Raw genomic sequence first — 144,179 nt, 5'->3', positions numbered from 1 at the left:
TAGAGCACATGAGCAACAGAAAAACCAACACAGTCCTCTCACAAAACATTCTCGTTATCCTGTGTGATCAGTAGGAAACTTTTGGTAGAATAAACAACATAAAGCAAATAGTATCATGACTGTCAACCTATCTTGACTGCGACAGAAATCTATTTTCTGTGGTTCATTCTTAAACATCGAATAATTAAAAGAAATCAACCTTTTCGTTATAATACAGATCATAATATTCTACAATCTGATATGGATATTCGTATTGTACAGGGTGGGCAAATAAGCGAGGTAAGCGGCTATATCTCAGGATCCACTCATCGTAGAGACTTGCGGTAAAAAATTTTACCACTAAAGTAAACAAAAGAAAACACTGGAAATTATTTTGAAGTTCATACCTCCACCGCTAGGGGGCGTAATAGCTATCGTCGAGTAGAAAAATGCATTTTACTCGAAAAATTTTCATATTAAGTTGGAAAAAAAAATATCATCACTGTAAACCTTGGAAAATTCTCTATCTGTTTGAATTGTCACTTTCGATTTTGCGACATCGAATGAGGGTGAGGGAAAGATAGAAATCTGACTGATTGAAATGTCTGTAACTTCAGTTTGGCTCAAAATTTTTGAGCAAATTAGATCTTATTTGAGGGACAACCTCTTGTTGATCAAGGAAAAAATATACTCATGATGAATTTGATTCAGCTGCTTCCGATAGGGAGCGCTAAGTCAGAAGTTCATTGTTTTGTTCATTTTTCTCTGAAATTTCAAATGTAATGATAGGATTTTCTTAACAGAAACAAAAATTTCATTGAATTTTCATGAAAAAACCTGAAGGTTGCAAAGCGATAATTTCAGGCGTTCTGAAGTTATGGCCGAAAGAAGATATTCTTCAACTGATGCACTGCGAAAAACCAAATTGAGTCTTCAAGTTCTAACAGAAACAGGAATCCCATCAAATTTGTATGAAAAAACCAAAAGGTCGCAAAGCGATAGCTTCAGGCGTTCTATAGTTATGGCCGAAAGAAGACACAATTTAGTTTTTCAGTGCATCAGTTGAAGAATATCTTTTTTCGTCCATAACTCCAGAACCCCTGAAGCTATCGCTTTGCGACCTGTTGGTTTTTTCATACAAATTTGATGGGATTTCTGTTTCTGTTAGAACTTGAAGACTCAATTTGGTTTTTCGCAGTGCATCAGTTGAAGAATATCTTCTTTCGGCCATAACTTCAGAACGCCTGAAATTATCGCTTTGCAACCTTCAAGGTTTTTCATGAAAATTCAATGAAATTTTTGTTTCTGTTAAGAAAATCCTATCATTACATTTGAAATTTCAGAGAAAAATGAACAAAACAATGAACTTCTGACTTAGAGCTCCCTATCGGAAGCAGCTGAATCAAATTCATCATGAGTATATTTTTTCCTTAATCAACAAGATGTTGTCTCTCAAATAAGATCTAATTTGCTCAAAAATGTTGAGCCAAACTGAAGTTACAGACATTTCAATCAGTCAGATTTCTATCTTTCCCCCACCCACATTCGATGTCGCAAAATCGAAAGTGACAATTCAAACAGATAGAGAATTTTCCAAGGTTTACAGTGATGATATTTTTTTTCCAACTTAATATGAAAATTTTTCGAGTAAAATGCATTTTTCTACTCGACGATAGCTATTACGCCCCCTAGCGGTAGAGGTATGAACTTCAAAATAATTTCCAGTGTTTTTTTTTGTTTACTTCAGTGGTAAAAATTTTTACCGCAAGTCTCTACGATGAGTGGTTCCTGAGATATAGCCGCTTACCTCGCTTATTTGCCCACCCTGTACATTGTTCACGTATAAGCTGGTAAACCATAGAGTGATACATTATGAAGATCGCGAACTGTAACTAACATCTTATGTCTATTTGACAGATGGAAATGGGTAGAAAATACCATGTATTGCCGGATCTCGAAGATAATAATTTTTTTCCTTTACATTATCCAAGGATGATATTCGTTCTAATCAATGAAAAGCATTATAATACCTCGTATCCGGCAGAATAATGTATGTTGAATATTGAAACATTCATTTTTACAGGGTATATGCTGAACTTTCTTATATTGATGGATGGGATTGGGAATAGTCTGAATTCCCTCTGCTCTGAAAATATAAAACTGGCAGGAGTTTCCATGCATTGAAAACCAAACCGTCTGCAGACATCTTCAGATATATCCTGACTCAATTCAATTTAAAATATGGTTGCTGTAACTTCAAGAGTTATATAATGTTCCCGCTTGAACAGTAACAGCGCATTACAAATTGAATAAGAAAGAGTCTATTTGCATAAGATATCCTGCAGAAAAAACGGTAAACAATAACTTCCAATCTTCAGGGATTGATCAAAATTCACTTCCAACTTCACGAAGTCCCGGAAAGAAAATATTATCAAACTTCCATATTCTCAGCGAAAGTCAACAGTGAAAGATTTAGACGGTGCTTCGAAAGCCAATATTAAAAAGTATAATTTCTCCAAATGAAAAAGTTCTATTCGTGCCATATGATGGATAAAGATTTCGGTTAGTTCGGAAAGAAAAGAGCAAGAAAATCATCCAGGACTTCCGGAAGAAAATTCTTCATGAAATACCAGATATTCGACATTAAAATCCCTCCGAAGAGGTTTAATATTTTAGGTAACGGTAACTTTTTACCATGGAAACTTTGGCGGAAGTCGACATCAAGACAAAAAAGACCGGAAAACTCGATATATTAAAACCTCAAAAGAAATATTTCAGTCTTTCAGATGTCACAGGGAAAAGGGACTCGGTAAGGGGCATTCGAACGCGAAAATTACTCTGAAACTTTATGCGACAGCGGTCGTATTATTTCTTACATATTGGAAGGCCGCTTCAAGGACTGCGCTTTATACCTCACTGCTGTTCTCGTGATTTATTTCTTTCTTCAACGATGACTGAAGGAATTGGTTCCCCTCTTCGCGATTATGCTGAAATCTCAGAGCTCTAGAGTCAGGAACTATCAATAGAAGTTCTTTCAGTCTTTTTGAGAATCTAATATTATGTGTAGTCATAAGAAATCCATTATTTTCCAATAGATGGCTTTAGGTATCTGTATCTCGCGTTGTATAAGTCCGATTGGGTTTCACTAGATGCCGTTTGAAACATGAGATTTCATACTACAAAAACCTTTTTGACGGTTTTGTGATTAGTTGACTCAATTTAGTTTGAGCGCGCTTCAGAGATGGACAATAGTAAAAAGAAAATACGCTATATCTTACAGTTTTTCTTCGATGAAGGCGAAAATGGACATTATCAAGTACGACTGTCATGTGAGCACTGTTTCGATTGCCCAAGAGCTAAAGATTGCGCAAAAAACCATTGTTTGCAACCTTTTTAAAGGGGTAGTCTTAAGAAGAAGCTCGATCTATAGTTACTTCACGAGTTAACATAAAAAAACCTAATGAATCGAATTTCCATCTGCGAGTCTCTGCTGTTTCACAACAAAATCGACGCATTTTTGAAGAAGTTGGTGACTGGTGATGAAACATGGATCACTTACAACAACGTCAAGCGAAAACGGTCGTGGTCGAAACGCGGTGGGCCGACGGAAACAGTGGATAAGCTAGGATTGTAGGCCTGGAAGGTTTTGCTGTGTGTTTGATGAGATTGGCAGGTAATTATCTATTACGAGCTGCTCCCCTGCGGCACAATTGTCAACTCGAAACAGTAATGTCAATAATTGGACTGTCTGAAGGAAGCAATCGCCCAGAAGCGGCCAGCTTTGGCCAATAGAAGAGGAATTGTGTTTCATCATGACAACACCAGGCCACACACATCGATAATGCCTCGCAAGAAGCTCCTGGAGCTTGGTTGGGAGATTCTTATGCATCCACCTTATAGGTCGGACTTGGCACCAAGTAATTACCATCTGTGCCTGTCCGTGACGAACATTTGCTGGTGAAAAATTCGCTTCAACAGAGGCTTGTGAAAATCGACGAGAACTCCTACGAGAGAAGCAAAATGATATTACCTTCAGAATGACAACGAGTTATTGAACCAAACATACCTTAATCATATCATTCTAACTATGATAATTGAAACCTTTTTCATGAAAAAAAAAAGATTTCTTTTTACTACATCTTATACAGATAGACTCAAAAGGAGTTATTTGTATATTCTAATTGAATTGATATGAATTTGAACAATCTTTTATTCATACATTGCCAACGTTGTCAATCCTGTGTGATTTATTTCAAATCAAAAATGGTTCATTCGTAAAATTGAAAATTGCAGAAAATAACCCACTGTATTCATCTCGTAATCATATCGACTCAAATGTTATATCTGATTTAAAAAAAAATATATGAGATATTTTTCTCTCAGTGAATTTCGACTCATTGAATACAGGGCAATTTTTTAATTCGTATGCGCACAACGCGTGATCCGCTCTCGAGAAGCACTCCATAGCGACTAAATTCCCAAGAGGCAGGCTACCGATTGACATATCCCGAGCACCTTTTCAAATCACGCTCAAATAGCGGTCACGCAGTGAACTAAACAAATACAGGGTGGCCATTTGAAAACGAAACGAGATTACAGACGAAATAAAGTTTTTCGATAGAAATGCTCTGACAGGTCGATTTCTGTTTCGAGGGGGATAACTTAAGATGTAGGTTACGGACGCATAGCGCTTCAACCCTTGCTACTACAACCCTCACCCCGAAATTTTGAATAGGGAAGATGGGGTGAGTGATACCTCATTTGAAGGGTATTTTTATACTGATTTCAGCACAGTAATTGTTTTTTCATTTTATGCATTAGTTCTCGAAATATTCTTAACTAAGTATTTGAAAATGAAGTGGTGTTTTCATGGCACTTGTAGTGTTTTGTGAAAAATCGACATTTTGAGCTTCAAAACAACCATGAATGTGGCTTCCTTCCTAACTAACTAACGCATGAATATTTCGAGAACTAATGCATAAAATGAAAAAACAATTACTGTGCTGAAATCAGTATAAAAATACCTTTAAATTGAGGTATCACTCACCCCATCTTCCCTATTCAAAAATTGGGGGTGGGGGTTGTAGCAGCAAGGGTTGAAGCACTATGCGTCCGTAACCTACATCTTAAGTTGTCCCCCTCGAAACAGAAATCGACCTGTCCGAGCATTTCTATCGAAAAACTTCATTTCGTCTGTAATCTCGTCTGTTTCGTTTTCAAATGGCCACTGTATAAACTTGAATATTTCACATTTACACACATGCTCTAGCGGAGTTGTTAACAGAAAATGTATGAACCAATAATTTGGGTTCAGTTTTTTGCGGTCTAGATAGGATGGCCGTTTCCAACTCAACAACGTTGGTTTAAACTTCGAATTCTCTATTCATTAGTGATTCCCTAACAAGTCATTCCAACATTTCCTAACCCCTCCAGCCCACCAGTTGTATATGGAAAGTTCATTTTTCAATCAATTGAACAGTACATATCGTACTTAATTGAAAATTCTAAACGAACGGCACGATTCATTATATCGTCCCTAACTTCATGTCTGAAAAATGGCGGAATCGTGTACAGAATGGCAATCCAGCATATTCAATGGAGTTTTTATCATTTCATCAACTGCCTTTTCACGTTCCGATCTTTTATATCCATCTGCTAATTGTGTATGTATTCATCAGGTTTACATACACGGTCTCTACATTGTGAAAATTTTTGAATGTGTTATGTGATGAGCATTCATTCCTGGGGGAGAGTTCTTTTTATGTTATATCGCATCACGTTTCAGTTTATACGCGGAATGGAAATAGTGTTGCACTTTATACTCTTTTTATAGTTACATCATATTATGCGAGTGAGATGAGTGTATAAATATGAACGCCTTTGAAAGATTGAATCAAAATACCGGTTAATTAAAAACTGCAAAGGTTGAAGTCGACAGATATGTCATGTATAATAACTTGGATTTGATTGAATTATACAAGGAAGATTATTCAAAAAAAATTAGAAGATAAAGTATGATTCCAAGTAACCTACCTGACAACAGCAAATTAATTTATTGATAGCAATGGAAAAGGCATTCGTAGTATGTAGAAAAATTTATAGAAATATGAGTGAGTTAGTTAGAGATAAATGCCATTCGAATGAATCTGGGGGATGAACTAAATTAGCCTCCCTCACATTTACATGTGAGGAAATGTATGCTTCTTGATGCAATAAAAATTACTCTTACCAGAGACACAGAAGACAGCTGAATTCAATAAATGTATTGGATCCAAGCCTTATGTTCAAACCTTTGGAAGTTATTTCGACAATATTTCAATAACCTTCACAATAGTCATGAGTGTAGGATCCTCATTATTGTTTCCTGCAAACAGTTTACATATGGTCACCAATATGATTGTAAATTTATTAGTTCCTTGAAATGTCGAAAGCTCGTCGTTTTCAATTGATTTACAACAGAACTGTTGTTAATAATATAGTTCAATGGACAGTCAGATCATGCTGAGAAATAAAGTATTTCACTCCAAAGCATCCAGAACAAAAATAAATATAAACCTCTATGGAAAGAAAGCTATACCAGAAATTTGGAGTAACCACATTCCATATGGGTGCTAAGAGATAGTGGTATTGAAGGCACTGAACTCGATGCATATGCACTAAACAACTACATCGAATTAAAAATAGGAAATCGAAAGTAATAGGCACTGGACCAATTCCAATTGAACTGAGAAATTAGCAGCTCTGCAATGGGATCCAAGTAATAATAGATTCATCTGGAGAAATGCACTTTCAATGACGCAAGTGGAAATATTCGTGCAATTTTCTCCTTCTTACAGCTTGCTTCTTTGCAACTGCTACGAGATGAGCTTAGAATTATTGGAGAGCTGATAACAAACTCTATGCCTAATGGGAAGCCGAGAGCTGTCATATTTTTCAAACGTCTGGTCAACCCCAGAAGTACACTCCTGAGGAGGACAGTTGCATCATGAAGTGATAGTTTGAGCTACAATGGATATTGTCAAATTCGCCAATATAGTAAACAATATCCTTTGGAATTGTTTAATAGCAGATGAAAATTAATTTTTAGAGGCTATTTTCGATCTAATCGCCCCTTATTTTCAGTTCAATCTAATATAGCTGCATTTCTTCTTCTTATTCTGGGCATATCAGGTATTGTTCTTCATTCAGATAAAAATAAATAGAATCCCAATTTTCACAAGAATAATTCCGTTGGAATTTTTTTCTCCATAATTCTGTAATCAGCCAACAGCGAAAGACACGAAAGGAGCATTGGCAGTGACGATCAAGACACAAAAACCTGTTATCAAAAAGGAACACGATAACCTCATGTTTTCAGGCACACTCAACGACTATAAAGGGCTAAATGAGCATCATCCGTTAGAAAGCCGGAGTTTTCATAAATCGCGAAAATAAGGAAGAAAGTTAGTTGTTTAATTAATAACATAACTTTTCTGTTGGGAGCAACTACCGGGATCCTATATATTATGCACCATATGGCACACTTCCAAGTAGTTTATGAGGTGGAGGACGATAATGAAGAGCTCACCTTATGTACTCTATGTCTGAGTTTGACTTATCGGTGTGGTTTTATGGCCTCTCGGAACCTGATTTATCACACAACTTTTGGTGGAATTTTTCTATGGAATCCATCGAAATTGAAAGTTTAGTCTCAGAAATCATCGCCCCAAAATGATAAAAACCTTTTTTTTTCTGTGTTCTAGTGAAATCTGTATGTAACCAATAAGATGCATAGAATACCTGGTGTGTTTACTGATTCGATTTTGTTTCAGACTTTTTGGGAGACCCACCTGTTGCTTTGGTGGTCTGCTTCACCAGAGTGCTGAAAGGTGGCGCTCTTTAAAATTTTTCGAATTCCCGCATCTGCCTGGTACCGTTTGAAAAGGAAATACTGATTTTAGACACTGCGAACATTCACAATAAATTACAATTCAGTTCATATCGAATTTTTACTCAAATTAATGGAATATAATGACAGACCATAGCATATAAAATATTATTGTTCTATACGCAAAGTTCACGACAAGAGCGTAGAAATGGGGGGATACTGGGGGTAATTACACGGTGCTCCTAAATTGGAGATACAAATGAAAATGACAGATTTCCGAATCATTTTAAGAAAAAAAGTCCTATAACATGAGTCCCCAAACATTATGTTTTGAGATACATGTGTTGAAGTTCAAGTTATTTTTTCGTATAACCTTCCCTTCACAAGATATTTAATATGAATTGGCCAGTTTAAAGTTTTCACTAAGTGATATGCTCATTTTGAATGCAAATCTACAGGGTGATATATTTTCTGGAAGGATGCCTGCTTTCTTCCTCCAAAACTATATTTTGGTGAATGACTGTTAGTTTGGAAAAATGTAGAAAAAAACTCTGGTCCAGTACTACACTTTTTGGTTTGTTATAGTTTTGTCGTATCTGCTATCTATTTGAGAAAAATCTCTAGTAATCCTCAGGAAAATCCAAATTATTATAAAGATCCAGCTAGTAAGCTGAGAAAAATCTCTAGTAATCCTCAGGAAAATCCAAATTATTATAAAGATCCAGCTAGTAAGCTCTAATGATAATAATCTTAATTATAAGTTTTGGTATTTATTTACCTAATCTGTAGCGAAGATTGATAAATATTTGATAAGCTGTACGACACACTAGAAACAACCTGTATATTGAAAGCAAAGCCTTTGTGGGCTCATATTCATGAAACTTTTTTTCTCAAAATTATCCAAGTAATTTCTCATTTTCCTTCGTAACTCTTATTTGAAAACAAGGTAAGAACAACCGAATTAGTAACAACAAAGATTATTTCGAGTAATTTAATTCAAACTTCATTATCAAACTTCTTTTTCTAACATTACAGATATGAATAAAAGTTGTCGTCAAAAATTTTTTTTTCGATTATCCCTCCCCAAGACAAAAAAGATCTACGCCCTTGGTTCACAAGAGTCGAGAATTGAGAGAAATGTCAAATGTAAACGATGTATGCGCCATCTGAAAAGCCCGCGATCCCTCGAAATCAAGTAGGTATAAATCTCCCGTTTTGTCTGAAAGTTTTATAGGTATAAGTAGACACACCAGGTATTCTATGCATCTTAGTAACCAAGGAATTGCATTGATTCTTGAATATGCTGAGGATATAGGATTAAAAATTTCAACGATAATCATGATTTAAATTCTATGCATATAGAGCTCATGAAACAGTTCAGCCAATTACTTTCGAAAAACACCAAGAAAAGTCATTTTGACGTGTGGCATCCTATTTGTGATTACTTAAGGTTTAGAATTCATGAATATTTTGAAAAATGTCTACTTCGCATTCCTTCCAATCGGAATTAATGAATGACGTATTACGTGGTTACTGAAAATTACGCCAAATATTTTTAAATATACTCCTGAATAGAATAATAAAATGTTATATGTCTCATTCATCCCCTCTTGAAACGCAATTCAAGATTCTTGAGCAGGTTTCGATCCTTCTCCCACTTACGACTCTGCAATCACAAGGTGTCCCCCTCCAAATAAATATTGACCATTCTCGGTTGTCACAAAAAAATTAACTCTCGGAAATAATCCGGTTAGACTGTTTTATGGACCACACTGTGTGTGTTTGTGCATAACTAATTACTACACCTTTCATCGATTAGATATTTTGGCAAGTTGTTGAGTACCTGCAATCTCGTGAAGGTCAGTTCAATGACTTGACGTAACAGCGCATTCGCCATTTTGCAACATTCATATATGAATGTTGTCCATGTGAAAATAAATCATTTTCAATGAGAATCACGATCAAGAATCGAAATGAATTCGACCGTGAAGTTTATTTTCATTCGTAAAATGAGTAAGGTTTTTCGTGAAAAACTCATGGATACAGACGCAACAAGCACATACCTATGTCCCAATAATAAGAATTTTGGTCAAATTCTGCCTTTGCAGTACGAATACCGAATTCTTAATGCAATGCGGGTTCCTTTTGGAGAGCTATGTATATTAACAAGTGTAGAGTCAGAAATGAGAAAAGGGTCAAATGTTATTGAAACGAATCAGAAATACGGGGCACGTATCTATTTCTCCCCAATTCTTTGTCGACCTTCTGCTCCTTTTGAGTTTTATATACAACGGCGAGGGGACAAGAGAATTTTAAGTTGCTTCAGAACAATCAAGTCTATTCGAAATAATATTTCTACTATTCCACTAACATATTGGCGTTTCGAATTCTATTATATTATTGAGTATTTCATGTTCTTTGCTCGAATTTTTTTCATAGTTGAGGTATTCTTGACGTGGACTGACTGAATAGATCACTGTGAACCATTCTCAATGACAGATGACTGTCAAACTCGGGGTGAGTATCAAATTCAGTTGTGATAAACCATTGGCTATTATTTGTAGTTAATTATTGAATATTAATTATGATCTGTATAATCCAGAGTTGACATTTTTTTTCAGCATAGAAGTATTTGTAGCTAATATGTCTTACCAAACAGACATTGCGTAACTTCCTTCATCAATTACCAATTACCAAAAATTCATCGATTATTGTCATGCTGTAGAATCACTTTATCATATCTCTTGTTGTATTGCGGACGTTTGTCTTTCAATGCTCCACTCAAACGCATTGATTGTGTTCGATAACGGTCGCCTGCGATTGTTTCAGACCGTTTTAACAACTCATAATACACTACGCCGAGCTGGTCTCACCTAATACAGAGCCTGACTTTGGAACCGTGAATATTCGGTATTGCCGTCAACGTGGAAGCATGGCCGGTACATCCCCATGATTTTCTGCACTTGGGATTATCGTAATGAATCCTTTCCGTCTTTACGTCGCAAGCAGCTGCTCACAAACGCGTTCAACATCTCTCGGCTTCAACTCGTACGGTACCCAATTTCTTCGTTTCTGAATATTACCATGACCTTAAAGCGTTTTCAAATGACTTGTTACGTCACTCCCAATGATCCTGTCAATTCTTTTCGCATTTGACACGACTCTTGATGAAATGGTACCTCCAATTCTGCATCTTCGAAAACCTTCTCTCTTCAACCGCCATTCTGGTCTTTGACTTCAAAATTTCCGTTCTTGAAGCGTTTAAATCACTATCAGCACGTTCTTCCACTAATAGCGGCCTCATCAAAGGTATTTGAAAGCATTCGATGAACCTCAGCTGCAGATTTCTTCATATTGAAGCAGAACCACTCTCGATACAACTTTTTCCTAAGCTAAGGGAATCATCCCTTATTGGAGTCAACTGGGACTGCGAGAATTTGGATGAGTTAAACTGAACTATCCTACTTTACTGAGACATTTTCGTATATTTTCCAATGTGAATGAATGCCGGAAATCATACAGTTCAAGCCCTTCAGGTAGTGTAATTTTTTTTCTCTTCTTCAGTAATTTGTCACATGATCAACATTTGATTGCAATAGTAATATTTTCATTAAATCAGTACATTCTAACCTACTTTCATATTTAATTTTCGTTCAATTCCCTGATATCAAATATTTTGGTGGTTTCTTGCGTCATTTTCAAGGGTTTGAGTAATTTTTGTTAAACCACCTGGCGCCCTAAATTTTGTTTAATTCATTTTGCGTATCCAACCCCTTCTCCACTGCAGCAAAGCCGCGAGCTGCCCCTTGAAAATAATAAATGTGTTACGATATTTTAGGGATTAAATAAAAAGTCAATTGAATAAGCAACAACATGTTTAATCGAGGTTAACTTTATGATGCAGATACAAATCGACTATTATTTGGATAGCCTTATATTTTCAAATATATATATATAATCGGTTTTAAAACGTCCGGCGACGTTGTCCGATGCCTAACTTCCACTCGTTCCTATCGTTCCATTGGTCCTCTCTTAGATTCCTATCACTCATAGCCTTGGTTATTCCTTCCTTCCATGATTTCTTGGGTCATCCTTGGCAGTCTGTCCACATTCATCCTCTGTACATGTCCATACCACACTAGCTGTTTTCTTTCAATATCTGTTGTTAATGATCCATCCACTCCCATACGCCGCCTGATGTCTTCGTTTCTGACTCTATCTTACAGATCGTCTAAAAACATCCATCTCAGTCGCTTCGTGCTTCCTCCTGTTGTTTTCCGTTATTCTCCATGTTTCTGCGCCATATATTAGAGCGCTCTTGACAAAGGTCTCATAGATGGTGTATTTCTGTTTTCTACCAATGTCAGAGCTCCACCATATTCCATTCAAACAGCCTATGGTTCGTCTGGCTTGGGTTATTCTTTTCTTAATTTCCTTGTCGTCTTTTCCTGTTGAGTCAAATTCAAACCCCAAGTAAGTATACTCGGTACATGTTTCAATTTCTTCTTTTTCTAACTGAATATTCTGTGGCGGAGCTCCTATTGGCAGGTATTTCGTTTTTTCGGTGTTCATATATCTAGACCCCACATTTTAAACTCATCGTGCAGTTTTCGAGCCATATATTCCAGATCATCTTTGTCGTTCAAATACCTTATTTATATTATTATATTTATTTATATTATATTATATTTATAGCTTATTTCATCTACAATGTATTTATTTCGACTACCACTTACTGCTACAGCAAAGTTGTACACCTAATATTTAAACACGGTTGACAAAGAAGTCACTCTCAATTTCTAAGAATGAGAACATCGTTGCCGAAACGTTTATAATATGCGTCTAAATATTATGTGGATTAAAGTGTGGTATTTTCAATTTCATATCATATTAATAGCCCAAAAATTTTTATAATGACGGATGCCATTTCTCCAATAAATCGAATCACATCATGAAAATCGAAATCTTATCGAAAACCTCCGAAGTCACAATTGCTGATAGGCTGAATCCCCCGATAGATCCTCCAGGAGTATTAAACCGGTATTATTTATGTGCAGGACGTAATCCTGGTCACTTGCTTTTCTGAGCCCTGCGTATATCATCGAATATCCTAGGATTATGGGACGGTGGATGGCCCTAAGATACACTTTCATCCTTTATATTCAGAACAAATCTCCTGGTTCTTTTCAAGGAAGGGCCCTCTCACACGTATATTATGCATGTGGGAAAATTATTCATAAGGCGTTGGGGTAGGTCCTGGGACGATAAGCTGTGTGGTTTTTGGATGAGCAAGGGTGAGGGAGTTTTTGTTATCGATGTACCAACGTAAATATTGACACCTTTCAGGTTGATACAGAGATGTTTGTTCTGCTTACGATTTGAATGTCATTTTAGTTGATCATCATCTAAAAATTCAGAATTGGGGAGAACATTTTTTGTTTATCATTATATCAACGACTTCTTGACCCTGATATTCATTGTTACATTACTATCGATTTTTATTTCTGGTCAAACTATTTATCAACAGACTGCAAACATTGTCTGTTCGACTAGTTTTGGCGAGAACGAATCGCCATTTTCAAGAGTTTGTAACAAGTCAACTAGATCGGAAGAAAAGATGTTATAAAAATCCTTTATGACAAATTTACAAATACTCAGGAGACAGCAGTATTGACACAGTTCAATGATAGGGAAAACAATTGACCAAGAAACAGAAATGATTGTAAACAACGAAATAACAAGGACGTAACAAAAATACACAACATATAAATGAGTAGAGTGAATCACACAGGAGAATGCACATGATCATGAATGTAACCTTGTAAATGTAACGAAAATACAAAATTCATTATCCTCGTAAAATCATCTTGAAATAAGTCAACCTTACTTTGACGGCACATCCACCCTAATCAACATCTTTCTGATAATGAAAATCATGATTGTCAACTAGATCGGGAGAGAAGATGTTATAAAAATAGTTAATGACGAATTCACAAATACTCAGGAGACAGCAGTCTTGACACAGTTCAATAATAGGGAAAACAATTGACCAAGAAACATTAAACTTGAAAACTGCAAAGAATGAAATGATTGTAAACAACGAAATAACAAGAACGTAACAAAAATACACAACATATAAATGAGTAGAGTGAAATGCACAGGCAAATGCACATGATCATGAATGTAACCTTGTAAAGGTAACGAAAAAACAAAATTCATCATCCTCATAAAATCATCTTGAAACAAGCCAATCTCAATTTGATCGGTACATCCACCCCAATAAACATCTTTCTGATAATGAAAATCATAATTTGAACATTGAAGTCTTGAGTGCTAGATAGATCCAATCTAGGCTAATCACCTACTTGCTAGGAACCATAGACTGACAGTCTGCATGAAGAGCGCAGTGACATGGAAATTGAATTTGTGGCAAGCTCTTGAGATTAACGAACATGAATCCCTTGACACATCGAAGCAGAATATATGTAGGTATGTTGGTTCCATTTATATCTACGTGTCAATCATTGACTGAACAACAGAAATTCAAATATGAAATATTACTGTGTGTAACTATTTATTTATTGAATTGATTTAATATTCGGACCTAATATCAACATGCATCGCATCTCAGCTATTAATATTTCACAAAAATGTATAAGTTTATAGATCAAACATTGTAAGATCGACATTTTCCGGAAAAGTTTCGAGAATTCTTATTTTTGTGTGGTGTATCAAAAAGAGTGGAAGATTTCAAAATTATGTATTTTATAACACACTGCAATACTCAGAAGGAGATGTTTGATTTTAAATTTTTTTTTTGGCAAAACATAAATAGCATAGCATTGAGGGAATGATAGAAATTTGGAGAAAAAAACGCAGGGTTCACAAATTTTTCTAATAAATTTGTTAATAATGTCTTTGTCCTCCGCGATTATCTATACACTCCCCAATACGTCTCCGCATTGATGCAATAAGATGGTCTTTTTCTTCTTGAGGGATACTATCCCAAGCTGCCTGTACTTCATGTCTCAGAGCCGCCAAAGTCCGTGGGGGCTGGGGTAAATTTCCAAGCCTTCTACCATGATGCATCACATGCTCTATGGGCGAAAGATCGGGGGATCTGGGCGGCCATGGAAAAAGATCCACATGGGTCGCTTCGAAAAAGTTTAAACTGAATCTGGCAACATGAAGCCGGGCATTATCTTGCTGAAATATTGGATTCTCGAGCCAGTTAAAGTAAGGGAGAACACATGGCTCCACTATTTCTTGAAGGTAACGCAGCAATATCCCAAATAAAATGTCACGCAATTTTCACTGACAATATACAAGGAGTGCCTTTTTTAAAATAAAAATTGGAAACTACCACAGGGATGTCAAATGTAAGAACTTTTTTTATACATCATTGAAAAGGTACTTTGAAGTTATTCAAAACAATATTTTATTTTTTTATTATCTTGTCGAATAAGCTAGATACTGGCTGTTTACGATAACTTGAAACACCTGGTATGAAAATTCGAGAAAATTGACCGATAGCCAATTTTCCTTTGATGCGATGCGTGGTCCCTTAGTGGAACCCGCTACAGGAGTTACAAAATGGTGAATTCGCCGGTTTGGCGAGTATTGCTTGATATTGACTTGACTTGATTTTAGATATTTATTGCTTGACTTGATATCAAGCTACTTCATATTACTTGAGTTTGATATGCACGCTAAATAAGGGGATTCCTTGAGCGCCGAGAGACTGAAGTATTCGCGTGACTTCATTAGTAGTTTTCTCACATTTTCATGAAATTTATTGGTAGATTTGGCAGTTTGCGAAATATCTTTCTAATCTTGCCCAGAATGGCCAAGGGTTTTTTATTAACGCCAGCATCTTCAGCTCCTGTTGAAAGACTATTTTCCAGAGCTGTTCTTACAGTATACCCGCAATAGGTAAGACAACAAATCTATGAGATGTCTCATGAGTTTTAGATCCCTGATGGAAAATTATGAAATCAAACTAGACCTGGAGGTTTCTCAATATTTATTTTTTATTATTTTATTTTATTATGATTTATGATAATTCATCTTTCTTTTTGAAAAAAGTTGATATTCTCGGTTCTTCTATAAAATGAGTTTAATAAATAAAAGTGTTTTTTGCAAGGTTCCTTCTCATTTCTCCATTTTTTTATTGATGTGACACTACAAAATAAAACTGCTAAAAATCAAATAACTTGATATATAAATACTTGACTTGATTGAAAAACTACTCTTTGACTTGAGCTTGACCTGAAATCGAGTTAGGCTCGAGTTAGGCTCAAGCCAAATAGCTTGAAAATCAAGCCAAGCCGTGAATCCCTATTTGGAGTCGACATAGACAGTTTTTTCTTCTCTTTCCACTTATGGTTTATTTTCTCTGTGTGTGGATACTTCAACCTCAAGGAAAAAAACACTAATGTTGAAAAAAACATCTCCATTCTCAACCCCTACTGTCGATGTGAGAAATATAGGCTCTGAAAATTTAATTATCTAAGTGCACCGATACCATTACCGATTCCATTACCGAAGCCGAATTATCTAACACTATAAATGTTTCGAAATGGTGGTTACTCATTCCCTCTGAATAATCCACATTGCAAAACTTCTGCAATGCTTAGGCTGGATGTGCAATAGACATCTGCACGAAATTACATCAGCCGTGTTTCATCTAGAAGTTATCAGGAGTTCGGCAGGAATTCATTCTGATTGGTTAGAACCGACGAATGAAACTTGAGTTAGCCATAATTTTGTTTCAAACATCCGACCCTTTACAATTGTTGAAGGAGCCACCTATTATTGTTTTAATAGCGGCGCTACACAATGGCACTGTGAAATATGGTTGTCATTACTTCGTTAATGTCTGTTGAGTAGAAGAGGCATTGCGCCCGGTGAAATAAACAGTTGGAAACTCTAACTGATAATGAACATCTACAGTGGATTCCGCTCTTTCTGCGAAGTTGAGAAGCCAATCGAATGAGGTTAAATTACACAACAGATCTCGAAGAATTTCTCGAGTAAATAAGTATCTACAGGGTAAGGGATATAATTTTAGCTATTTTGGAAGGAGACTATCATCTTCCTAACAATTCAATAGTTTTCTTTATGTTTGTGGAGATGAAGCTCAGTTCATGTCAGATGATAAGGATTGATATATACATGGTGTGAGTGATTAATTTTGTTCTACTCCTTTTTACCAACTTCGGTGAGCGGGTCTTTTTGAAAATAATGACAATTTGCTTTATATTCTTTTCCGCAAATGCTTCGCATTTCGATATAAAAATTGTTGAAATCGCCCTGTGTACATTATTAAATTTATCCACAGTTTCCTTTAGAAAATGACAAATTACCTCAGAAACAAATGTATATTCTCGGAAGGTACGATTTTTCCCTTTAGATATATAAATTTTCATATCGCATGACAGAAGAACATTTTACATTCAAATTCGCCATGTCTTCATTGAAATATACAGATGTCTTTAATAAATATATGAAACGTCTTTTTCCATAAATTCGACATTCAACAGAAATTTCGTCGTTTTGGTGTTCTCCAGCATCTTGGCATTTTCTCGACCTTCCAAATAACTGAAATAACTCAATTCAATCCGAAAGAAAGGGTAATAAGAATCGAAATCTTGATTATATCTCCGAAGAACTTCACATATACGAATAAAATTTCACAAAAATTTTACCAGAAAATGATGGGATATCGAAATCGTATATATAATTTTTTTGAGAAAATCTTCACGAAACTTCTGCATACCTTCACAGAATCAACAGAATCAACCATATTTTCACTTCGATTCACTATTCTGCAACTGATTCATGTGAGTATTTATATAATTATTGGGAAAACCTCTCTATAGGTACTCTGAAACGATTTTACTAATTTTTTTCATCACCGAAATAAACTGAGATATTCGGACCCATAACCTTTCCTCAAAATTTTCGATCGAGAATTATCGATTTTAACCTAGAATTATTCGTCAGAGAGTCATTCAAAACGTCTCAAATAGATATTTGGACCTACTGTTCTCCTGGACAAAGCCCACAATTGCGAATGTCATTCATATATTGACAACTGTTTAGTGATTAGATGAAATCTTAGAGTAATAAACATAGATAGAGAGAGGGTATGTAATTTTTACATGCCCCAACATTGCTACATTACGTTGTCGGATTGTAATATATTTTTAAATCCATAATTTTACTATGTCGTTATGAATGTATATAATATTGAATGCAATATATTCGAAATTATTCTCAATTAAATATTTAAATTTGTATATTTGTAATCCTATATTTTTCCTGATTGTCAAATTTATAGTATGCAGAATATTGATTATTTTCTGTATCTACCTGCTGAAATTTAAGGTTTGGCAACTATTGTTCTCCTAGTGTACTTCGTTGTTTCACTTCGTTAGGTACTCTTGAAGTTTGTTTTCTGAATTTCTGACATATTCATCTCAATAAATTTTGAGTTGATATGAAATGTTGATTCATTATGTGACATAAGAAATGCGTTCTTTTTGGAGAAACTCGCGAATTGAGTGAAATATCGTATCACTGATATGTTTTCATTTCCGCGCGCTTCATGTCAAATTTGATAGTTCATGTTGGGACAAAATTTGCTTACTGAAAATGACATGTGCCCCCTATGTTTATTACTCTGAGAATGAAATTCATGTTTACTATAATTAAATTATAAAATCATTATCAACGAAACTAGCTCTCTATTTTATTGGTGGCAATTCATAAATCCTCACACTCAATAATTCTACCCTAACCCCCTACTATTGAAGCGATTCAGAATAAATCAATCGAAAAATGCAGATTTCTTTTCATCCTGTACAGCTATTATCATATAAATTAGTATTTCTTCCGAGGCTCAGAAAAGCGGGGTTATTCCTGTAATTAATTAATCTCAGTGAATAAGTTTGACAAACAACTTTTAGAAGCAAGCAGTTTACGCAATGAGCACACGAAAGACGGAAGAGTAATGACAGTTATATTTCATTTGGCCTTTGTGCCAAGCTGCCATCGAAACAATAGTTGTTGCCCGGGTTACAATCCCAGTAGTTGAATCTTCGAAACTGACTATATTTTAGTTTTTGAGCGCTCGTTCACCGAACAGATTGCTCAATCATTTCTTTACAATTTTTCTCTAATTCTGTGACTAATACGTCCATTCTGCCACATCTTGTAGAACAAAATCGTCCGAGAATATTTCAGATTCACACAGATTTCATGGTTATATTTCATTATTATCTGTTGGTACTCGGGGCTCTTCTGCCACAGATTCATTTATTATTTGTGAAGTTTGTGATATAGAAAACTCAAAAATATTTATGGAAATATTCAATTAATTCCAACAATAGAAATTCAGTAAATTTGAGGAAATAATATATATTACTCGTACAGAACGCTCTTAAACATTCGTTAATTCAAAAACTCGCCACTTTGTGGTTGTTTTTTTGGATTTTGAGATCGTGGAAGACTACACCCTTGACAATGCCGACGTGGTAAAATCGTTTTGGTGTTTGGCGGAATCTTCCTGGTTTGGATCATTCCAAAAAGTTTCTTCGAAACTTTGACACTGCGAGATCCAAGAAGTATCTGGATCTTAGCAAGAATATACTACACCTCCTCACTGGATTTCTCACAGTGCGTTGTCGCCTGAGAAAATACCTCATATGGGTCTAGCAGAAAATGACCAGTGCAGATTCTGTAGGGAAGAGAGAGAAGCTCCGGATTACCTGGTGATGGAAAGCCTCGCCATCACTAGCCAACGCAAATCTGCTTTGGACAAGAAAATTGTAAAAGTGGGAAAATAGCCTTCTTGAAGCCATTCCAGTTATTGGAGTTCATTAGAACTCCTGGAGAACTACCTATGGAGAGAATAGCTCAGATGAGGGGCATAATCGACCATTAGGTCGCAGTGGTAGTTCGTGAAACACCACTCGACTTGCGCTCTCGTGATGTTAATGGGATTCTTTTTGAAGAATCAAGATTTTTTTGTATTTTTGTACGTATACACTGAAATAATAAAAAATACAGGTTCAAATTTTAAAATCTTGAGTTTTGATGTATTTGAATTGTTCAAGTTCATTATTTTCTTATAAATACCCTGTACATTTTTGGTCCAAACCGCAAACAATGTCATAATACTACGTATTTGCAGAAACGAAACAGGAAAAACCGCAAAATGCAAAATTTCAGCTAAAAATTATGATTAGTTTTCTAAAACGTCTAATAGGCCATCCCGGTGGATCACCCTGTATAGTGTTTATATTTCATCAAATCAATATGAATATCCATCAAGTAAGGATTGAAATATTTTGAATATATCTATGTTGTTGACTCAGACTCAAGAATGGGTAATGGCATGCATGGAATTTTTTTTTTCTGTCAAATAATAGTTATTTATAATACAAGTGCAGAAGGCATTGATATTCTTCCACGAGTTCAAAATACAAAAACGAGCCACGAAGTGGCGAGTTTTTGAATGAACGAGTGGTAGAATGAGCCTTCTGTACGAGTATGATACATTATTTTTCTTACAACTGCTATGGAAAGTAGCGTATTCTTCAAAGCTTACTCAATTTCAAAACTATGTATTGCACATACTGTGGGAAATATTATTCCCCACGGCACTTTGCCCACACCTCGCTTGGTAGACCAATGAAATTGAGCTTTTCAGTCGTTTCTATGGAAACGCAATAAATTAGCACATACTGTCAACGAAGGCCATTTTGATTTGAATCAAGTCCATTACGTAAATTATTGAAATTTGTGCAGTTGTAGGAAAAGTATAGTGTGTAATATGTGGAGAAAGTCCTTTTCTCGCTCGTGTGTTTGCGGCACTCGCCTTTCAGGCTCGTGCCACAAACTTCCACACTCGCTAGAAAAGTTGGACTTTCCCCACTTGTTGCACAATATACTATTCTCTAATTCATTGCATTTTTATTGAAATAAATGAAATATTTCCATACATATCATTTAGTGATTTTTGCATTGAAAAATGTTGGTTGGCAGAACTGATTTCTGTAAGGCAAATTGATGAATTGACAGATGAAGCCGTGGCGGAAAGTTCGGAGTACCAACATATAATAATAAAACATAACCATGAAAACTGATATATTCTCGCACGATTTTGTTCTACAAGATGTGAAAAAATGAACGGAATAACCACAGAATTAGACAAAAATATGAATAACATCTTTGTTATCATTAAACTCTGTTTATATAGTTTGAAGATAACTGCAAATCTTTTCCAAACAGTATTCAAACAGTTAATAGACATCATTACAGTAATATGATTAATGTGATTGATGTAATAATGTGGAAACATTATTATATTGAATTTCAAATAGACCGATGAAACGAAGCGAAAATGGGCTATAGATATTACTGTATAATTCGGAACATTTCAATCAGATTTCGGTTGAATTAGATGGGAATATCCAGACATGTCTCGATTTATAGCTTACGCAACCCTGATTTATCGACATGTCGCGGTCCTGGGAACGACCATTTAGAGATGTATGCACACTCGTCTGGCATTCATGGAAATGCCCGAGCCTTTCGTGATCCAGATTGGCTTTGGGACCCGATCGGCACCGCCATCATTTGTTTCAATTCCTAAATGAACCGATATCAAATGAAAAATGAATACGTCACGGATATGATTCGATGAAAAAGTGGAACGCGTCAATGAGTTTTGACGAAATTCCCAATTTATTGGATATTGGATTGATGAAATTTCATCCAGTTTGTTGCAATATAACATTGTGATTACAAATAGTATTGAAGACTGGTTTGAATGCTATCTGCCAGTGATGAGAAGTTGTCCCCAATATTCTGACATGATGATAAATACGTACTGTTATGAATCATCTATATTTTTTAATTTTAGAATAGAATATTCAATTTGAAGTTTGATATTCGATCGATAACCAATATAAATTTTGACTTTTTTATTCTAAAATTAGAAACCATATTGAAAATCCATAACAATTGGCGCCCAACGTGGGGCACCAATTATAATGGATCGTCTATACTATTTTTATTTTAGAAGTGAATATTTGATTCGATCCAATAACGAATATAAATTTTCACTTTTCAATATTCCAATGACTTTTCTCAGGATGGAAATTGGAAATAAAACTAGTAACTTTAATTTATTTATTTTCGACAAAGTCCACATACACCGAATTATTTACTCAATTAACATAATCTTAAAATATCATGTAAACATAGAACTATACTTTCCTTTCGATATGACAGTGACTGACAGAGAAAAAACTCAAGGGGGGAAGGCTAAAAATATATTGAGAGTTTTATCGCAATAAAAAATAATTCAAATCACATGTAAAATTTCACAAAGTTTCATCAAAACTGATTATAGCAATATACAAGACGACAATGCTTATATTATGATGAGAAAGTTGCAATATTGGATCTCTTACTTAAATGATTAATTCTCTGCGCCTATTCTTCCCTGGCAAATTGGATAATTACATCGTCAATAGGACAATCAATTGCAGGATGAGTGTTCAACAGAGCTAAGCCATTACGTCTATCTATGGCAGCCCTTCAAGAAGGGAGGGGGGCCCCCGCGCTCACATGTCTATCTACACTGCTACAAAATATCCAAGTTTTTGGATCAGTTTTCTTGAAGAAACGGAAATGAATTTGAGAAGAGTACAGAGAAGAGTCTTTGGCGGAGCAATGAATATGGGTTTTATCACAAAATGTGAAATTGATATTGAAATGGGTGTTTTCCAAATGTATGTCGTCAATGGTGACATGAATATGGGCTTACAATGCTTCACGAGTTGCTGGTTTGTCAGCTCAAACCAATGATCACACAAAAAGTAATTGAGAGGTTTTGAGTCGCACAAACTATGAGGCCAGTTAACAAGACCACTTGGACTGGAAATAAAGTTGTCACCAAATTGATTTTGCAATGAATTGATAGTTGAGCGTACTGTATGACAAGTCTTGTTGGAACCAAAGCTGTTTAGCACGTAGTCGACAGACAAAGGCCAACAAGTTGAGAACGGTGACGTTTCAACAGTTCTTCTTCAAACGTCTTCTTCAAAACTATATAACGCTACAGCAGCAATATTCCTTCGATAAACACATTTCTTCATCTTGTTATGTTGACTGTCAAATAGAAGAAGTGCTCTGTGAACTTTGCAAACAGATTCCTTCTTTTCAAAGTAAAGTTCCACAATTCGAAAGCGTTGTTCTAGCGTTGAACGATACATGATGAATCGCAAAACCTTACCGAACAGAAACGTCCGCCTAGTTTGACATTCTCAACTGTCAAACCATAGACAAGAACCATACAGCTAAACAAACATTTCTAATATAACTTTCACTTTCTTTGAAAAGAACTGTCCGTTCATTATTTCGAATGTGATGTAGAATAAGCTGTAAAATATAAATCATAAACATTTTTGATTGTAGATCGCCAAGGCGATTTGTAACCATTTTCCAATAATTGAACTCAAAAAAATTGAGAGTAGGTGAGACACACTGTATAATTGACCAAATGTAATAAAACCAACGAACATATTAATGACTGTTCACATCTTGGTGACTCAGAGTAGAGATGATTGTTCAAGATAACTTTTTGCATTGTATAACGCCTCTAGCATCAAAACTAGCCTATAGAAAAACATTTTTTTATGGAGCTTTTTGTTTGCAATGACTAAAACATCAAAAATTCAGCTGGTTTGAAAGGAGAGCACTTTCCCTAATGAAGTGTTCGGATCCTTAAAAAGAAATAGGGACAATTTGATAAAATGATAATTCGCTATTCTCCTGTAACAAGCGCGCAAAACTAAATATTAATTTAATTCAACCGAGTGCAGTTCCGGTCATTTATTTTTTCAGACGCTAAAAACGATCAAATAGACCATAACTTTTAATGGTTATTTCATGAGTGGAGTCTCCAAGCCCAATGCATAAAACTCCACAATATTCATAGAATTTTCATTACTGGACTTGATCGGGTAACTGAGATTTGATGAATGGGGGGATTATACCTGTCAAAATGAATGGTGGAAAACCGGGGTAAAATTGGCGGAATTCGGCATCGCCGTATATCGTGGACAGGTTGAAAATGCCTGGTATACATCTATTTTATTCACGATCCATAAATATCGGGCCACGTAAAATCACTCGCAAAAATTTCGTACGTCAAACTCTGAAGCCACTTCGCCAACATATCACTATATTCGGATTAAATTATTGGTCTAATTAAAAGCTTCAATAATAATATATGAAGCATTCATTTCCGTTTCAGCCCTGTCCAGGATTTGATTGAACGTTATGCGTTAGTTGCATATAGATCGTTGATTATAAAAGGTGTGGACCAAAGTTCAACGCCAAACATTATTATTTCCGCAAATTCTCATTCGCAATTATTGAATTTTTCATTATTATAAATGTTCTAGGGCACAATACCTATTAGTTTTTAACGAAATAAATCAACGAAATGATTGAATGGAAAATATCGAATTCCTTTCACATGACAAAGTACTTTTGATTCAAGACTGCAAGCGATTGAAATTTATAATAAATACATTCAATGATCTTCGAAACGGAAACTGATAACAAAATGCTTTTCGACAAATCTGCGATTAGAAAACTGCGATACTTCTCGAGATGCTTTCAGTGAGCATCAAATTTGGGACACCCTGTACATGTATCACCCTTGAATGTAAATATGTTAACGAATACAGTCGAATATTTAAGAATGTGTTACAACCCCCAAATATATAGAGTCGAAGTGAAAAGAATATAAACGAATATTCGCTGATGTTAAACATAATCAGACAAATTATGAAATATACAGGGTGGTCATTTGAAAACGAAACAGACGAGATTACAGACGAAATAAAGTTTTTCGATAAAAATGCTCGGACAGGTCGATTTCTGTTTCGAGGGGGACAACTTAAGATGTAGGTTACGGACGCATAGCGCTTCAACTCTTGCTGCTACAACCCTCACCCCCAATTTTTGAATAGGGAAGATGAGGTGAGTGATACCTCAATTTAAAGGTATTTTTATACTGATTTCAGCACAGTAATTGTTTTTTCATTTTATGCATTAGTTCTCGAAATATTCATGCGTAAGTTAGTTCCATGTTTCGTTTTTTATTAGCCACGGACCCGGTTTCTTGAAACTTTGACACTAATTCCAAAACATACTTCCTATTAACATGTTTATCTAAATGATACTTAGTTAAGAATATTTCGAGAACTAATGCATAAAATGAAAAAACAATTACTGTGCTGAAATCAGTATAAAAATACCTTTCAAATGAGGTATCACTCTCCCCATCTTCCCTATTCAAAATTTGGGGGTGAGGGTTGTAGTAGCAAGGGTTGAAGCGCTATGCGTCCGTAACCTACATCTTAAGTTGTCCCCCTCGAAACAGAAATCGACCTGTCCGAGCATTTCTATCGAAAAACTTTATTTCGTATGTAATCTCGTCTGTTTCGTTTTCAAATGGCCACCCTGTATAAAAGCAAGTCAAAGTAAGTAACAAATAAAATATACCGACGCACCAGGCAGTCCCTCGGGATTGAAACGCCTTTGAAAGCATTCGATAAGAATATAATTAAGACTTAGAAAGAATTCTCTTTATTTCTGCATGAGGAATTTCAGTGAATGGAATAAACTTGAAAAAAAAGACAAATTGAAAAATAATCAGATAGGTCATTTTCTTCCATGAAAACGATTTGCTTTCACCTTGGTTTGAGCAATATCCCCTAGTGTTGTATGATTATTGCTTCGAGTCATTAGGTTGAGGTGCTGATTATGGAAATATTACAATCATTTGGGTGTATTTGGAAGGAGAGTGTACGACAGATTTGATGAAAGCAATTTTTCCTTGGAGAAAATATCCTGTTATAAACAAAAATGTGCGCCAAAGGTGCTGATTCGCCGAACAACAGTTTTCTTGTAGAAGAAATTTGCAGGAAAATCTCTAATTATAAAAAGATCATATTCCAAGTTTGGGTGAAGTGTCTGAAATTTCAGACCTTCTGAAGCTTTGTTTTTGAATTGAATCATTCGTAATTATAAAAATGAATGAATCCAGATCAGGTTTCAAAGAAAAATTAGAGGGAGAGGAATATTGGATTTATCTCTTCCATTTAAAATAATGAATTAAAAAGACACTTTTTTCATGGGGTAGAAAAAAAAATATCAAATCCGAATTGATCTTAATGTTGGTTGAGAACAAATCCTTATGAATGGAACTGACATCATGGCAACGGCATTTAATTAAATTACTTCACTTTTGTCGCTCTTCTACAACCGCATGAACTTACAGAATTTCCAAATCGGAAAGTTATGCAAATTGGAATTTTATCCTTGTCTCCGGAAGATATGTACAATGCTTTTTCCTCCTAACTATTTGCAGTGCAGAAGTGTTTTAGGCGCCAATTTGAATTTCATGCGGACGCTTTCACCTTATAAAACGACGCCAGAGGCTGGTGTATTCTACGAAATGAAAATTACGACGGCAATATTCTTAAACAAATGCAGTTAAATCAACGTGTTTACAGATTTAAGCTGCAAAAAAAAATTCCACGTTTTATTTCGGGCGATAAGGCATGTCTCGTTTTGGGAATTAAATCCAAGAAAGATAGAAATTCCAACAGCTTTTATTGCGGGACACAAAGGCAAAGTATGAAATAAAAAGAAATAACTGAAATCATGCCGAATGCACCTAACTTTAAAAGGATATAGTCACAATAAGATGTCTGAAACAGAAGTATTCACTTAATCTATTCATCGAATCATACACCCTTAATACAGGGTGACTCAGGGGAACCAGGCGTTTTTAAAACGTGTGGTTGATACAAGAAATATGTATCGTTCAGTTTTAGCCAAGATCAGTTTTGTTCGTACGTTTGAAACTTGGTCTCTCAAAGAATATCATTCTAGAGAAAATTTCGCTGCAAAATTTCCTCGTGTTTTCTTCAAAGATTGACATTTGACGTGATGAAATCACTCGAAAAGACGACTCGTGATTTTGTCTACCAATGTTGATATATGTGATATCTAATGATCGTTTTTTTTGTTTATTGTGTTTGTTTGTATATTGTTACCTTGTTAACACCCTGAAATTTTATATTTATTACTGTCGACACTATTTGTAATTTTTATTCCAAATAAAGATCCATCTAATCTAATGTAATTCGATCAACTGTCATATTAATTCACACCTTATTCATATATTTTGAACAAGAAATTAAAATATCAAAATCTTATTTGAAATAAACTATCTAATAAACCATCGAATGTTTCAAATATATTTATTCCCAGCCTTCAAAACTGATGGATCGGATTTTTAAATTACAAGTTATAATTCCGGTTAGCGAGAAACGTCTAGTATCAAATCATATTTTGTCCTACCCACATACGTTAACCACGATGTCATAATTTTCCTTTATCTCCAACTTCCAAACACTAGGAGAACGAATTATCGTAATAGATTCTGGATAGTTTTCCATAATTAATGAAAACAAATGGACTTCTAGATTTCCAACGCCTAGTTATTACGATGGTAATTTCACAAATGAAATAAAAAAAACTATTGATGTTATGGGTAGACTGCACGCAAACATAAAACATATTTATGCTGAGCTTCTGTAAGGCTTATTTATTGTTTTATTATAATTCCGACCGCTTCCATGGTTCCCATAAATATGAATATCATTCTAAGCCCTTCTGGACAACATATATAAGCGCATCTATTTCAGGTAACACGGAAATGTATCAATAACAATGGGAACGGTAATGCCAACAGAGGCAACGAAGAAGACCGACGCACAACCTTTCCATAATTCATGAGACTCATTACATAGTTATGTATCACCGTTTCCATAACATTTCTCATACTACAAATAAAATTAAATTTTTTACTTGAAACTATAGTATTATCACATTCATTCATTTAATTTTCAGGTATTGAAGTCTAGATAATATAATAAATACTTCTGCAAAAATCGTCCAGTGACCTAGATATAGGGTTGCGATGATATTTTCCAATTGAAATTGAATTCTTGAATTCTTCGGAAAAATCAACAGGGATTCCTAGGAAAAACTTATTCAGAATTTTCTCCATAGAATGTACAGTTTTCGAGATAATCAAGTACAAAGCAAAGACTAACCACTAACTAAAAAAATCTACAATTATTAATTTTTCGAATTTTCTCATTTTGAATTTTCCCATTAGTGATAAATAAAAGTAGATGAATTGAAGTAGTGCTTTAGGAAAGCATTAAATTGAACATTTCAGAAAAAAACATGCATGAGACACTGAAGCAAAAAAAACATTCACAAACATTTTTTATTGTTTGAGTTTCTGACAAATGTTTTTTCTAAAGTTCCATCTGAACGAGTTATAATAATTTTTTGTACTTTCATACATTAATGATAGGAAAATACGAAAAATTAATTTTTTAGATTTTCGTGAAAAGTATTGGCTTTATACTCGATCATTTCGAAAACGGTACATTTTATGGAAAAACATTTGATCTTTTTTCTAGTGAAGCTCTGTTGATTTCAGAACTTTAATAATTTTCGCAAAAAAATAATACAGAGGTGGAAATTTTCAATAGGATTCAATATCTACGCCACTGGTTGATTTTGGCGAAAGACACTTAGTTCGAAACATTACGTTATCTAGATTTCAATACCTAAAAATTGAATCAATGAATGTAATAATATTAGAGTTTTGAGTAAAAATTTGATTTTTTTTTCAAACTTCAACACCCTTTATCTCTAAAACGAAGCTTGTTAGGATATATGAACTTTTTTTCATGAATAGAGTTGTTCTATCCGACGCCAAAGTTATCGAACTAAAATCTGGACCACACTGTATACATTACATTCGCTCACTTCTATTTGATACCCATACCAAACCCAATAGAAGCAATATAACAATGGAGCAAATTTCAAACAGCATGAAGCTCTTCTATATTTTTTGACTGTTTATTCAGTAGAAGCGAGAAAGCGAAAGCGAGCTCGAAGCGTTCTATTATACGATTTCGACGCGGCGCTACTGACTTCAAATAACTGCTGGAACGGAAACAATGATTCAAAGATATTTTTTACTCTGGAAACGATCGTTCGCAATACAATGAGAGAGTGATTCTCTCGCCTGCCCCTGGCTTTACGATTTCAAAAACGACCTGTGGGAAAATTTCCACCTCTGTACGTTCTCAGAGAGCTCTTTAATTCACTATTTCCTGTCTTGAATTATTCACCTGGAATTCGAGTGATTTTTTTTAATGAATACGAGAATACATTCCTTCCTTTGAGATACTGAGAACAGCAAATTAAATTTCAGTAGAGTTCTTTCTAGCGAAGTTTTAGGAATACTTTTCTAGGCGAAAAAAATTGAATATTATTCTTAAAAATTGCATCCAATATTATGTTAGTCTATGGATGAGTCCCAGTATTGAAATTCCTAGGTTACTCATTCGAAAAACACCAGTTTTCGTCTTTTGCAGTTCGGTGCATGCTATAGTTACATCCTTGGAAGTCAGAAATCAAAGGGGCCATATCCGGAGAATATGCTGGGTGGTCGAGTCGTTGAAAGTGCAATTCGTTCAATTCGACCATGCCTTCCATCTATTTTTGACAAGGGGCATTTTGGTGAAAAATACTTTTTTCTTATGCCTGTGTAGATGTTTTTTCTTCATTTCTGCACTCAATCGATTCAAGAATTACCCAAAAACGTTATTTACTATTCAAAGAGTAGTGTTCCACCTTTATCCAGATATAGGCAATGAACATTATACCGTACACGTCCGTAAATACGGATGCGATAATCTTGCCAGCAGATATTTGAGATTTTGGTAGCTTTTCACTCATCTGACTTTCCCTTTGACTCATCAGTGTAGAGATGAATCTATTAGGTGTACAACTTTGCTTCCGCCTTTTAGCATTAGATGTCTGTAGCGGTAAGTGGCAGTCAAAATTAATAGATAGTAGATGTCACGCAATAAGCTTAGATATTTGTAAACATAAAGCCATCGAAATATTAGTCGATTTGTGTATGCATCATAAAGTTATTCTCGATTGAACATGTCAGTTTACGAGCCAAATTCTCGTCATTTGCGGGATGTTTTAATTTTCTGCTTCAATATGAAGACATCTGCGGCTGAGGCTCATCGAATGCTCCCAAATACCAATGTTGCTATTAGCAAAAGAACGTGCCGAGAGTGGTTCCAACGCTTCAAGAAAGGTGGTTTTGATGTCGAAGACCAGCATGGCGGTGGAAGAGATAAGGTTTTCGAATATGCAGAATTGGAGGCATTACTTGATCAAGACTCGTGTCAAACGCAACAGGAATTGGCAGGACCAGTGGGAGTGACGCCACAAGCCATTTCTAAACGACTGAAAGTCATGGGAATGATTCAGAAACAAGGAAATTGAGTGTCGTACATGTTGAAGCAGAGAGATACTGATCGGCGTTCATTTGCTCGTGAACAGCTGCTTTCAAGGCAATTACGGAAGGGATTTCAGCTTCGCATTGTTACTGAAGACGGAAAATGGGTTTATTACGATAATCCCAAGCGCAGAAAATCATGGGGATATCCCGGCCATGCTTCCACATCGACGGCCAAACCGGATATTTATGGTTCCAAGGTCATGTTCAGTATTGGGTATGTTCTGCGTAGTGAAACAATCGAAGGCAATCGTTATCGAACGTAATTAATGCGTTCGATCCGAGCATCAAAGACAAACGGCCGTAAATCAACGAGAGACATGATGAAGTGAGTTTACTGCATGACAATGCTCGTCCCCATCTTGCGAAAGTGTTCAAGACATACTTGGAAACGTTGGAAGGTCATACCCCACCCGCCGTATTCTCCAGACGTTGCTTCCTTGGAATATCACTTGTTTCAATAAATGGCACTCGGCCTGGATGACCCGCACTTCCGGTCTTATAAAGAAGTAAACATTGGATCGATTCGTGGATTGCTTCAAAAGATGACTAGTTTTTTCAACGCGGGATTCGTAGGCTGTCCGAAAGATGGGAGAATGTAGTGGCCAGGGATGGACAATACTTTGAATCATATTTCATATAAGTATTTCATCCACTGTCACATTTCGATGCAAAAAATCCTTTTTATTCCTCTTAAACAGCTACAAACATCGTTTCTGAGTAAAGCTTTTTCAGACACAAATGTTTACGCAAAATAGTGAATACACTGCCTTCCGATAGTTTCAACTCCACCACTTTTGGCATTTTTTGAAAGGAATTCAAATGCAGTAATCCTTGGTGGGTTATGAATTTCCACGTTGTGTTTATTCAAAGAAGAAGAACAAACTAAAAGGGGTATAAATTTCCCGGAATGTTATCCATAGCATGTCCTGCAAATGTAAATAATTATTGCTCAGTAACTCAAACACATGTAAGCTTATATCATGTAGGTAAATAAATAAAAATACCCCAATCAATTTTGGCGGTCTTTGATAGGTATCCTTCTTAACAAAAATCAAGTCAAGCATCGAATCGAAATTTGTGCAGATCAAAAGCCATGTCCCCCACTTAATGGAGTACCATAGAGTTGATTGATTACAGTCGTCCAATCTCTAGATACGCCACAGTTGAGTGCTCGTAGAATTACTTCAAAGAAAGGCCTGATTAGATCACCAAACGAGACCCTTCTCTGGAGGAATGAAGTAATTAACCTGCAGACCGGATTTTGTGGTTGTTCGGTGTGAGCCGTGTGAGTGCCGTTTTGATCCCAAACTGATTTAATTATCACAGGAAGTCGAAGAAGTCTTCAAGGTCGCTGCGGCACCTCAACTCTCATATGATATATCGGGTCATTACTACGCTGAAATTGGTCTGGAGGTGGCCCATTCTATCACGAATAATAATGGATTGCAACCTTGCGCTGGTCCAATTCGCATAATGGACACGTAACTGTGGGAACTTCACGGTTGATGGAATTTTTTTGATGGGAATATTGCAGTCCATTATCTCAGGTACAAAACAATGACAATGATATTTGTTGACTACAAGGGTTTTACGACTATTTTTTTTAGAATAATTAAAATGTGTATTTTTGATAGATTTCAAGTGTAGAATATATCTATATCGAAAACATATTTGTCAACCGTGTGTAAAATTCAACGTTATATATTATTATATAGCGTTATTGGATCGTTCAAAAGATTAAATCGTTAAAAAAAGGCCCCATGTGAAGAAAAAAAGGTGCTATTTTATCAAGACAATGCGCCGTGTCACGAATCAATGAAAATAATAGCAAAATTGCATGATTTGGGCTTCGAACTGCTTCTGCATCCTCCTTATTCGCCAGATCTGGCCCCCAGCGACTTTTTTTCTGTTCTCAGACCTCAAAAGAATGCTCGCTGGAAAGAAATTTAGCGCCAATGAAGAACTAATCACCGAAACTGAGGCCTATTTGGAAGCGAAAGACAAATGGTATAGTATATCCAAAGTCACTTGAACTAGTCCATAAAAAGATTGGTCATAGATATCCCTTAGAAGTGGATACCGTGATCCGCTAAATACCGGGGTTCATTTGGAAGTATTGTTAGTAAATAAATTCACTGGTCCCAATGGAATTTCTGGAAACTTGGACAAACCTTGTATAATCGAAATATGTAGCTTACTCCAAGTGACTTTTGATATACTATACTACAAAAATGGTATCGAAAAGTTGAAAGATCGCTATAATCGCTGTATCGCCCTCGAAGGCAACTAGGTTGAATGATAAAATCGAATTTTGACAAAAAAAATGTGTTTTACTATGGTAGACCGGAGACTTCTCAATTGGTCTGTTATGTATCATAGAAATTTGAATCGACATGGAATTGACAGCCATGACAAATTTATTGTTGATTCACAATCATAATAGTTATTTATTGCAGAAGACGAAAGATTTGTTCTTCATCTTTGAGAGTGTCTTTAACCGTTGAAAATCTAATGACTCTCGAGAAGATAATGCGATTTTATCGTCGTGTGCAATACAAAAATTTTTTTATAGCTGAACAATTTAGGTGAAGAATAATATTCTAAAGAAAATTCTAAGTTTTGGCTTGAAAATCTCAACTGTGTTGCTCCGTTATTAAAAATATGAATTACTTTGTCAACAAATTTTACATTCTGGTTTTTGCGGAGTGTTCAATATTTTTAATTTTGTGTTTGAAGTGAATACGAAATGTACGGAATAGAATCAACAAAAGAAGAAGAAAACATGCAATCATATTTTGTAGCGTTGGGAGCAGGAAGTTTATCGTAGCCCCAAAATTTTTACAAATTTTACAGAAAAAGTATTTCAATTTAGATTGAAACTGTGATATATTGAGAAAAAATCATTCGAACCTGTTGACATTTTTTCCTCTATGATGTACTAGATTTGGCTGACAAAGTGCACAATAGCTGCCCTAAAAATAATTGTTATTCTAGTAGCTAATTTAACGTGGAACAATGCTTTCAAATTTTGAAATTCTTGATTGTAACACGAGTATAAAAGTTCACAACACCCAAAAAGATAACATTCTAGGAAAAATGTGAAATGAGATTGCCATTCAGATCCAAAAATTGACATAAATGTTTCTTTTTATACCAATTTAGGGCTCTTCTAAGAATTGACATAAATAATAATGGCTTATATTTTCCCTACATACATTACCTATATAAATTAATGTCCTTTTCAGAGATCAAAGTCGAAGACTCATAGAATGCATTTTCAATTCAACACAGTATTCTTTTTATTATTCATGACATAAACGAGAATCCTTGAATATTTTTCTATCGGCGCTGTGAGTCTACACGAAGTGGATGACATACATGTATTTCCGAGAAAATATTTCAATATCACAAGAATGCTTCTATAGATGGAATTCTTCATGCACTTGTGGTCAAAAGGCTTTGAAAGGAGATTACGCTTACTCGTGATGGTTCTTTATTCGGAACAACTATCTACAGAATGCAGTCCTTAATTATATTTCCTGAAATTGGTTTATCGATGTTTGTCAGAAAACGTTCCATATTTCAACAGATCATAAAACAATTTAGGTGAATCTTCCAAAAATGGAAATAAATTATACAAGTGTTAATAAGATATACGCTGCCCACTTTCTCACTAGCAAAATGCATTTCAGGCTATTTTTTTAACTTCTTCAACTTATTAGATTAGATAGTTCTTTTGTGTGTATTTCCTAGCCTTACAGTCCAGACTTTGGATGCGCATTCCTCAGGCCTATTTTTGGTACTAGAGTCAGGTATGAAATTCAACGGAATTATTCATTCTGAAATGTCAATGCAAGGAGATTCTTATAATTTTTAGAGGTTTTATAACAGTAATAAGTTGATAAGGATCCAAAATCCCAAAAATTAAGCAATAAAAATCACCTCCCAAATTACTTCAGAGTGAGCAGCTCTGAAATAAGTCTTAAAATATGCGACAAAAAAGCATAGTATAATTGCGTCAAGTGTCCAATCATTCAGACACCCTAGGCCGGGAAAGTCCTTACTTTGCGTCCTAGGCAGGAAAAATAATACTTTGCTGATAGATAATTGTCGGCAATATTATTAATTGCTGTCAATCGGAGAAAAATATACATGAAAATAGGTAACAAAAGAGACAGTGAATTAAGTGGTTCATCTTCAACGTTGTGATCACCCTCCATAAAAAATATGTTTTCATACCATAAAACATAAGCATAACATCAAAAATGAAGGGTGCATCTCTGAAATAAGCCCCAGAACAAGTGTCAAACAAGCATAGAGTAATGACGCTCAATATTCATCATAATCAGAGAAGAAATGGGCAAAAAATAATAAGTGTAAAAGGAGAAAAGAAAGAGGCCTAGTAAATTAAAAGTAATAAAATTAGCAAGAGATATTCGAATTAAGTCTAAGGAGGTTTCATAAAAATTCAAGCTCTTTCCATATACAGTCCGCCATACTTACGCAAACGTGAAATTTTCAATAAACAAATATCTCAAGATTTACTGGTTGGATTTCGATGGAATTAGGTATGGATATTACGGTTGGATAATAGATATTTAGTTTTTAATGAGCTTTCCATTTGTTATTAACGAACTTTTGATTTTTTAAATTTTTAATGAGCTTTTGATTAGTTTTTAATGACTTCTTGATTCGTTTTCAATGAGTTTTCTATTTGTTTTTACTGACATTTTGATTCGTTTTTAAAGAGCTTTTGATTCAATTTTAATGAGCTTTTTATTTGTTTTATATGATGTGTTTTCAAGGACATTTTGTTATTTATTTTGATTCGTTTTTAATGAACTTTCGATTGGTTTTTAATGAAATTTCGATTCGTTTTCAATGAGCTTTTGGTTTGTTCTAATGACATTTTGATAAGTTTCTAATGTGCTTCTGATGCGTGAGATAGATAAGAATTTCAGCTTTTCCAGCTCTTTCTAAGAATGAGGTAGCATTACACTACATCCTTGAAATATTCCTTCAACTACAAGTACAAACATTGAATATAATATTGATTGTAATTCAATTGTGATTTTACAATTAGGTTAGGTACTTTATTTCCAGAAAATTGAAGATTTTACAGGGACGCACTGCTATGCATTACCTGCTTCCCATTGAAGTCAATCTCCTCGTTATGTAGGCAGATTTATTTATAGAACACTTCACTCAACCGAGCGTGTTCAGATTTATTTATTCAACTATATAATTAATGCCTTCTTATTTCAATTACGACTAACTCACACTCAGGAACGTTTGCGTTTAATATATGCACCCTCTATATGGGTGCGATAGGTCCCATTAAAGGATTAGGAACTCTATTTATGCCCGCTGAAAATTCTACAGCAGAATACGAACGTAAATAGCTTGGAGCAGTAGTGGGCGAAAAATATGGGATGTTGTACCAACTTGAATGCACTATCTCCTCTTACGATGTCAGTTCATTAGCACTATCTGAAGTAAGTTTCGTTAATTTCTCGAGGCAAATTTTCAAACTTTGCTCCTTAATTAACAACCCTGTCCTGCTCTCTAGGGAAAAGTTTCTTCGAAAACCTAGCTTAATTCCTCACTATTGTAATTCGTTCTAGATATCGACCTCTGCATCCTGAAATTCGACTTCAATGGTCGGTCATGATAAGTAGGTAAAGATTCTAGACCTTATTAATAGTTATCATTGTTTTCAATAGTTTTGGATCTTTTTTGCGTACATGTTTCAGGTTGATAGAGGGCCACTATCGATCTTACGTTATAAACCAAGGATGGTTTTGAATCATTCCTCAATTACCTCCAAATAATGCAATATCGAACAAACTTTTTCTGGAAATTTAATATCTTCTTAACATTACTATACAGGGTGTCTGGTGAGGTATGGGACAACGTTTAGGTGGTGATGAGGGATGTCTCAAGGAGTGAGAAAATGCCATTTGAAATCATCTGAGGTATATGGTTCCTGATATACAGGGGATTTTAGAAAAAATGAGGAAATTTCAAATGACCATAATTTAGGAAATATGAGAGCTAATCCGATGATTTTTCGTATGAACAATGATAGAGTGAGTACGAATATGTTTGAATGAAAAATTCGAAATAAAATCAGATCCGGACTCAGAAATTTTAGTTTTTCTGAAATTAGGTAAAAACAACACCCTGTATGCGGTTTTCAATTTTTTTGACTTCAGATTCTGAGAGAGCAGGAAAAATACTTTCGAACTCAACTGTCATCCCGAATGGCACAAATTTTTCCTCCTTTCTATGACCCTTCGAATGTCAATCTTCCGATTTTCGCTCCTTACATATTATTTTCTCGACATTTCAGAAACATGAGATCTTAGATAGTTACTCATAAGTAAAAAAAAAGATCATAAACGAATCAAAACTTTCATAAAAACTATCAAAAATGCGAAAAACAGTTAACATTTGGAAAATTAATGACTAATTCTTCAAATATTGTTCGAAATGAAAACCGCCAACTTCTACACATTTATCTGCTCTTTTCATTAAGTTCAAAACTGCTTTCTTTATCACATTCGGGTTGTTTCGTATCTCGTCACATGCGTCTATTATTCGCTGAATTAATTGTTCCCTTGTATTCATTTCTCGCCCGTACACCATAGTTTTAAGGTGTCCCCAAAGGAAATAATATAATGGTGTCATGTCGGGGGACCGAGGTGGCCATGCTCTTGGACCACCACGACCTATCCATCTATTTGGATATACCTCGTTCAAATGATTTCTCACTAAAATTGAGAAATGGGTGCTCCATCATGCTGGAAGATAAGTCCTCTCTGATTAATATTCCCTAATAAATTAGGAAGAACATTCATGAGGAAATCTCTATAAATTTCTCCGGTGAGTCTTTCTTCGAAAAAATGAGGACCTATGAAATTATTATCATAAACTGCGCACCACACATTAACACTGAAACGTCTCTGTGATTGTCTTTGTACGACAGCGAAAGGATTCTGTTGATGCCAAAGATGATTATTTCGAGCATTGTTTATTCCATCGCGAGTAAATTGAGCTTCATCTGTGAATAATATTCTTTGGACATTTCTTCTACGACTTCTTATCCACCTGGAAAATTGAAGCCGTGCGATCTCATCGCCAGGTTCCAACTGCTGGACAACTTGAGGGTGATATGGGTGATATTTTTCACTCTTCAGAGTATTCCAAACGTACCATTTCGATACTTCATGAATTGAAGCCAATCGTCTGATACTTACTCCCGGATCGTTTTGCACAGTTTTTAAAATATTTTCACGGATATTCTCTTCTATTGTATGTGGTCTTTCAGAAACTGTTTTGCTGGGAAAAGTACCATATTGTTTCGTATGCGCAACAAGGCGGGCAAAAATTTTGTGATTTGGAACCCGACGATTGGGAAAACGTCTACGATACTCCCTTTCAGCTGCTCTTCTGTTCATATCACATTTACCATACACCAAAAGCATGTCAACATACTCTTCATTAAAAAATGTGTGCGGCATGATTTTCAACAAATTGAAGTCAGATTGTATCAACAATTAAATCACTAGTTTGACAGATAACTAAATGCTCTATCTTTTCTCATCATAAATGATAGCACACAATAGAATTGACATAACTGGCAACTAAATTCAAGACTAATGATAGAAATATGTACATGACGAATGAAACTTTGGATATTACAGGAAAAAATGATCCAAACTCATCTGAAAGATCGACTAAGAGAAAAGAAATTGACGGTTTTCATTTTGAACAATATTTGAAGAATTAATCATTAATCTTGTTCCTACTGAATCATCAATTAGTACTTCAGAAATAGTTCGTAAATTTTCCAAATGTTAACTGTTTTCCGCTTTTTGGATAATTTTTATGAAATTTTTGATTCTTTTATGACCCTTCTTTTCTTATGAGTAACTATCTGAGATCTCATTATTCTGAAATGTCGAGAAAATAATAATATGTAAGGAGCGAAAATCGGAAGATTGACATTCGAAGGATCATAGAAAGCAGGAAAAATTTGTGCCATTCGGGATGACAGTTGAGTTCGAAAGTATTTTTCCTGCTCTCTCAGAATCTGAAGTCAAAAAAATTGAAAACCGCATACAGGGTGTTGTTTTTACCTAATTTCAGAAAAACTGAAATTTCTGAGTCCGGATCTGATTTTATTTCGAATTTTTCGTTCAAACAGATTCGTACTGACTCTATCATTGTTCATACGAAAAATCATCGGATTAGCTCTCACATTTCCTGAATTATGGTCATTTGAAATTTCCACATTTTTTCTAAAACCCCCTGTATATCAGGAACCATGTACCTCAGATGATTTCAAATGGCATTTTCTCACTCCTTGAGACATCCCTCATCACCGCCTAAACGTTGTCCCATTCCTCACCAGACACCCTGTATAGGGTTAGAACTATTTAGAGGGGCATTACAGGGATATCGTAAACCGTTAGATATACAGGATGGCTCAAATAACAGAAAAGTTGCGTTATTCAAGGATTAGTGTGTTGGTGTTAACAGATCCGAAATATCTGTAATGGTTCCCGAGATATCTCGAAAAACCTGAAAATCGAGATTTTCTTTTTTTCTGTTTAACTCATTTGTTTCTGGAGATAACTTCACGAAATTCGGTTTGTAGTCATTATCCAATATGAAGATTCTAATGGTGTCATCAGATTTTTTCTGTTCTTCATTGTTTCAGAGACGCGATAGTCAATTTTTTTTATGGACGCCATATTGGTTTTCCTGATGAGGTGATAAAGAAAAAAAATTAGAATTCAACAATGTATCACACTCTACACTTTACAAAAATATGGAGTCTTTGTACGCGAATTTGAAGAGTTGTTATATGAAATCATCACTTGACTATCGCGTCTCTGAAACAATGGAAAACAGAAAAAACCTGACGAACCCATTAGTATCTCTAGATTGGTTGATAGCTATAAATCAAATTCGTGAAGTTATCTCCCAAAACAATCGAGTTATACAGAAAGAAAGAAAATCTCGATTATCAGTGTTTTTGAGATATCTCGGGAACCATTGGAGATATTTTGGATGTGTTCACACCAACATACTCATCCCTAAATACCGCAACTTTTTTGTAATTTAAGCAACCCTGTCTTTCTAACGGTTTTTGATATTTCTGTAGTGGCCCTCTAAATAGTTCTAACCTTGTATATGGACAAATCCGTACGAATGACACTCTTCAATAATACTACCAATATAAAATCTCAATATCAGAATTTTCACCATGAAGTACCATAAATTGAATGCTTGAAGTGTGACACTGTCGAGAAATTTCCATCAAAATTGGTATACTATCAAAGAGAGGTTATGGGACGTTAGTTTGATTCATCACAAAGGGACTATATTCGCCAGATGAATGTATCGATTCACCGAATTGAACATGGGGTGATTAGAATTGAAAAATGGCTAGAAAGTAACCCGTACACTTGCGATCAGGGTTCAAATGATTCGGCTGGCAATTTTCCAAATTAAATTCTACACTCCAGATACGGAGGTTATTCAGTGGTTCGAAATTTTCAATCGAAACCTAATCTATAGAAGGTATCCGAATAGATAAATAAGTCCTCAGCGAAGTTCGCCGAATATTTAGATTTCGATAATTCCCCTTTTTGAAGTCAACTGCAGGAATTCGATTAGACTAGTCAAATTCGAATTAGTTCTTTTTTACTTTCTGATTTAGTATCTGATGACGCCAATTACAAAAGACCAAATTGAACACTGTTATATGATGAATAATGCACACATTCTCTATCATTAAAGTGAGAATTGTCACAACTCTGAGACAAATTAAGTACTCGTCAAAAGTTGAATTTTGAATTAATATAGATGTTTTCTTTTCGAAAAAACCAAATTGCAAAGTGAAATATGTACCTATATCTATTTCAGGTTGAAATGATATTTCAAAGAAATAATTCATTCCCAACAACAAAGATGCAATATCAGAAATAAAATTTTACTGAAATTCTGAAAATTACAAAAAACTCGTACTTTCCTTTCAATACAAAGTATGACCTCCACGTGCATCAATAATCACTTAGCATCTTCGGGAAATATCAATACCTGTAACTTTTGACTAGCAGTTTAGTTGTTTGCAACTAGTATGTAAATTACACCTACAATTACACTTTTTAAATAATGGAATTTCACCAATTGTTTATAGTGCATGAAATTGAATTTTATGCACTATTGTAGGTAAATTATTTAATGTTTTATCTTCACACTTTTTTCAGTTAGCAACGGAATACTGCAGTTAATTCCATGCAAAAAACTGTCATACCTTCCATTTGGGTTTCAAAATGGGATCACAAAAATTATGCGTGTTGAGGTTACTAACGGGTAATTTTTTTCGAGGTATATAACTTTATGTTGGCATTACTGTTCAAGATAGCGACCGATTTAACAGCTGTCAAGTGTTTTATTCTCAGTTTGGTTTGGAAATTCATCATGAAAAGACTCACGCTTGCAAATAGTGCAATTTCATTTAGAAAATAATGGTTCTGTGCGGAATACGTATCGCGCGAATTTCGTTTAGCGATGAAGCGCACTTCTGGTTGAATGGCTACGTCAACAAACTGAACTGTCGCATTTGGAGTGAAGCTAATCCTCAAGTATGTCTCGAAACAACGTTATATCCAGAAAAACTGACTGTTTGGTGCTCTTTAAGGGCTGGTGGAATCATTGGTCCGTACTTCTTCAAAAACGATGATGGCCAGAACGTTACAGTCAATGGTGATCGGTATAGAGCCATGATTACTAACTTTTTCATTCCCGAATTGAACAATCATGATGTGCAGGAGCTGTGGTTCCAACAAGACGGCGCAACATGTCACACAACTCGTGCCACAATCGATTTATTGAAAGACACGTTTGGTGACCGCCTAATTTCACGTTTTGGACCTGTGAATTGGCCTCCAAGATCTTGTGATTTTACACCGCTAGACTACTTTCTGTGGGGCTATGTAAAGTCATTGTCTATGCGGATAAGCCACAAACCCTTGACCATTTGGAAGACAACATTCGCTGTGTTATTGCCGATATACGGCCACAAATGTTGGAAAAAGTACCTAATCGAAAATTGGACCTCCAGATTGGACTACATCCGAGCCAGCCGTGACGGTCATATGCCAGAAATCATATTTAAAATGTAATGCCACAAGATTATCTTGCGGATAAATAAAATTCATGTCAGTCGAATAACCATCGTTGTTTTATTGCAATTTAAAGTTCTATAGCTCTAAAAAAACACCCTTTATAATATGTTGGGTAAAGATGTAGTGATTTGATGGTTAGTTACTTAATGAATAAAAGCTGCATCAGAATAATTGGAAAAAAGAACATGACATTTTCAATTAATATTGAACATAATTCTTCGAAGAAGGAATTGATCGAGTTTATTAAGGAATTTTTCGTGGAAAAAGACCTGATACAGCGATTCCATGAACTTCCATACATCCAAAAGCGTTTTCCGACGATTGGGTTAATTGATGTTTCCAGGGATTTTTCGACGCTCACAACTCAGCATTCGTGGATCCAATTTCACCGCTCTTAAAATGATTGAAAGACCTCCAATAACGAAAATCGAACAAACTCTCCGCAGTCACTAGTCATTTTCGATTTAGAAAATAACACAAAGATTACAGTGGTTATTCTGTAGCGACCAGAAGTAGAATACTGAAGAAACTCTGTTGAATAGGCTCTGAAAAATAGAGTTTTTGAGAATTTACTTTCGTCAACTATCTAATATTTCTTGGGTGAATCCTGAGCTGAATAATTTTCATAAGTTTGAAACATTTACTCGATATGAGTAAGCAAATATTCATTTATTGATTTAGAAATTAGGGGATAAAAACAGGTGTGGAACCCAGAAACAGTATCTACAATAAAGAATATAAAGAAAATATTGTCCCCAATATGTGATGGTAAATTTGCCATATTAAACTGGATCGAAACCATTTCAGGAACCAATTCGGCATACGATATTATACTGAATTCACGTGAATGAAATTTTCATACTCACTCAAAAAGTAACTAGAATATTTGCAAACAGTACAAACTCGGGAAATGGAAAATATCAAATATTCTGCTTACCACAAATTCTTAACTTCTTCTGTTAGGATAGACCCTTTCAAAAGATAGAACAATTCGACAATTTCCATTTTTTTCTCATGAACTGAGTGTTGCATCAGAAAAAAATTGTCAGAAATGATAAGTTTGTCGATACACTAATAACTGAATTTTCGCAACCCTCCACTGTACTTATGAGGGGTTGAGAATGTTGAGATATGGAACCCCTGCATCGTTCACCTCAAAACTTCTCTGGGGATACAGTTATTGGAACATTATTAGCACCTGTGCACAGTCCTCCACAATTTCAATTTTTGTACTAATGCGATAGTTTCTGATTATTTCAAAGCTGAATAAAGATATAACTAGGTATAGACATATATTTATATATAGTGGAGGTGAGGGTTATGCGATACTGATGAGCTATAAAAATAGCGAAACTGGTCTATCACCACTCGACTTCGATGGAAGCAGGTCTCCGAGCTGGTCCCACTAAGTACTGAGCATGACCTTGAATATTCGGTTTGGCCGTCGACGTGGAAGCATGGCAGGGATATCTCCATAATATTCAGCAATTGGGATTATCGTAATGAACCCATTTTTCGTCTTCAGTCACTATGCGATGCAGAAACCTCTTCAGTTTTTGACTTGCAAGCAGCTGTTCACAAGCAAACAAACGCCGTGCAGCATATCTCGGCTTCAACTCGTACGGCACTCAATTTCCTTGTTTCTGAATCATTCCCATGACTTCCAGGCGTTTTGATAGGGCTTGTTGTGTCACTCCTAATGATTCTTTCAAAAAGAGTCTTGATCAAGCAATGCCTCCTATTCTGCATCTTCATAAACCTTCCCTCTCTCACCGCCATGCTTCGACGTCAAAATCACTGTTCTCGAAGTGTTGAAACAACTCTCGGCACGTTCTTTCACTAATAGGGGCCTTACCATAGGCACATATTTGAGAGCATTCGATGAGCCTCGACCGCAGGTGTCTTCATATTAAAGCAGAAAATGAAAACATCCCGCATATGACGAGAATTTGGCTCGGAATCTGACATGTTTAATCGAATATTTCTTCTATGTATATGGAGAACAATTATCGAAAATTACAGCGAATATTTCCCTCCTGTCAAAAATTCTATGTAAATGGAATGCAATTATCGAAAATTACAGCGATAATTGCATTGTAGGAAGCGAAACTGCACTGCGATAATTGTTCTGTTCATAGATGCAAAGTTTCTATGCATCTTTCACAGTTCGAATCTATGGAATCTATGTCACTTTGACAAATTAACAGTTTATTCGGGAAATATTCCCCCGAATTACAGTCGTGCATCAAAATGACCGGATAATTTCGCATTCCAGCGTGTTTTCTTTGAAAAACTGCATTCGGTCATTTTCATTTTTGGAGAAATGTTTCTCCATAAATGAAAATGAACTCGTGCAGTTTTTATGACAACACGCTGTCATGCAAAATTATCGGTAATTTTGATGCACTTGTGCAATTACTTACGAGAATAACTTCATGATGAAGACACAAATCGACTAATACTTCGATGGCGTTATGTTTACAAATACCTAAGCTTATTGTATGACATGTTCTCGAGATGCTCCCACAGAGCATCGAATTTGGGACAACTTGTACTTGGGAAAATGAAGGATGAAAGCATGTCGACTTCGGTATGGGTGTTGACAAGTCAGATATGACTACTCTACAAGTAAAGCTACGTGTTCAATAAGCGTCAATGAATCATACCCAATCGTTTAAGACTACCCTGTGACCCTAGGCTCAACTCAACTCAAATCACAGAAAGTTAACCAAAATTCAAACCTGCTCAATCGAGTCAAAAAATGAAATCAATAGAGAACTAGCGCCAATATATCGTTATGCCCCGTTCACAGTCATAAATGTAACAGCCCACCATAATAATTCCCGAATAGGGCTTTTTTTATTCGACTCGCACTAACGCAAAATAATGTGTCGTACGAAATTCAGGTTTTAATTAAAAATTGTCAGCATCAAGTAATCCTTAAAACCATGTGAATTGCATCAATAGTGCACGTCATATGCATTTTATTTAGCGTGCGTGTTTCGCCGGTTGTTATCGCATAATCGCAACACACCGAATCCCACGGGATCCCGAAACCTGCCAATGATCACGCAGTGCGCGCAATTTTCTCGATGTTTGGTGGCCCAATGCTACCGGAAGGTGCGGAAAATTTAACTATTCACAATATCGAGTTTGTTTGGATTCATTGAAATGCTTATTTTCATAACAGTACATAGTCGTGTTGATTATTTTTAGGTAATGAAAATGCATATTACTTAGGTAATGAGTGTAATTGAATTCTTATGATAGTAGCTACGTTTTTTCGCTAGAATCATCAGGTTATTTTCCCTCTTGTCCTAGAAAACTGGGCCTATAATTTCACCAGAGTGTCCTTGATTTACAAAGTTTTTCAGCGGTCGTCTTCGAACAGATCGAATAACGGTAGCTCCTCTTGATATGAAGGGTGTTTTTTTTAGAGCTATGAAACTTTAAATTGCAATAAAACAACGATGGATTATTCGATTGACATGAATTTTATTTATCCGTAAGATAATCTTGTGGCATTACATTTTAAATATGATTTCTGGCATATGACCACTACGGCTGACTCGGATGTAGTCCAATCTGGACGTCCAATTTTCGATGACTTTTTCCAACATTTGTGGCCGTATATCGGCAATAACACCGCGAATGTTGTCTTCCAAATGGTCAAGGGTTTGTGGCTTATCCGCATAGACCAATGACTTTACATAGCCCCACAGAAAGTAGTCTAGCGGTGTTAAATCACAAGATCTTGGAGGCCAATTCACAGGTCCAAAACGTGAAATTAGGCGGTCACGAAACGTATCTTTCAATAAATTATTTGTGGCACGAGCTGTGTGACATTTTGCACCGCCTTGTTGGAACCACAGCTCCTGGACATCATGGTTGTTCAATTCAGGAATGAAAAAGTTAGTAATCATGGCTCTATACCGATCACCATTGACTGTAACGTTCTGGACATCATCATTTTTGAAGAAGTACGGACCAATGATTCCACCAGCCCATAAAGCGCACCAAACAGTCAGTTTTTCTGGATGTAACGGTGTTTCGAGACACCATTTGCAAGCGTTGTTCAGGCGTGAGTCTATTTATGATGGATTGCCAAACCAAACTGAGAATAAATCACTTGACAGCTATTAAATCGGTCGCCATCTTGAACAGTAATGCCAACTCAAAGTTATATACCTCGAAAAAAAACACCCGTTATTACCCTATGTACCTCAAAAACTTAATAATTTGAAAATTTATTTCACTTAAATTCATCCGACAGATATTCATCAACACTTGGTAATAACACTTGGAGAAGAAGTATTTCAGCCGTCATAGCGAAGATATATCAGGTGTACAACTTTTTTTCTGCCGTTTTCCATTAGATGTCTGTAGCGGTAAGAGATAGTCGAAAAAAATAGAATGTAGATGTCATACAATAAGCTTAGGTATTTGTTAACATAACGCCATCGGAATATAAGTCGATTTGTATCTGCATCATATAATTATTCTCGATTAAATATATCAGCTTAAAACCAAATTCTAGTCATTTGCGAAAGGTTTTGATTTCCTGCTTTAATAAAACTCTGCGGCTGATGCTCATCGAATGCTCTCAAGTACTTATGTTGAGGTCGTTAGTAGTGAAAAAACGTGTCGAGAGTGGTTTCAACGCTTCAAGAACAGTGATTTTGACGTCGAAGATTAGCATGGCGGTGAAAGAGAGAAGGTTTTCAAAGATGCAGAATAAGAGGCATTACTTTTTCACCCTTGAAGACCACGTTTATACCCATATACATTCATATCATATCCAAGTACTCAAAAGCTGCCAACTTGTCAGTGTTTTCCTCATTTCTCTCAAACTGTATTGTTTTGGCCTAGTGGTTTAAGTTGTTGCTTCATACGACAGATGATCGCTTACCGAAGAGTTGCCACTGCTCTGATGTCAGTGTTGGTATTTATCACGATGAATAAGTCAACTTTTTAGAGGCTTTATTTGATTTATAAACGTTTTTTATTTCAAAATACAAAAAATATAAGTGGCGCACTACCAAAATTACCTCGGCGAACTACCGATAATGGGTTTGCGACCACAGTATTGGATGCTTATACTTTTCCATAGCGAAGATATTATAGAGAGATGGAAAGAGATATACCTATATGATATGATGGCCCCCAAAATCACATTTGATCATTTGAAAAGTATTTTTTCAGAACAGTAGATAATGCAAAGAATCTTCGCAAAAGAAAAGCGTTAGTTTATCATAGAAAAGCAGGTGAAATATTACAGATTGTTAAAGTATTCTCTTCGCAAACACCAAAATGAATGCTAAACAAAAACTGTTGAGAATATTCAAATTGATCTGCTCCAGCTTGACTGTTTTATATGTACCACCCTGTATGAAATCATATCGCACTCCCTGTCATCGAATGAGTCACCAGTAAAGCGAATCAATAACCAATATTTATTCAAACTTTGTATCCCCAATTTCCACATAAATAATGTCGAAACATAAAGCCATAAAGGTAATCAAAAGACGTCTCTGAAATTTTCCATTGACTAATGCTGCTAAATATTTACTGCTGACTTGATCAACTAACTTCCAAATGCCCTCAAAATTATGACTAATGATCATTGATTATATTTTCGAGGTAATAATTTATCAATATCTGAGGAATTAAGGAAGTCAGCTCCTTGTTCATTAACTGGAATGTTTAGATATAGGAAAACAAGGGTGAGTGTGAGATAAATGGAATTAGCTGAGTTGTGATGGAAAAATCGATGTTGAATTATGGGTTCGAAGAAGAATGAATACAGCTTTCTCTCAAGGAAAATTTTTATATTCGATAAATCAGCTCCTCATACCGTTCCAATTTCATCCCAGAGGAAAACAAAATAAGAGCAAAATATGAGACCTTAATGGCGAGAATTTCAGGAACGTTTTGCAAGACTCTAGGGAAAACGTGATGACGGATTATTTTCTTCTATCTGAAGTGCCCAAGATTGAAGATTTCACAGGTAGTTTTTCTTCTGTTTAGATATATTGATTGAAGGTTATAGCTGAACGAATCATTGCCCTCTTTTTCTGATAGGGTCCCATTCAGTCTCAATTTTTTTTTATAAATGGTTCGCTAACTTTAAATCAATATAATGGAAACTATAGCATTTAGTTCACCTTTCTAGTTCCTTCCTCTTCTTTTTTTCAGGTATAATTGAAAGGAATCAAAAAGGGAGGATGGAAAAAATTTTGTTTGTATGAAGAAGAAGCCCTTCAATATAATTATGTCAGCTTATTCTGTAAAAAAACACAAACCAAGCACACACCTATATAATATGGGGAGACAGAGTTTTTGTTGGGATTTTTATCAGTGCTCTTGTGTAATACGTGAAAATGTTTAGGTTCAACAAAAGCCTACTCTAATTTAACAGCAATCGGCTGTTTTTGGCTAATCAATGAGATGGTATGAAAAAAAAAACGTGGAACATTTCCAGCTGTCGTTTCGGAATAACTTGGAATAAAATGAATATAAACAGGCTATCCTCTATTCACTAACTAAATTTCTCTCTAATTTCTTCTCTTTTAAAATGATTTTATGAAATTAAGTACAAATATTAGTTTCTGTTTTGACTTGATGATTGAATCACGATTCTTAAAGGTAGAATAGCAGATTCACTTGGGAAATAATAAACTCTTGTTTATTATTATTAAATAATTGGCAACGTCCTCAAAATAGTCCTAAGTATCCTAAGAATATTATTGAGGAAAATAAATTGAAATTCTCAAATCATCGATAGATTTATGAGCCTCTCATTCCATTCTTGTTCATGGGATGAGTTAAATGAAAACTTCATGCAACAAAATTACTAAAACAATATATCATTTATGTGAAACAATAGCCAATTTGAATGGCGACCCCTGCATTTCACAGGAATATGAGAGCTATATGGAATACAAAGGTCTTTAACTGTACACCTAGGCACTAAACTAACACATTGTGATGGAAATATTCAAATAGCGTTGTTCATGACTACAAATAATTCATCATAATTCGACCACAGATTCCTGCTATTTGCGGGATACGCATAAAAGAGTTTATAGTTGATAGAATATTCAACGCGTGTTTCACGTTTTGGATGTTTTTTGTGTATGTTTTTCATGATATGGTACATTTGGTATGAACTGTAAAAATATTTTAGCGATGAAAGAATTGTTTGGAGAACGATGAAAATGCAGGAAAAATATTTTGTCAACAAAAACCATTTTAAAATAATCAGTTTTTAAAGAATGTATACTTTGCAACACGAGCTAGATAATTTTTTACGATTGATATGAAATATCCAATTCTCCATTACAATGAGTTATGATGACCGATTCCGATGATTGGTAAAACGATGTGATTGAGAACTATTCACTGCTGTATTCATTAGAACTGAATTCATGTAGAGAATATTTAAACCCAAATAATTATAATCGTAATGTTTTCCCAAAATGACAATGAACCATTAGTTGGAATCTCTTTCTAGGGAATTCATTCTGAAATAAGAATATATCAATCTGAAATTTTTTTCAATGTTATAAATTGCGGAAACTCAATTAAAAGGCCACTTGAAAGATCCCAGTATACCATAGTAAAACACATTTTTCTGCCTAAAATTCGGTTTTATTATTCAACATCGATTTTAGCGATCTTCCATCTTTTCGATACCATTTTTGTAGTACGATTTGTCTTTCGTTTCAAAATTCCCTCAGTTCCAGCGATTACTTCTTCATTGTCGTTAAATTTATTTCCAGCGAGCATTTGTTTGAGGTCTGAGAACAGAAAAAAAAATTGTTAGGGGCCAGATTTGGCGAATACGGTGGATGCAGAAGCAATTTGAAGCCCAATTCATGAAATTTTGCCATTGTTTTCATTGATTTGTGACACGGCGCATTATCTTCATGAAACAGTACCTTTTTTTCCTTCAAATGGTGCCGTTTTTTAACGTTTTCAACCTTTAAACGATCTAATAACGATATATGATTATCGATGTTGATGGTCTGGCCCTTTTGGAGGTAACCAATGAATATTATACCTTTTGCATCCCAGAATACTGATTCCATAACCTTGCCAGCTGACTGTTGTGTTTTGAATCGCTTTGGATTCGGTTTATCGTGTGCAGTCCACTCAGCTAACCGTCGATTGGACTCCGGAGTGAAATAATGGAGCCATGTTCACATATCGACGCAAATATTCAGGTTTATTGTACTTAAACAGCTTCAAACACTGCTCAGAATCATTAACACGTTGTTGCTTTTGATCAATTATGAGCTCGCGAGGCAATCATTTTGCACACAGCCTTCTCATGTACAAATATTCGTGAATGATATGATGTACACGTTCAGAGGATATCTTCACAATGTCTGCTATCCTGATCAACTGATTTTTTCGTCGGTGACAGCCTCTTTTGGGTGTCCACTCGTTCACCATCTTCGGTGCTCATTTCACCACATTTAAACTTAGCATACCAATCAATGATTGTTGATTTTCCTGGTGCAGACTCCGGAAACTCTTCATTGAGCCAAGATTTTGCTTCAACTGTATTTTCTCCTTTCGAAAAGCAATATTTCATCAGCACATGAATTTTTTTTCAAAATAACGAAAGTAGCTACACTCACAACGCAATATCTCACAAACTCATGGTCGGACTAATCGTTTAAAGGTTGGTACTAACTGAAAATCATATGAATTCAACACTAGCATCGCCATCTTTGCATCACACCGGGGACTTTTCAATTGGCCTAATATTTTCAAGAAGTCATCAATAACTAGTCCTACTTCTTCCTATAAAATATCCTTGAGCAAGATCTTCAATAATCACCGACATAAAACTTGCGAAAAGACAACGATATCATTTACACTAAACGAAAAATTGAATCAAACGACTCCAGGAATTCTAAGTGACCTGCAACCATAACACTTCAAAGTTCAGTACGAACAGAATTATCTTATTTCCTTTCCCTTTCCAGGAAAATGACATTTCCGGGAGTTCAGCCGGAACAGGAAGTGTGCAGCTTTCTAATCTTGCCCGGTGTGTTCTGACGATCTTATGGCTGATAGGACGCGATCCCAACAGAAGAGTCCACATCCCGTTTTCTCGAGGATTCATCCCTGTTTGTGAGTGGTGGACTTGGAATTCATTCTGGGATACGTGAGGATGATTAATGTGCGATGAAATATATCATCAATGTTTCTGCGAAAGGGGTTTAAGCATTAGAGGGTTGTGTAGTAAGTAATTTTGCTAGTAAAAGGTAATAGAAAAAATCTCTTACTTTGATGTTATATAAGGTGACAGACTTGGTGTAATATATTTAGATAATAATAGTAATTTACGTAACAAGTCCGAAAAATAGGGATTTTTTGGACGAATAGACAAAATTCCAGGACTCGCTTACGCTCGTCCTGGAAGTCTATGAGTCAAAAAAAACCATTTTCGTTCGTGTTGCGTAGGTAGAATATTTTTTCGGCAACCGTGTAGAATAGAAAATCAATGAGACGACACATTTCTGTTATAGACATTTTAATTCTTATTTAAATTCAACAGAACAGAAAACACCGCATATTAGCAGAAACATTCTAATTCTTATTCATATTAATATTTATATTAAAATTCGAGCAATTACTAATATTGATGAATGAGTCTATATTTCTTCTTCTTCATTCTTCTTCACTGAAATCATACTTTTCAACATGGAGTACATGCTCCACAGAGTGGAGGATTTGACTGTTTCTGATTTATGCGCCAAATAAGCCAGAATGACATTCTCTGTTATGGTTTTGCAGTGCTTCAATCAAGGTATGGATGGATATCCAACTAGGCAACCGGACTAGGCCGGAAAAGAATCATAGAATCCATAGCAACCGAGATAACGGCTGACAGTTCATATGAAATTAGTTGTCAAAAATTTGGATGTTTTTTTATCGCAATCGCAATAAAATATGAAAAGCAGCAGCGATAGTGTTATTTTATATGGTTGCCGAAAAAATATTGGACGCAACACGAAAATGGTTTTTCTGGACTCACAGACTTCCAGGACTCGCTTACGCTCGTCCTGGAATTTTGTCTATTCGTCCAAAAAAACCCTATTTTCCGGACTTGTTACGTAAATTACTATTTCGGCAACCGTCCGGGAAGTGCTCACTTCCCGGACGCTTTTTCTCTGAGAAAGTAGCCGGCCTAGTCCGGAAAGTACGTACTTCCCGGACTAGGCCGGAAAAGAATCATAGAATCCATAGCAACCGAGATAACGGCTGACAGTTCATATGAAATTAGTTGTCAAAAATTTGCATGTTTTTTTATCGCAATCGCAATAAAATGTGGAAAGCAGCAGCGATAGTGTTATTTTACATGGTTGCCGAAAAAATATTGTACGCAACACGCCCGAAAATGGTTTTCTTGGACTCACAGTCTTCCAGGACTCGCTTACGCTCGTCCTGGAATTTTGTCTATTCGTCCAAAAAAACCCTATTTTCCGGATTTGTTACGTAAATCACTTTTACCAAGATTTTCATATTCACAATGACACAAACGACGTGATTCTTTTTCGGCCTAGTCTGGGAAGTACGTACTTTCCGGACTAGGCCGGGAAATGCTACTTTCTCAGAGAAAAAGCGTCCGGAAAGTGAGCACCTCCCGGACGGTTGCCAAAAAAATCTATTTTTTCGAATGATTTTCAGTCCTATATGATAATTTGAATAATTGGTATTCGATATTTTTCTGAAGTTTCGGATTTGTAGTAAGAAGTGAATTTATTATTTTGTTCATCTACCTGCTGAAAGTAGTAAACAGACAAAAACGTCGGAGATGTAGGTTTTCAAATGAAATTTTTATGATTTTGATTCGCAAATACAAACGTCAGAATACCAAAATACCTCATCTGGTCATAAAACTTTCGGAACTCTTTTATTATTACGTTATTTTCACACATCAGCGAGATTTTGCTTATTGAATGTTACGCCATCGATTTTTCCTTTGATTTTGCTTTTGTTGATAATACTCGTTTGAATCAATATTTGCTATGTTTAGTAGCTATGAGGTATGAAAAAATAATTTTATTCTTTGTTCAACACCATTTTATGTGGGAAATAATTGGTACGATCATTTCCCTTACAATTTTACTCTGCTACACCCTGTATAATGAAAGCTGTTTAGATAACTACCATATTTACGGAACCTCTCTAGTTTTTATGTTTTATCTTTAGAAAGATATCATGCATATGGCCGACCAGACGAACGGACAGAACCTTATTGTTTGAGACCATTCGAAAATTATTGGCATTAAGACGAAATGATAGAACGATCTGTTCGAAAAAAACAAACATCGCCTAAGAAACTTGGGATCGAATGATTTAATTTTCCGGGTTATCAAATTTGATTCTAGTTCCGTTAATTCTAGTTCCGGGATATCAGTCGACATTGTAGTCTTACACATTCTGGGTTCACCTTCAAGGCATAAATTCAACATTAATACATTTTCTCTATCAACATAACAAGCTCCTATAGGGACCGAATTTGCTTTTACTTAATTAAATCAAATACTACCAACCTCACCTTTATGTTCTATTCCAAGAGCCTGTGGAGCAAAGACGCTAAAATCTTGTCAATTTAGTAGCAGGATTTAATCCTGTTACTTCTATGTTAATATTCATCATTTGGTAGTATCCAGTGATTAAATAAAGTATTTTTAAATTATTGTAAGATCGCAGTGAAATATTTTTAATTTACTTATCACGGGTTTTCAAATAGAGAATTCACGAAATTTGAATTGATAATACAAAATTTATGAGCAAGAAGACTATATATTTTCGAAACTTTTTCAAATTTCATTTACGATGATTTTTATCTAGTAGGGAGAGAATTGATTAATGACATTGAGTTGAATGTATCATAGAAGTAATTCTGTGTTTACATGGCGTTTCAAATTTGCAGGTTAATTCATTAATTGTTTCCTGTAATGCTGATTTGAGAGTTATGCGAAATTTCGTGAAAAAATTACATGTATACGAATTATAACAAGCGTGGGAAGCCACCTAAATTCACGTCGGTGCTTTTCTCATTTTTTTTTAATTTTGAATGTTGTCCCCATCAAGGCAGTAGCGCTCATATAATTCCATTATAAACCAATTTAAAAAGTGTCCCTTTTGGTAATTACATTTATAATATATTCCATAAGGTGGTTTCAAGGGTGAACGTTTTCGTATTAATATACAGGGTATAACCCAAATTACGATTAAATAAGTTTGTTAATCATTCTGGACAACTTTGCATTCGAGGCATTCATTTTTATTTATTATTATCAATGATGAACCTCTGGAATTATTTCAGCGAAACAAAATTCGTCCCACCCTGAAATTATTAAAATTTACGTTTTGAATTTTATGAAATCCAATAATCTAATGAAAAAATTCGTGCGTCCGCAGTCCAGAATTTTTCCTGAAAACTATAGAAGTTATTTTCGAGAAACTTGGTACAAAAATCAGTTGCTATACCGCATTGATCCTCGTAGCTAAAAACCACGATCCATGAGTTTTTGATGCAAAAAAATCATTAGAACAAATTTTTAAAAATTCAGTTTTCGAATAATTGGTCATCAATGTTTCGGACCTCATCAGTTGACACCATTCTCGGATCCAAAATTGAATATTACAGATATTGTGACGAAATGCTAGAGCGATCGGTTCAGAGACAAGAGCTCAAAAACTTTCTCTCCTCGTTTTAATCGAGAATACCGAAGCTATTTACTGTGAAGTTCCTTTCAGTGTTCACTTTCATGAAACAGCCCCGTTTGATGTACGTTATCCTATTAACTGTTCCTTTGATAATGTATTGTTCGGAATATGTCACTGATGAGTTCATAACTAGTTGCAGAGCTTACGTTGATACGAACATGTAAGTGATTTCATATCAAAGTGAAATGACGAAAGAGTCATGTCAACCTTTGTTATGGTTCACCTACATTTAGCTAATGTTGAGTATTGTGTCCTTTTGGAACTCAGGATTATCGTTAGAAGAATTGCAGTTTATATTATTTATATTACGTGAATTTTTTTTAAGCGCTAATTCACACAGCTCATTTCGACACAATTTTCGTAATTTGCGATGTTTGAGCCTGAAATTGTCACAAACAATAAGTTACGTATCATTGATGATGAATTCGTGGTAAATGTCAAAGTTTTCCGGCCGAGAATACGATAACTCCCTAACGAGAAATGATAAAAAATTGAGATTTTTAATGTAAATTCCAATTGAAATATGTCCGTAACCACAAAACAGACAGTTTTGAAATTTCAGGTTTTGATATGTCCCAATCATTTTAAATTCCGTGTAGAATTTAAAATTGATCATATCTTCAAAACCATAATGAGATTGGTGTGTAAATATAGATTTAAATCATCGTGTGAAATGTCGTGTTGATAGCGATGTCAGAGCCATAGAAAATTAGGAAATCACATATATCTATGGACAATACGATAGTCTTCAAGACTGCAATTGGCTTCGTCAAGCGGTGGTTGAAGTTCGAGGAGGCCACTGAACTTCTTTTCACTTTTTTGAATGAATTGATTTTGTACTACAAATAAATTTATAATTGAAACTTTTTACTCATTAAGAAATGGGCAGAAAAAATGGTTTATATAAGTGAGTTACCATTTGAGATCTTTCGTATTTGAAAAATAACTGAAAAAAAATTGAAACTTTTGAAACAGTCTCAAAATAGACTATCTAATATGAAACTTTGATTCACTATGGGACATAAGAAATTTTTTTTTTATAAGAAAGCCGCGAATTGAGTGGAATATCGTATCACTGATATGGGTTGATTTCCCTCCTTATTATGTCAAATATGATGTTGGGGACAAAATTCACTTATTTGAAATCACTCTATCTACATAGGCGCACAACTTTACTTCCGCCGTTTTACTCCGAATTTTGATCGTACGAATCCCGCGTTGAAAAAACAGGTCATCTTCTGAATAAATCAACGAATCAATCCAATTTTTCACTTCTTCATAAGATCGGAAGTGCTGGTCAGCCAGGCCGTGTGCCATTGATCGAAACAAATGATAGTCCAAGAGAGCAACGTCTGGAGAATAAGGCAGGTGGGGTAGGACTTCCCATGTAGGACTTCACATGTTTTAGGTATCAATCTCACAGTGTTCACCATGTTGATATTGACCAAGAGCTATTATGTGAGCTAAATCACGCCCTATGATATATAGTCATTTCATAGCGATTTGTATCAATTAAGACCATTATTATTATTATTATTATTATTTCAACATTTCCAAGTATGTCTTGAGTGACCACTTTAGCAACATGCAGTCGAGCAATGTCATGCTGTAACATCACTTTAACTTGTATCTCGTTGTATTGAGGCCGTTGCTCTTTCAATACTCGGCTCAAATGCATTAATTGCGTTTGATAATGATCTGCTGACTACAACTCGTATAGCATCCAATTTCATTGTTTCTGAATCATTCCCATGACTTTCAGGCATTTTTCAATGCCTTGTTGCGGCACTCCCAATGATCCTGCCAATTCTTGTAGCGTTTGGCACGAGTCTTGATCTTGTAATGCCTCCAATTCTGCATCTTCGAAAACTTTCTCTCTTTCACAGCGATGCTGGTCGACGATGTCAAAATAACCGTTCCTGAAACGTTGAAACCACTCTCGGCACGTTCTTCCACTAATAAAGGCCTCATCATAGGTATTAGAGAACATTCTATGAGCCTCAGCAGCAGATTTCTTCATAATAAAGCAGAAAATTAAAACCTTCCGCAAATAGCGAAAATTTGACTCGTGAGCTGATATGTTTAATCGATAATAACTCATGGTGCAGACACAAATCGACTAATATTTCGATGGCGTTATGTTTACAATTTCCTAAGCTCAAGGTATAACATCAACAATCTATTCATTTACCACTTACCGCTACAGTCATCTATTGCAAAACGGCAGAAGCAAAGTTGTACACCTAATATGTTCATTACTCCTAGGCGAAGAAAAAGTGTCTATCAAAATGACAAAAAGAGTCGGTTCGAAAATTAATGAAACTTTGTGAAAAACCATTCATTTATCCTCAATACTATAATCTTCCGAGCCACCCCATTGAAATCCGAAAATTTGCCCGAGTTGACATCACATCTTGGGGAGATTAATTGTCTGGTTCGAACTCTCAAAGAAAAAAAAAATTGGAATCCGAAACTAACAAAACATTCATAGAAACCTCATCATTCCCCACATGTTTTCATTTTCGCCTCCAAGGTGGCCGTGCCGTAATTTTTCCATTCCTTGATTCGACAGGAGCCTGATTGCGGCAGATCTTGGAAGCGTTATGAAAAGTTGTGGAACGAGACGGGAAATCCGGGAAAATTGCCGAGGAAATTGGAAAAATCTACGCGGAATCGTAAAAGATCTTTAATAATATTCCAGTAGCGTGCTGTTTCTATTGTGATTCCGTACGAACGGATAGGATTTTCGATGAAATGAAGTGGAAAAGTTGAGCCAGCCTCTTGTGGGGATCTTGTTAATGAACTCTCTTCCATCCAAATTGTAATTTTCGGTCTCGAATAAGCATCTTTAATGCAGAGATATATGGGAAGCTGCCACGGCATACCTGGAAGAAATGAATTGAATTAGTTCTCATTTGCAAAAAAAAAAAACGAAAATTTTTGTGATTAAACCAACTGGAAATATTTCAGATATGATATACCTTATAAAAGAGCTGAATGGAATAAATTCATTACCTTGGTTACTATACATATTTATGGAAAATCCAGAAACATGTCAGATTCAAATTTCAAATTGTCATTCTTCTTCATAAAAATGCGAATCATACCTTTAACCTTCACGATTTTTTTCCCAAATCCAATCATTCACTCCTTGCTATACTATCCATGTTCTACCAGAAAAAAATTAAAATTTAAACAGCTCCTTCTGGGTATTGCAGTTTCTTTGTCCGTTAGTATATTAACAGAAATAGAAACTAATACAGGGTGTTTCATTGGAAAACGGTAATACTTCACAAATGCATAGGTGGCACCAAGGCGGTTCTGGAGATACCCCATTTATTGGGTCGTACTGTCTTCGAGGCCGTTTCTTTCTGAGGCCATATCAAACGAACCACCCGGTATATTTTCTTCATATTTGGCAAATATGTTCCTAATTGAGAGCCCAAACGTATCATGCAATAACCGTCTTGAAAATCCAGGTCCGGGTCAACAAAAAATTATGAATCGTTGGAATCCTCGTAACAACACCCTGTACATCGGAATTTTGAAAATCTGTTTTAATATTCGGAAACACCACTAAAAACTAAACTGAGACGTGTATTTCAAATTTTCGCGCAGACAGTTTTACGCACAATTTTTCAACGAAGAAGTAAAAAGGAAAACCAATGTAAAAATGAATTACAAAGTAATCTTGAAATAATTATGGATTCAATATTTTTGATAACTCATTGTTAAAAGTCACTTCAAACCACTTTCAGGTATCCAAGTTCTTGAAAACTTCACTTTTACGTTGAAAAATTGTGCAGTAAAACTGTCTGCGCGAAAATCTACACGTACACGTCTCAGTTTAGTTTTTAGTGGTGTTTACGAATATTAAAACAGATTTTCAAAATTCAGGGTACAGGGTGTTGTTACGAGGATTCAAACAATACATAATTTTTTGTTGACCCGGACCTGGATTTTCAAGGCGGTTATTGCATGATACGTTTGGGCTCTCAATTAGGAACATATTTGCCAAATATGAAGAAAATATACCGGGTGGTTCGTTTGATATGGCCTCAGAAATAAACGGGCAAAATCCATAAAACACCCTGTATCTCGGCTTGGAAGACAGTAAGACCCAATAAATGGGGTATCTCCAGAACCGCTTTGGTGCCACCTATGCACCTGTGAAGTATTTCCGTTTCCCAATGAAACACCCTGTATAATGAATTTATTTAATTTGGCTTTTGGACACTGTATGTAATGTTCGATTATAACATTGTAGTGAATGATATATTATATAAATTGAAATATTTCTATAGGTATTCGCCCAATTTCTGAGTAGAAAATTACAGGATTTTTACGTGAAACGAGACGTATGATTTTTTTTCCATTAGCTTTCTCGGGTTGCAACCACTGCTTTATCGATCTCGATTCTAGAATATTCTCATCTCTGTGGGGTTGTCGCTTATATCGAAATGTACCAACAACTTCGCTGTATAGCATCTTGATTATTTCTGAATTTTATAACGAATATATTTCATGGAAACAACGTTCAAATAGAAAGCCGTTAATAATATACAGAAGTTTTGATAAAATCGTTTACTCTCCACTGTGAATGTGCTCAAATTATAGCAAGAACATGCACAAAATTTGGAATAGAAGTTTTGGCTACATCTGAATCTTCTTCTGTACTCCTGATGAAATCATGAGTTTCTGGCATTGTTCCGATTCAAGTCTAGAGTCAAGGATGAAATTATTCTGAATTCGTACAAATTTTCCACTATTCATTGGTTCTAAGTCGGGATCATATCATTAATTCTGCATATTCTTTCCCCAATTTGATCCCATTGGTCGTGAAGAAGAATGAACAATGTCATCAGAACTTGATTGGCATTATTATTATAGGATTTTGCAGTATCAAAGTTTCGAAGAGCCTTCTCAGAGTTATGTATCTATGGAAGTTTTTTATGTTATTTGTATAGTCAACCTCAATTCAACTATTTCATCTGAGGGTAATATGTATACATATAATGTAAGTAATACAATTGTGGTTTTTTCAATTCGATGCCATATAATATTTCTTTAGTGATTTTCAACTTGTATTTTTTCTCCGTTGCCATCAAAACATTTTCATATTACCATAATAACAAAAATAACCGAATCAAAAGTGTCAATGAAAAATTGTATCGATTCTTCTTTCTGCAGATTATAAATTTTCTAGTTTTATAAATACAATTAGCGCAGTTAAATAAATCCACTTCGTCTATGTAAAGATCTATCAGCCATCTAATGAACCAAGTAGATATTTAAGCTAGATACATCATTTGGTCCAATGATTGCTTTCTATTAATTCTATCAATTTTTATTCTAATCGATTCTGAAGAATTCGAGGAAAAAATATTCCAGAAAGCAGGAGGTCTTCAAAACTTTTCGTATAATCCTAAAAAGATGTGTTCTATTGAAATATTTGATGTTCAAAGGGCTACGAAAATCATAGAATACTGAAAACGACTAGCAGCTCTGGAATCAAATAGAATTTCTAAACCACTGTGTCTTTTTGCGTTGAAGGTAGGTACTAAAGAACGCAATTTGAATAAAGACAAGGATCCACGTCATCATTTATTCACAGGGATGGCATTAAGCTATCAGACCGAGGCACCGTTTTTTATTTAATTAATTTACACCAGCATACTATGTCTGGCTTTGAAACGAAGATAAAATGCGCGCCAAGTGACAGCGGCAATTTTTCTTGTCATTTGAGCCTCGACTGTTTAGAACGCAGTCAAGTTGGCTTTCATTATGAAACATTTTTGTGCAAGTACTCCAGCATCAATTAGCTTTCAAAAAAGGCTTATTCTCCTCTTCCACTCTTCGTTGACGAATTCATTTGAATATAGCTCTAATCTAACACAAAATAAATATCACGAATATAAAGAACTTCTTGAGAAATGGACAATTGCTAATGCAAATACTTTTCGAATTTTTTTATTTTTTATTCTGATGATAATACCCATTGCAAATCATGATTAATCATTAGATATAAAGGTGATCTTCTAACTTCGAAGAATTTTCTCTCGAAAAACAATTTTTCCTTCAAAACCCAGAGGCATCAAAAGTTCCAATCAAAAATCAAGCTGTAACAATTGATAGAAGTATTGAAAAATAAAAGGGTCTTTCCAACATGGAAATATAATATATCCGAGATAAAAGTAGTTCTTCAAATAAATGAAGTTAATACCGTCATTTTTGATTCTCCCTGGTATTTTACAACACGTACGGCTAAACATCAAAGGAACAGATGTATTTTAGCGTTTTCATATGTTAGCGAAGTAACTTTGGTCGAACTCTAATAATAAAAAAAAAGTTATGGGGGATATTTTACTTTATGAACATATTTAAGAATTTTGAAAAGAGAGTCATGAGGGGAATAAACAAAATCTGGTTTTGTAATTCTAATTTTGTAATCTCATTATTGAGGCAACGTATTATGAAAGCATATTTTGAACATGGTAAAAAATTTGATTGGGTTCATGTACGAAGGTTGTAAAAACTTGGAGGTTGGAATAAGTTTTCAGGAAAAATTCAGTTTTAGTTGATAAATTTCGATTTAATTTTCTTGATGAATAGTTGCTATTTTGAAGAAATGACCTCATTCACTGTCTGGAATTATCCGCCTCATTCGTTTCTGTGGAATAAGGAAAAAATGAAATATAAATAAATTGAACTACTTTCCATCATAATTTTCTCTATTGAAACCTACCATTTGAAAATTGTTAAATTGGATAGATTAAGGTAAAATCGAAAGAGTTTAACCCTTTCTCGTTCGAACTAGGCACTGACGATAATTGTTGTGAATTAATAATTGATGATTATTGTGGGAACCTATCATCTGGAAAAAAGGGGTTGAAATAAAGAATGGCAAAGAACTAGATTCTTAACACTTGCAGCCTTAAAAATTAACCAATTACAGATTCTAAATGATTGGTAATATTCAGTTGAATTAATTTAGCTATTACTAAACAAAGCTTCTGAAGAAAATGGACTGTTTTATTCATTGAAAATCGATCTTCATTTTTGTGCGAACAAGTAGGCCTAGGAATATTTTATGTTCTGTGTACTGTTGTTGTACTGGATTTATATTTACCACACTCACATGCGATTGAACATTTCTCAAACGCTCATAAAGGTTATGTGGAGTAATTACTACAACTTTAGTGGAATGTGATCTACGTCCACTGTGAACGCGATGTCATAACTTATTATACAGGGTGAGTCAATAATGTGTACCAAGCTTTCTGGGGGTAATAGTACATTAAAAAATACGTAGTTTGATGAATGGAGTTATGAACCGAAATGCGTATTAAGGGAGATATATCCTTCCAAAATTGATAAAAATAATTTTTTTTTACCGCATTACTTCTGAACGGTGAATGCTACCAGGTTGAAATTTTGTGCATAAATGTATGTTGTTAAAATACATTTTTTGATTACACTTCTACATTTCTGATATTGTTAAAAAGGTGATTTTAGAGGGTGAGTCATGATTTTTTTCAGACAACCTCTTTCGTGGTATTCGTTTTGCTGAAAAAATGAAAGTAAAATTACATGAAAAAGGTGCTCTTATTCAAATACAAAAAATTGAATCGTTTCCGAGAAATACAAGTTTTTGTAGTCATATGATGTCAGCAGATTCATTCATCGTGGAATTCATCAATAACCATAGAAGTTGTCACAAAAAAGTCACATACACCGGCAAAATTGGGAAAATGAAAAAATGAAGTTTGTAATTCATTTTGTCTTTGATATTTCGGACAATCGAAACAATTTTTTTCTTAAATTTAGCTCAATTTTGTGGAATATTTAACTATTTAAATGCCGTCCTCGGTTACTTCACATTTTTCATTATACAGGGGTGAGCAAAAAATTGGAAAGAAAGCGTTTTTTCCAGAATATCCTGTGAAATGAACCGTTGACATCCGAGTTAAAACAAAGGTACTGAAAAATGCATCTGAAAATTAGGTTTCCGATAAATCAAACAAAAAACTTCGTTGAGATTTTGTTCGTTCTCCTAATTTTGCTGGTGTGTATAATTTTATTGTTTTCGTGAGAAATTCATTATGTGATGTCCACTTTAAATTGTTGAGCACTATGGTCAAAATTTCAATGAAATATCATTCAAGCAGAACACTAATGTTAAGATATATTGGATTCTAAAAAAAAATTCGAGCAAATCACACAGTACCCGAGTTGAAAGTTTCCACTTCTGCAAGATAAATTAGAAATAAAAATCAAGCATTGTGTTGCGGTTGACAGCCCGTTGAATTTCGATCTATATTGTGACAATATTGTCATCTCCACATCTAATAAAAACGAATTTCCACAAGTATATTGTAGCGTTCAAAGCAAATCCCCCTGCATGGAAGTGCGAAGAGAAGTCGAGCTTCCTTTTGTACCATTGTGATTATAAAAAGCTTCACTGATTCATTTTGGCCAACTATCAACGACAAGATATCCCGCAGAGAAGTCCCACAACGAGTTCTTTTGTGAAATGTCGGGTATTTTCGTAGACGCCCACAATACAGGTTGGCTGACCGTGTTTTCTATTGAAAGCTGCATATGAGCTCATCTGAAATAGAGGACAACGATAAAGTTTTCCCAACTTCCCCACGTTCGTTTTCCTGATAAATCTTGGATCTGCGGCATCCAATGAAACCATGAATGTGAAATTTATCTTGAATATATTTCAACTAGCACTTTCCGATAAATATCTGTTCAAACTCAAATATCTGTTCAAACTCTCAATGGAGGATTTTTTTGTATATCAGTATTAAAGAAAATGATGAATTCAGTTTTGAACTTAGAACATTAATAAGAGGAATAGAAATCGTCTTGTAACAGATGCATTTGTTTTGAGGCCAAGATTCGTCACTCCTTGTCTAACGCTATAGCAGTAGATTAACATAATTTGATCAATTTCAAAAATATCAATTGATAGTCAAAAATAATTAACAATGTGATTTAATCATAAAAATTCATTCATGTTTCAAAAGGGACAATGTTTTTCTCAGTTTGTTGATTTGGCCATAGTTATGAAAAAAGGATTCCTGATGAAGTTAGTAAAGGGTGATTTTTTTAGAGCTATAGAACTTTAAATTGCAATAAAACAACGATGGATTATTCGATTGACATGAATTTCATTTATCCGCAAGATAATCTTGTGGCATTACATTTTGAATATGATTTCTGGCATATGACTGCTACGGTTGGCTCGGATGTAGTCCAACCTGGACGTCCAATTTTCGATGACTTTTTCCAACATTTGTGGCCGTATATCGGCAATAACACGGCGAATGTTATCTTCCAAATGGTCAAGAGTTTCTGGATTATCCGCATAGACCAATGACTTCACATAGCTCCACAGAAAGTAGTCTAGCGGTTTTAAATCACAAGATCTTGGAGGCCAATTCACAGGCCCAAAACGTGAAATTAGGCGGTCACCAAAGGTGTCTTTCAATAAATCGATTGTGGCACGAGCTGTGTGACATGTAGCGCCGTCTCGTTGGAACCACAGCTCCTGGACATCATGGTTGTTCAATTCAGGAACGAAAAAGTTAGTAATCATGGCTCTATACAGATCACCATTGACTGTAACGTTCTGACCATCATCGTTTGTAGAAGTACGGACCAATTATTCCACCAGCCCATAAAGCGCACCAAACAGTCAGTTTTACTGGATGTAACGGTGTTTCGACATACACTTGAGGATTAGCTTCACTTCAAATGCGGCAGTTTTGTTTGTTGACGTAGCCATTCAACCAGAAGTGCGCTTCATCGCTAAACAAAACAGAATGGACGTAGTGCGCGATACGTATTCCGCACAGAACCATTATTTTCGAAATAAAATTGCCTATTTGCAAGCGTTGTCCAGGCGTGAGTCTATTCATGATGAATTGCCGAACCAAACTGAGAATAAATCACTTGACAGCTGTTAAATCTGTCGCCATCTTGAACAGTAATGCCAACTTAAAGTTATATATATCTCAAATATCTCGAAAATGGTTCAATTATTTGTATTTGGATAAGAGTACCCATTCATGCAATTTTCTTCGCTACAATGAATGTCTTTTTTTTTCACTAAAACGATTAAAACTTAAGAAGTTTTCCCAAAAAAAATATGACTCACCCCCTCAAAACACCCTTTATAATAATATCAGAAGTGAAATAAAAATTGTATTTCAGCAACATACATTTATGCACGAAATTTCAATCTTGGGGCATTCATCGTTTAAAAGTAATGCCTTGAATTTTTTTGAATAAAATCAACTTTGGAAGTATAAATCTTCCTTAATATGCATTCTGGGCCATAAGTTCATTAATAAAACTATACTTATTTTTCAATGAACTATCATCCCCAAAAAGCTCGGTAAATATTTTTGACTCAGCCTCCATATATGACCATATTCTGTTGGAAATTCTGAGATTTATACTCCACGCAAATTCCCAAAGGAACAACCCTGAATTATCTGATGGAACAGAATTATTGTTCGTTATAAATCTATGAACAAAACGCAGGGGAATCAATTTTTCATTACGGTGAACGAACTGACGAAGAAAGCGTTCAGAGCTGTCATTTATTAAACACCGGACAGTTTCATTACAGTATAATAGCCATCATAACCTTACCTGAACGATATAAAATCCCCCATTTTACAGAATATAAATGCGAAATAGTAATCAAACTAATGAGCACCGTTCGAAGCCGACGAGGGTTACCTTTCATTTTAGCTATCGATCTCTATTACTGAGAAGCATCCATTTTTTTTTCTTTTTAGGTTGTTAGTGTATAGGCATTCAGAATTTGGGGAGAATTAAAGCAAAACAGAATTTTGTGATAGATTTTCGTTATTATAACTTTGAAATCGTTCGAAGACTCAATGTAGCAACTTTTTTTATGATATATTAGGCCAATTGAAAAGTTCCTGGTCTGATGCACAGATAGCGGTGCTAGTATTAAATCCATATGATTTTTAGTTAGTACCAACCTTCAAACGATACGTGTCAAAATTTGACAGCAGTCCGACCATTAGTTCAAAAGATATTGCGCTTTGAGTGTAGCTACTTTCGTTATTTGAAGAAAGATGGAAAAAAAAAGAATTTTGCTTTTTGAAGGGTAAATATGCAGTTGAAGCAAAATTTTGGCTTGATGAAGTGTTTCAGTGGTCTGCACCAGGAAAATCAACCATCATTAATTGGTATGCTAAGTTTAAACGTGGTGAAATGAGCACCGAAGACGGCGAACGCAGGGGACGCCGAAAAGAAACTGCCACCGATGAAAAAATCATGAAGGTCTCAAAATAATTTTGAATGAAGTTGATCGAGATAGTATACATCGTGAAGATATCATCTGAACGTGTACCTTCACGAATATTTGTACATTAGAAAGCTGTGTTGGAAATGGGTACCGCGCGATCTCACAATCGATCAAAAGCAACAACGTGTTAATGATTCTGAGCAGTGTTTGAACCTGTTTAAACGCAATAAACCTGGATTTTTGCGTCGATATGTGACAATGGATGAAACATGGCTCCATCATTCCACATCAGTGAGCTGAGTGGACTGCACACGATGAACCGAATCCAAAGCGAGGAAAAACACAACAGTCAGCTGACAAGGTTATGGCATCAGTATTCTGGGATACACAAGGTATAATATTCATTAATTATCTGTTATTGGATCGTTTGAAGGATCAAATCGTTAAAAAACGGACCCATTTGAAGAAAAAAAGGTGCTGTTTCATCAAGACAATGCGCCGTATCACGAATCAATTAAAACAATGGTAAAATTGCATAAATAGGGCTTCGAATTGCTTCTGCATCCACCGTAATCGCCAGATCTGGCCCCCAGCAACTTCTTCCTGTTCTCAAACCTCAAAGGACTGCTCATTGGAAAAAAAATTAGCGCCAATGAAGAAGTAATCGCCTAAACTGGGGCTTATTTTGAAGCGAAAGACAAATCGTACAAAATAACAAGAAAACAAAAATGTTTAAAAGAGTTGAAAGATCGCTATAATCGCCGTATTGTCTTCGAAGGCAACTACTTTGAATAATAAAATCGAATTTTTCCAAAAAATGTGTTTTACTATCACAAACATATAGGTACAGGGTGTCCCAAATTCGATGCTCACTGAAAACATTTCGGAAACTGCAAGCCTAATGTACAAAACAAGGATGACATCAAATTATTCAACGTTAATTCTTCTGTGGCTTTCAATCAACTATACCATCTGTTTCCAGTTGGTTGTCATCAATGTTTGTTTATGCGATACTGATGAGCTTCAAATGTTGTCTCACTCACAATAGCTTTTCTATCAGATCTAAAACCCGAATATGACCAGTTTTGATCCTCTACTCCATTGATACAGAGGAGATCTTCACCTGCACAACAGCAGGCAATCAATTGAATATCGTGAAATATCGAACCGCTAGCTTGATATCACTTTTATTCTGGAAATCTTTGTGGATCCGGAAAACCTCGGTTGAAAAGGTTTCCTGGCGTTTCGTTGGCTTATAAATATATATTATCTGCACGTGACAGTTTCCTGGTCGATTTCGCTTTATTCGCTCCAACATATTCGATCTGCAGATGTAGAAGCGTGAATTTATTATAGAAGGAACGATTCCTTGACGTTCCTTATATATACGGAATAATGTTTTGATGTTTCGATCCGAAGAAGCCATACAACAATTTTCCCTCTAACTATTTTCAGTCGGGAAGCATTCAATGAAACCTGTCGGTTGCGAGGGAATATAGCTTCTTTCACCAGCTACCTATATTTAGGGAAGTCTGGGATGAGGAATAAGACTTACATTTATATACAAGTATTACACTTTCAAAGAAAGTTCACTAGAGTCATTATGTTTCTATCGAACGTGCAATATATTCAATAATGCATTTTGATGTTTTCTTATGTTTCGTGCCAGACAGATATACAGAATTGTTGACTCCGGCTTCTTCCAAAGTTTGTCTAACTCAATCTTCAACACAAAATTTAAGAATTACAGGTTGTTAGTTGGAGAGCGTTCTTCGTTTCATGATGGAACGGAAAAAAGAGTAGAGACATAATAAATTCCACCAGACCTCTATAAGGTAAAAGGTTAAAATGAACTAATAGTTATTTCTGTACCAAGGACATTAAGTAGTTCTTTTTATGAGAGCGACAACTTCCAAACCCGAGGGCTCTTGGCCCGAGAGTTTATGAATTACTTGAAGGCTTCAACATCTATTGATACCCAAGGAATACCAACTTCAAGGAATTCGAAGAAATTCAATTCCGAAAGTACAAAAAGTCAGTGGAAACCATATTGCTGAAAAGTTCACGACAATGCTATGACAAGAAGCAAAATTTTGTGTGGCAGATATTGCAAATGCATTTTGCGAAGAGAAATTTTCAAAACGAAATTTGTGACCATTTCAAATGTAACCAATTCTTGTCGACCAAATTTCATTGATTTGAAATCAAATGTTTACTCTCTTATATCTGAATGGTTTTGTTGCTTTTCTTTCGATAACTTTTCTAGTTTCAGGCAAGTTCTTGTCGTTTGCATTATTGAGAATTTTGGATCAGTAATTACTTAATGTTCTTACAATAAACTTTAATTGAAAATTTGGTTTGTTTTGCAAAAATGCCTAGACGTAAACTAAGTACAGATGAAGCCGATAGGACTATTGATATGGACGATTTATGAACTAATCAGATAGATGTTTCAAATTTCTTTCTAGTTAGTAAAAACGTAGTTTCACTATCTTTCAAAATCAAAACGAATTTTTGACTACCATCCTAAAATAATGAAATTCCCCCCGCAGAAAATTTTTTGGATTCTGTTATACAATCATTTAACAGCGGATTTTGAACTATTCTGGTGTTTTGGTTTCGATTGAAAAAGATCGTCGAAGACTTCAAGACGTTGAACTACATTCTCGACTTCTTTCGAGAAGGATTCCATTAACTCAAAATCATATACTACTTGTATTGGAATAATCCAATGGAAACGTGAATTGAGAAGATCAATGGAGGTTTGTGTTGTTCAAAGATGAGTCGAGATATGGATTATTTTCGGATAGTCGGCGTTTTAGGTATTGATTCATTCTCTGGTGCCCAGAAATCATAGATCGATTCAAGATATTCATCCGTCCCATCGTGTGAAAATTGTCGATGAAGCTCTGGAAATCCGTGGTATTTGGCCCTGTCCTCTCGGTCACCAGACCTTAATTCCATTAAACACACTCGGGATCAGCTACAAAGAGGTTTGGATTCTCATCAACCACCTCCACATACACATCAGGAACTCAGACGGCTTTTACCGCAACTCAGAAAAAAACAGCTGATTAAAATATGCCAAGGCGTTGTCAATGCGTGGTTGATGTTCGAGGAGATTTTACAGTTACTTAATTAACTGATTGACTGATTTTGTACTACAAATACGTTAACACTAACTATATATCTTATAAAGAAATGGGCAAAAGAATAAGTTGAATAACTAGGTAAATATTTAGATTTCACATGATAAGGAAATTGATGAAAAAATTATATATTAGGTGTACAACTTTGCTTCCGCCGTTTTGCAACAGATGGATGTAACGGTAATTGGTAGTCGAAAGAAACAGATGAAGACAGCTTATGAACCAAATTCTTGTCATTTGCGAGAGGTTTTGATTTTCTGCTATAATATGAAGAAATCTGCGGCTGAGGCACATCGAATGCTCTCAAATGCCTATGGTGAGGCCGCTATTAGTGGAAGAACGTGTCGAGAGTGTTTAATTGCTTCGAGAACGGTGATTTCGACGTCGAAGACCAGCATGTCGGTGGAAGAGAGAAGGTTTTCGAAGATGAAGAATTGGGAGCATTACCTGATCAAGACTCATGTCAAACGCAACAAGAATTGGCAAGATCATTGGGAATGACGCAACAAGCCATTTCAAAATGCCTGAAAGTTATGGAAATGATTCAGACACAAGGAAATTGGGTGCCGTACAAGTTGAAGCCGAGAGATGTTGAACGGCGTTTGTTTGCTTGTTAACAGCTGCTTGGAAGGCAAAGACGGAAGGGATTTCTGCAATGGCACTTCGACCGGAGATGAAAAATGGGTTCATCACGTTAATCATAAGCGCAAGAAATCATGGATATTCCGGCCATGCTTCCACGTCGACGGCCAAACCGAATATTCACGGTTCCAAGGTCATGTTCAGTATTTGGTGGGACCAGCTAAGCCTAGTGTATTATGAGTAAAAATCAACTGAAACAATCACAGGCGATCGTCATCGAATAATGCGTTTGAACCGAGCATTGAAATGTAAACGGCCGCAATACAACGAGAGACATGATAAAGTCATGCTGAAAGATGGGAGAAAGTAGTGGCCAACGATGGACAATACCAGTTTTTTACAATGAAAACTAGAATTTCGGGAAAAACGGTGGAACAAAACGCCTATGTATATGAAATATTTGAAAAAGTTTCAGTAAACATCCTCAACTTTTGTGGAGCACTATATTCATATTTTCAAAAGTGACCACAAAACTTCTTCCACCCCTGCTAATCTCGAAAGAATGTATGTATATCCTTTCAGAAAAATCTATGAATTTTCGTCATATCTGGTTGACCTGATTCAAAAAGCGAAGAGATCAGTCCTCAGTCTATAAAAGAGAAATCCTGAAGAACTACACAATGTATCGACTGATCTCCGAAAAACTACAAGCTACAATAAGCCCTTCTTCTGAGACAGCTTATCTTGAAAAGAAAGCTGGAGGTAAAGCCAGAGTGCGAAACATAAATCACGATCTGAATTATCGTTGGAACATAGCCGAACAAGACCTCCTCAATTCAATAAACCGTTTATCCGATGATAACTTTTGATAAAATAAACTTGAACAAGATCTGGCGGCTCAACCAACTTTCTATATTGATTGTTCCCGATATCGATGGCAAAGGGTTGTTATCAAATCTAAGTTTAATTAATAGTCTCTGGGACCAAAGCAACTCGGGGAGATTGTGTATACACGTACAGAAGCCTCTCTCACCCTATCGGTAAAATTATTTGCCGAAGGTCTGTTATGCGTTCGATTGAATTCTAATTATTTGACAGCGGCGGACTCACAAAGGTTTCAGAAAGACTTTGAAATTACAGGTTACGTAGGTCTATCCGCCCACTTGAGAAGAGGATATATTATTCATTCACAAATAAGAGGCTGACTCAAGAACGAGAAGAAAATAGTCCGCAAGTTTTTTGTCAAAGTTGAATTCTGTTTTTTTTTTTGGTTTTTTGCTAATGTTGTAACGTTACAATTGCCCATAAGACTCTAAAGACTAATTTCTAGGGGTGGTTTGGCTCATTTGGCAACAAAACTCCTACCCAGGTTTTTAAAAATTTAATAAAATTAAAATATACAATGATCGATCCTTTTCACTCCAAACAAATAATAAAATAAAAACTTAACTTAAAACGATTTTAAATGAGTTACTCTGCTACTAGGATGGAACCTCTTCTGTAAATTATCTTCAGCCTTCTGAACACCAATTCTTATCAGGAAGTCATAGTATTCCAATCCTCATCCAACGAAGTTGATGTGATAATGCCAGGTATTACGCAGGTATTCTTTCGGATTCAGGAACCAAAGTGATCTAACATACGTACTATCCCAAATTCTGTACCTCAAGGAAGGTTTCTGTTGTTCCAATCCCACGGGAGGTGCGAGAATCCCGACACAATTCTCGCCGATAAATAAGATCTCAAATTAAATTAATAATGACTGGAATCTAAATATTAGGTACGTATCATTGCTGAAGTCTCAATAATCATTGAAAAGCTTTCAGAAGATTCTCTCTAGATCCGCGCATCTGCGATCCGACCGATGGTACACGATATGATACGATTAATTGACAAATTACCGCGTCTTCAAAAATTCCAGTAGCGTAACATGGAATGAAGCGTGCAAAATCGTTGCAATGTATTTTCATATTATTGGATTGGTTGAGCCAATGAAGTTCCAAATCAATTCTGGCCTTTTATGTTCCCAGATTCAAATACAATGAATTTTTTCTACCAAAAAAAAACCACGTCAACGAATTATTTCATGATATGACTATACGAACTGAATAAAATCGAACGTGTACAAGTTTTTTCAAATTCGATGCTCACTGAAAGCATTCCGCGAACTATAAGAATTTGAAGATCTCTTTTTTCGAAATATCTTATCATTTCGAAAAAAACTCCTTGAAGAGTATTATAGATATCTTGATTCGTTCTCGAGTTAGAGGGCGTTTCTGAAAAATTACTGTTTCAAATATTTCGCTAAATGTTGGTTTGTTTTGGAGATATTCGGAAAATTCAATATTATTTCGGAAAAGAATTCATACACCAAAAGATAACTCCTGAAGTATTCTTTTTAAGTATAGGGTTTGCTTGAGTAATCCCCACTATTTTTGTACTGAGAATCGACTGAAATAATGAAAAATATAGGTTCTAATTGAAAAAACTTGAGTTTTAATGAATTTGAGTTGCCTAAGTTCATGATCTTCTTATGAACAGCCTGTACATTTTTGGTCCAAACCGCAAGCAGTCTTGTGATACAACGTATTTTTAGAATCGAAAAACATTAATTTACGTAACAAGTCCGGAAAATAGGGTTTTTTTGGACGAATAGACAAAATGGAAGTCTGTGAGTTGAAAAAAACCATTTTCGGGCGTGTTGCGTACAATATTTTTTCGGCAACCATGTAAAATAACACTATCGCTGCTGCTTTCCATATTTTATTGCGATTGCGATCAAAAAACATGCGAATTTCTGACAACTAATTTCATATGAACTGTCAGCCGTTATCTCGGTTGCTATGGTTTCTATGATTCTTTTCCGGTCTAGTCCGGGAAGTACGTACTTTCCGGACTAGGCCGGGAAATGCTCACTTCCCGGACGGTTGCCCAAAAAAATATTTTTTTCGAAAAAAGTCACCAATTTTTTTCATAAGGATCCCATTAACTCATGAACCGTTGAGTTTTTATCCAAGGTATGTCATATTGCTGAAATTGTCGTCAAAATAGCTATCTAATGATGCAATAATATACCAGGTGTGCCATTTGAAATAAGGAAGTAGTAGTCTGTTTCCGGTATAACCGGAAGTTGTAGTGATCTGAAAATATTTTAGGGACAAAAATCATTGTCTCAAACCAAAACGTCTAAAAGGCCATCATGATGAATCACCCTGTATAATGATGCCTGTATCACACTTGCATAAAAAATAACTTTCAGATCTATATTTCTGATGTTTGGTATGAAAGTGTCTAAATAATAGATATTATACATTTATACATTCGAAATCTTATACATTAAGTTGGCACTTATCTATTTTAAGGTGTATCTCCAAATTAAGATTGAGATGGACTGAATAGTCATCCCGACGAAATGTTCTCTGGTTTTCATTAATGTTAATTAATGTTATAATAATAAAGCTGAACGACCCTTTGACTACTTCAAAGACGAAAACACTCATTCAGAAAATATCTTTTCTTCAAAGGGGTATAAAGAAGTTCCCTTTCAACAGAATAGTAGCAATAATTTTGGCTTTCAGTTGCTTCAGTGAACAACAAACGAAAAATTAGACGGACGGTTAGTATCTTGATGAAAAAAATTTAATTATAAAATACAATGAATTTTTCTTCAGAGTTTAACCCGAAGATTGCTGCTAATAGATTCTGAATTGCTCTGCAATTATTGAAAACGAAAAAGAAAACTAATTGTTCGAGATTCAAGTAGCCCTAGGAATTCCATTATTGTCCGGTTTTTAATGAAAAGTTCATACTCCGTAATAATTTGATACATAAAATATGTATCGTTAATAACTCCATACTGAATAAAAACCAATCAGTTCATCACGTGAAAATAATGGAGCAAATTCATTAATTGAAACTACTTTTTTGCCTCCTATTCGGAAATGATTCTGGTACAATAAAAATAATAACCATTTGTTATGCTGAACCGTAGTAGGTATAAAGAATGGCTGTACATATGATGTATATTACAGTCCGAATGTTGAAAAAACTTTTGTGGAGTAGTCACGAAAGATTCTCATTCTGTGCTGGTCCGATAACAGGCATTACCATAATGGAACAAGTTTTATTCAAACGCTGCCTGTTACGAGCTATATTCGTAACAACTTTTTTCAAAGTTCTGACTCTGATTTACGTGAAGTGAGCACACTTTTCTCATTCTATACTGAATCATTCACAATTGTAAACTTCAATGTTATGGTTAATGACGTTGACATTGCACGAACATGTGATAGTTATACAACTGATCATTGAATACATGTTGAGCTTGATGCTTAATTTTGCTTCCAATTTACTTAAATCCCGTGCCTAAATATAGTAGAAAATATGTCTAAAAACAAGACAAAAATATCCATTCTTCTTCTTCTTCTTCTTTATTCTTAAGACCATGTCTTGTCATCTTCTGTTCATCCAGCCTCTTGCGATGTTGACTTCCAACTTTCCATTTCCATTCATATTATATAATATATTATAAATTATAATTTTTTTTTTGCTGAAACTTATCTATCCGAAAACGAAGGTTTCGGGCTGAACCTTTTTTCAATGTCTAAAATCAATAATAAATTACAAACATCATATATAAAAAACAAACAGATAGAGATTCATTACCTTTTTGAGTGATATAAATTATACTTATTACAATATTTAGTTTGGAAATCAAATTGTTAGCGTTAACTTGTCACCTCATGTTGTCGAATACTGAATGTCATGAGCAACAAATGTTAGAAAGAAATAGGAAAACACAGTCTAAAATTTGTTGCTTATGATATTTAGTATTCGATAACATAGGGTGACAAGGTAACGCTAACAATTTGATTTCCAAACTAAATATTGTAATAAGTTCTATAATTTATATCACTCAAAAAAATAATAAATATCTATCTGTTTGTTTTTTATGTACATATCTGTATGATGTTTGTAATTTATTATTGTTTTTTAGACATTGAAAAAGGGTTCAGCCCGAAAAGTTTGTTCATATTTTTGACGTTGGTAAAAATCAACATAAAAAATTTTAGTAAAGGACAATCCCTACAAATCAAATACCCAATACATCAGATTATAAATTATAAATTCCCTATAAGAGTCCTCTTGATTTGGTACCATTTTGAAATAGTCAATGATATAAACTGTCGAATGAGCTTGTAAACAACAATTGAAAGAAACATTGTTCGGATATAATAGTTAATTGAGTATCAAGAATGGTAAGCATGTTCAACCTATCGAAGACATTTTTTATGAGAAGTGAAGATTTCAGTTATCGTTGAGATAGGTAATTTTTAACGTTCGTGATTCTTGAAGACATAAGTTTTCCACGATCCCATCAAATTTTTGTTTGATTCGAATAAATTATCATTTTTAATTTACAGAACATTCAGAAGTTTCAATGAATACCCTTTCCATCAATACACAAACCATTACTCTAAACAATTGCGCATTCATCTTTTCTGTTAATAAATTGTGAACTTGCCTTTCATTGACATATTCAGACTAGCAATCAATTAGCGTTCACCTCAGTTGGCTAATGAATTCTCTCAGGAAACATTCTTTCGGTGAATTGCAAGTAGGGAGCAATGAATATGCACACTATGCAGAAATGTAAGCGCTTCAACCCCCATGATGGTACTCTTTCAGGTATGCTGTGTACGCATCTATTAGAGAGGGATAATTCAAAACATCCCTGAAATACAAAAAGTAATTGCAACAGGTAAACATAGATCTTTTTTCTTACTCTCCTGTGAAATAGGTATACAAATCGACTTTTACAATTGAAAGAACAATTTTAGAGAGTTCAATTTCATCTTTTGATTGATGTTGACTTTAACCAATAAATGATTATTTCGAATTCTATCGAACTGTATTTTGAATTATTTTAGTCCACTTCATTAGCAACCATAAAAAAATTCTGAAAAATAGTACGATTTAACTGATCTACATAAAATAGATCATCTGATACAGTCACTGTTGACATTCCATTTGGAACAGTTTCGGGAATAAACGGGAGCCAAAAAACAATCGAAACTCAAACATTGAATCCCCTATCCAGCCACGTACGTCACACGACATATCATCATTTCAACTTCCCCCAATAAATAGTTATAAGGGTAATTGGGTCGAGTCTGGTCAAATAGCATGCTGTTTCATGAAATAGAACGTTCGTGTTGCAGATTGGAGCAAATCTTTTGTTCGATTCAAGCTATTAATTATTCCTGTCTGAAGCGCAATTGTTAGCGTAAAGTTCTTTATGGAAGCAACACATTTATCCTCATTCTTTATTCGTTCTTTTCGCCTTCATTTTGTTCATTGATCATTCAGTTTGAGTTTAAAATGAGAATATTGTGAAACTTCAGGTAGTTTTCAGAGAAATGTAAATATTGTGCCTTTCTTTCAAGGATTTGATAATAAATATCGCTCAAAACGACAGAAATTTTCGTTTTCGCTATTGCATGAATCATTTCTTAAAAAGAAAAATCAAAATCTTCACATTGGCCAAATCTGGTGCTGTTTGAGTTTCACATCAACAATTTGTACGAATGCAGTAGAAAAGTGATCAATAGGGGAAAAAGGCAAAGATTTGAAGGAATGATGGGTGTACAGATAGCTAGGTTAATTATGTGTGGACAATATGGAATTGGAATTAAAATATTGAAAAAAAAAAGAAAAAAATATACATGTTAAATTATTTGAAGTTTCTAATATAAGATATAATACTATCACCCAGGATACAGAGTTTATTATAACAAGGACAGTTGAACTAATCTACTATATAGGATCTAAGTCGAAGTGATACCAGTGAGGGCCATACCGAAAGCGTGTTAGGGTGACGGTACCTTGGTACCTGCCCTGTTGATTGGGTTCGATCATAGAGACGCATGCGCGTGATTGATTATAGCCTCAGCATGATGTGTTAGGATTTTATGGTCTTAGTATTACATGGGCTCAGTATTAAATTATTATTATGCTAACATACATACTCACAGAGAGATAATTTTGAAAGTTGATATACTAATAATGTTTTTCTGTTCATTTCACTTTGAGAAACTCGTAGGGTTGAAGTTGTTGAATGTCTCTTGAATATTAAGGTATTGGAATTGATAATCATTGGATTCGAAGCACTGATTCAATTCTAACTCTATCACAAACTTCAATTGCAAGAAGTGTCCTTCATAACGTCACAGAATTCAATTGGCAATTGGCAAATATACTATTACTATTTAGCAATGAAGCGACTGACAATTGAAACATCGCATTAAAATAAAATTCGTTCAGAACCTCTATTCCCTAATGCTGTTCTCACAGCCTTTCAAACGAGTTTTGACAGCATCATGAACGGCAAAGAGATATAATTAATTATTGAAAAAGTTGCTAATGAAATAAACATTTTCTTTCCATTCGGCCATAACCACGTGCAGGTGAAATGTTGTCCATAAGCTGAGGGTTATATTTAAAAATGAATAAGTCTGCTGGAGCTAAAACTTTGCTTTCAGTAAGGACATGGCTACTCACAATTCGAATAACGTGATTCTGTATAGTCAGTTTTCAGAGATATAAATATTTCAACATTTTTCCACGGCTTTTTAGGCTTCAATATTTATGGGTCTTATTGTCCACTACGAGGATCAATGCTGTTTGCATTCAGTGGGAGATGCCTATTTAGGTTTCAAGCATAATGAGATGTCGTTCAAATTTCAGGAAATTTCAAATTTGTTCTATAACGACCCCTACGATATGTCATTGGAAATAATGCACTGAAATCCTTTGAGATTCTTTCTCTACCTCAAATTCTCTCAGGCTCAGGCCTGTTCAATAAAAAGAATTCACTGAAGAAATTGCTGCATACATAAAGCAATACATATTTTCAGGTTTCTGAGAAAGTATTGAATGTGATCAGTGATCTGAATCGAACCATTATATTCCCACAAACTGCACTAGGTATATACTGAAGTAGAATGTGTATACGAATAGAATGATGGGGGGGTAATCTTTAGATTACCATTTCATTCCACAACATATATCATAAGGTTTATGTTCAATGGTTTCCTAGTTATGGCTTTGTCTAGTAGCATATACATATCTGCTTTTGATAATGATATAGAATGTAAAATGTGATTATAGGATTTAGTTTCGATATGTTTGATAGCTATCTGATAAATGAATAAATGGTTTAGGTTGTTTTTTCTTTATTGTAAAATAATGAACCTTGAAAATTGAATCCATAGACTTTACCTAACATATTATTGAGGATGAATAGTGCCACATCCATTGACAGAATTTGAGAAAATATTTTTTCCTTGGGTTCTCGGTTGTTAAATGTGTCCACTGTAAATTCGAGATGTTGCATAATCAAATCCAACCCTAATCTCATAAAATCCCATATTGAAGTGTTGAGTATGAAGTTGAAGGAAAACTCTATAAAACACTTTTGTTGGTGGAACCTTGTATATTGAATTTTCTGGTTACAGGTTTCGGCGTATTCGCCATTATCAAACCAAAGATTCTGGAAGTGTTTATACTCTTAAGCACAAAATATCAATTTGAGCGAAAAACTCAGAGAAAAGGTGAAAAAAGGTGGAAAACAAAATGTTACACTTTGGTTGATTGCTCACTGAAACTTACGATTTTTAAGGTTGCAAAGTTATATTGTAAAACACAAAGTGATAAAGATCAAAAATACAGGTAAAAAGGCATAATATGAATAGTCAAATAGATAATATAAAATGACGAATAAAAACATAAACAAAACAAAACAAAACTGACGTTCATGCTGACGGATTCTTCTTCTTCCAATCAAGGTTGACTCAGGTGTTGAATTTCCTTACGATGCAGTGGCGTCAAACAAGATATTCTAGAGGAGATAGAAATTTTCAAACATATCAAGAACACAGAATACAGGATACTAAATGCTACGTTAACAAACAATTTTAAAGACACATACAGGGTGTCTGGTGAGGAATGGGACAACGTTTAGGTGGTGATGAGGGATGTCTCAAGGAGTGAGAAAATGCCATTTGAATTCATCTGAGGTATATGGTTCCTGATATACAGGGGGTTTTAGAAAAAATGAGGAAATTTCAAATGACCATAATTCAGGAAATATGAGAGCTTATCCGATGATTTTTCGTATGAACAATGATAGAGTGAGTACGAATCTGTTTGAACGAAAAATTCGAAATAAAATCAGATCCGGACTCAGAAATTTTAGTTTTTCTGAAATTAGGTGAAAACAACACCCTGTATGCGGTTTTCAATTTTTTTGACTTCAGATTCTGAGAGAGCAGGAAAAATACTTTCGAACTCAACTGTCATCCCGAATGGCACAAATTTCTCCTCCTTTCTATGACCCTTCGAATGTCAATCTTCCGATTTTCGCTCCTTACATATTATTTTCTCGACATTTCAGAAACATGAGATCTTAGATAGTTACTCATAAGTAAAAAAAAAAGATCATAAACGAATCAAAACTTTTATGAAAACTATCAAAAATGCGAAAAACAGTTAACATTTGGAAAATTAATGACTAATTCTTCAAATATTGTTCGAAATGAAAACCGCCAACTTCTACACATTTATCTGCTCTTTTCATTAAGTTCAAAACTACTTAATCTAATGGTGTCATGTCGGTGGACCGAGGTGGCCATGCTCTTGGACCACCACGACCTATCCATCTATTTGGATATACCTCGTTCAAATGATTTCTCACTAAAATTGAGAAATGTTAGGGTGCTCCATCATGCTGGAAGATAAGTCCTCTCTGAATAATATTCCCTAATAAATTAGGAAGAACATTCATGAGGAAATCTCTATAAATTTCTCCGGTGAGTCTTTCTTCGAAAAAATGAGGACCTATTAAATTATTATCATAAACTGCGCACCACACATTAACACTGAAACGTCTCTGTGATTGTCTTTGTAAGACAGCGAAAGGATTCTGTTGATGCCAAAGGTGATTATTTCGAGCATTGTTTATTCCATCGCGAGTAAATTGAGCTTCATATGTGAATAATATTCTTTGGAAATTTCTTCTATGACTTCTTATCCACCTGGAAAATTGAAGCCGTGCGATCTCATCGCCAGCTTCCAACTGCTGGACAAGTTGAGGGTGATATGGGTGATATTTTTCACTCTTCAGAGTATTCCAAACGTACCATTTCGATACTTCATGAATTGAAGCCAATCGTCTGATACTTACTCCCGGATCGTTTTGCACAATTTCTAAAATATTTTCACGGATATTCTCTTCTATTGTATGTGGTCTTTCAGAAACTGTTTTGCTGGGAAAAGTACCATGTTGTTTCGTATGCGCAACAAGACGGGAAAAAATTTTGTGATTTGGAACCCGACGATTGGGAAAACGTCTACGATACTCCCTTTCAGCTGCTCTTCCGTTCATATCACATTTACCATACACCAAAAGCATGTCAACATACTCTTCATTAAAAAATGTGTGCGGCATGATTTTCAACAAATTGAAGTAAGATTGTATCAACAATTAAATCACTAGTTTGACAGATAACTAAATGCTCTATCTTTTCTCATCATAAATGATAGCACACCATAGAATTGACATAACTGGCAACTAGATTCAAGACTAATGATAGAAATATGTACATGACGAATGAAACTTTGGATATTACAGGAAAAAATGATCCAAACTCATCTGAAAGATCGACTAAGAGAAAAGAAGTTGACGGTTTTCATTTTGAACAATATTTGAAGAATTAATCATTAATCTTGTTCCTACTGAATCATCAATTAGTACTTCAGAAATAGTTCGTAAATTTTCCAAATGTTAACTGTTTTTCGCTTTTTTGATAATTTTTATGAAATTTTTGATTCGTTTATGACCCTTTTTTTTCTTATGAGTAACTATCTGAGATCTCATTACTCTGAAATGTCGAGAAAATAATAATATGTAAGGAGCGAAAATCGGAAGATTGACATTCGAAGGGTCATAGAAAGGAGGAAAAATTTGTGCCATTCGGGATGATAGTTGAGTTCGAAAGGATTTTTTCTGCTCTCTCAGAATCTGAAGTCAAAAAAATTGAAAACCGCATACAGGGTGTTGTTTTTACCTTATTTCAGAAAAACTAAAATTTCTGAGTCCGGATCTGATTTTATTTCGAATTTTTCGTTCAAACAGATTCGTACTCACTCTATCATTATTCATACGAAAAATCATCGGATTAGCTCTCATATTTCCTGAATTATGGTCATTTGAAATTTCCTCATTTTTTCTGAAACCCCCTGTATATCAGGAACCATGTACCTCAGATGATTTCAAATGGCATTTTCTCACTCCTTGAGACATCCCTCATCACCACCTAAACGTTGTCCCATTCCTCACCAGACACCCTGTATAAAATTTTATATTGATGCTACTCGAGGACGCCACTGCATCGTAAGGAAATTCAACACCTGAGTCAACCTTGATTGGAAGAAGAAGAATCCGTCAGCATGAACGTCAGTTCTGTTTTGTTTTGTCTATGTTTTTGTTTGTCATTTAATATTATCTATTTGACTATTCATATTATGCCTTTTTGACCTTAGTATTTTTGATCTTTATTTTTCACTTTGTGACTTGTATAATTTTAATCGATGTTCCATCATATGACTTCGAAACCTTAAAAATCGTAAGTTTCAGTGAGCAATTAACCAAAGTGTAACATTATGTTTTCCACTTTTTTTCACCTTTTCATTGAGTTTTCCGCTCAAATTGATATTTTGTGCTTAAGAGGATAAACGATTTCAGAATCTTTGGTTTGATAATGGCGAATACACCGAAACATGTAACCAGATGATTTAATATACAAGGTTCCACCAACAGAAGTGTTTTATAGACTTTTCCTTCAACTTTAAATCCGTACCTGTAGAGTCGAAATGTCCACCCAGATCCTTTCGTTAGTGTCATCGCAGCTCGAGTGGTATTTAACTGATGCTGCTCCCTCCTATTAATATACCTGCTTTGCATAGAGTGTAGACATAATAGGACCTTGCTTACTATTTGCGTGGCTTTTAACGGCCTTGGGCGCCTATTACAGTTTACCTAAGCTGATCTTCATAAATATGCATGCTGCGCTCAAAGAGGACGGAATTTTTCTTAGGGTTGCTTTACGTGGGTTAACCTCGAAGCCATGCCGGTTTATGGGAATGCAAGAAGGTTTAATGTTACCTCATCGTTTAGTGGATAGCTCACGAAGACTCTTGGAATTAAGATCACGACCTCATAAACTCAGAAAAAGGAATTGGATCCATCCATTCCGATGGAATTTTAATGAAATTCTTGTGTTGTGGCATCTAGGAATAGGAGTTTTTTTGCCTTTTCGCTAATTTTAGTGTCACGGGATCTGCACAACATTTGATCATCAAATCAAACCTCTTGAATTTTTTTTGAAGACATTTGAGGGAATTATCGACGTGAAATCAGGAGATTTGCGCTCTATCCATTTTACATCAGTTCAGACAAAAATCACTCTTGAAATTTACATTGTGAACTATTCCCTCAAAAACATTCCACAATACTTTATTTTTAATCTATTATCTTATCACCCAGTATCTTCTAAATTGCGATGCGTAACACATACCGTACAGAATTTGAATTCCGTTGGAAGCACTTATGATGGCCCGACCTAAAATCTCAAACCAAATTTTATCAACATACCGTTTTTAGTACATGTGGCTTACTCATGCGCAAAGAAAAAACGATGCAACGATTTTGCACGCTTCAATTCATGTTACTCTACTGGAATTTTCAAAGACGTGGTTATTTGTCAATTCATCGTATGTCATTGGTCGGGATGCGGATGCGCGTATGTAGAGAAGAAAACAGAGAGAATTTTCTGGAAAATTTTCAAAAATTATCGAGACTACAGGAAAAATACGTACCTTGTTTCAGATATCAGCCATTACTAGTTCAATCTGAGATTTAGAATTTAATTTATCGGCGTGAATTTTGTCGGGATTCTGGGTACGTGTTGACATGAATATTTGCTTTCAACAAGTAAAAATCTTCCAAGCACGAATTGATTAATTTTGAAACAGTAGTTTTTTTTTAGAGTCATCCATCTTGTAGAAACGTATTTCAGGTTTGGTACAATTCTTTTTGTGTCAAATAATTCCAACAAAACTAATTCTCAGGTTTATTTTATGATAAATGTAATCATTTCTTTATAATTTCTTGGTTAGAAATCCGAGAAGGAGTTGTAAATTCAGGTTAACATATTTAATATATTTCATTCATTATGTTCATTTATTTTGTATTATTGTATTTTATCTTCGTAGATGTTTTCAATTCATTTAACCTGCTCTTCAATCAACATATTTGATTGTTCAATAAGCGATGAAAAGATGATAAGAGGATCCCCCTAAAATTTCACTGCGAGTCAGTCAGCTGTTTTTTCTTTCAGGTCAGACTTATCAAGGAATCCCGCCAACTTTTGCATTCAATTACCCTCAACTGAAAATTTTAAGAGTTGCTGAGCTCGCTCCTTTTTCTGTCGAATCGATAACTCTTAAGTAGTAGGGGTGACAGTTGTTCGCAGAAGGATTAATGCGGAAAGTTTGCAGAACGGGAAATACTTGGCAGGGTTGGAAGACCTCATTTTCATTTTTTGGCGACGTTGTATCGGATGGTCCGGATGCATCGCTCTATAAAATCACGGAGTAGGAAAGGTGTGAATAAATTATTGCATCGAAAATGAAAAATTGAAAACTTCAAGCTGGGTTTTCTTCCAAATGAATATGATACAATTTAAAGTGGTTACATTGGCAACACTGTGAATTATTTCTTAACATTCTTTATGTTTTTTGTGTTTAGTAGCTTATGTTATGTAGAATAGAATAGAATAGTTTTATTCATCCTGAAAGACATGTTACAATGCAGAGGACATGTCAGAAATGACTAGAACTATAGAATGTCATTTAGATTGAAACACTACACTATAATAACATTTCTGTAGCAATAGATTTTTTACTACTTCACGAAATTTTAATCTATTCCTTTGAATAGATTGTACAATAAATTGCTGAATGACTTAAAATCTTTATTTTATGTTATTCGGCAATTTATTGTACAATTTTATACATTGGTACATGGGTGACTTCTCAAAATTGCTTGTGTTATGGTTAGGAATCGATGAATTTCATCGATGAAATTGTATTCAATTTCTAATGCTCTATATAAAGGAAAATCTAATTCATTTTATATAAGAATGCTCAACTTGAATGAAAATCGAGATATAAACGGGCACACACAATTTAAGGTTAGTAGAAATCACTTGTTCTCTCAGAAACCTCTTCCGACTCTGGGATCCATACCGTGATTTTCACAGAACGCTAGCAGCGTGCCTCGTAAACTCCAGCCCTAGCTTAGGTCTGAGTTAGATATTGTACAGAATCCTCGCTCACCTTCCTCACTCCATGTGGCTTCAGAGATTACCCTTCGAAATTTAGTGGACGATTCACCCTGGTGGATTAATGTGGAATTCCAATATTTTAGGATCCGATAAATTGCCAGCTCCGCATAAATCAGAGGACCGTCGAATATTAACCGCTAATACACCGACCAATAGGGGGAGGACAAAAAAGCTGCCCAAATACCGATATAACAGGCAGAATACACACTTCACAGATTTCGACAATTCAGCCTTGACCCCATTCTATGTCCCCTCGTGCGAATGGATCCATTATTGCATCAATTTATTTCGACGAAATTAGAATTCGAATCGCCGAAAGTAAAATTATGTCCCATTAGAAATATGAGTGTGAGTTTTTTGTGTCGTGGCAGTACATTCAACTTACAATTTCAAGGAAGCCACAGAAAAGTTCTATACCAATTTTCGCCAAAAACTGTATTGAAACGATAGAATTTATTAAAAGAGTTGAAAAAAAATATCCCTAAACTAAACGTGGTTGTAAGGTTTCTGGCTGTCACCTTCTCGTAGGATGGCGCCATACGCTATACAATACTCGGGACAAAGATGCCGCTCAGGATAAAATAGCCGTTAATTGGAACAATCACCATACTCTGCTGTAATGGTGTGTAAGGCAGAAACCACTGATTAGCCTTACTTAAGATCCCTTCAGTGGTCGTAGGATGAAATTCCGCAATCCCACAACTCTGAAAGTACCCCAACTCAGGATTGAGAACCTTTTCCAAACATAAATATAATTGTCAACACTAGGATTCAACGTGAACGTACTTGGTACGGACTATTCTTCAATTGGGCTTTCTGATTATTTGAGTGTTTTCCTCATTTTTCAATATAATGAAAGGTATTGAAATGTATATAATTGGGATAATCTCCTCAATTATATGTGGTTTACCGCGTTTATTGTATTGAAGAACTATAATTTCGTTGTCTGGTTGCCGCAACCAGCCAGCGAATTGAGTTTTTTTCCGGTTAGTATACTTGTTTGTGAGGTACATTATTGATTATATGCTCACCAAAATGCCTGGTCATCCTCGAATGAATTTACCTGAAAAAATAAAGATATGAATTAGCAACACATCAAATATAGAACATATTATATAACTGAGAAAGCACTTTGTAAATAACAGATAATCATTGTTATTAGATAATCACTGATATTCCTTCGTCATTTTTTGAAAAGAAAAATTATATAAAAATAAAAAATCTGGAAAAGTACGGCAGGTTCTACGTTGATTCATTCAATAAACGAAAACAACTGGCACTGCAGTGTGTGATATATTTCTGTAAGACCCTTCTTACATGAATGTATCTTACATGAATGTAAGACCCATCTTACATGAATGAATATATTACACACGGAAGTACCGTCGTTTGCATTTATTGATGTTCAGTGTATAAAACCATCCTTGTCGGTCAATTTATTTCTAACCTGTTTTCTTGAACTTGTTATTTTGGTATTTTTATTTTTCCTTTTGGTTGATATAATAATTTTCTGGTCTTTGTTGAAGCAATTGTATTTCTGGGCACAGTTCAATAACTAAATTCCTATCATTGGAAAAATCCTTATCAAGTATAGACTCGCTTGGAATGTATACGCAAGATGAAACATGGAAATAAAAAAGAAATAATATTAAATATTATGTAAGAAGAACTTTTCGAAAGGATCCAAAGCACAAAGGAATTACTGGTTTCAAAGTGTTTAAGTGAATATCGAGTACAATATTTTGTTCAAGAGGTTCTTCAAAAATCGGCATGGTGTGAGTTGCAACACCACCTCATTAGTATGCACCCATAAATACAGCTTGAAATTCGATGAAAGACTCCCTGCTGACTTGCCAATTACTCACCACCTCATGCAAGAAGACCCATTATCGCGAATGACGGTAGATTCACTCGTCAACCCTTTGTAAAACATTCCATTATTAAATATTCATTCCATTCTCTGTTGGCAAAATCCTTCCATTCGTGAAATGTGGCTCTTTATAATATGCAGAACGAAGTGCCAATAAAATGAGGAAAGGCACAGAAGAATAATGCAGTTTGCGACGTAATATCTCTATTATGGCAATATTAATATTCCCAGTCTCAAATTTGAGTCTTTTCATGTGAAATGAGCACTTCGAGAATCGACATAAGCTCTTTTGATCTTCGCGCAGACTGGATGCTGCTTCATGCGGAAACGACAGGGTCGGCCTGGATCGAGTCAGTTAAAAACACATCTGTTCCACTGAAGGCGAGCCAGATCCTGATGGCTGCTCGGTGCTTCAGTTTACAAGAAAACAGAACTGTGATCCACTCATACTTTTCTAATTAATAGTTACTCTAAAGAAAATCATGAAGACGATCACATGTGTTTCTTTTTGTAGTGACTTTTTGCTTGCCCGATAGGTGGCGACGTGGGCTGCGCATCTCTCGGAAGATCGAAACCGCTTGGTATTCTAATCTAACCGTTTTACGGTAAAGTCACCATGCTCCTCTATGGGGATGGAAAGTGTATTTGTCATTCCTGAAAAATTTTCTGAACAATGGGCACCTTCAAAATTTTCTGGGAAAACCTCACCAAATCTTTAAAATTCAAGTTGACACAAAAACTCGTACAGAAAAAAAGGAATACACTGACGTGAAATCAGGAGCTTTTGAGAACTCGTTCGTTCATGCTCATGCATACCTAATTATGAGGTTCCAAGGGCGCCACTGGAACATGAATGAACGATCGTCTAAAAGTTCATGACTTCAAGTCAATACTATAATAATAATACAATATTACACTATTAGAACTTTTATAATAATGAGAAAAGCACGTAAATTTAGGGGCTTTTGTTCGAATAAATATGAATGTTTTTTCGAAGAAATATCGTATGAAATTTGAAATAATTACCTCACAATCTAGTTGTAGATTTCTGCTTTAATGTGTTCATGTTTTAATTTCAACTTTCAGTAAGATATTCCACTGATAATTTTTTCTTCGATAATAGACTTTTGATTCAATATAGTCTTTTGATTATTAAGAAGTGGAAGTCTGAAGTTTCTTGGTCTTTTAATTTTCATAATATGTGCCCAAGAAGTCCAATCATTATGGAATTAAAATACTCTGGAGAGTGAAATGCTATGAAGAATTAGAAATGAACCGAATTTCATTCGTCACTTTGTTGAAAAAATGTTATTGAGGAGAAAAAAAAACATTGAAAAAACATTTTTTCACTCATCTCATAGTATTTTTCTCCTTTCTTCAGACAATCAACGCACATTCCAGAATGAATCATCTTTCTAACTATAATAGTATACGATTTGATCCTGGTTTTATTACTGAAAATTTTGAATGATGATGATTGTCCCCTCTGAGATTTTGAACAAGATTCGAATGATGTTCTGGATCTAGTTGTAGAAATGGTTTTGAGGAGTGTGCACTCTAATAATAATATTAATCAACTCTCGTTCATTAATCCTTTTTTGGTTTGTGCTGAAATGGCAGGTGCTCTATGGGATTGGTTCGTTACTTTGAACTTTTTCGAGCTCATTTCAATATTTTCCGCATATCTTTTCGACCATTTTGATATTGAATTCATCACTACAGACATTTTTTGTACCAAACCCTGTTTTCCAATTTGAATTAATTGACAGTTGGATTTGTCGATTTTTTTTTCCATGAGTTCAAGGTATGAGTGAACGATACATAAATCTGAAGTTCTCCAGAAGACCGTACTCTTTTTAGAAGTAATTGTGCAATTAGCTGCCAATTAGCTAAGCCAATTCGAAGAAGAATATATATGAGTGAATTTTTTTTAGACCATCTGGCTTATCTTCATTGTAATAGTTGGCCATACTCAAAATCTCTTCGGCCGATAATTTTTTGAAATTTAATGTTCTCTTTCTAGTAAAGTTCGTAGCCTTTTACCCTTTGCATATACTGGATCGATCTTTTTATCATATTCTTTGAAAAACTCTTCTTGAATGATCCCTGCAGAGATGTGCCATGAAAGTTTCACACTGGATCTTTATTTTTTATAATCTTCTTCATTTTGAAAACGTAGTTTTCTAATATTTCTTAAGTTTTTCTGGGATTGTTTCTTGATCTACGAAGTATTTTCTGTTCATTTCGCAAACTGATTCCACTCATAGATTCTTATTTTTTTTGTATCGAGAGACACCAGTAGAGCAATTCTATTTGAAAATATATTTCTTACTGATCAATTTTTCGAATGAATAAACGACAAATATGTTTGTGATGTGATCTAAAATTGACTATTTGACAAAAAAATTTTTCTAAGCTATCTTGAATTTGATAAATTTCGAAGTGTTTCGTTGAAAAATCAATTGGTTGGCTTCATAAAAATGAAAGGAGTAAAGTAGTCAATGGAAAAATTGAAAACTTCTCTGATCTGAAGAACCATTTGGGTATGAAAACATGATTTAATATTAAGCAGCAATTAAATCTTTCACTGATTCACAAATATTTGATAACTTCTAACATATCCCTTCAAGTTTACATCATTATTCCCACAAGTGCCGATTCAAACAACGTGATTGTACAAATTGGCGAATGCGCCAGGAGTAAAAATTCAACAGGCGTTCCATGAAGATTCCACACAACACAAACACCTTCCAACAATATCAGAGTTGTCACGGAAACTTCACAAATTCAACACCGAAGAAACCGAACATAATAAGAGTTTCTAGCGAGTGTTCGTGACTTAAAACGTGAAATTGGAAGTGTAATTCAATTACAAGTACAGCGGTTCGCATTAGCAAGAGATTCGAGCTCATTTGGTCCTTTGAATGTTATCCACGTTTTGCGTCATCTTCAATTTGCCTAATGTGCGCCGTTTGTTTGGGCCTTCTTTGTTTTTGGCTACGTCTTTAAGGTTGTTAATGCTTGTTCCAGACTAAATTTTAATTAGAATAAAAGTCGGTTGACTCGAAGAGGAGGGCTGTCACTGGGGAGGGCTGAACGGTCCCCTTGCGAGGTGTATCTTTCGTGACAATCATTTTCGTAACTGGAAACTTATCCAAGCTAATTGGCGGTCTGGCAACAGGCAGAATGACGCTGGATTCGAGGCATAACTCTTGAGGATAAAGTTTTTCACTAATTAGCACAGATTCATTACGTGATTAAGGGAAGTTTATCAGTGAAGTTCCATAGATTCATGTCAGGCCAAGCCTTATTTATCACGGAGTTCCTTTGAGTACCCTGTCGCTTTCATTGCCACCGGATATTTTAATAAACTATTGTTCCGGTTTTCCACTAATGTTTTTGGAAATGAGAAAATTACGAGACCTTAATTTTTCATCATCTTTAATTTGACCATTGAAATCCGTGCTTTTTTGTTTTAAATACTAACGTACACAGCCATCTATGGAACAATCAAGTATCAATTATAAGTTGCCCTCGTCCATATGCACACACCAGCAGAAAAACTCGGCCACCTAAAATTTTGCTAAAGTTCGTTGACCAAGAACTTTCGTAATTTCAAATCGATTTCAATTGTTGCCACATCAAATTAAAGATGGATTCTTTGGTATTGAAACAAAGTCCAAGGTTATCTAAAAATGTTGATAGCTCATTTATACAAAGTCATACCATAACAGAACCCCCTTGATATGAGACTTATTCATTTAGCGTAGAAACAATTGAAATCGATGAAAAACTATGAGAGTTCTTGGTGAACGAAGTTCAGGAAAATTTTTGGTGGCCAAGTTTTTTTTGGCGGATGGTGTAGTTCCATACGTTTCATTTATAATATCGATTGCCGTTTTGGAATATCTTGGTTGCTTCTCTTCCGAACTATCAATTGATTTTGGATTATTCAGTGGATTGAACAACCTTGAGAATTTATTGGTACTTTAGATTTTGTTTTAGTGTGGAGTTTTATGGTATATTGGGCCAATAAAGTTGATATTTTTCAGGTTAAACAGGACATATTCTCAAAGAAACCCACTCCGATCTAAGCTGTTTTAGAACATATACATTGTTGATATGTTGTAAATTAGTGCTCATTTGACGACTCCCACGAGCATTGAACAGAGGAGATTTAGAATTTCGAGATACAGCTTTGAACCTCATCAAGTTCTGAATACATCGTTTATAAGTCGATAATCAGCTTATTGGATTGCTATAATTCAGGTAGGTAAGTAGTAAGCAATGATACTTGAAATGTCATCAATTAACAATTGAATATCGAGGACAGTACAAGGTCAGTGTATTTCAAACTTTCAACCAGTACATAGATGTACAATGAAGTGCGATGTTTAAGGAGTAAAATTGATTGAATTTTTGATTATGTGATCATTATCTGGGGTTTATTAGTTACTGTATATTTTTATGAAATCTCATTTGGTTCTTGAGTTTGATTTGAAATATACTTAAGATATCGTCATATAGCCGAGCCTGCGATATCATTCTGAAATTGTTATAGTCCTGATGATGTCCAGCTTGAAAAATTGAGCAAGGAGCTTGAAAATATTATTTCATATGAACAGCCGAAAACAAAATAAGGGGGTATTGTTTTTTTCTATAGTCAAGCGATCAACATGAAATTCTGCACGAGCCCTGAAATTGACATTTTAAATCAAAATTAAAATGTTCATTTCGATCTGAAATGTAATTTTAAATAAATGGCATAAACATTTCGAATACCATCATTACAGAACTCCTAGTCGGATTTTGCCCATTAAAGCTCCCATAAACCAACCCCCCTACTAATTCATTATCGATTGATAGTTTGATAATCGGAAGTACCGATTATCGATTGATAGTTTGATAATCGGTAGTATCGATTATCAAACTGTCAATCGATTATGAATTAGTAGGATCCAGACGCAGATGATCGATACTACCGATTATCAAACTATCAATCGATAATCGGTACTTACGATTACCAAACGATGAATGCATAATGAATTACTAGGATCCAGACTCAGATAATCGATACCACCGATTATCAAACTATCAATTGATATTATTTGTAGCGCATCTGAGTCTGGATCCTACTAATTCATTATCTATTGATATTTTGATAATCGGTAGTATCGATTATCAAACTGTCTATCGATAATGAATTAGTAGTATCCAGACGCATATAATCGGTACTTACGATTATCAAACTATCAATCGATAATGAATTAGTAGGTTCCAGACTCAGATGCGCTACAAATAATATCAATTGATAATTTGATAATCGGTGGTATCGATTATCTGAGTCTGGATCCTAGTAATTAATTATCTATTCATTGTTTGATAATCGGAAGTACCGATTATAGGTTGATAGTTTGATAAGCGCATTTGACGCGTTGGTTTGTGAGAGCCTTGTACTTAACCGCTGCATTCAAGATCAAAACCTTCTTTCAAAATCTCAAGTTTCTAGCTCCTTCGGTTCTAGAGCATTAGTATTAAAAATTCGAATATCATAATAATTGTGGCGAAATGATTTATCAAGATAACTAGTTGGCAATAAAACGAATTGGTAGGATATATTGAACGATTTCGCTCTGAGTTACTTTTGTCATCGTTTTCCTCTCCTTGTCTCCTCAAGAAATAAACTATCCTCCGTATTACACATAAGTGAATGGATGTTACCAAGCAATAACTGTCACATCCACCAGAAAGCCATATACGTTTCAAGAAGTAACGGCAAATGTACGACCTCGATGTAAGAATAATTGAAAAGGAAACGCTTGCCCGGGTAACTTTGTATTTTGACTAGTATCCACCTGAGACGTCGCGACGCCATCTTATTTATAACGGAGCAATTCGAGAAGGCGAACTTCAAAGGTATCGAGGAATTTATGAAAATCGGCAGCTTGGTACGGAAAGTTCACTTTTGGATGTGACAAGTCCTGGCTACTTTTCAAACAATATTCAGGGTTTATTGAAATTTCACGTCTCCGGATTTCAAGCTTTGGAAGTGTAAATTGGAAATTCTTTTGGAGGTGACCAAAAACAGAAACTCTTTGAGCTTGGTTGTGGTTGAGAATTGTTTCTCAGACTTCATTATTTTGTAACCGAATTGCTATGTTTGAAGCTGAATGAAAAATTATTTTGAAGCCATCTTCAGTTTAGTTGTTTGGAATTCGGCATTCTCCTGTATTCCATTAAATTTTGAAATCTCGAACTATAAAGAAGTTTCTTTATGAAGATAAAATGTTTCGTGATTGAAATATGTTCAAAAACATTAGATGTACCTATGTTCAAAAACATTAGATGTACCAAAATTTCATTGACTTAATAGTTGATCTTTTCCCCCTGAACGGTAGTAGTTATATAGTTAGACAAAGAAAATATGAATGCATGTCAACACATTTATTTTCACTGAACGGTTTCAACTTGATTGAGAAAAACACTGCAAATTCCAAACTATGGTTTATTTTTTCTTCTATCGACGCCAAATATCTGGAGTAATATACGAAAATAATTGTTAATAAATTTCAAGTAATATACGGAATACAAATAAGAATTTAAAATACTTATAACTCTGTAAGTATGATGGGCTTTCCTTTGTAGTAAATATTATTGAATTCATTATATGTTGTCAAGTTTCCAAGAATTGATTTTTTAAAATTGTTCCTTCAATTTTTGTTTCTTTTGGATCAGAGGACCAATACGGTATGAAATCGATCTTAGAATTTTTTGAGTATAGCTCTGCACCAATTTATTTCGAATTACTTCTGAAAATCTCAGGGCAATTCGAATTGATTTTGGGAAACTATTACAAAGAATAATTATCAGAAAAAATGAATGGATAAAGTTTAAGTAATGGAGAAATTGTTGCATTATCTCCAATTGAAATCCTTCGATATCTTAACATTGGAAAAATGTTCGAAGTTTACGTTTTAAAATGTTTATAATACAAAAAAAAATATATAATTTTCCAGAACTTTTCTCGGAACCTTTAGGAGCTATTTGCGTTAAACTTGTTACAAACTTGTTTACTACATATTTATGATCCTTCTAGTTCGAGAAGTCGATTCAATGATATTAAAACTAAAAAACGAGAAATCAAATTCGAAAAAAATTTGCTACTCAAACAACCAATGCAGTCACTACTGCGACAACCAATGTAAAATTTTCACCACATAATCCCGCCTAATTTTTGAGTTATGAAGTTTTGAATGTTTTATTTGGATTTCCGAACAAATAACCTCGGATTCGAATCTCGTCGCTTCATTTCCATTGAATTTTATTGACATATTGATTGATTTATTATATGATATTTTCGTGCCTATGTGTTGTGATATTTCGCGATGAAATTTGAAACGATGAAGTATAATGGGAAATTCCAAAAACTGTTGATTGAGCAGTCAAAATCATTGTATTATAATTTCGGAACTCAGTAATGAACTCTACGCAACCGCACCTTAACTAGTAATTTGTTCCGCAGAGGTCCCATAAAAAACATCAAAAATTAAAAATTCATTCTTGAGATAAAATACCACAATAAATGAGGCGATAGAATTACCGTTTCTTGTTGTAATATTTCTGAAATCACTCAGTAGTTTTTCTACGACAAATTCTAAAATTGCTTTCATATACATCGTGACACCAAGAAGGTAATTTTTTTTTTTGTAGGGCATTTTATGGAGCGCTACGAAGAGGCTAACGTCAGTATTTTAAAATAATAACCTAATATCAGGGTGAATTACTTTCGAGTAATGACGTCACCGTCAATTTTGCCTCAATTTTCCGATTACTCTAGCTGAGCTGATTCCAAAAATGTATCACATGTTGATTCCAATTGGTACAGGATGATCAGAAATACAATAATTTTGTGTGTGCTCATAAAGTAAGGCGTAACATTCTTTATTAGTTAAATTAACAATTTTATCAAAAATACTCATTGTCTAGCGGCAATTGGTTTGAATGTAACATCCTGTAGTTTGTTACATTTTTAGATTAATAAAAATGAGCTGTTTCCAAACATGTTTGGTACTTGTGGTCTAGCAGACAGAATATGAAAGAGATTATTTCTTATCAATTTAAAAAAACATAGTCGTCTTGTTTTTTGTGAATTGTGATTATTTGTTTATTTCCACTGGACCATAAGTATTTTTAATAATATCGTTAATTACTTTATGAGCACACAAAAAACTATTGTATTTTTTTCCACTCTTTACCAATTGGAATCAACATGTGATACATTTTTGGATTCAGCTCAGCTAGACTACTCTAAAAATTGAGACAATATGGGGTGTTCCATTTAAAAAAAATGACGGTGACGTCATTACTCGAAAGTAATTCACCCTGTATATTAGATTATTATTAATACGATAAATTATAATAAAAAATCGACGTGTTTCAGGATTATTTCTTAAAATGGTCTGTTTAGCTAAAAATGAATTTGTTCCATAATTTACGGACACAGTGTATGAAATTGGAATTGAGTAAGCATAATACTGCTCCCATAATTTCTGACTAGTTACAAGCAATTGGTGGCAAATTTGAATCTCATTCAATATTCATGTCCCTCTACACAGTTACATTTCAGAACGACTGCAAAACTGAGCTGAAAGTACGCCGAAAATTGCATCAGAAGGGTTCAAAATCGCGCACGTCTCCGACTCCATATTGAATCTGAAAACGAGAAGCAAACGACAAGTTAACTTGAAATATCAATGTTTGTACAATTCCGGACTGGGGGATTTATTATTCATTTAATCTCGTAACGGAGCAGCGAAATTTCATCTGACTTCTCCAACTAGGCAATATGTGTTCGTACATCACTAGGTCGAGGAGAGGTTTCTTGTTACCATTGAGTGAAAATAATCAAAATAAACTTCACTCCGTCTCTTTGAATTAATTAAAGTGAATAGGGTCCCTTGACTTCCAGCTAAGGAATAAAAAATTTATGTGCCTCAGACGCTGTTTTCAATTTACTTCGTTATGGAATATACAGGGTGAGTCTTTGACTTGTACATATATTTTAACCCAAGATTCCTGAGGTCAAAAGAAACACTTTTTTCCTTTACCATTTTTTCCGATTCGGCCCGGTTAAAAAGATACAGGCTGTTGAAAATCGTTAAAAAAATGTGATTTTCGGCTATATCTCGTAAATGGTTGTATCGAAGGAAATGATTTTTGAAATATAGCTTTTTTTTGATGTGATACATCTTCTCCGAACACCAGATTCCATACACATTCTTCTGTTTCTTTGTTATGAACATAACATACCATAAAAATACCAGAAATTCGAAGAAACCAACTCTTAAAAATAATTTGAACGTTCATTGAACAATATTTGGCTAATTTGAAAAATAAAAGTATTCTTCATAATTTCTCGTACAAAGCACCGTTTTCGAATAACTTGATCTTAAAAAAAAAAAATTATCTGTGAAATTCAAAAAATTGGGTACTTTGGCTGAATGCAACTCTGTTCTATTGTGGAAAAAAAACCACAGAGATGAATATTTACTATGAAGTCATGTCTCAGATTTAAGAATTGAAGTACTAGCCAACTTAGTTTGAAAATGAAGTTATTTGAATAAGCTCACCTCAACTCCTCGATTTGATTAAAAATCACTGAGCTTTGGCACAGCTCTGATAATAATAAGATACTTCACTAAAATCAACATTCTTTTTGAAAAGTCCTGATTATTCATAAAACCCATGTTTAAAAAAGTTTTCACAAAATAGTCCCATTATAATGACAACAATCAATATCCCACTAAAGACTGCTGCTATCGAACAATACTGTATTCTTCTTCGGCTCATTCAAACTCACATCGAAACATACTACTAGGACTAGGTACATACTAGACAAATTTTCATGTGATTGAGATTGAATACTTTTATTCTTTTGCTATTCCATAAATTCATCCTAAGAGCTTATGATTGACATACTTCCAAGAGGGCCATAATTGTTTTAATGTGAAAACAAATTAGGTGAGTTGAAAGAAACCAAATATTCTATTGTGGATATTTACATTGAATACTTCTCATTTATTTTCAATGCCAAAATCAAGATGAATTAAGTAGTAAAGTTGGCTATAATGTAGGTACACATTAACAACAAATTTGATTACAAGTGGAGTCTAAAATTTTCCATTGATTACAGAGCCAGAATATTTTACATATTTCCATATTTTCATACTGATGGTTTCAAAAATATTGATGCATTTCAATATTTTTATGAGATAGTTGGAACAAATCAAATGCTTCATTTCATAACAAATATCTTATAACAATAACAGTGTAAACTGTAAATGAAAATTTTAGGTTAGAAGTTAGAACATAGATTATTCGAACCGAACTGCTGTGTTTATTCTTCTTCTTCTCAAATCACTTATTGGTGATTTAATGGGTTCGCATTTAGCATGTACCCAGATTGGTAGCTTACTCTGTGTTTGATTGATTTCTTATTTTCTCTGACTTTCCCACCCTCAAAAATCCAGAGAGAATAAAGGATAAGGTTGGGTTATTTTCATATGAGGGATCAAACATCCAATGTTAGTAGGTATCTACTGTATAAACATGATTCTTCTATATCTTTCATTAATCTGTTGAATCCATTTTAAATTTCTATTTTACCTATTTTACAAATATTGCTTATATTTTAATATCTGAACATTCCAAAAATTCATTCAATATTTGAACTATATCAATGCTATCTGTAAAGATTACTTCATAAATATTAATGGGCCTTTGAATCTCAAACTTTTCGAGTTTTGTGTATAGTGTATTAATATTGTGTACATTCAGGTTACATTCAAAAAATACATGCACCAACGATCCAACTTTACCGCATTCACAATTGGGTGAGGAATTGATTTTGATCTTATATAAATGTTCTGGTGTCAAACAATGTCCTGATCGTAATCTCATCATAGTTGTAATGTGTTTTCTTGTCAAATTATTTTTTAATAGTTTATATGGCTTATCAATTGTACATTTTTTATCCCGATTACGCATATGAGTGTATATTCTTCCCTTATTTCTACCCCACTTTTGTAGTGTTCTGATCCAATTTTCCCTTATTTTATCCTTGATAATATTGTACATAAATTGTGGACCTCCCTTGTAGTTTAATAATTCACCGTATCTACCTTTATTTGCAAGATGATCTGCTTTATCGTTTCCTATTATTTCTGAATGACTCGGTATCCAAACTCCCTTTATGATCTTGTTATCATTACTTAAATCTGCCCATATCTGCTTAACCGTTGCTGTGATGGTATCTATTGATGAGTCTAACTTCCAATTTTTTAAAGTTAATAATGCACTTAATGAATCCGAGAAAATGACTGCTTTGGTAATATTTTGATTTTGAATTATTTCTAACGCTTTTCCAATTGCTAATAATTCCGCTGAATAAATTGACCAGTATGAAGGTAATTTTCTGCTATATTCTAAAGGTAGAGACGGTGAGTATATTCCTATTCCTACACTTATGTTACCGTTAATATTTTTTAATGAGGCATCAGTATAAAAACTCTGAAAATTTTCAAATTTATTCTCGCAATAATTTTTAAAATTAATCTTTGTATCAGGTTCTTTTTTTCCAAAATCTGGAATATCTATATCACATTGGGCCGAATGTTATATATAATCCAAGGAATAAAACGGAATTTGTTCTGCTTTGTAAATGTTGTTTTTAAATTCTCTAACGTTTTGAAGGGCTGTTAAATATGCTGGTTTGTATTTTTTATTCCAGAAATGTTGATGTGAATTTAATTTATTAATTTGATCTATTATAATATTATTTTTAACTTGTAAATTTTTTAAAATATATTTTGAGGCTAATAATTCTCTTCTTTTTTCAAGTGTTGTTTCTCCGCTTTCCGCTAAAATAATGTTAATTGGGGTTGATCTCATGTATCCCATTGCTGTTCTAATTCCTTGATAATGTATCGAGTTCATTTTGTTGATAGTTGTTTTAGATCCACCGTATATCATAGAGCAGTAATCCAAATGTACTCTGGATATCGCTTTGTATAAATTTAGTAAACTTTGTGGTTGGGCACCCCACCAAGTCTTACACAGGCACTTTACTATATCAATTCCTCTTTTCGCTTTACAATTTGCCTGCTCAATTTGCAATGACCATTCCAATTTTGGATCGAGGATAACCCCCAAATATTTTACTTGATTTTTCCACATAATATTTTGATTACCAATTGTTAAACATGGAAGTATATTTGGTGTTTTTTTCCGTGCAAACAACATCGCGTACGTTTTTTCAACTGAGATTATTAAATTTCTTGATGAGAGGAAAGAATCAATGTTATCCAGAGTTTTAGTGATCTTTTCATAAATATCGCCTATATCTGATCCGGTACAAATTATATACTTATCATCTGCATATTGACCTATTTCGACCCCTTTAACTTTACATTTTATTACATTTTTTACATATAGGTTGAAAAGAAACGTGCTTAGTTTAGACCCTTGCAATATTCCTTTACTATTGAAATAAGGACCCATAATTCTGTTCTCCCTTGTGCATTGAATATACATTTCTTTGTTATTTAGTAGATGATCTATAATGCCTATGATATCCGATGGTATATTAATTTCACGTAAATCTTCCAATAATATATCTATATTTACACTGTCATATGCCCCTTTTATGTCCAGGAATACTACTACTGTGAATTTTTTTTCGGCAAACCCTGTATAAATCCGTGAAGTCAAATATACCAAATTATCGTTAACCGATTTCATTCTTCTGAATCCGAACATTAACTTATTTTGATTAAGACTTTTTTCAATTATATTTTCTATTCTATTTTTTATTAAGCTTTCTAATATTTTGATGCTACATAATGATAAAGCAATTGGACGAATACTATCCATATTTAACAGCGGCTTATTGGGTTTATTGAATGGTAATACTAAAATTTTGTTTTGACCTATAATATTAACTGGGTTTTTTAATATTTCATTCATTATGTTCAAAAATTTTATTTTTAATTTTTTACTTAAGTTAGTATACATATCATCAGTTAATGCATCTAAACCCGGGCTTGAGATCTTCCTATTTTTGAGAGCCAATTCTAATTCAAAAAAACTGAAGGGGTTGGATTGATTTTGTTCCGAAATGTTTTCTTTTCTTATTTGTGATATTTTTGTGTTGATAGGTTTGGATAGATTGATCATTAATTGATCTAATATTTCTTCTGTAGGTAGGTTTTTAACATTGATGTTCGATTCATGATTTTTGAATTTTTTAATAGATTTCCATGCAGATGTGAGAGGTAAAAAATTTATATTTTCACAGAACTTTGTAAATGAATCTTTCTTTTTTTTTTTCATTATTAATTTTACTTTAGCTCTTGTATTATTTGCTTTAATATATAGTTCTTGAGTAGGGTTGTTACTATATTCTCTAATTATATCCCGTCGCAATTCTATCATATTTGATAGTTCTTCATCCCACCAGATAACTCTATATTTATTATTATAAGATATTTTTTTTGTTGGAAATTTTTCTTCTGCACTGTGAATTAATAATTTGTTAAATTCATCTAAATTGTGACAATCTGAGTATTCTAATTCATTTTCTATCTTAGTGTTATACCCTTCCCAATTAGCCTTCTCCGTTTTAAATTTTTTTGTGGTAAAATAAAGATTTGTAGCTATCGATTTATTACCTACATTTATCTCTATTAAAATGGGGTAGTGATCACTTTGCGCTGGATCGAATAATACCGTCCATGAACATTTATTTGCCAAATTCAAGGAAACAATACTTAGGTCTGGGGCGCTATTTCCTATTTGGGGTGGTGTACACCTGGTTACTGTACCATCATTCAAAACAATTAATTCTTTTTCATCTAGCATTTCGTCAATGACCTTACCATTAAAGTTTTTAGTGTGAGATCCCCATCTGGGACTTTGTGCATTGAAATCACCTATTAGCATATATTTGGTTCCGATCTGTTTTATTATTTCGTTAAGATTACTTGCTTTTAGCTTGATATTTGGTGGATTATATAAATTTACTATTACAATACCATTTATTCTTACTGCTTGGTATTGAAAATTGGGAGAACATACACTCACATGTATTGTAATTTCCTCATACATTATATTACTCTTAATTAGGAAGGCTATACCTCCCTTACCGTCATCTCTATCTTTCCTTAGAATATTGTAATTTGAGATTTTAAGCTTTTTACTTTCCCGCAGAAATGTCTCTGATAAAGCGACAACTTCCGGATTATACTGCTGAAGTTTTCCCGTGAGATCCAAAAAATTTGTATTAATCGACCTAATATTCCACTGTAGTATTTTCAAAGTCTTCCTATTCATGTTTTTGATTTATTTATTAGATGTTTTATTTACTGTTATAATATTTAAAATTTAAAATTGATGAGGATACTTAAGTATTTGATTTTTTATGTATTAACGCTTGCGTATGAATTTCATTACTGTATTCTTCAAATTCTACATTATTTTCTTGAGTTGCATTATAGTTTGATGAGGAACTATTTTGAGAAAATTCCGAATAACATTCTAAAACTTCCATATCTACTGAATTATTATCATCTTCATTTACTTTTGATTTAGGTTGTGACCAATCTGATAATTTATTTTTTTTATAATTTGGGGTATATTGGACAAGACAATCTTCAATCTCCTTTTTATTATAACCTGGCTTACTTTTCTGTGGTCTATTTTTGATTTTAACTGTTGTAATTTTTTTTTGTTTAAGATCGTTTTGATTTTTCAACCCTTGTTTTATGTAAGTATTACCATTTGAACTTGTTTTTTGCGCATATGTAACTTGTGAAACCGTAGGGGGTAATTTTTCATTTAATTTTAATGTTTCTATTTTATTTATTTGTGGGAAGTTAGTTAAATCGTTTTTGATATCACCGCTATTAATATTTTTTTTCTTAGAAATTAGGTTTGCCTCAAAATAAGTATATTTATACACCGCCATCATATTTTTAATTTGTTTTTGTCTATCATATTCAGTACATTTTTTATATGTGGCTGCATGCGGACCTTTGCAATGATAACATGTAAAATTCTCACTGTCGCAGGTATTAGTCTCGTGTTCATTTCCACATTTATTACATTTCTTTTTACCTTTACATAATTTTGAAGTATGTCCATATAATAGACAGTTATAGCATTGAACAACTGGGCTTACATATTGTGTTACCTCTAATATATTATGATATAATGCTATGTTATTCGGTATATTTCTATTTCTGAATGTTACTACACATGATTTTGAATCTATGTATTCTACTTTATTTTCAACTATCGATCTCCTTTTTAACCTTCTTACGTTCAATATTTCATATTTTGATTCTGCACCCTCTTTAATTTCTTCCTCCGTAATACTAACATCGATGTCTGAAATAACTCCCATACTGATAATGTTAATAGGTGGGATATAAACATTACAATTCTCGAATTTGATATGTTTGACAAATAAATTGGCATGTCCAGCACTAGCAAATTCAATTCCAACCCTATTTTTCCCTTTCCTTTTTATATTTCTAATATCAAGGTTAAGGTTATTATTTTCATAAAGATGTTTTCCAAGTTTTAAAGGATGAACATAACCAATGCTACCATTTGTACCCTCAATGTACACAACATATGGACCTAAATCCGTTAATCTATATTCATAAACAGTTTTTTGTTTATTTTCATTAATTTTTATGTTGTTTTTTACAGTTTCAATATTCTGCGATATTGATTCTATTTGATTTAACATTTCAAAATCTTTATTTACTTTAGCCTGTTCTCTCAATTGTGATAATTCTAATCCCAATTCAGCTAAATCTGCCCAAGACAATGTATTTTTATGCAAATTTTCAATTGTTTTATTTGCTTTAGGTGTTAGGTAGAATGAAGACCGGGATCCACTGGATCCCGGGCTATTATTATTCATCTTGTTTATTCAGTAAAAAAAATTAAACTCACCACAAAGGATAACCCCAGTATTAGATGAAAACTTAGGATTTTCGATAACAACACTAGAATAATTTAGGATTTCTCTCAACGACCCGACCCTCTAATCTCTCTAGATTTGTTCTAATATCTGAAAATACGTCTTTGTTTTTCAAACACAGTTTATCAAACACACACGAGTAATATCGTCCTAAACTTTTCTACTCAAAACTTATTCGAAGAAATTTAAACCAACTTCTAAACTGCTGTGTTTATATTTGGCATCACTCGAAATTTGAAATTCAAACTTAAAACCACAGATTACTATAGTCTGTGTTAGATCTTTTATAGATGAATATTATTTATTTGAGATTTTAAGGTTAATTCTTGCACGAAAAATAAACAACGATATCATATAAATGAAATATAATGAATGAATGGATATGAGTATCAGAGCTAATATGGGTGGTAGCGAGCTCAATTCGTTATAATTATCGAAAATGAAATAGAAATCAAGAGAAGAATATTTAATCTTTAGCGTCAACGAAATTGGAATAACTCATTTATTTGATTATAAACACTACTTTGTTCAACAAATGGAATGTTAAACGTGAGTTTATGATGGTTTTTCTAATTTAGTAGCTTATTTCCAAGGTTCAAGAGGTATATCTTATGCTTGAGAAAACTTCAGTGTTCCGGTTTTCAGGGGTGAATTAGCTCTGAATTGTCATTCTTCAAATGCATACTGTCATCTCGATCGAATCTGCAGCTTTCAAATCAAAAGTTATACAAACTTTCGAACGTCATATTTACTGAACCCCTAGACGGATTTTGCCGTGAAAACAGATCCGTCTCAGATGAAATTTAGCGTATACAGGGTGTCCGGGGAATAACTGTACATACTCTTACCAGAGATAGAGTTGGACTAGCTGATTACTGATTGACTGTAAAAAATTAATTTCTGGATTGCCCTAGAAAGATACAGGGTGATTTTCCAACTTCATGGAAATACTTAGACCATCATAAAATCCAAACTTATTGACGAATAGTATTGAAACTTGGGAGATTATTGGTACATGCTAAGGTCGAGTCAGAACGATATAAATTATTTCATTATTCCAGGGCCGGACTCATTAATCTTCATTTAAATTGTTCAGGGTAAAAAAAACACTTTGTATTTCGAATTACAAATAATTGATTCGCTTTTTAGAAAGAAGCTAAATTAAGCTTCAATTTGCGGTATCGTTTAAAGTTGTCACATCAACAATTATTTTTTTATGAATTTTTGAATTTGGATAAAGTTCGAAAAATTGAATTTTTCACCATGAAGAGAACTGAAAATCTCATGTTTGAATATAAAATGCGAAAGTATTAGTAGAAAATTTTCAAAAAAGTTCAGAGCTTTAATAAGCACATTCGATAACGAAACAATAACAAATGAAACAAACTAAAATACATTGAAGAGTACCTAATAAAAACGAAAATAGGAACGAATGAATTGCAGAGCCAACGTTATTTCAGAAGTGGTTCGAAATGAAAACCATTAGCTTGTATACATTTCTCTTGCCGAATGTTCAAATTGGATACAGCCTTGCGAATCATATCGCCATTATTTCTTAAAATATCGCAACAGTTGATAATTCTGTTCATCAGTTGTTCTCTTGACTGGATTTCTTCAGAATATACCATATCCTTCAATTTTCCCCATAAAAAATAATCTAGCGGGTTGAAATCTGGAGATCGAGGAGGCCATGGAATGGGTCCTCCTCGACCTATCCACCTATTTGGATAGGTATTGTCGAGGTAACTTCTCACTTCCAAACCAAAATGAGGTCCAGCTCCATCATGCTGGAAATAAATTCCTCTAATATTTATTCCTTGTAGCATGCCGGGTAAAATATTTTGTAAGAAATCTAGATAAATCGCACTTGTAAGGCGACCGTCAAAAAAATGAGGCCCAATCAAATGTTTGTTTATCACAGCACACCAAACATTTACTGAAAATTTATGTTGTGAATTCCTCAGTCTTATACTGTGTGGATTATTTTCGGCCCAAATATGCGAGTTATGAATATTGAACACCGTCTCTGGTGAATTGAGCTTCATCACTGAATATTGTTCTGTACTGTAGTGACTCTGTGATTTGCTATCCAATGTGATAAACAAACATTTGATTGGGCCTCATTTTTTTGATGGTCGCCTTACAAGTGCGATTTATCTAGATTTCTTACAAAATATTTTACCCGGCATGCTACGAGGAATAAACTTAGAGGAATTTATTTCCAGCATGATGGAGCTGGACCTCAATTTGGTTTGGAAGTGAGAAGTTACCTCGACAATACCTATCCAAATAGGTGGATAGGTCGAGGAGGACCTATTCCATGGCCTCCTCGATCTCCAGATTTCAACCCGCTAGATTATTTTTCATGGGGAAAATTGAAGGATATGGTATATTCTGAAGAAATCCAGTCAAGAGAACAACTGATGAACAGAATTATCAAATGTTGCGATATTTTAAGGAATAATGGCGATATGATTCGCAAGGCTGTATCCAATTTGAACATGCGGCAAGAGAAATGTATACAAGCTAATGCTTTTCATTTCGAACCACTTCTGAAATAACGTTGACTCTGCAATTCATTCGTTCCTATTTTCGTTTTTATTAGGTACTCTTCAATGTATTTTAGTTCCATTCATTTGTTATTGTTTCGTTATCGAATGTGCTTATTAAAGCTCTGAACTTTTTTGAAAATTTTCTACTAATACTTTCGCATTTTATATTCAAACATGAGATTTTCAGTTCTCTTCATGTTGAAAAATTCAATTTTTCGAACTTTATCCAAATTCAAAAATTCATAAAAAAATAATTGTTGATGTGACAACTTTAAGCGATACCGCAAATTGTAGCTTAATTTAGCTTCTTTCTAAAAAGCGAATCAATTATTTGTAATTCGAAATACAAAGTGTTTTTTTACCATGAACACTTTAAATGAAGATTAATGAGTCCAGCCCTGGAATAATGAAATAATTGATATCGTTCTGACTCGACCTTAGCATGTACCAATAATCTCCCAAGTTTCAATACTATTCGTCAATTAGTTTGGATTTTATGATGGTCTAAGTATTTCCATGGAGTTGGAAAATCACCCTGTATCTTTCTAGGGCAATCCAGAAATTAATTTTTTACAGTCAATCAGTAATCAGCTAGTCCAACTCTATCTCTGGTAAGAGTATGTACAGTTATTCCCCGGACACCCTGTATATAAACACTAACAATTTCAAGCTTCTTGTTAATTTTCGTGCAGATGTCGTCATCAGAATCATCTAAATCAATCAGAATATCGAAGAAAATTTCATCTGATTTCTCCAACTGGGCAATATGTGTTCGTACATCACTAGGTCGAGGAGATGTTTCTTGTTGCCATTGAGTGAAAATAATCAGAATAAACTTCACTCCGTCTCTTGGAATTAATTAAATTAGAAAGGGTCCCTTGAGTTCCAGCTAAGGAATAAAAAATTAATGTGCCTCCGACGCTGTTTTCAATTTACTTCGTTATGGAATATATAACAGAAAGCGGGCCGGCTTGTAATATTACAAAATGTTTTTTCCATTTTTGCCAGGTAACAAAAGAAGAAGTAAAAACTTTGGTAATACATCAAACACTTTTAATAATGATTTCTTTACATCCAGGTTACTTCGAAAATGTGACAAAGGTCAGCAGCAGTCACAAGACCTCATTTAGAATTAGAATCATCAATTTAATGTTTCTCGAAACTCATTTAATCATTTTCAATAACCGCTCACAAGACTGTGATTTATCGTTGAACGCTCAGCGCTGAAGATTCTATGTCTTGACAGGTTCAATTAATAGTTTTTGCATTTTCATAATTCCCGTGTCTTTTGTTGAATATAAATTGGTTCAGATACTATTCAAAGCTGCTGATTCCATTACTTTGAAGGACGGCATTGAAAAATTTTTGAAATGATTGGGACAAGTCTGTAGAAAGTCTCATTTTAGAACAATTTGATTGGATCTTTCCAAATTATAATTTTATTCGTTTGATGCACAGATGGCGGTGCTAGTATTTAATCCATATGATTTTCAGTAAGTACCAACCTTCAAACGATACGTTTCAAAATTTGACAGCAGTCCGACCATAAGTTGATGAGATATTGCGTTGTGAGTGTAGTTCCTTCTGTTATTTGTAGAAAGATGGAAAAAAAAAGACTTTCGTGTGCTGATAAAATATTTTGCTTTTTGAAGGGAAAAAATGCAGTTGAAGCAAAATCTTGTCTTGATGAAGAGTTTCCAGGGTGTGCACCAGGAAAATCTACCATTATTGATTGATATGCTAAGTTTAAACGTGATGAAATAAGCAGCAAATACGACAAACTTTTACCAACGAAAAAATCGAAAAAGTTCAGAAAATAATTTTGAATGAAAGTAAAGTGAAGTTGATCGAGTTTATAATAATAATAATGTTTATTTCATTTAGATTTCATTTAGATAACAGACATTGTGAAGATATCATCTGAACGTGTGAATCATATCATTCATGAATATTTGTACATAACAAAGCTGTGTGCAAAATGAGTACCGCTGAATTTTGCGTCGATATGTGACAATGGATGGAACAAGGCTCCTTTATTTCACTCCGGAGTCCAATCGACAGTCAGCTGAGTGGACTGCACACGATGTACCAAATCCAAAGCGAGGACAAACACAACAGTCAGCTGGCAAGTTTATGGCATGAGTAGTCTGGGATGCGCAAAGTATAATATTCATTTATTACCTCCAAAAGTGCCAGACCTTCGACAATATTATTATAAAACGTTATTGGGTCCTAAGAAGGATGAAATCGTTAAAAAACAGCCCCATTTGAAGAAAAAAGCTGCTGTTTCATCAAGACAATGCGCCGTGTCACAAATCAATCGGAACAATGGCAAAATTGCATGAATTCGCCTTGAATTGCTTCTGCATCCACCGTATTCTTCAGATCTGGCCCCCAGCGACTTTTTCGTGTTCTCAGACCTCAAAAGAATGCTCGCTGGAAATAAATTTAGCGCCAATGAGTAATCGCCGAAACTGAGGCCTATTTTGGAGCAAAAGACAAATCGTACTACAAAAATGGTATCGAAGGTTTGGAAGATCGCTTTAATCGCTGTATCGCTCTAGAAGGCAACTATGTTGAATAACAAAATCGAAAAAATGCCAAAAAAATTTGTTTCACTATGGTAGACCAGGGATATTTCAATTAGCCTGTTATTATAGACCATCGGAGAGAATCACCTTGTATAACGACAATGCTTCGAGGTTTCAACTTTCCAACAATTATGATTTAACGACTGGAAAATCACTCTGCGTTCAAACAGCTCATCAACAAGCGAATCAGTAGTGTTACACGATTAGCCTTCCAGATCGATTCCCGTTTTGCAGATTATGCATAAACGATGTTAACAACCATCTCTGCAGTGCTCTATCGATTGTCGAGCAGATATTCGCCCAGAAAACTGAAAATGTTAGGGTATCGAATGTGCCGATTTATGTCCCTACATAAATTCGGAAGTTGCGCAATGTTTCGTTTTTAATTTGTTTACAAACCAAGTTATTCTTTGTCCTTTATTGATATTTATTGTATATCCACCCTATCTTCGTTGTAATCGAAAAAGTTCCGTATTCAGCGCAGAGAAATTTGTCTCAGTGGAGATCTTGGGAGTTTCGGTCGCTTTACAGATGAAAAGGTGATTTTTCCCAAAAAGGTAGTTAACATATAGGGTGGGCCAAATAGGACATTTTTGAATAAAAAGTCACATAGACGAAAGCTGACTCCACCACTGAAATATCAAGTCCGCTATATTTTCGAGATGGTATTTGCAAGTTCTGTCGAATCAAGCAAAAACTATACAGAGTGTCCCATTTAAAAAAAAAATATTTTTCATGTCAATATCTGATATTGAAAAATTTAATTAATATCATTAAATTTTACGTGACAAGTTACTTAGAGGATGTTTCCACAGAAATGTAGATTTCTCAACATGAAATATTTTCGAGAAACTCCTTGTAACTGTAGAATGGTGACAGATATCGATATGAGGTTTTCAGCAATAAAAATCCCATGAGAATTGACCCCCAACATTTTTGTCTAACTAGTACAGAAATAGAACTCCCCAGTGAAAAGTGTCTTATTTGGCCCACACTGTACGTAGGAAACTAGGTAGGGAATGAATAGCATCTATTGAAATTGACTGAATTTAAATACATTTGAATTCATATAGGGAAATAACAGTTTCTTTATAATATATTGAAAAGTGAGTCATTTATATGTGACCGAAAAAAAACAACAACAAAAGAAATAACAGAATAGCCAGACTATTAATTACGTTGAGAAAAATAGATCGTTTTTATAGTTTATTGTGTTACGAAACTTCTATCATTCTAGAAATAATAAAAAAATCTTTTCTTCGCATAATTTACTAATTCATCTTATCAGATGAAATTCTATATGTCATATACTGATATAATGTTGATACTTGATTAAACATGCACAATCATTGATGGGGAATGGCCTATTTTTCAAATCTAAACAATAGAAGAGTTATCATTATTTTATCTCGAAAAATGTCGAAAATTTTGAAACAGGAATTGGTGAGCATATAGGTGTTATATTTTCCAGTCAAAACCAACTTAGAACAATGAAAAACACCATTTATCTTCTCGAACGAATATGAGGAAATTAAGAAATTCAAAGGAAATATCACCAAATAAAACAAATGAGCCAATTGGAAAAAAATGAGTTTTCATATTGAGAATTCTGAGGTATTTTTCCTTCATTCTTTTATTCCATATTGAGTTATTGATTGTTTAAAGAATATTCTCTTATTATTTTTGAGAAGTAACAAATACATTTGCAGAGACGATACATTCTAGTAATCTCAGTTATTTTTGAGCGCTTGTCTTCAAACAGATCCCTCAATCAATTTCGTTGAACAGAAGGTACTGAGAACTGAAAAGGTGCAGAGTAGGTTACGATTTTGAATAATGTGGTTAAATCTGACAATGCGTTCCACAAATATGACCTTTCGAATTTGTTTTTAAAAATTTGCATTCGATTGTAAAATGACAGTTCGAAAAATTTAGCAAATTTTTATATTGATCCAGTAACCATAACCATGAACATTCAAGAAGAATATCGAAAAAAATCAATATTTCCGGTACTACAAACTCGACGGAATTGAATATTGATATAAAAAACAACTTCGGGATATCTACTAGAATATTATAGAAAAGAAGAATCCAATATATCTGTGATTACATTCGATTCGATTGAGGAATGTGAAAAAACAATGCCAAGCTTCGTGAAAAATTTCATGTTAATAGCAGCGTCCGAACTAGAGAAAATTAAAGGATATCGATAAAATTAAGATGCACTGACGTGAGGTTAGGAGCTTTGGAGCACTAATTGAATTCATAAGCCTATTGGGTATACCTGAAGACAGTGTTTTCTAAGGGTGCAATTGGCGCTTTAATGATCAGCGCTCAAAATTTCTATCCCACAAATGGATTATTCTTCGCAATCCCAATCCCAAATTTCCAAAATAATTAGAACTACACATCCTTTTATTGTCAAGTGACAATAATACATGAAAATGTAAATCCTGGAAAATTCTCGAAAAATTTCCAAGCCTAGTTCAGAATAACTTATTCTCAATTATACTCTTCTCATACCGAAATATCTTACAATTCAGCTGAGTATGTTCAAACCGAGAAAATTAGTTTTCCGTATAAATTGGTTCATACCGAGTAAAATCCCCCGATTCGCAGATATAAATGCAGATGTAGATTCTGCGAAATTAGCCATCTGCGGAACATTAGGAATATTGGCACACGAAATTCTGGTTATCCCTTCCGAGTCCAGCGAGAGCCACGATTATTATAACTGGAATTGCTCGAAAATCACGAACGTTCAGGAAAACGCTAGGAGTACAATGGACCATAACCAACCAGATACCATTCCATCCTCAAAAACAGATTTCTCTAATTACCGTCACGTCTGGGATCATTTGAAGTAATCTGTTGAATTCAGATGAAAACATATTTTTTCGTCGACCTCTAGAAAGTGACATTTTACGTCCTTATTTCCGACTGAAAAATCGACTATTATCGGAAGCCAGTATTTTTCATCCGAAAACACTTTTCGTCAGCTGTGGTTGCGCCACCACCGTATCATAGTAACCACATCGAATTGGTCCGTGAAATAGTTTAGGATAATTTCTTTGTGCTGAACCAGATGTTACTTATTTTTTGCACCAGGTGAAATATTTTGAGTTATTTCGCTTTTTTTCATGCATCTTGTTCAACAGCTGAAATTAATATCAATAATTGAAGCAACTGTAATATTCACCTTTAAAGATTGAATTAATTTTGTACTTCAATTAAATTATAGAATGGACTAGTTTTCATTTTTTTGTTAAGGATTACTTCTAAAAATTTAAGTAAAATGAAACAAAAATGTGAAAGAATCATTGAAATATCTCTAGAAATGAAAAAGTTATGGGACTTTGAAGTTGCGCTTGAAAGAATAATTTCATAGTCTAGTGTGTGACGTCACGCCTCTTACACGAGGCGACTGGTATTCGCAGAGTGCTTACGATTTCATTGGTGTACAATCACTTGTGCCGTTTGTGTCGTGTTTTGTTCGTTACACGTTGGCTGAAATAAAAAAAAATCCTACAAATATTGTATTGTGCCTATGTGTGCAAGCACGACAATTGAAAACCCCAATAAATTGTTTTTTCATGTACCAAATGACATGAATCAAAGGAAGAAGTGGTGCAAATTAATGAGGCGTGACCTAATTGGACCTAAAACTACTTCATATGTGTATCTTTCAGTACTAGCTGTCTATTTCTTATAATAAAAATACTAAGGTGTAAGTTGGTTTGAGATAAGTTATTGAGTAAAAATAACTTTGTCCTTTCACGAAGCCTTCTTCCATTATGGTGACATAAAAACAAAACTCGAGTTAAAACTACACTGTACAACTACAAACGGCGCGAGAGCCTTGGCGCGGCTAAGTATTCAAACGTAATTTATGGTCTAGCGATCACAGGCAAGTGGCATGACGTCACAGGCGAGTCGGAGACCAAAGACGTTCCGCGCTAAAATACGTGAATTTAAATAATCTATTTCTCAGTCATTTGATGATGAATTTTCAAAATTTTTTCACTGATTTATCAGTTTTGCTCTATATTTTAATTCTATCGTGTCAAATATAGTATTATAAACATCACTAAACTAGTACATTGTTATACTTCGAATCAAAATACATTTCATTTATATTCATTAAAATTATGATTGGTTCTTCAGTTCGAAGAGGTACGTTGTCGAGATCATCAAACTGGTGAGTGCTTACTTCCAAAAAGTATGTGAGGACGACGAAAAATTAAAATGCTCATACAGACTATGATCTCTATAGTGTCACCTGCTTTCTTGCCTCGGCTCCACCTCGGCTATCAATTTACAGACTCGACTTTAATAGACAATTTTTTGTTCTTGCTACATAAATAACTATTTCTATGATTAGAACTGATGATTTGTCGATTTCTCATTTAACTCTTCTGAGCTGCAATTTTCCTCATAATCTACAACTATACCGGCATTTTCTGTAGAATGTTATAAACGGCCAAACAGGAGAGTAGAAACAAATGAAAGCTTCCAGGCGCGTAACATCGTATTATCAGCGTTCTACGGAAAATATACGAAGCAATATATGCAACTAGATGATAGCGAAGATGGCATAATCATTAGATTAAGTAGCAACACAGAAAACATAATATTGCGGCAGCGATATGCAGTAGATTGAAATATTATAATATGATCTGAAGACAGAAACGGCATTTCAAAACCTATTGGAGATATATTACCATATTTTCGTGAACAGTTAACCGACTTTCCAGATGTTATACGAAAAAGCAATCATGAGATCCATGCAAAATTTCAAACGAGCATAATTGTAGATCATTCGAGAAGAATATCGAAAAAGAAATAGCTAATATATCCTTTATAACAAATCCGATCGGGTTGATATTTTGTGTGTGTGAACAAAATAACCAATTCTAGCTTTTTGCAAAATTTCTTGTTGATAGCTCAACTGAAATCATGGTAAATTCAATATTAGTATCGAAACAAGATAACCCATAAAAATAACATTCATATTAAAAAACAATTTCAAGCTTTGTGGGAAATTGCGCCCTGTTTTTTATTTTAGATTCGTATTCTTTTATGTGAACATTTTTTCCCGAATCGTCACAGAATGCAATCGAATTTAAATTTTCCATCTGAACCATATCCGTTCGAAAATCATTCACGTTCACAGTTTTTTACTGATTCAACTCAAAAACTTCATCCAGGATATATGAGACGAGTTCATTAAATCACTTCTCTTTCCAATACAATAAATGATATTTTTAGAATTTATTAAATCACTAAACAGAATTCAGCATATGGCGAATTGAATTATTTTTTAATATTTCACACACTTTCAATTCTCTGAAGGCTTTTTATGTGAGGAAATATGCAGCATTATCAATTATCAAGTTTCTCGTATTCCTTGTTGGGTCGGCGCATTCGCCATTTTGTATTATAATTAAGAAAATTTCAGATTATTTGGTCGGTTACTGATAAATATGCAGTTTGAGTTCAAATCGACGTTCTAAAGTGGGTTAGAATTAATTTCAAAGTTTCCAAAATATAGATATAAATGAAGCGTGTTAAAAATAATATTCGGATGCAACGCTTCAGCTTTGAACGCCAGTTACAATGGCAAGAGATAAGTACAGCTCTGATCCCCCGGCCTGGAAGATTTGTAAACCCATCCAGGACGTATGATCGGGTCAACCGTGCAAAAGGACAATTTGGTGCTCATGTAACATTCATGAAAAGACCCTACAGAATGCATCTACATTGCTCTCGACACATGCTGCCTCTTATGGAATTCCTCAATTTATGTTCCCGTAAGCTCTTTCACCTTATACACTTCGGCACTTACAGTCAACGGCAACTCTCGGTCGCCTTTTCTATCTCCTCACATATTCCTCTTATTGATGTTAAAACTCAATTTATGCCATACTGAAAGTGCTGCACATAAAAAGGAAGATTAAAATTTCTCCCTTGACGCGGCGCGATGCGATATACGAGTATTCGCCCCTTTTTTGACGGAAATTTGTTGGATTGAATTTGATATGAAGTATCACCTTGAAACTCCTTTCGGAATGGATTTATGAACACCGTGAATGAGGCACTTGATTTCCCGTTTATCGATTTTATTTCTAAGCAATCAGCAGGTTATTCTTTTCGATATCGTAACTGTATCGAAATGATACAATACAATATATTCATCGATTCCAAGTACTTACAAAAAAGTAAAATGAATAAATCAACTAATTCACACAAGAGAATCAATTTGCAAAATATATTAAGAAACATCAAATAGTAAATTCTAAAACAATTCGCAGAATGGACTCCAATTCCAAAACGAATGCGAAATTGAGTGTCAGAATTGCCTTCTGCAACGAGTATTAGACGATAATTTCTTTATTTCAGTTAAATTTTGTGGAATATTGTCGAAATTCAATGAAAAATTCAGATTATACATCCTAGAGACTTTTATATTTCTTCTTAGCAATTGGTGTGACTGTTACGAAAATTGACCGATTATGGAATTTGAATTTTAGTCGTACGTATCGAATTTTGAAATAATTTATAATTACGCATTAAATCCGTGTAGAGTAATAAACATAGATAGAGGAAACATACGTCATTTTCGATAGGCAAATTTTGTCCCCAACATGAACACTCAAATTTAGCATTAGGGGCGGGGAAATGAAAACACATCAGTGATACGATATTTCACTCAATTCCATATTGCATTCTACGTCTATATTCAATTTAGAAAACAAACTTCAACCTCCCAAATGCCTTGAAACATCCGATGACACTAGGAGCGCAATAGTTGTCAAATCTTGGATTTTGGCAGGTATATACAGGAAATAATAAATATTCTGCTTACTATAAATTTGACAATTGGGAGAAATATCGGATTCCAAATATTCAAATTTGCATATTTAATCGGGAATCACTCGAATAAATATATTTCATTCAATATAATATACATTCTTTTATATAATATACATATTGGCTCTAAAGCCTCTGCGATTAATGTTTATGATAAAATAAACTACATATTATTATTTTTATCAATATTATTCATAACGATATAGTAAAATTGTGGATTTGAATATATATCACAATCAGGCAAGATAATCTAATCATTTTGGGGACAAGTAAAAATTGCTATCTACCTATATGTTTATACTCTATGATTCATTCCAATGCCCAACATATAAAACATATGAGTGTGCTGAAAATTTCAAATTTATTTAGGGAAGTCCATTGGCATTGAAGTTGTGATAACACATCTTTCGAGATTTTTTAATTAAGTGTGCCAGCCAAATTTCTGGCATCTGTCTACTATTATAATATGAGTTTCTACTCAAACGTGAACTATATAATTCAAATCAACTCAGCAGTGTAATTTAGTGCGTTTTCTTCAACATCAAGAATTCGAATAATTCACAGAACGAATCCTGTTCATAAGATGAAATTATGGGACTTGAAACTTCTATATTCATTTTTGGTCTTTACCCTTGAGAATGCTCACAGTTTCGTTGTAATTATTCTGCTAACAACATCAAAAGTATGAATTGGAATGACGAATCCAAACTTCCAAACTGAAAGTTCCATATTCTCAAAGGCTGACTAATCGTTGCAAGCAACAAGAGGTACTCAACTTCATATTCATAAACACAAAGCCGAAATTACATAAGCTGAATGTTAATTCGTTGAACTGAGGTCAAATGTCTACGGAACAACATGAATACCGTCAAAATGTCTGCAAACAAGCTTTCTCGCGAGCAGTTTTTTCTTTGTCCGAATGCGAAACAAAAGGTCTCATTCTAACTCTCGACCCCCCCATTTCGACATCTGAAATGCGGCTGGAACCCCCTCCATTTAAATGCAGAACAAAATCCACTTCTACATTAAGGCCCTTTATGGAGTTGCTAAAGTAACCAGTGAAATCCGCATCTATATAAACTTTCGTATATTTTTTGTCATCTCATCTATTATTCCGTTCCGTGACGCTGATCAGGACTGAACTTCTAGAAAACTCTCTCGACTTTGAAAATGTGCAAAAATAGACAGATCCATATTTCCCTATCAGGCAATATTCATGAGATAGAACAGATTTGATATATGAAAGTTTATGGGTCGTTTGAGATAATATTCCGAATATAAAGTAAGAAAACTGAAAATTTGGCACGAATGTTAATAATTTATTTTGTCATTGTATGAAGTAGTCATTATGTATATATTTACTGAAAATATACACACATCGTCAAAAGTATTGGCTCCCCCTATCAACTCTCAACCTGTTGAATATAAAAAGATAAAATTTTTTGTGTGTCAATTTTTTGTGTGTGGAATCTTCACTATCTTATCATTTCAATGAAAGCTTTATACCAGCGAAAATGTTTCTTTTTCGGGAGAATACAGGTGTATACGAAGTTAATCAGCGAATAACAAGAGAATATTCTGTGAAAATACCGGAACATCCAATTTTTCAGTTAGTCCGGGCTAGAATAGTAGCCCTACATCAATAAGCTTTGTCGAACCACCAGCTTGCGCAACGTTTGAATATTCCACAGACTTCAATAAGGCGCTTAGTGGCCTTTCTCCTGGAAGCCGGCAGAGTTGCGCAGAGATCAGTACTTGGTCGACCCAGAGTAACATCTGCAAGGAAAGACCATTATATCGCAACTTCCACTCAAAGGAATCTAACGGTATATGTAACAGCCCTTCGAAGTAATATGTTGAGGACCTATAGACGGGTACTCTCAACCAGTACCATAAGGATACGGTTGCATTCCTCAAATTTATTGGCAACAAGACCTTTAAGAGTACCTAGGCTATCACCTGGAGATAGAGCTACCCATCAGCAATGGGTAGGATACCCACAAGACTGGCTTTTACCACAATTGCGCAACGTACAAGTTGAGTATACAAGTGCCTTTTTCGTAAAACTATCTATAAATAGCCTAAAACTAAATAAAATAGGTTAGTGGAGTATATCTTGAAAATTGATTTAGAATATTGTCTCGTGACCCTAATACAAATTTATAAATGTTCAATTTTTTTCAAACAGCTCCTTTTGGCAAATAATCTTATTCCTCTAAGGAATAACCCTGAGATCGCAACGTTGATACTCTGTAGCAAATTCTTGCCGTCGTCTCGTATTTATCTTGCAGAGTCCTTTTTCTTCTGTCATTGCTCGGAATTCAATCCTTTGACGCTTAGTTCTCTGTACCTATCCAATTAGGTATAACCAAATCGGGTTGCCGTAGAGCAAACATTAGTCGACCGCTCTTTGATCAAGTATGCAGTTTAATCTATTTGGAAATGGGACTGGAGCAAAATCGTAATCTTTCGATACTACGCCGCAGGAATTGATATTTATTGAAGAATTACACTCTACATCAGAACTTGGAAATTAATGTTTGATTTTAATTGTTACTTGTATTACCGGAGAACGTATGATTCAGGTATTCTTTACAATCCCTAGATAGAATACTAGGTGATATATAACAGTCCAATTGAAAAGTCCCCGGTCCACCATAGTAAAACAATTTTTTTTGGCAAAATTCGATTTTATTATTCAACATAGTTGCCTTCGAGGGCGATACAGCGATTATAGCAGTCTTCAAAGTTTTCGATATCATTTTTGTAAAACAATTTGTCTTTCGCTTTAAAAAAGGCCTCACTTTCAGCGAATACTTATTCATTGGCGCTAAATTTCTATCTAGCGAGCATTCTTTTGAGTTCTGAGGAACAGAAAAAAGTCGCTGGGGACCAGATCTGGCAAATACGGTGGATGCGGAAGCAATTTGAAGCCCAATTCATGAAATTTTTCCATTGTATTCATTGATTTGTGACACGGCGCATTATCTTGATGAAACAGCAATTTTTTCTTCAAATGGGGCCGTTTTTTAAACGATTTCATTCCTCAAACAATCCAATAACGCTATATAATAATCACTGTTGATTGTCTGACCCTTTTGAAGATAATCAATGAATATCGTACTTTGCACATCTCAGAATACTAATGCCATAACCTTGCCAGCTAACTGTTGTGTTTTTCCTCGCTGTCGGGTCATCGTATGCAGTCCACACAGCTTAATGTAGATTGGACTCCGGATTGAAATTATAGAGCCGTGTTTCATCCATTGTCACATATTGACGGAAAAATTCAGGTTTATTGCTTCAAACTCACTCAAACAGCTTCGAACACTGCTCAGAATCATATACACGTTGTTGCTTTCAATCGATTGTGAGCTCGCGCGGCACCCATTTTGCACACAGCATTCCCATGTACAAATATTCGTGAATGATATGAGGTACACCTTCAGATGATATCTTCACAATGTCTGCTATCTCGATCAACTTCACTTTACGGTCATTCAAAATTATATTGTGAACTTTTTGAATTTTTCGTCGGTGACGGCTTCTTTTGGGTGTCCACTGTGTCTTCGGTGCTCATTTCAACACGTTTAAACTTAGCATACCAATCAATGAAGGTTGATTTTCCTGGTGCAGACCCTGGAAACTGATCATCAAGCCAAGATTTTGCTTCAACTGTATTTTTTCCCTTCAAAAAGCAATATTTCATCAGCACACAAAATTCATTTTTTTTTCATCTTTTTTCAAATAACAAAAGTAGCTACACTCACAACGTAATATCTCACAAACTAATGGTCTGACTACTGTCAAATTTTGACACGTATCGTTTGAAGTTTGATACTAACTAAAAACCATATGGATTTACCCGGTAGTTTTCAATGGGCCTAATATATTGGAATACCTACCATTGAATAAGATACTCAACAGGACATCGCAACTCATGGGAATCATTGTTACTTGTTAACTTATACCGGTAAAATTTTTCATTAAAGGCTGCGAAACTTCAATGTACATATCAGCATATTCCCCATCTAATATTAACCTCATAAAGTCAAAACCTATAGAGACAAAAGATGCAGTTGAATGAAATTCCATGAACAACTAGCTATAATAATCATTTCTATCCCTGCAGACACCGCTCTGACCTCAGCTCACCATGATGGCGGCGGAGATTGAAATACAACCTGGCCTGATTCTCAGGAAAATTCAAATCATGCTATTCAAATCATGCTATTCAAACCGTGTTATTCTAATAACAAGAAAACAGAATGAATTATTCGAACAATTCTATTACGGATGTTCTGGCAAGGTATTTGTGTTCTTCACTTAAGAGGATGAGAAGACGAAAGCGCTCACCATCTCAAAAAGCGTCTGAACGAAGTTTATTCGAGGCATGCTTATTTTCTTGGCCGGAAAATGGCGAAAATATGTGCCCCTTTGGTAGTTACGAAACATAAAGCATTCATATTTACACATAAACTTCTGAAGAGATATTTGGCAATTTCTCTAATCATTGCGATGCTGCGAGAATTTTCTCTCTGGAAAATACATTTTCGCTGTATCGCGCTTAACGCAAATCTTGGCAAGTCGAACCAGGGCCCTCCTTGATTTATTTGAGGTCCGCAGGAATATATGCAACCAACAAGGCTATATAACCAAATAAGTTGGAGTATTTTATCGTCGAATGGATGTTTTATCGAAACCGTCGACGTCTACGTAGTTGGGAATGGTCGATAACAGTAACATTATTCGTAGGAAGATGAAACTTTGATGTAAGATCATTTTTAATGCGTTTATGATGTTCATAGTTCTAACCTTGCCATGTCGAAGTGAGTCTGGCCTTATAACAGACATTTCAATCTAATCAGCACAGCTGAATGTGTACAGGGTGTGCAAATAAGCGAGGTAAGCGTACTTATATCTCAGGAACCACTCATCGTAGAAACTTGCGGTAAAAATTTTTATCACTAAAGTGTACAAGAAAACACACTGGAAATTGTTTTGAAGTTCAAACCTTTACCGCTATAGGGGGCCCAATAGCTATCGTCGAGTAGAAAAATGAATTTAACTAGAAAACGTTTCATATCAAGTTGAAGAAAAAGTATCATCACTGTAATCCTTGAAAAATTCTCTATCTTTTTGAATTGTCACTTTCGATTTTACGACATCAAATAAGGGTAGGTGAAAGGGAGAAATCAGACTGATTGAAATGCCTATAACTTCAGTTTGGCTCAATATTTTTGAGCAAATAAGATCTCGTCTGAGAGATAATATCTTGTTGATTGAGGACAATATATACCCATGATGAATTTGTTTCTGCTGCTTTCGATAGGGGGCGCTAAGTCAGAAGTTCATTGTTTTGTTTATTTGTAATGATAGGATTTTCTTAACAGAAAGAGAAATTTTATCAAATTTGCATGAAAAAACCTGAAGGTTATGGCCGAAAAAAGATATTCTCCAACTGATTCACTGAAAAACTAAATTGTGTCTTCTTTCGGCCATAACTCCAGAACGCCTGAAGCTATCGCTTTGCGACCTTCTGGTTTTTTCATACAAATTTGATGGGATTTCTGTTTCTGTCAAAACCTAAAGACACAATTTGGTTTTTCGCAGTGCATCAGTTGAAGAATATCTTCTTTCGGCCGTAATTTCAGAACGGCTAAAACGATCGCTTTGCGACCTTCAGGTTTTTTCATGCAAATTTGATGAAATTTCTCTTTCTGTTAAGAAAATCCTATCATTACATTTGAAATTTCGGAGTAAAATGAACAAAACAATAAACTTCTGACTTAGCGCCCCCTATCGAAAGCAGCAGAAACAAATTCATCATGAGTATATTTTGTCCTCAATCAACAAGATATTATCTCTCAGACGAGATCTAATTTGCTCAAAAATGTTGAGCCAAACTGAAGTTATAGGCATTTCAATCAGTCTGATTTCCCCCTTTCACCTACCCTTATTTGATGTCGTAAAATCGAAAGTGACAATTCAAAAAGATAGAGAATTTCCAAAGGATTACAGTGATGATATTTTTTCTTCAACTTCATATGAATCATTTTCGAGTAAAATTCATTTTTCTTCTAGACGGTAGCTATTACTCCCCTTAGCAGTAGAGGTATGAACTTCAAAACAATTTCCACTGTGTTTTCTTGTAAACTTTAGTGGTAAAAATTTTTACCGATAGTCCTGAGATATAGCCGCTTACCTCGCATATTTGCCCACCCTGTACAAGGATACTGTGAATGGAAAAACCTTATTCAACAAATATTTATGATCGATGAGTATTCACAGTTCTCCAATACAATTCATAGAAGCCTCAGTACTGCACTCGAATATTTCTAAATATCCGAGGGGCGAACAGCTTTGGGAAGTCACTGTAGTACATTCCATGGGAAGTCGTGGAAAATCATGTGAAGTCATGAGAAGTCCTGGCAATTTGGGTATTATTTATGTAATTTTTTTTCTTTTTTTATATCACCTGGATGCAAGATACGCACTTGAAACCTCATCATGATTTAGATCAGAGCTTGATCTTCAAAAAACGTTTCATTCGAGGGGCCTGTGACAAATATTTTAGGAGGTATAACGATTTTGTATAGAGATTCAGTTTTTACGCTTTTTTTCACAAAGTTTGAACTCAGTTTTTTCCTGAACGTCTACGGAAAATCAGTGAGTGGTGTTAGAATTGGCCAAATTTCGTACTCGTCCGAGAATTTTTATATCGAAAAATCACAATATTTGCAATACGTGGACCTTAACGAATATGAGAAGGTCCTTCATGGGAAGTTCATACTATTCTTTCAATTCATTTGGTGACGTAGATCAAAAGAATAGTCGCAGTTGGGCGATTAGGCCATTATTTCAGAAATTAAAGGTAAAAACCTGAAATTTTCGAGAAAAAAATTGATGATATTCCCGAGGCTGCAACTTCTCCTGGACGTGAGGTACTCCCTTCAAACCTCAATAAGTTAAAGATCGGAACATGATGTTTGAAAAACGTTTTTATTTAAGGGTTCTATGACGTGTAATTCAATTTTTTTCGTTTTTTTTCGAATTTCGAATTCAAATTTCCTCAAAACCGGGAGCTCTACGAAGGATCAATGAGCGGTGCCATAATTGACTATCTGTTATTAGCAGAATTTCGATCTCACCTGAAAAATTTTTTTTCCTAAAATTTTCGTAAAATTTTCCATACCTTACAAAATTCAAAATTAATTATAGGCAAAAATCCGAAATTTTCAAAGAAAAAATTGATAATTTTCCGGAAGCTGCCACTTCTTCTGGACGTTGGCTACGCACTTGAAACCTCTGTATGTTTTAGAGCGGAACTTGAAGTTTGAAAAACGTTTTCATTTGAGGGGTCTGTGACGAATAATTCAGGAGATATAACGATTTTTAGAGGCAAATTCAATTTTTTTCCAAATTTCGAGTTCAAATTTCTTCAAAACGGTGAGCTCTACGAAGAATCAGTGAGCGGTGCCAGAATTGACGATCTCAGATTAGCCGATTTTCGATATCACCTGAAAAATTTTTTGTCGAAAAATTTTCCATATCTAACCCTCAGAAAATGTAAAAAAATAAAAGTTTCTTCATGGGAATATTGTATCATTTTATTGATTGCTTCGACTATGTAGATCACGAAAATGCTTGCAGTTGGGCGATCAGTGCATTATTTCAAAAATTATAGGTAAAAATCTGAAATTTACCGGAAAATTCAATTCAAACCCAGACACGTTTTAAAAACACAGCTAGGGACACAAAAAATAAGGATACTATTGATATTCATTCAAAATGTCTGTAGAAAAAATAGTCCACTTGAGTTCGTATCCGATACCCTCATTGAAAAACGCGATAATATTTCATGTCCGACTTCAAATCGCACAATAGAATCGTATTCGCATCTATTCTACCGAATTTGGAACGCCCTTACGGATTGGATTGTTTTTACTACCGAACAGATTACAAAGAGCAGAGTGCTTGGCGATGCAGTATTCAAATGAGTGCTGCGAGCAGTAGAATGTTTTCCTTAAATTTAGATCCACTCCTTCTCCTCTTAACTGTGGCTGTAGCTATATACTATCCCAGTGAACCTATGTTTATATTGCAAAACTCATGCAGTAACATCAATACCCCAACTCTTCCTTCTAGCACGGAATCTTCTGACGGCACGATGATTGCTTTGCTCCAACGTTATTGCAAGGATCATGCCACTGTATAGGAATCCAGAGAGAAATAAATTCGGGATCGATAGATGTGACAGGTAATCGTGGCGTATGAAAGTTGCAGAGTTTGCAAAATGTCTCCTTTTAGGTTGTTCAAGCGACGGTGATGGTTCAGATTTAATTCTGCTACATTACTATCAACTTTTTTTCAATATCGATGGAAATGATAGAGAAGTTTAGAATTTGCTTGATCGTTCAATGTACCCATTCCAAATACCTACACCATTTATATCACATGTTCTTGATGATTCTGAGTGGTTTTTTCGGTAATATTCTTGAATTTAAGCTTAGTGTTTTTCCATCTTCATCACAAATTCACTTCATTATAAGATGACTTTTCATAGGATACTGATGAACTTATTATTCTCATTGGAGCTTCAATGAGTTATCAATATCACATCTACGACCTAACCTTATGAAATTGTCAATGATAGATCGCTTTGAGGAATGGGCAGTACATGTAGGTGATCCGACCCAAAGAAAATTGGATAAGGGTCAAAATCACCTGAAAATCAACTTTGAATGACATTGTAGGATATATCGTTGAATTCAGTGTTAAAAGTTTTTTCGAAAAGTGTCATAAAATATACAGGTCCGTATTGAAAAAATGAGGTTGAGGGTGGCCCAGAGAGCACGAAACGTTGGATACGAAATCTGATTACGTCAAATTGAGAACAATTTACTGTCAAATAAAAAATTCCTGTAACATTTTCTGATAATATTTGAAATAAAGTGGAAAAAAAGAAAAATCAAAATGACAGAATTTACTTTTCTTATGATATCTCAATAACCGGCCCTGATCTCGATTTGTTTGAACAGCTTGATAATGCTTCTATGCATGCAACTTTTTCTCCATTTGACCGACCTTTTAACTCTTATGGTTTAAAAGTTACCAATATAATCCCATTGAAAAAGTGGCCACCCTGTATAGCTCACATGAATCTTCAAAGACACATTAATTCAAATCCCTGTCGATTTTTTTTGGGTGGAGTGCGGTTTCTTTGAAGTCCGGATAGGATTTACTACGTAGGTACATTAATGCAATCAGATCGTTCGAAACATTGAAAACTGGAAACTGAAATATGCGTATAGTAAAGAATGACTCATGACTCTCCACTTCCTTCTAAATAATCTAAATGAACTGTCACTGTTTTAAGCAGCTTTGGAGCGCTCGTGGAGACCATTTATATATAATTCTGTGGTATCCAAAGGTGCACGGATGACGAGCTAAAAAGCTTCTGACTTCGAACGAATGTTCTCCTAGTTTTTTCCAAAATGCACTAATCACTTATTTAGGTCACTTGAGCGCAGAATATTGATATTATTATTCGTTTTAATAATGTTGAAAAATACAATAGGGATGTTGCGTCCTATAACAAAATCAAATGAATATAAGTTTTCCAAATTAAAGACCGATTCTAAATACTAAAATAGCATTTTCATTACCTTTTTTCTCGAATTCAATCTAATAAAATTGATTTAAATTGTGTTAATTCTTATCGACTAGCACGTTACTGCGAACGCCAATCAGGGCAATTTGACGTCATAGCACTGAAACGTTTAGAACATGGACAAACTAATGTTATCTAGAACTAGGGTATTTATGGTTTAAAACGCCAGATGATATAATCAAACCGACTTGACTGTCAATATCAGCTGATATCAGTTCAGTTTGACAGACCGTTAGCACATGGTGGCCATAGATAAACTAGTTTGTTTATGGTGGTGACTCTATTATGCAGTGACGTCACTATAATATTGTGACAGGATAGAGCGTTTCAGCGGGAATTTTGAGAACTTTTTTTATTTATGTAGGATCCAGTTTATTGTTCCCTGTAAATAATTGAGATGGTCAACCGGATGCTTGGAGACCTATTAGTCTCTTCAAGTGCCAAGGGCATGACAAATTCAATGAATTTACAGGGAACGAATGGTTATTGTACATAATGTAAAAAGGATGTGTTATTCTTCGGGGTGTCGAAGAATGTGTCATGTCGGTTGTAAAACTTAAGAGATTTACGGGGTTGGTAAAGTTCCAGAACAAGACGGGTGTACCAGATGTGTTTATCAGGTTCTAGTCCTTCTAGAATATTCGATTTCCAGGAATCCGCGAAGATCTTTGGGGGCGGTACGGCAAAAGCTCTCATTGGACTAGGAGATGGTACTTTCCCCTAAGGGTGTGGACAAGACGAAAGAAGGGATATTCGAGAGGGTAGTTCCAATCGGCAGAGAGCACAGTTCAGATAAAACCAAAGACGGGTACAGACGGTACAGTTTTAACTTAAGTCTAAGACAGAACAAGTTCGGTCGGTCAACTTAAGATGTACGACGTAAAGACGGTTCAAGGACTAGATTAAGACGAGTCGCGAACAAATCGAAGACGAGACGACCAAAAAATTGAAGTACGACGAAGACGTGATAAACGAAGACGTTTCGAGTGATTAAACTAAAGTTAAAGACGAAATTCAGTACCGTAGTGAGAAACTTGTAATTAAGACGTAATTAGGATCTTCTCAATACTGAGTTTGTACTGTATAAGTGTGGCTTTGTAAATAGATGTAAATAATTGAAAAGAGTTGTATTATAACAAATCCAACAAAGTCACGGAGAAAAAGACGAAAGGCCAGGTAATCGAATCATACTTTTAGACGATCGATTAACCAAGCCTACATTTATAACATCTCTATTATGGATATGGATCGATTCACAGCTACGAGAATCAAAGAAGTGCATAAACTGATATTCTCAGAAAATTTAATTCCACTAGATGTTATAATTTCCAATATACACTCTTGATCCTAGAATTTGCGAGCTTCGAGGGATTTAAAACTTCTCGAATGACTCTGAAGGCTTATTCGTGGAAATAACAAACCAGAATCCGTTATCGATCGATGTAACGGGTAAGTAGTTCCATAAAACGAAAATTCCTTTCTCCTTTCCTAAGCCTTGGTCGTAGCTAACAATTTTGTGCCATTAAACGCGACAAAGATAAATTCGTTTTCGACAAAATTACATCAATTTCAACTTCGTTATGTACCGAGAAGGATCCAAGTTTCAACAGAGTCAACTCGCTATGTGTTACTTACAGAGTTACGAAGACAGCATTAGTGGAAACATTTTCGTTTCTGATTAACTTGTCGCTCACGACCTCATCTCCTGGAGTTCTTTTATCTTTGTCGAAGCCGTTCCAGGTAATCGAGGAATTGGTTTTTGATGGAATTAAGATTGGGAATAGTATATTGTGTATCTAGTAGTAAAAGGGAAACTTTACCGGATGAAAATGTAAATTGAAGCGTTAGGCCAACAAACGTTGGATTTCAGGAATATGCTTTTACTACGAAATACTCGTACTATTTCTTCTGGAATCTCAATCAACATAATCATATATCAAGGATATTTTTTAATGCAAAATGATTTTCGTTAACAATCTCATTACCTATAAAATCGTTTTCTTGACAATCGATTCGCTTAACATTTCGAAAAAAGTCAGATAATTCTCGCTTATTTTGGTTCAATATCTACCTATCTTCCAAAAATATTTAAAATTGACAGTGAAGGTTAGTTCAGATTTGCGGGACACCAAAGCTCATAAATTCTACTGAAAATGTCATCTTGTAGGTATTTGTTGCCGAATGAATCCAAGGAAGAATATGTAGACGTTTCATGGAATATTGCCCAGTAAAAAAGAGGACCTCCCAATCTGAAAAATTGATGATTGCTCACTTCTTCCATTTGAAAGTATCTTTATTATGGTCACATTGATCCATGTCGAAAGCTACACTTAGTTCAAAAAAGTTGTTGCTTTTTCAGAATATTCTAAATTACCTGCTTTGTTGAAACGCTAGAATGATCAATATAATCCTAAGGAATAAAAAAAAATAAAAGAAATACGAATTCTATAAATGTATCTAATAATATATTCAATAATTATATGTTCTTGATTTGACTTGGTCACTACCTCAGAGTAATAAACATAGATAGAGGAAGCATATGCCATTTTCTGTAAGCAGATTTTGTCCTCAACATGAACTATTAAATTTGTCGCGCGGAAATGAAAACATATATCAGTGATACGATGTTCACTCACTTCAAGAGTTTCTCCACGTAACGCACTTCTCATGTCCCATAGTGAATCAATGTTCCATATTAACTCAAAATATATTGAAATGAATACCTAAATACAGAAAACAAACGTCAAGCGCGCCAAACGACGTGAAACAACCAATGACATTAGGAGAGCAAAAGTTGCCTAACCTTGGATTTCAGAAGGTAGATGCAGAAAATAATGAATATTTTGTTTATTATAAGGAAAAATATCAGATTTCATTTTTTTTTATCGAAAGAAAAGATAAAAAGTAGTGTACTATTAAGATGTGTATTGAGAATTGAGCTACCTATTCTCATGAATTTGAAGTGAAACTTTCGCGAGAAAATTTTTTATATTTGGCATTGTGTTAAATTCAAACAAACTGAATTTTTCAGGAACCAAATGAATAAAAATACAATTAAAACTACCGAAAACCACTCAACCCTATAAAGTTTCCAACAATAACTATCTCAAGAGGGCATAAATGACAAAATAGATGAAACCAACGAAAACTTCAACGATTCAATATCTTCTATAAAGCGAATATTATAGCAGTATTGTGACGAAAAATACGACTGCGATAACACACTAATAACAGCTTCGAGGTTACCGCAATTCCCACTTTTACAGGAAAAATGACATAAAGAGAACCACTTCGAGCATACATGAATAATGAAACTACGAAATTCTAATCGTTATAAAACAGTAACCGATGACTGGGGAATAGACTGCTTCAGTGCATTATGTCTTCAGATTCCATAAAGACTCAGCATAAATGAAACCTCGGATGTTCCCTAATAAAATTTATTGCGAACATCGTAAAATGGAGGATTCATCTTTTTTGGCCGCCCTTATAATTATATAGCTTCATAAAATGCGTGCTAAATTCGACAGCAATTTCGGAAAAGCCCCTTGATTGTCGGCACCTGGTGTTTATCGATGTTTTAAGACTGTTTCCTTGGATTATTTCATCTTGGAAAACATCTTTCGTTTCCGACATAAACAGGAATCCGCAGAGCCCACAGGACCCCATTCGTGTAGATGGTCGGCATAAAAGTTCTCCGCTCCTCGCCGCAGAATGATAAGTTTTTCTTGATGATGAAAACGAATTTGTTACAAAAGGCCTACTCCCATTTTCTTTCATCTTCCCTTCGTTCTTCGTTCCATAAGCTGGTCATTTAATAACGAAACCTATTATCTTGATAAGATGGTTTGTACTCAAGAGGTGTAAGTGAAACCGTATAAGACTCGAAGTTGTGAATTTTGTACACCTCAACAAAAATAGTATTGTTCGGTAAACGTTCGAGAATGTCACTTTTCCCTGCGGTGGTAAGAGTAAAAAAAATTTTTTGTTTGTCTTTCAATGCTCGGTTTGAACGTATTGATTTCGTTCGATAACGATCGCCTAGATTGTTCCAGTTGAGAACATTCGATGAGCCTCAGCCGCAGATTTCTTCATATCAAAGCAGAAAATCGAAACCTCCCGCAAATGACGAGAATTTGGCTCGTAAGCTAACATATTCAATCGAGAATAACTTTATGATGCAGACACAAATCGAGTAATATTTTGATGGCGTTATGTTCACAAATACCTAAACTGATTGTATGACATCTACTATCTATTTATTTCGATTACCACTTACCGCTACAGCCATCTTTTGCAAAACGGCGGTGGCAAATTTGTACAACTAATAGCGGGTGTTTTTTTTTTCGAGATATTTAACTTTAAGTTGGCATTACTGTTCAAGATGGCGACCGATTTGACAGCTGTCAAGTGATTTATTCTCAGTTTGTTTTGGCAATTCATCATGAATAGACTCACGCCTGAACAACGCTTGCAAATAGTGCAATTTTATCTCGAAAACAATGGTTCTTTGCGGAATACGTATAGCGCACTACGTCCATTTTATGTTGTTTAGCGATGAAGCGCACTTCTGGTTGAATAGCTACGTCAACAAACAAAACTGCCACATTTGGAGTGAAGCTAATTCTCAAGTGTATGTCAAAACACCGTTACATCCAGAAAAACCGACTGTTTGGTGCGCTTTATGGGCTGGTGGAATCATTGGTCCCTACTTCTTCAAAAACGATGATGGCCAGAACGTTACAGTCAATGGTGATCGGTATAGAGCCCTGATTACTAACTTTTTCATTCCTGAATTGAACAACCATGATGTTCAGGAGCTGTGATTCGAACAAGACGGCGCAACATGTCACACAGCTCGTGCCACAATCGATTTATTGAAAAACACGTTTGGTGACCGCCTAATTTCACGTTTTGGACCTGTGAATTGGCCTCCAAGATCTTGTGATTTAACACCGCTAGACTACTTTCTGTGGGGCTATGTAAAGTCATTGGTCTATGCGGATAAGCCACAAACCCTTGACCATTTGGAAGACAACATTCGCCGTGTTATTGCCGATATACGGCCACAAATGTTGGAAAAAGTAATCGAAAATTGGATGTCCAGATTGGACTACATCCGAGCCAGCCGTGGCGGTCATATGCCAGAAATCATATTTGAAATGTAATGCCACAAGATTATCTTGCGGATAAATAAAATTAATGTCAATCGAATAATCCATCGTTGTTTTATTGCAATTTAAAGTTCTATAGCTCTAAAAAAAAACACCCTTTATAACATAACGGATTAATTCAAGTCACTCCACTCTCTGTATCCCAATCACCACCTTCAAATATACAGAAATATATTACGTACGTAAAATCAACATAGGGATCTGAAGCAACCAATGAGCGAAAAGCAAAATACCTCAATTTAAACTCATATCATTCCAACAGTTGGTATTCATTACCTGAATAAAAAACATGACTGAAATTAGGCCACGATCCCCTCACCCTCGTAATCTGTATGCTGAGAAGATACAAGTTTTGCATATCTTATTTACTCTCCTTATTTTCACAGACGGCGACGCTATATTGGATATTGCGGACTGGGCACGTCAGCGAAGCAAATGCCTCGAAATATCAATGCAGTTTGTTTCGTATTTTATAACTGGAAAATCTTGTTTGCCATCCACAAAGGACCTATGTGAAACATTCCATATCGGAAATTTTTGCTATGTTTGACATGATATTTTCCTTTTCTAAAGTACACTGCTTTGAGTTTTCTTTGGGGAGTATTCGAATTGATGCTGGCAAAGGGGTCTATATATAAGTGATATAAGCTTCAAGTGGACTATACACTTCTAAGAAAACGGAATAAGGATAAACAGGATATTTTCCCCATGTTTCCTACATGAAGCTCCAATAAAAGAATGCAATTCAAGTATTCTCTCAGAAGATTTTCAACGATATCTTTTTCAATCCTGCTTTTTATTTATCCACTGTATTCAGATATGATGGGGGATTTGGTATTTCTACTTCGCCAGATAAAGATTACTATATAACTCTAATACTTTCATAAAAAGTGTTTGTGTTTCTAGAGGTTGGACGTTGTTTTGAAGTTGTAACTTCAAAGTTACATTTGATCATTGACGCATAATTATGGCAAAATATTTGTTCAAATGCAGTTGTTTGAATCTTAGACTTCTTCAACATGTTGCATAAATTTTAACTGGAAAAATATGGAGCTAGTAAGGGCTCAGTGATTAATTTTTATCTTACTTGAATTGAGAAAACTACCTCCAATATAGCCTCCAGTGCTTGGCTTTTTTTTTGCGCACAGAAATTGCAGTCCCAACTGTTTGTAATTTTTTAATTTTGAGCAAAAGGTAGTCTCCGTCTAGGTCTCTCGACCTGAATCTTTTAAAGACTAGTTCGTTAATAGGAAAAATTCATTCTATATTCTCCAGAACATTTTTATCTATACTGAAGTTGAAGTAACTACATTATAATTCACTAAATTAATAATTAATTAAATAAAAGAGAAGTATGTCTGTTTGTTCACCATGCGTCACTAAACCATTCATCTCTAACCATAACTTTTTGATGTTTTTGCGTACACTCTCTTGAAAATTTCTGACAAACCACTATTCCAAATTGAAACCTTTTAAAAAATTACTAGAAGCAATCTGACATCAGCGCATTCGCCATTTTGTCGCGTCATTTTTTTTATTACCTAAAATCTTTTCCCCGCCTTATAGCCAGTAGAAAACTACTAAAAATCAAGACGTTCGCTTCTTCGTGCAAGATTGGAGTGGACAAACTTCAATTAGTATTGAAGTAAGCTTCTGGCGGAATGTTTACTCTATTTCTGGTACTAGTGATACAATGTGCTCTCATAAGTTAGATTGAATACAGTGATGAAAGAAAATGATGATTAATCACTTGACTACTTTGATGATTAGATGATTATTGTGAAACATATTTGAAGCCCTATATTTTCTATTATGAAAAGCAAAGAGTAATTTCATTTTGTCTATGTGTATATATTGGAGTGTATTTCTCCCAAGCTGTTCCTGTTGCTCAGAAACAAATTGCTACTCCAATATTCTCCATTCATACTTTAAAACTATCGATTGAACGAATAATAAATAGATAATAGGCCGTAACTTCTGCGTTTACCAAGTGCTCCGCAATTTATATGGAAATTGAAGTCCTGGTGAATTTATTGATCACTTAATACACATATTTCCATATCTTTCTTCTCGATCTCCTACCGAACACTACAACGTGTCCATGAAGATCTTTTCTTTTTCGGATGAAGAGGATAGCCTTGCTTTTTAATTATTCATCGAGCCACCCTTATTGAAGTCTCAAAATGGCTTCTTGCAGGTATTTCGTTGCCATATTAGGACACCACGAACTGGCAAGAATGGCGGTATCATCACCTTAATATGCCATGGAAACTTTCCTGCTATTCGACATGTCAGATTCATATAATGTATTTATAACGATCACAGCACAGATCCCTGCGGGACTCAGGCTGAAGACAGTACTCCCTCGACGTAGACTCTAAATTTGCGAGAATACAGGTATGAGGCAACTAGTTGAACCATGAAGAAAGGAAAACCGGCCGCAAGCAGTTTGTATAGCAATCTTTTGGACCATTGTACCAAATTTCATCTAACATTTTGGCCACGTCCAAAAATACAGCCCCTGTGATTTGTTCCACTACTCAAAGAATAGTTTTGAGGAATTCTACAGGTTCATACATTCAAATTCAAATTCTCATGTCAGATTCATATAATGTGAACAATAACGGTTGCAGAAGAGATCCCTGTGGGACTCCGGCCTAAAGTGTCCTCTCTGAAGAAAGTACTCCCTCAACGTTGGCTCCAAATTTGCAAGAATGCAGGTAAGAGGCGACTAGTTGAACCATGAAGAAAGAAAAACCGGCTGCAAGCAGTTTGCACAGCAATCCTTTGGGCCATTGTACTATACTTTTTCAAACATTTTGGCCACGTCCTAGATACAGACCCTGTGATTTGTTCCACTACTCAGAGCACTTTTTGTACCTTGGAGTTTGAAAATCGAAATGTTCAATCTGTATGATCTTCAATTATTGCCCTCAATCTTTTCATTATCTTTCCTATGCACGAGAGAAGACTGATCAGGTGCTAGTTCTGCAGGAACTTGTGGATTTAAACCACGCATAGTATTCACTATATTTGTCGTGCACGGGAATAGTTTTGAGAAATTCTACAGGTTCATACGTTCAAATTCTCTCTATTATTAGATTTGAAGGAAAATAGCACCGATCTAGCTATCTCATTGACGTCCAAAGTTGTTGTAAATACGCTGGAGTGTCCCTAAATAGATGAGTATGTGCTTATCTGATCCAATCTCTTTTAATATGTTCGTAGGAATTGAATATAAAGAGAAGTCATACCTAAATGATTGAGTTGTGCTTTGTAAACACGTTCCTTTTCTGTCAAGCAACAGTTTGCATCCACAGAATGAGGGAATACATTTTTCAATTCACCAAATTTCCGCCACGAGCACTAAATGTAATTAATAACCGACAAACTTGGGGTGAATGAAATACCCAATACGTCTCGGGAAATTTGATTAGGAAAAATTGGAATGTTTGTTGCCGGATATTACACCTCCGAGTCATAATGACAGCCCCATCACATCCCCTTATATCCGTTAATGCTCCTTCGCGGGAACCGAAGTGGGCGTGGCAGTCGTCAAGCCAATCTACCAATTGCGGTTTGAATTTTGATGATATTTCTCTGAGGTCGGGAAGATTGAAATCGAAATGTGATGGGTGCTGGGATATTTCGAATATCTGGAATATCTCTCTTTTATGATGATTTGAGTTTTGTTTCCGCTCGTCGGCGGCTTACTGAACGAGGTCTCAACGGAAAATAACTGTTCATTTTGAACTGTGAGCGAACTAAGAGATTACTGAGTTGGCAACATTTCAAACACGTTATGTCTTTGAATGTTGTGTTTTTTATACAACGAAATGAGTCATTATATGTCTCATATCAAAATTTTTACTCTATTTGAGCAATCACAAACAAAAGGCAGCTGGTATCATCGAGAAAGCACCAGCTGTCTCCAAAATTTGATTGGTCTGAGAACTTTGGCGTTTTCAACGACATAACCATGGATACGGACAGTCTCTCACCAATATAAAGTTTTTGATATTTCACTTTGTTCGTGAAATAATTCAACAGAATACAACTCGTAACTTGTAGTTGAATTTATCCTATATGTAGGTATGTCTTTTATTTCATAACTTAACTGCGTTGCTGGAAGAAAACACCACCTTTCGTTATGATATCATCACTAGTGGTATTACTATTGAAATTTTCAAACAAGAGGTCAGTTTGATCGATCTATCCAATCTAAACCAAGCTTCGAGATTTTATCTGCTCTATTGTACAATGGACTAGATTTAGAAGGAGGTTTCATTACACCGTGACCTATATTGGTCTCATTTGACCCCCATCAGAGTCTATGGCTCGTCCTCCAGTTTCAGAGTTCTTATGAACTCCAGTATCTGGGATGACTTCAAGAAAGTGACTTCTTCACCTCCACATGTCTCTTGTCCAAAGCATTTTGCATTGTATAGCGACGGCCAGGCATTCCAACACCAGGTTATCAGGAGTTTCTTCCCCTCACCGCTGAATCTTAACTCCTCGTTTTCTGCTAGACTCATTCTCATGAGGTGCTCCCTGAGGCGATAATGTTCTATGAGGAATCCAGTGAGGATGTGTAGCGCTTCTTGCTTAGATCCAGATACTTTTAAGATCTTGCAGAACAATGTTCCAGAAAAACTTTTTTCAATGATCCCTCTACTGAATTTTTTTTTGTAGGTACATTTATCTATACCAAATCTGGACCAATGGTGACCAGTCACATAGATATTATTGGAATCGATATTACCAGAGCAAATGGAACATTTCAATCAAACAAAACAAGTTGTATAAAAAACACTTTCGATTTCGACCAGTGAGCTTAATACTTTGATTACAGTCTTAATGCCAGAATGTAATATCACGTTTCCTACTAGGTTCATTTCCACACATCTTTTGATTCCGAGTATCTCTGCCTGATGAAAGGCATTAGGACAGCAAACTAGCAACCTAGCGATAGTGAGCATCTGATGCCAGCCCTGAATACTCCAACGGCAATCTCCGCCATGTGATCGAAACCATCCGTGTACCATCTGATGGTATTCTTTTTGAGAGCTGGGATTGCGGATTCCGTTTCCTAATCTTCTTTTATACTTAGTTTCATTGTGAAAGTTTTCCAGATGCTAGTATGTAATTGGTCAAAGAGGACCAGGCTTCATTACTGATTCTCTGATTGCCGGTACCTTTCCTGGATAATGTTGAAATGAGCTCATGAACTAATATTTCTATCACAATCTTAAAAAATCTGTAATTATCTCCATGTTCTAGTTAGGTACGGTCTCACATAATAGCTCCAGTGATATAAACACAGGCTTACCTTTGTAATATATTGAGGACTGTTCTGGAGTGCTGTGGCATTCCAGACTATTGTCGCATAATTTATTATGGTCTCACAATCATGACATTCATCGAAGGATTTTTGGGTTACATCCCCAAGTTATTTCATATATCAACTGAGTTGCTTGAAGTGTGTTCAAGACCAGAGGTTACTTTAATCAATCTATCTGATCTAACCCAAGCTTCGAGATTTTATCGGCTCTATGGAACTATGGGTTATGTAGACCACCTGATTTTCTCACTATTTCAGAAGTTATCCGAAGATAACTATAAAATCAAAACAAATCTAAAGGTAAATATCAAAGTACAACACAGGAAATCAGTACTTGATACACAATGAAATGTTTTGTTATCGAACATTAAAGAGGAATATACTAAAAATTCCTCTTTAATCTAATTATTTCGAATAATTATATTTAACAATATGGTCATATTCAAATAAAGTCTCACCTACACATAAATTACCCTGAAAATCTGATGGAAAGCACTTCTAAATTTGTTTCGTTCAGCCAGATTATTGAGACTCAAAGGGTTTGTTCTAAGACTGATAATGCCTTCATTTTTAGATTCTAAAATGTTTGATTAATGAAAAGTTGATTTTTCCAAATAGGCAGTGAGAAGGAACAGTAGACTTCGAATCCAATGAGTTTCAAAAGTTCCTGATCGCCAACGACAAACTAAACACAGCTTCTCGGGAATGTGATAATGAAAGACGTGGAAAATTCAAATTTGAACGTTCCAAACAAAGAAAAACGGGGGAGCCAGAGTGAAGCCCTTGAATGAAAAATCAACGGAAAAAAACCTCATTAAATCACAAGAGAAAGATTAATTATACTCAGCATTAAAATCAGAATTTCTACGAGTACCTCAGATCTGTGCGGCGAATGGAAGAACTTTGGAGAAATGTAAATTTTTAAATTATAATTAAAGCTTCGCGATTGATAATGTTTCCGAGTATTAATCATGCATGTCGTAAATCATCTACTTTCGAAATTAAGGGAATGTGTTTGATTTAATCTGCACGGAAGAAGCAAAAGCTGAATTCCATTCTAAAGGGTTATCTTGACTTGATGGTATATCGATATTAGGTTTTTGAAGTGAAGTTTTATATACACAGATCAACAATTGCTAGGGATCACTTATGAACTTCTCTTCATTTGTATTTTTTTCAAGTTATCTCGTGAATATCTGTACATTATATATTCTCTAAGGAAAAAGTAAAGATGTTTTGAGTTGATTATATCAAAGTCTTCCTCACTTCATCGGCTCTTGTTCACAAAATCGATTATTATCTGTAGGCTGTTACAGGTGGAGTGAAAAGCAATGTGGTATTTGTTATTAAATCTATTTTTTCTCTCGTTCAAACACATAAGGTGACAATAATTGAAGAAATGAGAATAATATCAGCTTATCAGTCATGCCGAGAAGATGTTTGGCTCCTGTGCAACTGGACCAAATCATACGGTGGATACAGGAAGGTTTGTCCCAGCGAGAAGTGTCCCGGCGGTTGAATGTTTCGCAAAGTGTCGTGAGTCGGGCTTGGAATAGGTTCATCCAAAACAACTCAGTAGCTTATGTTCGTGGGGGAGGTCGGCAGCGCAGTACAACAGCTGCCCAAGATCGTCTTTTGATCCTCAATGCTAGGAGAAATCCCACTTACCCGGCGTCGCGGCTCAATAGATCACTGAGAGTTGCAACAGGAGTTCTAATTTCGAACCAGACTGTAAGACGACGACTACATGTTCGTGGTTTAAGAGCACGTAGGAGGGTACAACATCCCCGTTTGAATAGGGAACACCGGGTTCATCGACGGCAATGGGCTGAGGAGCACCGCAATTGGACACTTGAAGATTGGAGCCGATGTTTATTTACGGATGAGTCTAGATTTCGTTTGGTCAACTCCGATGGACGTATTCTTGCTTGGAGGGAAAGAGGTCGAAGGTATGCAGAATAGTTTATGGTACCCACAACAGCTTTTGGCGGAGGTTCTATATGTGTATGGGGAGGCATTTGTTTGAACCAACGCACAGAGTTGGTTGTTCTGCAGAACACCACCATGACCAGCCAGAGATATCACGATATGATTATTGAACCCATAATTGTTCCGTTTGCGGCTGCCGTGGGCGAGAATTTCATTTTAATTGACGATAATGCCCATCCACACCGTAGTCGTCTGGTTAATGAAGCGCTAGAAACTCATGCTATTGATAGGATGGACTGGCCAGCTCACTCTCCAGACATGAATTGTATCGAACATGTCTGGTCTGAGATGTCTAGACAATTGTCAACCTTAGAACAACCGATCAATAACCTGGAGGACCTTTCTAACGCTTTACGGGATATTTGGACGAATTTGCCCCAAAATTTTATAAATCGTTTGATCGAAAGGATGCTTCGTAGGGTAGAATGCTTGAGACGAGCTCGTGGGGGACCAACTAGGTACTAGCTTAACCGAAACTTCAGCCTTCTTGTGGTTTCATCATAAAATTTTTATGTTATTCAAACACAGAATTTTGAGTGTTCCTAATAAAGTCTTTTTTTCTCTCCAACTTTCCATTTTTTCATTCTTTTCTCAAGTGAACCATATTATCAACTGAAAATACTCTGATATCTGACTAAATTTATAATCTTGGAGCGAATATTTCAGAAATAAATTTAGAACAAGTAAGTGATCCCTATCAATTGTTGAGCAGTGTAATTGAATTCATTCAATAAGTATATCAAAATCAATTTTCTGATCACAAACTAATGCCACTCATCTATCTTAAAATTTATTTTCATATTTTTTTCTATCTCCCTTGCTATAGAAAAATATTTCCAAAACCATCTATCTACGTTCTACAGGGCGGTTCACAATGAAGTCCCTTATTTTCGAGGCTTATAACTTTTGATAGGAGAGTGCTCAAACCTTTCGCATAATATTCCTCATATCCTCAATTTGAATTTCCTTATGGATTCCTTTTGAAATTAAGCTTATCTCTTATTTCAGAAAAAAACTGCTAAAGGTTTTTTTTATTATCACATTAAATCTACAAATCAGCTGAGTTGTTTCAATAGAATATAAGATTTAATACACTTTACAAATTTCAAATAACCATCACACTGTCTCAAAGATATAGGTAAGTTGTTGTATTCCTTCATACTTGAATAAACAGGAAATCTTCTGCTCAGTTCAGAATGTACTTTCTTGAGACGAAATTTATCCCTATTTCTGGTATTATGTTAATGCAACTCACCAGATTTCCCCAACAGTAAATCATTTTTGACAAGATTATCATTAACTTTATAGATCAATTTGTACTGGTTGAGAATAAGTATTTTGTCGAATTTCATCAACTTTGTTTCTCTGTATAACACAGTTGTTGACGTGTCATAAGGAAACCCGTAAAGGGCTCTTATAGCTTTGTTCTGCAGCACCTGTATTCTTTTCAGGTTTGACCTGGATGTATTGATCTCTCTATGGCTGTCCTATCAGAAGTTATAAGCCCCGCAGGAACTAGACTTTTTTCTGAACCACCCTGTATATCTGAAATTCTCGACAATAATTATAACGTACAAAACAAACTGACATGAATTATATTTGAATTTTGATTGAATATTCAATAAATTTGCTGGATCTTTCACTTTCAATTTAATTTGATGAATAATTCTTTATTGGAAAATCCATAATAATATTCGATTTAATTCCTGAAATTCCTGTTTTTCTATCATATATTGTGAAGATATATGTCGTGAAACTAGAGAACACTGCTCATTCAATATAAATAGAAGAATGAAGTCAAAAGAAATAAAATTCCTGATGTAGAAAATTTTCCATATAAAAACCAAAGAAAATAATGCAATCCCAAAATTAATATTAAAAAAAAGTGAATGAATCCCCACATATGCACATACAATAGATCCTCACATGTGTATTCGATCCAAAATCATTTGGAGAAAAAGAAAATTTGCTATAAATTAACAAATATAAAAACCTGGACCACAACCCTGCACCCCTACGATGTCTGCAGGGTCTTAACAACTGCGCCACAAAGGCGGTCAAAATTGTTCATATATACTTCAGGCACGTACAATGATGGTAAACAGATGTTGGAAATCGTTTTATTTCCAATATTATTTTCAGATATAATATCCTTTTCTGCCGATATAAGGACTCCAATATTCTTATGCGTAAAAGGAATATCAGCAGAATATGTTATCTTTATAACATTATTAATTTAGTTTATGCGAAAATGGTATGAACTGTATAATTTCCATAATGTTACAATTATTTGAAGAGTGCTTTAGTTTAGCGAACTGTAGCTGCAAAATTTTAACAATTTCAATACTTTTTTTGAAGTGTGTAGCTTGCTGATTTTAGTAATGGCGTAGTTTTTACTTGTCAAATGTAGAAAATCTACAAAATTGTCGAGATAGCGGGCTATTGAAAACGAAATATTATTATTATTATTGAAAAACCCTTTGAAATTTTACTAGTTTCTGAGGAAGATATCTCTCATCAAAATAATTATTTTGATGCACCATGCACTTGAAAACTCATTTTTAATTTTGTTTCCTCATCTATTGAAATTTCGGAAGTATTGATATTTCACTATATTTTCAAACCCAATAAAATTTCGAATTGTTATTTATTCAAATATTTTATGTCTATATCCGGTTATTTCAGTAAGAATCATTACAAACCTATAGCTCAAGCAGCCATTCCAATTTATTTCTGGAGCATTTCATAGCATAACAACCTTTTCAAATTCTTTTCCTTTGATACCTCTTGAGTGAATAGTGCAAGGAGCTGATTAACAACTGACTTTATTCTAGAAAAAAGATTGTGTTTGTCTGCTGGATCAGAGAGATACGGTCTACTGATCACTTTAATTCGATACGATATAAAATAGCGTGAGAAATCGCATCGTCTTCTTGAATAGGATTCGATGGGAAAATGAAGAAATAATGCTAGGATATCATCAGAATTAAACCTAGTATATGTAATTTAAAAAATATATAACTCCTTCATAGTTGATTTTAGTGCGATGAACTCTAATCTGACCGCTATCCTAATTAGTGTTCTTTTAAATATATTTTGATAATCTTTATTGAGTATTAGTCTATTAATTTATAAGAGTATCCCATTGAAGTCTTTGCCATAAATGTCTAGCATGCTTGTTTGTTATGTCTTTAACATTCGTATTGATTTTCAGGGTTCCACTGGATGGCATTATAAAGAGATCTCGTACTACAAAAACTTTTATGATCAGTTGACTAAATTTAGTTCGAGCGCTCGTCAAATATGAACACTAGCAAGGAAAAAATATGCTATAGTTCACAGTTTTAAGATGAAGGCAAAAATTAAAGCCAGGCTGCTGAAAAAAAATTGTATATGGTCATGATACTGTAACAGTCAATCACGCGCAATTTTGGTTTCGTGCAATGTAAAAATTGCATATTGGGGATACAACAGATACAATTTTTAATGAAGGGGTATAGTAAGATTTAACGAACTGACGGTATATATCTTCTGATCATATCAGCGTTCCTGAAAACCTATACATTACATTCCTCTCACTGAAAAAGAAGATTTCGACTGTGTGGCAACCAAGGTGGGAATTTTGATGGCCATTTGGACCTCATCGTGCATTAATAGGTCAACGAAACAATGAAAATATTCAGCTCCAACATTCCATCACCCTATCATTCCCCAAATTGTTTTGAGGCAACGATGTTATACTCCACTTTAGAGGCGGATAACTCACACCCTAAATATGGAGCAACTAAATGCGTTATGCATGTTTTCCATTCAACTAATGTTATTATAATTGATATATAATGCCCATTCAGGTGAATTGGAGAACACTGTTGCACAGAGTGTATACAAAACATGAACTGAAATTACAACTTGGGTTCGAAGGTAACTTCCTAATGGTGTAATAATATTTATCAATAGGGGAATAAAATTCATGTAGAGTTTATTTTGTGCTTATCGTGGAGCTCATTAAGGGTTGAAGTTGATGTTGCAATTGTCGGAAATATTAAGCGGCTCAATTTTCTACAGTGACTGTACGATAGTGAATTATAATAGCATGCTATGATTGCAATCGTAATTGATTGAGGTTTTTAAATTTTTATGTTTTCCGCTTTCGTCGAATTTTTGATTTGATTCTAGTTGTTGTGATTTACAGGGTAAGAACTATTTAAAGGGACACAACAGGGATATCGAAAACCGCTAGAGATGCAGGGTTGCTTGAATTACAAAAAAGTTGCGATTTTTAGGGATGAGTGTGTTGGTGTTAACAGATCCAATATATATCCGATGGTTCTCGAGATATCTCGAAACACCTGAAAATCGAGATATTCTTTTTTTCTGTATAACTTATTTGTTTTTGAAGATAACTTCAACAGATTTGGTTCATAGCCATTATTCAATATAGAGATACTAATGAAGTCTTCAGATTTTTTCTATTTTCCATTGTTTCAGAGACGCGAATCTCGCTACACTCGGCTATGAACTATATGCCACGGCAGTCAATGTACTACTTCGATGCCTAGTAAAACAAATAACTATTTCTAGTAGACATAATTGCTACTTGCAATGCAGAAAAAAATTTCAACTCTGTATGATTTCTACAGAGTTATAATAATTAATATTCAAACATTCACTACTGGTCAAAAACTTTCTTATTTCAAATGGTATTTCAAAGTCGCCCATTTAATCTTGAGGTTTTTGAAGAATTAGTGAGAACACCAGTGTTTTAGACATCTTACTTATGCCATGTAAATATCGAGATAGCTTTTGTATGGTTGCCTGTTATACCATTTTTTTCAATTAATTAAATGCATTCTCACTCTTGCTTCGATTTCAGTTATAGGAGAAAGCCAACGAGTTGTTCCGATCGTAGACAGTAGTAGCCTCACCACTGGTTCCCACGCTAAACGAACCTTGAATTTTACAAACTCACTAATTCATCGCTCGATATAATCATCCAATCACAGTAACTGCAAGAACGACGTTATAAACAGTACTTCAAAGACAAAACTATCGAAGCACGCAGATCAACTAAGGCAATATTAAAAGGTTTCCTCAAATAAAAAAACAAAAAATTCTTAATTTCAAATTATTATGTTCAATTTTAGTTCTGCTTTCGTTGGACCATAGATAGTGATGAGCGATATTTTATTAACTGTGAATCACTGATATCTCCAAATCACAGGTATTCACAGTTCCTCGCCTATACACAGCTTAGAGCTGTGATATCATATCCTAGTCGGCTAGCTCCATATTTCACAGTTCCAACAAATCGTGATTCGTGAACGCGAGAGTAGTTGTATCAAAAATTATTGTGAAACCGTTATCACATCACGGTTTAAAATCACTGATATTGAAAAATCACAGTCACGATTCACAATGTGATTTCCAAATCACGATATCGCTCATCAATAACCATAGATTTCAAAGTAGAATCTAAAATCAACGAGTTGATCGATCGATCAAAATTTGTTAAATTCATACTCTGATGTTAAAACATGTCTGTATGAAATAATGGGAATATTCGCTAACACGGACTAATCAAACCTACAAATTATCGGATTGTACCGACAATGCATAACGTGAAGGGTAAAGGGCTGCGTGTGAATCCATGTTAGATATTAGTTCTGATAGAGAGTTGTTACATTTGATCGACCAAGCGTATCCATATAGCTCCTTCATTCGTACCAACTAGTGCATTGTATAAGTGATATTCGAATCAGATAGCTAAATCTCGCACCGAATGTATAGATTATGGGACTTTATTGGAATTCTGTCAACTATTGATGGATGTACCACTACTGGTTTTTTCAAAACGTAAAATGTAAGTCAGTAATATCTGAGACGAAAACATCTTCAAGATTCCAACAGCGAAAATCAAGTCTGATAAATGAAGTGAATTCCATTATTCATAGCTAAGGATATTGATTTCAGTTCTTGGTAGAGAAACCTTTCGAAAATTCTAGGAATTAATTATTGAATATACTTGCCGACGACAATCCATAATTGTACCTGGGTAAATATCAATTGAATGAAATTTCAAATAATTTGTTATAGGAAAATCATGCTGAGATAGAAAGGTTAGAACTAAATTTCTTGCCATTACTTGAAATAATCCTCAATTAATAAAACTCTGATAATTTCTTCAATTCATTAAAAACATCCTAGATGAAGATCCATAAAGGAATACCTCAGGGTTTTATCTAAGGACCTCTACTTTTACAATATATATTTACCACCTCCCAAATAACATCCCTTGCGATTGTGTCTGTAACTAAGCAGATGATACTTCCTTCTTAAATATTTCCAAAAAATCAGTGAGGAAAAAGACAGAAATCATGCTAAGGAAAGCAGAAAGTTGGTTCAATTCAAACAGTTTCCATTTGAATGTGGAAAAAACAAACATGTTGAAAATAGGAGGTAGATCAGGATCACATAACATCGAGAGTTCGAAATTCCTATGTATTCAAATTCAGAATAATTTCGAATTTAACAACAATAGAGTTATGCTTGATTTTTCCATGGTTCTGAACTTGGGTGCTTTCTTTTTTCATAGGCGCATGGCATTCATGTCTCCATATTTGCTTACCACATCACATTTTCACTGAGGGTAAGGGAAACCATAGACAAACATCGACGTCGATCAAACTTTGGAAATGGATAGGATCATAATCAAAATACTATGTTAGCGAGTTCAAGAAGCTCTCCATATATAAAGAAAAAGACAAACATTAGGATAATGAGGTGGTGTGAGCAATCGATCCAACCTCAGACATATAATGGCTCTGGAGAACGTACAAACTTGATATCAACGTAGTAAGTGAGTAAGGCACTAATTATTGAAGTCGTTGCACTTACATGGAGTGGTACATTGTTCCAAAGTTTACACAATGAATGGAAGAGTAATTAGAATACTGAATAGGTTCGCGCTAATTATCATCAGGTGAAAGAGATTATTCCGTGATTTGAAGGAGTGTTTGACTAGGAATATTATTTCAGGCGCTTGGATAATTATATGGAAACGAAGCAGCACTCGAGGTTCTGAGCTTTCAGTCACTATCTATTATTATCTCTCGGCTTACATCATTACTGAGATTAGCTGAAAAAATCGTGATTTCGGGTTTATTTATACGAAAAATGAATTTGGATTGCATATCTTATGTTTCATCATTCATAATATCATTTAACTTTGATCCAGATCATTCAACTTATTCCAGTTCTTCGGAATGATTGATGGTTCTCCCATATTGAAGCAAGATTAGATGAAGCAAGAAAAAACGCTACGATTCATTGATTTGTTTCAGTTGAAACTGCCTAAAACACTGGTGTGCTAACTTATTCTAGAAAAACCTCAAGATTAAGATGGCGACTTTTGAAGGGGCCAGCCTTCTTGGATTTCAATGGTATTGATCCCTTTTCACTTGATTTCCGCTTCATTTCTTATGGCGGGGCTCATGTCGTCTTTATGTCAATGTCCTTCTGAGGTATAAATATATATTTTATATTCTACTACTTTATATAGATCAGCATAATCTATCTTGACGTTTACTGGCAATTAAATAATATGACGTAAGATATTCAAAAAGACAGGTGTATCGACTGATTAGATTTTGTTTGAGAATCGAACTAGGCGATACAATTCAATAAAAATGGCCATATTTATATGGTAACTACTACAAGAAACTTCCAATTCTTTCTTTAGAAGGAGTCGCATAATGATTTTTCAATCATTTATTTCAGACCTCAAATGCGTTGAACAAAATTGGCACCGAGGCCTTTATCTCACAAACTTTAACAAGTATTAAAATATCGAAAATAAACCAATCAATAAGTTATCTTGAAATTGACTCAACTCAAATTCTGTTGTTAAAATATACTCTCAAATTGCAAGCCCTTTCATTTCCTCTCAACAATTTCCTTGGTATGTTATTAAATGTTTGTACACTTCGATAGATTGGCGAGCTTAGTGACTTAAGTTTTCTGAAATAGTAATTTCTTATTATATCTCTTGTTCTCAGATTATAATTATGTTATAATATATGAATGATGTATACTCTGCTTCAACTTTGTATCAATTTATTTTGCATCCTAAAGCTAATCTCGCACTAATCTTCAACATTGGATACTCCCTATACAACGCTTCACTAGCTGACTAGTAATCAATTGAAGAAATAGTTTTTATTGCCTTGTTCTTGTTCTTGTCTTTGTTATTTAGTCATCACATTTGTCGGAGCATTTA

The 144,179-nt window shown here is 34.7% G+C and overlaps 1 protein-coding gene and 1 long non-coding RNA gene across 2 annotated transcripts in view; both read right to left on the bottom strand.

Annotated features, from left to right (window-relative positions):
* The window catches only part of LOC123673787, a gene marked incomplete in the record, with an annotated part of 335,142 nt that extends 334,991 nt beyond the window's left edge, over positions 1–151 (bottom strand). The window contains 1 exon segment of the mRNA XM_045608469.1: positions 1–151. This exon segment is cut by the window's left edge and continues 12 nt beyond it. Within this exon segment, the coding sequence (XP_045464425.1) occupies positions 1–49 (49 nt within the window).
* Positions 152–56,976: 56,825 nt separating this feature from the next.
* Positions 56,977–142,903, bottom strand: LOC123673793. The gene is made up of 3 exons (XR_006746545.1): positions 142,799–142,903; positions 84,828–84,859; positions 56,977–57,189 (listed from the first exon to the last, which is right to left on the bottom strand). It is a non-coding gene; the product is annotated as an uncharacterized LOC123673793 (long non-coding RNA).
* Between the last annotated feature and the right edge of the window lie 1,276 nt (positions 142,904–144,179).

This window comes from Harmonia axyridis, chromosome 2 (genome assembly GCF_914767665.1).
Source record: "Harmonia axyridis chromosome 2, icHarAxyr1.1, whole genome shotgun sequence".
Classification (NCBI taxonomy): Eukaryota; Metazoa; Arthropoda; class Insecta; order Coleoptera; family Coccinellidae; genus Harmonia; species Harmonia axyridis.
Note: the sequence above shows the minus strand (reverse complement) of the source record. Positions and strands in the feature narration are given on the sequence as shown.